The following is a 121896-nucleotide window of genomic DNA, read 5'->3' on the forward strand; positions in this document are numbered from 1 at the left end:
GAGGAATGAAGGCCCCAATAGGAAGAAGTTCCACAGGAGGGGCCTGCAACACTCGACTCCGTGACTTGATAATCAAGGAGCTTTTGGTGGAGAGATTGCTTCAAGCTCAAACTAGACAAAGCTACTACCAAAGCTCTAGAGAGCAGAGACTTCAGCATAGTGCTTTCCACTCTCTAAACGAGAGGAAGTCAAACAACGCTCAAGGACAACCACAGGGGAGGCTTTCAACGAAAGCCTACAACACCTGGCTATTTGTCTGTGCCTAACACCACTAGGGAACTGAAGCTCAGCATATTGCTTATACTCTAATATTAAGAGGAGTTTCAGCTCAACCTAGATACATTGAGGAGGCCGTAAGGCCTGCCACTTGCGTTAATAGCCTAATGCAGAAGGCGGGCCCCGGCCAGGGACGACTCTCACAAAGAGAGGAGGCATACTAGGATCACTAGCTGCCAGTCTTAAGCTGGAGAGGCTCTCCTAGGAGTAGCCTACTCCGGGATACTGCATGCTAGGAGGCGGAAAGCTACAGCTGAACCACCTCTGTCAAAAAAGATGTATTCCTGAGTACAAGCCTAGGCTGGATATCGGGGCGGCCCAAAAGTAGGGCCAGCACATATGCACTCATGACCTTCCTGAGCTCAATGGAGCGGAGACTTCAGCCTAACAGCTCTAAAGAAAGGAGGCCGGCTCACACAACACTCAGGGGAACTGACCACCTGGAGCTCAATGGAGCGGTGGCTTCAGCAAAACGACTCTCCAAGTGAGAGGAAACCAGCACACTCACCACAGGGAATGTCAAGGTGGCCTTAACAGGCCATCGCTTGAGGACATCAACTACCTGGAGCTCAGTGGAGCAGAGGCTTCAATAAAACACTCTCAAATGAGAGGAAGCTGACATACTCAACATAGGGTGATTGTCAATTTGGCCTTGCAGTAGGCCAACGTCAAAAACATCAACTACCTAGAGCTCAAATAGAGCGGCAGCCTCGAATAGAGACTCTCAAACAAGAGGAAGCCACTCATCACAGGGCCACTCATCACAGGGTGATGTCAAGGTGGCCCAGAGAGGGCCGACACCTACAGTCATGATCTATCTGGAGCTCGGGGGAGCGGAGGCTTCAGCATATCGCCTTCTACTCTCTAAACGAGAGGAAACCACTTCACTCGACCTAGGGAAGGGATCAAGGGGGCCTAACAAAGGCCAAACACCTCAAACCGTGATATTACCTGGAGCTCAGTAAAGCGGCGGCTTTAACAAGCGACTCTCTTTAACGAGAGGAAGCCAGCATACTCAACTCAGAAGGACTATCAGGACGGCCCCGGAGGGCCGAACACCTGACATATCAACTATCTGAAGCTCAGATGAGGGGCGGCCTAGAAAACCAATGTTGGAGCACAGCATAATCTGCCACCGCGTATGTCCTGCCATATACAGACAGGACCAGCTTCATAACGCATAAACACGGGTGCAGATAAGAAACACGCAACTATGGTAGCCAAAGGGAAACACTCATAGTGCAAGCAAACAGCCTTATAAAAGGCGAACGCGTGTGCTCCTAGTCCAAACAAACAATGCACAAGTAATGTGTGTGATAGATGTAAAGCTTGCACACAAACCTACAAATCGCTCGTCCAAATGTAAATAGAGCACTGCTTACTGATATTGAGGACGCAAGAGACAACACATCCTAAATCAGCAAAACACTCTCATAACAAAAACCTGTCCTGCTTCCTTCGAGAAGAGACAGACAAACGATAGTGGAGCTTCCTCTGCGGGAAATGCTCACAACGCGTGCCGACAGAACTCTCAAGCACTGGGCATGCATGCTCTAACAAATACGCATGAGTCAAGTGTGTTACCAGGTAACTATACATGGATGTGCACACTGACTGAAACGTCTGAATAAACACCCGTTCTTACCTTTGAATAGCGCTTCAAACAAAACAGTCCCTGAAAGACGAAAGAGTGGATGACTTGTTCTCTAGGCGCTCCTTATGTGCGTTCAGATCGCACTAGTAGTGACATCATAGGCTGTCGCCGGCGAATATGATTGCCATGATTTGATAGCGTTTCAGACACCGGTTCCTGCAGAGGCGTTCCTTATATGCGTTAAGACGCAGTGCGAGTTCCCTTTCGAAAGGGAACTATATTTATGCATTGAACACTATTATGAATTGCAATTCATGTGTTCAGAAGAAATGAACGCAGTAATGTTCTTATACAAATGTTAAGAAAAAAGTGCAGCTAAATTCTAAAGGGAAAATATTCAGTGATTAGAAAAGAGAGTTAAGTCCTTACAATACCTCACCTGCTACATAAATTTTATCTTTCTCTCTCAATAAAAAAGGCCACTATTCATTTTAAGTCATCTGAATTCTCAAGTTTGTCCGATATTACATCTCATATTTGAGCAAAACTAGTTAAACTAAAGTCTATTAAACATAAAACCATTTAGAACATAATTTATATAATCTTTTGAAACAATATTAAGCCTGTGCTTTGTTCCAAACCTTTTGCATCTCAAAACATTATTCTGTTATGTCAACAAATCATTGAAACATATGATCCATAAAAGGTGTAACCTAACACGTGAGAATTAGTTTTATATTTCAAACATCAGGGTGGAGTCCTTACAGAATTATAGAGTTGTCGTTGTTCGAAAGCGTGTGTCGTTTAACTGTGTACGCCAAGAGTGAAAGCTCAGTTCCAGTTCTCCAGCATAGCATTTAGCCTTCAGAGGGTTCAGAGTTTAGAAGATGATGGAGAAGAGAGAGAAAGAGGGTCAGGTGAGCCAAGAGGGATGCTGATGGAAGATTAGAAAGATGAGACAGTTAAACCTTCATCCTCCCCCTGTCAAGACAACTTCTGCATCATTTGTTTGGCTTTAATGTTTAGTGTAAAGTACGAGTCCAATGTCAAGTGTGTGGGATTTACAAGCTATCAATTATGTGATCATGTTTTCTCCAAGACTTTGAATACATGCAGTCTGAAATCTTTTGTTATGTCAGATTATCTGATTGAAAGATTTCTCTGTCATGAGGTCTAGGAGACACTCCTGGAGATCAGATAAGTGACAGGAGATCAATCTCAAGTGCTCATGTCCCAAATGTTTATGACCATTCAGGAAAAACAGACTCTTCAACAAGTTGCTTAAGTGGCAAGGGTTGTTAAAAGGTTAACCGCAATAAAACAAACATCAGAACCAGTGCAAGTCCTCCCCATTGGGGTGAAAAGTTTATTCTTTTAAGCTAAGACAGTTAATTGCTCATGACATTGCAGATAAAAATAAATCAAGACCCTGGGGGATCCTGAATCTCAAAGTCATTTTTATTCAAGCCACAGATACATTTACAGACTAAAATAATCAATAAAAGTCAGACTCTCAGACAAAAAGACAGCAATATGGCAGTTTGCAAACATCATTTGTCATAAAGTACCTGCAACGTTGAGTAGATAAATATCTAGTATCATTATAACTTCATTCTGAGGTCATATACTTAAGCCACAATTAAAAATACACTAGATATATCAACAAAATATCAAACCAAGTGAAACGTTTTGCTCTACAAAATAAACTGCACATGCCCATACTAAAAGCATGAATTCTGAAGCAGTTATGCTAATTTTTGAAAATGTATGTTTCTGATAAGTAACTAGATAAGATGGTTTGAGTGTGTGCAGTTTACGTCTAGAACAAATGTCAAAGTATCGTCAAGTTATGTTTACCACAGGCTTTATTTTACACATAAATTTAACCCCTCCCCCCTTATAAAACCCCATAGGTTAATCTTGAAGGAACCAGCGGAGAATTAGGCTGTGTCCGAAAACTTGTTACCGTGTCCGATGACTTGTTACCTCGCTTCCTTATCAGGCAATAACTTTTTAGGCAGCACTGGCGCATGAAGGTACCTCACAAAACTGCGTAACAGTTTCATAATCCACAGCCAAATAGAGTGAGCTTTGGTGATAACTAAGCAAATTATAATAGTAATTTACTATTAAACTACAATAGTATTTAATTACTACAATAGTAATTTCTCAATAGAAATGACATGAGTGCTCATCTATGATGCCTTCAAAAATCAATCAGATGAAGGTATCCCAGGACACAGGAAGTAAAGCTAACATTGGATTTGGATATGCCTTATGCCTTCCTACCTTGGAATGCATCCTCAGAAGGTAGTATTTTTAAGCTTTCGGATGCAGCGTTAAGGCCAATTTATACTTCTGCGTTGAGTGTATGCCATAGTTTACGTCGTAGGCAACGCACGTAGCCGACACTGTCGTGAACATTTCTACTTCTGCGTTCTGTCTGTGTTGCTCTGCAATTACACCATCGAAACGCTAGTTGGCAGTGGGGTTTCTATGTTCCACTGAGTTGAGTTTCTTTGCTGCTGTTTTGAGTTTAGGCTACTACAAACAATGGTGACTGAAACTGAGCGGATCATGTTGGAGTTGGAGCTGATCTATGTTGAAAAACTTTTAGTTAGTTACTTTTAGTTAGTTTAGTTAGTTACTTTTAGTGGAATTACTAAAACTAAAATGCAGAAATGACAGAAGGTGTCAGAGGAGATGATACGTACGACCCGTGAACTAGTAGAGGCAGAAGGAGGGTGAATTTTCTGTGCTTGTCTGGCCACTGAGAGACATGGACGAGGAAATGCATTTCAGATACACTGGAAATGCATAGGAAGAAATGCGATGCTACCAAGCCGACCAATCACAGATCTTGTGGTCTGTGGCATGTAGTTACATTTCTGGGGAGGTGCACGTCAGGGTACGGCGTAGGATACAGCGTAGGGTACACAACTGTGCGTAGGCTACGCCATACCTACTGCGTACACTTGACGCAGAAGTATAAATTGGGATTTAGTCTTCCGGCTTCTGATGTCATCCCTGCACCCCTTTACTTTAATCAGAATAGCAGATACCAAACACGTGAGATGCCAGAAGATTGCTAATAACTTAGGGGATTCACTCCTGCATTTAAATGCAGTTGTCACTCCTGAAATTTTACAGTGTATGCATGGCCATTGTCTTCAGATTTGTGCCATGTGTAGGAAACTTCATTGTGTTTGAATCACAAGCTTCTACCTAAGTAGGTTTCTTTGTTGGCATGGTGATCTAACGGCTAGTTCATAGTCTGACCTGTTGTCGGTTGCAACGACAAACTCATTGTCTTGTTCAGCATCACTCTATGCTCAACACTAAAGAGAGCAACTGTTGTTTTCACTTTTGTATTTCTTGTGTCAAACATTCACCTCTGTTCTGGTCTCAGTACAGTTCACCTCAATAGAACTTAAGATGTTTGATAAACTCAGTAAGATTTTTTAAAATGTTTTTGAAAGAAGTCACTTTATAAAATATATTTTAATACATTTTAAAATGTAGTTGTGATGGCAAAGCTGTATTTTCAGCAGCCATTACTCCAGTCTTCAGTGTCATATGATCCTTCAGAAATCATTATCAATGTTGAAAACAGATGTGTTGCTTAATATTCTGTGATACATTTTTTTTAGGGTTCCTTGATGAATAAAACGTTCAAAAGAACAGCTTTTATTTGTAATAGAAAACTCTTGTAACATTATGAATGTCTTTACCTTCACTTCTGATCAGTTTAATGCATGCTTGCTGAAATATATTAATTTCTTTCACAAAAATTGTACTGACATTTATAGTATTGTACAAGGTTGTATTGTGATGTATTTGGGGTTAACTTTACATGAAAATCCAGACAGAACTACTACGTCAACCTAGAACATCTCAAAATACAGCCAGTTGTGTTTGATAATTTGACTTTCTTCGATAGGTAAATCACTAAGCCAACTCAGGTTTACAAAAATATCTTAAGACCACTAAATAATTAGAGATTTGTGGGCAGATTTGAAGTCTTTTTGAGATTAGAGTAGCATGATTGTTATGAAGCCCTACAGAGAACCAGAACTACAGAGATATGGAAATAAAAACATAAAACCTTCTGGTTAATTAAGTGGTCAGTCATACAAATGCATACTGTACGTCATGCATTTAAACTATCCTCAGAATTGCATTAAATTCAGCTGAATGCGCTTTCTGTCATGCAAAATAAAACATAGTCTCGTCAAATAAAAAAAAAGTCTGGTCATCATTACAGCTGTTTTGCTTTTACGATAATAAACTGGCATGAAAAAATCATTTGAATAATGACGTGATGTCACAAGATGCGACATTAAAAAGGAAAGAATTGCCAATTACACTTTGGTGCAGGTGTCAGAACCATGTTTTCTTGCAGCAGATGAATTCCTGCTGCTGTTTTTACTCCTTTACACATTTTATAAGCACTTCGTGTGTTCATAGCTGGTAAAAGTACCATCATATGCACGCACATTAAACAGCACACAGCATTGTTTTGGATGTTTAGTAAGTTTTGTCACAAAATATACTTCATAAATGCCTTTTTTTTTTGTATGTATCTTTAGGTTCAATGTTAAAAAAGACAGTGTAAATGCTAAGCGAATTAGGACTAAATGTACACAAGTGTGAACACACCATCTGATGCCACAATCAAAACTTTTGCCAAATGCATTGGTTATTTCTTTCTCAAAAGCACACGTCAACTTGGTACCTTCATAACACAACAAATTAGGTGCTGAAGGCCTCAGATCTCACATTTGGAGATATATTAATAAATATCCTGGCTCTTACAAGCTTTATAATGGCATTGAATGGGGGGCCTGATTCTGAAGCAAAAAAAGTGCATCCATCCTTTGGAAAAGTACTCCACACTCCTCTGGGGGGTTAATAAAGGCCTTCTAAAGCGAAGCAATGGGTTTTTGTAAAAAAAATAAAAATAAAAAAATCTATATTTAAACCTTTATTAAGAGAAATTTTAAAGAGAATTGAAGGATTTCGATATAAGAGAAGAGGAGCTTGAGTTTGTTGCCAAGCCCTATTTGTTTAATCATTCGTCATACATTGTGTCAGCGGTTACTCTTGTGGCGCAAGTCGATTTGCGCAGTATGCGTATGGTTGTCTGCCAGAAGCTAGTTATTTTAGATTATAACGTTTTAAATATGGATATTTTTCCTACAAAACCCCATCAGTTTGCTCCAGAAGGCCTTTATTAACCCTCCGGAGCCGTGTGGAGTACTTTTACAATGGATGGATGTACTTTTTTGGGCTTCAAAATCGAGCCCCCCATTTACTGCCATATAAAGCTTGGAAGAGCCAGGATATTTTTATCTCCGATCCAATTCGTCTGAAAGAAGAAAGTCATATACACCTTGGATGGCTTGAGGGTGAGTAAATAATGGGGTAATTTTCATTTTTAGGTGAACTATCCCTTTACGTAACATACCAGTTCAACTGAGGCTTTCAGCTCCTAATAAACTGCAGTGTGTTTGCAGCTGAAGTGATATCAACTAAATGTGTGATATCGCTCATATTTCATACTGACCTGCCAGTCAGTTTTCCTCTGGTGTTTTTAAACAGTGAGAACATTATGCCCCTTCTTTTTTTTCATATTATATCTTTGGCCGACCTACATCCACATATTTTTTACTAAATGCCCAGGTGAATGACCCTAGAAGAGGAACACGGTAACCTAATCGCACACACACTGCACACACCCTCAGCAGTGTATTAAAGACAAAGACATCACTCCAGTCGTGCTCTGCTGCCTTTTAAGTCCTCCAGGAACTTTTCAATTCCTCACGCTCTGCTGCTCCTGTAGAACACTTCGTCTAGCAAAAATTTCAACCTGCAACTTTCCTCTTTTTACTACATCATATGATCTGCCCAGCAGCCAATCAGAGGCCTAGGAGGGGATTAGGTTATGGTTAGGCGGCCGGCCCATTGTGTTAGAGGGGAACTAAGTGGGCGAGCGGAGGTGTAGTCGGGCGCTGGGTGTCACCTGAGATCAGGTGTGTTCTCTGTGAAGTTTATGTTGTAGGTGCCAAACTGGGGGAAGGTATTAGGCATTCCACCGTAATCTGTCTTTTCATTGATCATATAATAGTTTCATTAGAATAAAGAGAAGAAATGAAACACAAGCACATAATCAGAGGCAGTGCACAGGGGTGGGTTGCGTTTCGGTAATGCTCACATTCCACACTTAAACACCCTGTCTACACACATCTATACCTGCCGGAAGCCAAGAGCAATTGCGTTATGCAAGAAAGGTTAAGTGAGTTGTTAAAAGTATTTGATCCAAATTACAGTAGAAACAGAAATATTGTGAAATATTATTACAATTTAAAATAAATAATAAAAAATAAAATAGTGTATATCTTGTTTCAGATTAGTAATTTGACTCTTTAAGGCTAAAAGTGTTTAATTGACATGCTTCGACCTCATTGTCTGTATAATGTGTTTAACCTTTTGTAAATGCATTGTACAAGTCAATATATTACTCAGCACCAGCAAAACAAGTTTGTCTGCTGAAATGCATTGGTTACTCAGATAGAAAGTCTCAGATAGAAAGTCTCAGATTCCAATTTACGAATCATTTTATTTCAGGTGTTATGCCAAAAGACAGTTATGCAAAAGTGGCACAAGGTTTCTAACATACCCTTAGAAATGACATATAATGGCATTTTTACAGCTATAAACTTATAAACTATAAATTTTGAGAGACAATATGAAAATGCAGAGCATGAGAAGTGCTTGAGAATGTTACTTTCAAATGCAATGTGCTACATATTGCATTACTACGGAAGCCTTAAGAGGCCTCTTAAGGCTTCCATGCGTTACTCCTATTAAAAGTAACAAGTTATTTAAGTTACATTTTGTTTCTTTTTTATGGCATGTGACCTAATATACGTGATGCATTAGATTCGGTACTTTTGCAATAATGTTTGTTTGAGAGATTTACACTACAAAATCCAGTAAATGCACTGAATAAATAGAAAAACTAACACTAACAACAAGTAACTCTGTTACTGTGGTTTAAATTAAAAAAGTAACATTACTTTTCTTGTTACTACATTACTTTTGCAACTTTTGACTGCACGGAAGCTACATTGGAGCTTTTATAAATGGGATTTCTGCTCGTCTTCTGGACTGGTTAAAACAATTAAACTGGCACCAACTTCGGCACAAATCTAAAAGGCACTTAAAAATGGAAGGAGGTGCAAGTGACTGGAAATACTACAGATGAAATCAGGCCTGGCAGTGGGAAAAGAGGGTGGACCATTAAACGGATGTTAGCGAGGCAAAGGGACGCTGCAGCACAGACACCCTCGGCGGTACTTTCATCTGTACGGCGTCAGGTTCGGCCTGTGAGGGGGTCTGTATATATCCTGCCGAAACCAATATGGCTTTGCTCACGCCACACAAAAGGACCCCTGCTTAGGGCTGTCCTACATGTGCCTGTAGTGAAGGAAGGGGCGTTCGAGATCGGGCCGGAACATGGGCAGCCGCGGCGGGCGGGGATGCAGGAGAGAGCCCTGGGCTTAATTGGCAGCGTGTGCACGGCTGGAGACCATTGTTCAGGTAAAAGAGGCTTAGCATCGCAGCACGCTAACAGTGCACAGAGTCTGCTTTGACACGTGTATGGAGCTTAATCTCGTTGGAAGGGGGGCAATTTTCTCGATGGAGGGGGCTGGTAATAATGAGATAGGGTGAAGCGGGGAGGGGATGGAGGACCCCCGTGAAGAAGTCAATGGCTCTGTTGACTTTGTTTTGACTTTACATCAACATGTGATTCTCAGTTAATTGGCCCGTCAGTGTTCCAGAGGTCCGATGACTCTTAGCTCAGAGGAAAAAAAGGCACTGCTCTAACTTACTGTACAGCGAGTTTTATATCACAACAGTACAAGCAAGTTGATTTCCATCTCATTGGAAAGAAAAATTAATTGTTTCTTCTAAATAATTGTTTCTTCTAGACAGCAATGCGATTAAATGGAGAGCAAATGGATTTCTGATAAACTGCTTCCTGTTTCTTAGTTATTCTTCTGAAAACGTAAAAGTAATCACAGATATATCTTATCTAGAGTTCAAAAAACATCTCAATTATGTCATAAACAAAAGAAAGAACAAGTTAGAAAATAGACTAAAACATTACATAATTACTATTCTCAAAATAGTCTATTAAAAGAGCAAAATAAAACAAAAGACCAACTTTAAAACATGATAGATAAATAATAAGTTTCAAAAAACAATGACTAAAATATACACTCCTGTTCCAAATATTGATGCCAGTAAGATATTTTTTTAACAAATGAATACTTAAGTATAAACATCACATTTTCCACAAAAATATTAAGCAGCACAACTGTTTTCAACATTGATAATAATAAGAAATGTTTCTTGAGCAGCAAATCAGTGCAACGATCTCAGTCTGTTTAGTTTCATTGTGTTTTGGTTTCGTTTTCATTGTGTTCCCTTTCCCTATCCAGTTCTTTTTGCTACTCTAATCCCTTAGTTACTGATTACCTTCACCTGTTGTTCATTTAGTTACCTTTGTTATCTCTATATATTTAAGCCGTCAGTTTCTTATATGCTATATTCTCAGATCTTTGTGTAAACGACAAAAATAGATCACTCACTTGAGGACCACACAAGGGACTTTTTATATTTGGCGTGCCGCACCCACTATCTGGACTGCTTGCTTTGCGTATTTTTCCACACCAGCCTCAGTGAGCAGTCCAAGGCATACCTGCCTGTGAATGGCCCTCGGGGGGATTTCGCCACGTTTGTGGAGTGGGTGTTGGTGAACAACGGATCAGCGTTTACTATCTGGCCCACTCCAGATCCAGAGCCCAGCCAGCCGCCTCCTACAACGTGCACAGGGCCTACGCCAGAGCTCACCCCAGATGAAAAGCCTAAGCATGCTGCGATGCCAACAGAGTGGATGCCTGAGACTATCATCGCCCCGGAGCCCGCGCTCAATTAAAAGTCTGACCAGGTGCATAGTGCGGCATCTGTAAATTTTTTATGAGGATTTGAAAGAGGATTTTCCCCTTAGTCTCCTAGCTCTGCTGATTCCACCCAGCTCCAAGTCTCCTTGCTTTTCTACCAAAGCAAGCCAGTCCTCTGGCCCCACCTTTGCTGGTTCCCTTCAGTTTCGTGGCTCCTCCACTGTTTACTCCACTCTGCTGTGCGGATCCACCTCAGGTCTTCCTGTCTTCAGTTATGCCTTGGCACTTCGATCACCTGACTCCACCTCTAGCTGGCGAGCCCGTCACTCCACCTCGGCTTGTCGATCAGTCAGCCCCACATTGGCTCCTTCCTCTCTTGAATCCACCTGGGGCTGTCGTCCTTATGGCTCCACTGGGCTCCTTCATCCCTCCGACTCCACCATGGTCAGTCGTCACTCGGTCTGCACCACAGACTTCTGGGCCTTCAGCTGCACTTTGTCCCTCCACTCCTTCGGCTCTGTCGGACTCCACCTTCCCTCTGACTCTGGGAAGGACTTGGTCCTCAGTCACGCCGGCTCTGTTTCAGTCCTCTGGCACCCTTGCTACACTTCGTCGTTGTGTCTCCGCCTCTGCCTTCAGATTGATCACCCGGTCTCATCAGCTCTTTGGCTCCACCTGGGTCCTCACCTACATCAGCTCCATCTCAGTCTGTCACCTGGGTCCACCTGCCAAGTCTCCACCATGGCTTCTCCCTCCCTCAACTCTGCCGTGGGCCTTCACCCTGGCTGTGCTCTGAGTCCCCACCTGGCTCTTCCTGCTTTCGTCTCCTCCCTGACTCCTTGCACCGTTATCACCACCCTGGTTTCGCCCGCCATCATCTACTCCTGTATCCTACCTGCCGGCCCCTCGTCCTCCTCCAAAGCCCCCTCCCTCCTCAGTTGGACACTTATTGGCACAAGGATGTGCCTTCCGGAAGGGGTAGCTACTGTAACAATCTCTGTTGTTTAGTCTGTTTGGTTTGATTGTGTTTTGGTTTCATTTTCATTGTGTTCCCTGTCCCGATTAGGGGTGCGTTTCCCACAAGCATCGTTAGCCAACTAACAATCGCAAGTTCCATCGTCACTAATATAGTTCAACAATTTGGTGTTTTCCGAAACCATAGTTCAAACGAACATTCGCAAACTGCATCGCAAACTTGTGTGGTTGGAATGACGGCTCTCAAGCTGTGGTTAGAAGCATAGTTTCTTGTTTTTATGACATGTGGACTTAATAAATCATTATCTTGAGCAAAATAAGCAAGCTGACATTAAGTACAATGTATATGTTTTAGTTCGAATATATATACAAATGTAATTTACATATTTTAGTTTGTTTTGAGATTTTAAGCACCGTTTTTGAAGAAACCATTTTTGTGCATACGAGCTCTAGTACGTAACAATAAGCCTATGATTAAATCTGGAAATAAAGCAAAATAACTGAGAAAAATGAGAATTAGTGCTCAGATGCCATGTCCGTAATTTATAGCAAACATTTTTTTGCATTAATTCGATCTCAAAAGGATTAATTTAAAGAAGTTATTACTCCATCACCTGCAAGACATCATTCACCAACGTGGCTGAACGACAGGTTTGCGGCAATATGGTTTCGGGAAACAGTTGTGACTAGCTAGTTGATTTGTTCAACGATGAATCGTACTATGGTAGTAAAGCAGCGAGTTACGTTGTTGTACGGGAAACGCACCCCAGACTGAGTTTGTTTGCTACTTAGTTCCCTTAGTTACTGACTACATTCATCTGTTGTTCATTTAGTTATTTTGTTATCTCAGTATATTTAAGCCCTCAGTTTCTTCTGTTGATTGTTCCTTGTCATATTAGTATTACGTGGTTGTGTTTTATTTTTACTCCTGATTTTCTAAAGTGTGTTCCTTTTGGATTTATTAAAGTCTCTTTTGTATTAAAATAGAAAACATTCATCTAACAGTTATTGTAATAATATTTCACAATATTACTGTTTTTATTGTACTTTTAACCAGTATTTGTTTGGGTAATCATAAGAGACTTCTTTCAAAAAATGATTATGACTACAAACTTTTGAAAGTTAGAGTATACATTTTGAAAATACATGAATAATGTGCTCAGATTAGCCATCTTACCAAAGTCTCCAACCAAATCTCATTATGAATTCAAATATTTCTTATGGATTTCATCCAAGACCAATTTTAGGAAAAACATCTGAGACAAAGTCTCCTGCATGAAAGACCAAAACCTGATCAAAAAACTTTTCCTTTGGGATGATATTTTGATACCTAGCATATATGTAGATAGTTTTATACCATGTTATTTACTTCAAAGACTATGGTACATGTAGCAAAAACATTGTAATACTGTGGTATGTTTTGTAAATATTTATCTCTGGTTATCATCTTGCACACCCTTGCACACTTTTAACTGCTTTTATGAGCTTTTTATCATTTATCTTAGAGAGTTTTAAGACTTTGCCTTCATATATATGGGTCCCAACACTCACAAACAAATGCACACACACACACAAACATTTAGCCTTTAACTAGTTTAGCGACCACTTAACATATCTAACAGGTTGTAAGCCCCCATGAGTCCAGTTTGTTGGCCAACAAATCCTGAGCAGCAGTGGCTGGTTATTAGAGCACTCGGTAGGGAGCTGCACAAGAAAAAAGGGCCGGGACTCAGAGACAGCTGGGCCGGGGGCAGAGGGGTTAGACGCCCAGGTATCTCCACCTGTACCATCATCACTGGCCCTGAGAGAAGGCAATTAATTCTCCAACTGCTGAAAGAGGGAGGGAGAGAGTGGTGTCTATGGTGGTGGGGGTCAGATGGTGTGTGTGTGAATGAAAAGAGGATAAATTATTATATTTGGGTGTTTAGTGAAGTGCATATCAATTCATACCAGTTCTATATAAACTTAAGGGACATGGGATGTGTCTGAATGAGCCACAACAGGTTTTGTGTGTCGTGGTGACAACTTTTGATTTCTTAAGCCCCCTGACCCTCCTCTTCACTCCCACTGTCTGTGCTGTGTCAGCAGGGGTCATACACACCCACACACACTCTTTGTTCCTATACATTCTCCTCTTATACATTAACATTCATTTAGCAAGCACTTTTATCCAAAACGATAAGAAATGGGAAATACAACAACAAACATTCATGGAATCAATACAAACCTCCATTATTGCTAGCGAGTACTTGACATAACATACCTTTGGGAAGCTGACGTCCATGAAAAACCATATTAGTTGACAGATTACGTTGTATATTTGTACTTTCAAAATAATTTTTTTTCATCAAAGGACCATTTAAAACTAACAAGTGAATGTAAATAAAATTATGTAAAATTTAAAGGATTAGTTCAGCCAAAAATGAACACAGATTAAGATATTTTGATGAATCCATTGAAACCAATGAAATTACTTTCAAGGTCCAGAAAAGTAGTAAAAACATTGTTAAAATAGTCAACGTGACTACAGTGGTTCAACCTTAATGTTATGAAGCGATGAGAATACTTTTTGCGCAAAAACAAAACAAAAATAACGACTTTATTCAACAAATTCATCTCTCCTTTGTCATTTTGCAATCCTATGTACGTTGCAGAGAAGTAGTTTTTTTTTTTCTTTTAAGAATAATAAGAATAATTCAGATGCTAGTTTGTGAGTCATATATAGTGATAATTTGTCATAGTTAAATGCTTCATGTGCTTTTACACAAGCATTCATGTTTTTCAAAGTTTTATAAGCCTGATTCACACACTAACAAAAGTGAAAGCATTTTCTTTTTCATTCACTGGTTCAGCATAGTTGATATTTAGCTCATCAGACATAATTCATGCTTAGGAATCAGTGTTCACTTATCTACAAAAAGAGAGCTGTAAAACCAGACCTGTCACCCAGGCCTGCAAAAGAAGTCAGCTCTGCCAGCAGACAGATTGATAAACAGTCAAAGCAGCTGACAGCAAAGGACAGAGGCTGTTTAATAGAGGTAGGAGGAGAGTGACAAACTGCCATTCATGTCATAATGAGGCACCTGACAACAGCTCCGCTCTTAATTACCCAAGCTGCCACCTCTGAGTTTAGTTAGCACATAGAGGGGTGCATGAACACACACACCCATTTCACACTCTTCAAGAGCGGGCTTTCTTCAATAGACTCCCGCATATTCTACCAGACACACTTAAATTAATATGTTCTATGGTTTGTATTCTTTATATATGTATTGAAGAGTGCCTTTTCCAAGTCATGGGTTCATTAAATACATCACACAAAGTGTGTACATGGACCTCGTTACTTTATAGGATGCTTCATAACCTCAAAGTGCACATCCTGAAGCAGCATTCATGTGAAAGATTATTAAAATAATAATCCATCATTCTGATAAAGCTTCACTGTATTTACACTACTGTTTTAAAGTTTGGGGTTGGTAAGTTTTTTATGTTTTTGAAAGTTTCTTATGCTCACCAATGCTGAATTTATTTGAAAATACAATAAAACAGTAATATTGTTAAATATTATTATAATTTTAAATAACTGTTTTCTATTGTAATATATTTCAAAATGTAATGTATTCCTGTGATGGCAAAGCTGAATTTTCAGCATCAGTCTTCAGTCTCACATGATCCTTTAGAAATCATTCAAATATGATGATATGGTGCTCAAGAAACATTTCGTATTATTATCAATGTTGAAAACAGTTGTGCTGGTTAATATTTTTGTGGAAACCATGATACATTTTTTAATGAATAGAAAAATCCAAAGAACTGTATTCACTTGAAACAGAAATCTTTTGTGACATTATAAATGTGTTTGCTGTCACTTTTGATCAATTTAATGCTGCATTCTTGCTGAATAAAAGTATTAATATCTAAAAAAAAAACTTCTGAGCAAAAATGTATTGATCATGTTTGCAGGTTATGAAAGACTTTGTTTCATAAAAAAAAGAAAAAAAGATAAGCTCTGACATCAATATATCAATATTTGTGATCAGAGCACACTTTTTTACAATTACATTCTCTGTTACACATAAGATTGGTGCACAATTCTGGAAAACTGTTTGCCGTTTCTCCAATGCTTCATTTGAGTTCACCCCAACTGTTACTGGGATTCTGTATCGCTGGTATCAGGTGAGAGAGGACTAGGAGAGAAAGACAGAGAGTGTGAGTGAGCCTGGACAGAGGTTTCAGGTGAAATGACCTGTTTAATTGGCAGTTATAGTGTACTGGATTAAACACTATCACCATATCCGTTCTCTCCTACCTCCGCCTCTCAGCTCCTTTCTACAGACAAGCAAAGCTGCTCTCGAAACCTACACAAAGTCATTCTAAAACCCTGCAATTAGTGCCCACAGGCCCCATACATCCAAATAGGGACATACATACCATAGACTTCATAAAGACACCATAGAATAAACCAAACCAAACCAAAAACTCTACTCCTAAAAGAAAACATTTTGCATTTACAGTATTAATTACATTTTTATGAATTATTTTTCCAATTCCTGGATGTCCCAAAAGGAAGTTTTGTCATATTTCTGCAAATTAAGACCATTTTGTATCCAAATTATAGCTAAGTAAAAATTCACAGAAACACACAGCTTCTTTCTAACTGTAAAAGTCCTTATCAGTAGTTAATCTTAAATGTGTTTAAAAAAAAATGAAATTACCCCAATAAACATGTTGCAACCCAATTACACTAATTTATATAATGGCAAATGAAGACCTCAGAGTTTACAGGAAAGCATTCACAGCTGGAGAAATCTGGACAAAAGGACAGAAGAGAATTGTTAATATTGGTTGATGCCCTTTGTAAGTTTAGTGGGTATAGCAAGATAAGGTTTCACCCTGAAGTCAATCAGTGCTGTCTAATTGAAATCAGTCAAAATATAACAAATAAGAATGCTTTTCACCATCAAAGAAGCAATTGGTTAAAAAGACAACTGAAAATGACTTGTTACTATTCTGTTAAATGAGCTTTTCCATCTTATTAAACAAAATGTTTAATTTTGACAACATTTTAAGAGAAATATTTGCCATTAAAATGAACACTTGAACCAATCACTTAGTAAATAAATTTTAAGTTCAAAATATTCTTATGAATTGCCAACATGTCAAAATGTTCAGCTCATCATCACATTACTAATGCCTTTAAAAAGCGAGTAGATGACATTCTGACATATTACACTCAGAAAAAAAGGTACAAAAGCTGTCACTGGGTCGATACCCTTTAAAAAGGTTCTAATATGTAGCATTTAGGTACCCATTTATACACTTTTGGTACGAATATGTACCTTTGAGGTACTAATATGCACTCTTTAGGTACAAAGGTGTACCTTTTGAAAGGGTACCGCCCCAGTGACAGCTTTTCTACCTTTTTTTCTGAGAATGTATGATACAATATGTTATATATATATATATATATATATATATATATATACCCTCATAACAGGTAAAAATGCACTTGAAAATCAATACCAGGATGCAAATATCACCCCTTAAGTTCATTTCTGACATCTGACATGTATAATGTTAATATTTGGGCTATTTATTTTCATGATTAGGCTTATCACCGAGTATCATTAGCAAATCTATTTCTAGACAGATGCATTCAGTGATGTCTTCCAAATGAAGTGCAAACTACAAAAAGCCATGGGTGAGTATTAAAATTACAATCTTTCAGTTCTTTTGAGGAAAAACACAGACTGACAGAAATGCACAAAAGTATGTTAATGTGTCACTTTGTGGTATGCACCTTTCATTTAACTCTGAGAGGGGGTCATGAGCATGTCCTTTAGCTCGTTTGGTTAAATTAATTCATCATGGTTCTAAACTATCAGTTGAGGAATTATACATTAACCCACCGGACAGCGCACAGCACCCAGATGCGCAGAGGAACCATCTACCTCTCCATAAAGCAATAAAACCTTGTGCGTGTTGCATTAAATACTACAATCACGCCTCTTAAGGTGAACAAATCACGCGCATTGCCTTCTGCTCGAGCACTCGCTCATTGCGCATCTGCGATCCAACAGTTGAAAGTGTCACGTCACTAATCTGACAGCTTCACGCCGAATCAGGTTGCTGCTGCGCTCTGGAGAGCCGCGCTTGAGCGAGCGTCAACGCAGTTTGAATGAAGTTTAGCGCACTTGCTTCTCTAGGTCTTTGGAGAGCTCGCACCTACCCGTGTCACCCTGCCCTAAGAGTTGGTAAGTGTTTCTCTAAATATTCTGATTATTGGGTAACTAAACATTTCTATCACCTGTTATTTTAAAACATTTTATTACTTGAGAATCCTCATGGTGAGCTGGCTTTACGCGCCTGTCAGTTGGTGTTTTATCAGGTCTCCATGTGCATCTTGATGTTTAGATGTGTCTGATAAATTGACAGTTATTTGACATGCGTAATTAGCACACAAAAGCAATGCCAGCGCGAATAATTAAGCAATAGAAGAGTAGCCTAGTTTGTTGCAGTGAGCGCAACACGTGGGTACTGTGAGGGCATAATGATTGTCAATTTCAATAAATTATTGAATGATGGCGCAGAAGATGGAGAGTCTTGCTCTGTGTTAGTTGTGGTTTTTGCCGCTGTTTTTTAAGTACAATGAACTTGTCACTGCAGGTTGTAAATTTGGCACCACTTAGCTGGTTGAAATGTATGGCGTAAAAACACGTAACCTATATATAGCCTATATACACTGTTTATAGCTTAGGACACATTTTATATGAGATTTTATACAAGTGGATGTTAAATACTTGATTCTAACTGCTCGACTGACTTTCTAATGTGCCTATTTATTATACCCTTACAAAAAAAAAAATAAAAAAAAAAATCATGGATTATTTGGCGCAATGAGTTTAATATAACTAATATATTACTTAATTTATAAATTGTTATTATTCTTATTATTATTATCGTCAATAATTATTTATTATTATGAAGTTTTCAGTCAATGGAAGAAAAATTGCTTGCAAGACGTGATATTATTTATCTCTCATAATGTTTGTTTGAATTATTTTTTGGTGTTGGTGTCTTTTTTTAAAGTGGTCGCGACATGATTAAATATGCAAATAAATAATTGTCGTCTCTGTTATGATGGATTTTGTAGAGCACCATGCTGTCCTGCCAAGATCTGAGCTTTGCAGGAGGGCAGCGCTATGAGTACTCCGCCTCGACGTCAGCTGATGGTAGTGTTGACGTTTCCACAGCGACGCTCGTCTCCCTCTGGGACGCCGGTCCCCTGGACAACGCTGCCCGCCAGCACGAGCCGCCGCGGCGGGGTAAGTCCTGCAATATGCCGGGATCAGCGGCGCGAGAGGCTTCCCGCCTTGGCAAACTGGAATTTTTCCATCTCGGACCTTTTTTTTTTTCTCGTGTTTTGTTAGAGTAGCAATGGACTGTGGAGTATCTGGCCACCCCCAAAGTGTTAGTTCTTTTGAGCTCTTTCTTTTGTTTTTAAAGTAGCCTATTTATTTCATTGATGTTTTTTTTTTCTTTTCACTTTTCAGGTTGCAATTATCCCTAAACCATTACTAATCAGGATAATGACCTTTATTTCAAATGTACCTTTTGTTTTAGATTCACTGCCTGTGTCTGAGCATGGATTGGGACATCAACCCACCTGGCCTGATCAACTGTCACCTCAACTTCAACGAAACAAGCAGGTATTTAAAAAGATCATGTTCTAATTACTCAACCAAAGCTGTTGACATACTGTTAATGATAGTAAAAACTATCCCACCCCCCACCCAATAAAGCTCCAAGACACCCTAATGCAAAGAGAAGAAGAGCTGGCAAGACTTCAAGAAGAGAACAACAAACTCAAAGAGTTTTTAAACTCATCATATGTGAAGTCTTTGGAGGAAAAAACTAAGGTAAGAAATCTCACAACACTGAATTGTCACAGTTCAGGGTTGCCAGGTCTGCACAACAAAACCCGCCAATTGCCCAAGCATGGCCAAAACTAGCACAATTGTGTTCCAGGAGATAAAAATCTTGTTCTGGGGTTAAAAATCGCTTTAACTCACAGACTAAAAAAACAGCCCACGGCCAACAGTGTTAAAGTAACCCAATTTTGTAGGAAAACTGCAGACCTGGCAACACTGTCACAGATGGATCTGTAAACTAAGGTGATGTGTGTGATTTGTTTCCCATATTGAAATACTTTCTCCTAATCCAAATGAAACAAAGAAGAGTCATCTATAAAACTAATATATATCTGTTAATTATAAATATATCTCTATATATTATATGTTTTCTTTCTATCTCAATTATAAAGTGTCCTTAAGCTATGGAAAGGCACTATCTAAATTAAAAATAAAGCTCAAGCATTTAAAGCGACAAATGAAATAACAATGCATATTTATAATATGTTTGGTGTGGACTCTAATATAGTTATCATTATAGTTATCTTTATAGTTTTGGTTCTTGGTGTGAATGGCCCTTTACTGTCACTCATGTCAGATCTTTCCTCAAAATACATGTACGATCAACTTCTCTCATTCATTTTACCGCGTTCTCCCTTCTTCAAACTGCAGAAACTTATTTCTAACCACAAGGTTCCAGATGGGTCAAGACACAGGAAAAGAACACATGGTGATTTCCGGAACCTGAGCCAGTTGCTTCACAGCGGCGAGGGGAAGCGGACCTGCCGCAATCTCTCTTTGGAGTTTTGCTCTGCAGAAGAGCTGGCAGCCACCCCACCTCTAGACTCATGGATACTAGAGACTCTCGGTCTGCAAGACGAGAACACCGTTGACCCAGCACGCAGTTTCAACACCCCTTCTTTCAGCTGTCCACTTCCTACAGAAGATCATTACAGTACGGCAAATGTTGACATTGGCTTCAGCCCTAATGCAGAGACGCGCTGCGATTACAGCAGCATCGTAGACTCATCCAGCAACTGCAGTCTTGACACCTCCAGTGGCTACAGCACCTCCCAGAGCTTGGGTTCAGATTATTCAACTGTTGACCCCTCAGCTCTGTACACCATCACATCTACAGGGTCGCTAGTCAGCTCTCCACCAGCGATGACCACCGCTCAACACTTCACGCCACCACGAGCTGCCTCCACTCCATATCGGCCCCAGGATATAAGCCCTAGTCCATACTTCAACACACCAGGCTGTGGTTCCTCCAGTCCACCAGGGGGTGACGGTCAACTTTTCTCCACACCTCGTCTGTCACGTAGCAGGACAGATTTAGCATTTAGCATGTCATTAAGTCCACAAAACAGTGTGAAGACACACAGTTTCCCTCAAGGACAAGCTTTCACACGCAGAGATGCTCAAGGGGGATGGAACTTCACCTGGGTGCCTAAACAATGTTCCTAGAGACATTTTTGAGGATTGTGGGAGAGCAACAGACTTTTTAGCCATTTTTGAGGACTGATAACCCAATATGCCCCATAAGTGCAACAACTCTTCACTTTTTTAGAATTTACGGGTTTTATATATACATATATATTATCATTATATAGCTTTGTGATATTATTATGTCATTTATGAATTTGTATATAATGTTTTTATTCTTTGTGATTGAAAGACTTTGTTTTTGATGTTAGATGCAGGATCATGACAGAATTCATTAAAATCACATTTTTTTCTACAAGAAATTAAAAAATTCATTAAAATCACATTTTTTTCTACAAGAAAACATTAAGATTCGACCCTTAAATTAAGATTGTCACCACACAGCTTGACGTTACAAAGCTAAGTAATACACAAACACAGCATATGTCACTAACTCTAAGACACCTGGATCAAATACAGTTCGCATATGTCTTCCATTGAAAATACAAGCTCACCATAACAGAACAATTGTCTCTTTAATTGTGAACTGACGCATTGTAAGTATCAATGTTGTGAGTCCCAAATTTTCTCGTGCTACACTGTTAGCCCTAACCTGTCATTCCCACAGCTGTCCCGCTTCCCTTCCCTCCTTCCCCTATCACTTTCCCTCCCTCTGTTTCTCTCCGGTACGTCTTCTCCATTCTCCCGCCACTGTGAGACAAAAGAGAGGGCCGGCTGGTCTCGAGGGAGACTTCCTCCCCGACCCGCCCTGCAGGTCTGAGACCCCCATGGGGGTCCAACATGGGATACTTACACCCCTCCATCCCTCCCCTCTGCCCAGCCTCTCACTCTCTGCTTTGCCCTCAGGGAGCTGGGGACGGCAGGGAAAGTTTGGGCCTTGAGTTAGCCATGGAGAAGCCAGGGTGAGTGGTCTATCTCTAATGACACGGTTAAGCCCCCTGCAGATGGCCTCCAGATTGAGGGGTTGACAGGAAAGAGCACCTTGAGAGGTACAAGAGCCTGGAAAATAACGGTTACAGGTGAAAGAACACGGAAAAGGAGATGATACATGGTTGGGGGTGATGGAAAGGGAATTTGGCAGGATGTGTTAAACAATCAACAGGTTGTGGTTAAAAGAATAACAATGACATAATTCAGAGATTGTCAGTCTGCAATTCAATATTATATATTCAACTTTAGGTCTTATATATTTAGTCTCAGATTAAATGATAGCCTCCCATTCGACCCGAATGCTCAATTCTTTGAAGTTCAATGGAAAATAAAGCACTGCAGGGACGATGTATTTTTGTAGGCCAAAACCTGCAAACAAGTAAACATTTTAGTACTTCTGTTTCCATCCTCATGAAGTCAATGGGTTTTTGAATGGATTTTTGGCTAATGCCTGAAATAAGGCCTGTAGTGAACACAAGCTCAAGATATTTTCACGTTACTTGTCTTGGAAAAGGAGGTTGCTAACAAGTGGCAAATTCGGACTACAGAAGTTAGGGACATTAAACGTTATCAGTTGAAAAGGTGAAGTCATCTACTTACTAGTCTGTTTTTACAGCTTCGTGCTTTTGCAAACTCAAACTCTTAGCTTGTTTAGCTCTTTACGTCTGCCTACTGTGTGTTTATTTGTGAAGATTATCATGATGAACAAAAAGTGTAAAAATCATAAACTTTTATTGGTCACAGAGCTTATTTTCTGCAATAATCCAAAAGCCAATGGAAAAATTCTGTTGGGTTTTTGTCGAGGGAACCAGGGTGATGCTAACTTCCAAGTTAGGCTACAAAAATAAGTCGTCACTGCAGTACTCAATACAATGGATATAAAAAACACTACAAGCCAACTGGTACTGATTGTCTAGGGTCTAGGTAACTTCACAGTTTATTTGCAAAGACGGGGTGGATAAAAGCGTGTTTGCAGTTTGAAAAAATAATTCAAGCATTAGAGTTTGGAAACTAAAAGATGGCCTGTTTTTGAATGTCATACAATTTGTAGTTGTTTGGCATCATTTCATTACAACACGATCAGCTCAACCAGGCCAAATAAAGCGTATATCATTATGAGCAATTTTAAAATGGATTTTTAACAAATTCCTGAAGACAGCCTCTGGTTAACTATGTAGACAGAAAAGTGTAACATTAACAGCAGGTCTCCATAAAATTTACACTTAAATACAGAGGAACAGGCATTAAAATAAAACACACCAAGACTTACCCAAACCCTATACCTATATGAAAACTTTTGCACTTTGCTGAATAAAATAAAACATTATTTTATAATAACTTTATTTGTTATATTTAGCTAACTTCTGGGGGCAATTCAAATACCCCCAAAAGATAGCGAGGTCAGCCACACACACGCTGACTATCGATGGTTATTCATTATCTGCAGGCTCCCGGCTGTTCCTTGCACCATTTCTGTTATAACAAGAGCACCATTTACACTTCAACAGCCATAATACAAAAAGTACTCAATAATTCTACTAAAGATTATGCTGTCAAACTAATATGAGTTTCCCTGACAGAATAGAACTAAACTGTTCTACAACTCCTAGAATCACTCAGCTATTGTGAGACAAACTAATTCAGAAGCAACAGCTATGCTTAAATGTTTGAGCATAAGCAAATAATAAATCATAACTGTACCTATACAATGTTAAAGTAGATGTAGGTGTTAGACATTAGAAGAATACTCAACAGAGATAAAGTTAACGTTTAAACAGGCCGTGTGTGCCTCTCTAATTAAGGAAGCCCTGTTATCTTGATCTCTAATAGGTCTGCAGTAATACATGATGTATAAGGTAGAGAGAGTATGCCGGAATGCCGCTCTGCCTGGTGTGATAGTTAATGTGTGTCTATGACTGTGCAGCTTGAGTAACTGTACACTGTAAACTGTAGCTTCAGCTGTAAAATCTCTTCAAATATTTCTGTGATTTTTTTCTTATTAAGGTCTCATTGGATATGTTTCAGAATTTCCTCAGTAGATACAGGCTTGGCTCACACACACAACAGAAGTGCTCAGATTTTTGTGTTCCTGCATGAGGGTTTACGGAGCTTGGCTATGTTTAGGCTATGTTTTTACTACATACTAAATACTGTGCAGTATACACTGCATATTGACTACTTTAGTTTAAGAATAGTAAGTGAAACAGTAGATATCAAGTTAAGTGCAGTGCATTGTGGGACACATTATTCCATGAAGCGTGCTCTGATTACTGCACATTTTGGCAAATATGTAAGCTATACTACACTTTTAAACAGTTAAATATTAGTTCATTGAGATTTATGAAAAATAAAGTTATTGAGATCATTGGGAATTGTAGGACTAGAGTGCAACATTGCCCGCCCCCTTTTTCAGTGGCACGGTTTTTTTTTTTCATCAGTATTTTTTCCATTAATTTTTCCTATAGGGATTTAAAAAAAAATTTTTTTTTTAAAGAGTTATAAGCCATGAACCAAGCCAATCAGCTATGAACACTACAAATGTTGATTTGAAGCTTTTTTTTTTTTTTTTTTTTTGAAAATCGGACAAAAAGACAGAAGGTACAAGACTGTGAATTTGAGGAAAAGAACTACAGTCCCATGAAGCATTGCAAACAGTGTAATCAAATTAAAAATGGTGGGGAAATATAAAACTACTCATTTACAAAATGTGGATTATATACACCAATCAGGCATAACATTATGACCACTGACTTACTTACTTACGCCTATTACCCCTACTGGGGCGTAGGCCGCTGACAAGGGTTCTCCAGGCATCCCGGACCTGGGCCAGTCTCTCCAGCTGTCCCCAAGAGCGGGCTGTTCTCTTGACATCGGCTTCTAGGTCTCGGTGCCAACTGCTTCAAAGTTGGCCACTGACAGGTGAAGTGAATAACACTGATTATTTCTTCATCACGGCACCTGTTAGTGGGTGGGATATATTAGGCAGCAAGTGAACATTTTGTCCTCAAAGTTGATGTTAGAAGCGGGAAAAATGGGCAAGCGTAAGGATTTGGGCGAGTTTGACAAGGGCCAATGGTGATGGCTAGATGACTGGGTCAGAGCATCTCCAAAACTGCAGCTCTTGTGGGGTGTTCCCGGTCTGCAGTGGTCAGTATCTATCAAAAGTGTTCCAAGGAAGGAACAGTGGTGAACCGGTGACAGGGCTGCAGTCCAGTCAGGGTGCTCATGCTGACCCCTGTCCACCGCCGAAAGCACCAACAGTGGGCACATGAGCATCAGAACTGGACCACGGAGCAATGGAAGAAGGTGGCCTGGTCTGATGAGTCACATTTTCTTTTACATCACATGGATAGCTGGGTGTGCGTGCATCGCTTACCTGGGGAACACATGGCACCAGGATGCACTATGGGAAGAAAGCAAGCCGGCGGAGGCAGTGTGATGCTTTGGGCAATGTTCTGCTGGGAAACCTTGGGTCCTGCCATCCATGTGGATGTTACTTTGACACGTACCACCTACCTAAACATTGTTGCAGACCATGTACACTCATGGAAATGGTATTCCCTGGTGGCTGTGGCCTCTTTCAGCAGGATAATGCGTCCTGCCACAAAGCAAAAATGGTTCAGGAATGGTTTGAGGAGTACAACAACGAGTTTGAGGTGTTGACTTAGTCTCCAAATTCTCTAGACCTCAATCTCAATGTGCTGAACAAACAAGTCCGATTCATGAAGGCCCCAGCTTGCAACTTAGAGGACTTAAAGGATCTGCTGCTAACATCTTGGTGCCAGATACCACAGCACACCTTCAGGGGTCTAGTGGAGTCCATGCCTCAACAGGTCAGGGCTGTTGTGGCAGCAAAAGGGGGACCAACACATGGAACCATAACTTGGAAGGTGGTCATAATGTTATGCCTGATCAGTGTATATAAGTATATAAAAACTATATATATATAAATATGCATGTATACAAACATTTAAGTATTTTGAGAGCGTAGAGAGATCGACTCGATTACATCATTCGCAGTGCTTCATGGGAGTGGGCGGAGCTAAAGAGCTAAAAGTGCTGCAGGTATGACGTCACTTTGTAGGCCAACTGGCACTTAGCATCACACTGGTACCCTCAACAAAAACCTAATAGGATTTTTACATGTTTTAGATTATTGCAATAAACATGCTCTGTTGTCAACAAAAGTTTATGATACCTACATGATTCGTCTATCAAGATAATTTTCACAGATGAACACAACTTTTATGAATTTTGAAGCCTAAATGCCATCGCCAGGAGTAAAAAGCTAAAGGTAGGCTATAGACGAACTACACCACAGTCTCACAACTTCAATGTCACCATCACTAAGCTTCCAAACTCTTTCAGTTTTTATCTAAAAAACATTTTCCCAGGAAGTTTGAGTTAGAATAGTTTGTAAGAGCGCAATTATAAGCATAACAAGGCTGTAAAGTTGGACTGAGCTTACCTGTTCGGCTTGATGATGTTTAATGTCCCCGACAGCCTCTGTAGTCACAGCTTAAAAAAATCATGAGTGGGTAAAACTTATGTATTTTATGTCATAGAATAAAACATAAAAGTGAGCTTGTGTTAACCACAGACCTTATGCTGCGTTCACGCCACCTCGTATTTACCGGAATCTTTAGATAACAACACGTGACATTATATTCTGAGCACGTTCTTGGACAGGGAATTATGCATTTCTATGGCACCACTATCAACGCCTAAATGAATCTACAGCGGTCACAGCGGCAACGTGGTACACATGGGAGCTTTCAGAAAACTCCCATCCTAAAAGCCGTAATTACAAGCTCTACGAGGACGTGAACACTTTTTACAAGCTAGAATCTCGTAATTACAGGAATTACGAGGTGGCGTGAACGCAAATTTATTTCAGCCATTTAACCAAAATCCCATTCAAAAAACCCATTGACTTCGGGACGAAGGAACTGGAAATGCTAAAATGCTAACCCGTTTTCACGTTTTTGGCCTACAAAGTGATATCATACCTGCACCACTCTATTTTGGCCAAGTGGGGTTGACTGCAAAGATAAATGACATCCAACTCCACTTCTGTGGATCTAAAGGGTAGGAGGATAGAGTTATGGGTAGGGTTAGGGAGTGGTTAGACCTTCTAGCTCCACCCATTACATGCAAATTACATCCAGAGGGGGGAGCTGGACTTCAAGCTCCACCCATGGCTCTGCAGTGAGTAGCCTCTTATTTTGGCACATGTTGCTATCATTGGTGTAATTTTCTGTACAGTGTCATGGGTAATATAGATTTTCACCAAGAATTCCACTGTTAAACATGAATATTTTAAAAGTATTGTGAAATAATGCAAACTGATGGCATCAGCAGAAACAAATATCATGGATTAACAACCTCGTAGCTCACAGTAGGGATGTCTTTAAATGTTTGTAAGTTATCAGTCAAAATCAGTTTCCCTATGGAGAAAATGAATGAAGTTTTTACTTCCAGAACCCAGCTTCTGCACTTTTTCAATTGTTTGATACATGGAAATGTTTATGTACATGTTACCTGTACATATTTAACATTTCAAATTTTCATGCATCATTTAACATTTGATTGAACTTAAGTTCTATCTAACTTAAGTTTCTATCTTGTTTTGCCTCAATTGTTGTATATTGATAAAAAAAATGCTATTAAAATACATACTATATACTTATATACATCAGCAATACAGTAAAATATGACATTCTGAGCATAAACATTTGAGTGTCCGGCTCAGAGCTCTACCTACTGGACACAGTTGCACACATACACAGCAAAACTACTAGCAAAACAATCTGAAACGAGGCGATCCTGATCAAGTAACTACTACAGAATAAAACAGCACTTAGATTAGGAGAGGCCGAGACGAGGAAGTGAGAAAGAAAGACACAGCGTTGGTGGAAGATGGAGGTGTTTAGCTGACAACACAAAACAGACAATAGTTGTAGCTGTAATATAATGAAACGAACAGGGGAAAGCGTGACAGAGAACAGTTAAACTATTGTGTGTGTTGGGGGGTGTATTAGTGTTCCGCTCGGAGGATCGTGTTGCTGCTGTCGCGTGGCGAGTGAGTCTGGAATGTGACGTGACCACATTACTTGAACCATCACGCTGCTGGAGAGCTTACTTAAATTAACACATATTCACAAATACAAATATTGCAATTGCATGAATAAATAAAATATTACAATTTAAAAAAATTAAAAAAAAGAACAAAAATGTGGCATTGTGCAACTGAGGCCTTCATCATTGTAGTCAATGATTGGCTGTTGCAGAAAGACATTTGCAGCCTTGAGCATCAGTCCTTAACCATTCAGCTGTCAATCAAATCGTTCATCCTTAACTGCCACAGAGAGTCTATTGCACAATAGTGGCAGCTTATAATATCAACTATCAACCTTAAGCAAACACCACACAGACCACACACACTTACTACATATAGACAAAAACACAAATATGAAAAGATAAACTCACACTTGCACAAGCCCAAATGCACCTTTGACCCTGTGAAAGTCCCTTAACATCAATTTTAAGACATGCTAGTTTACTTAATCTATCTACAAACAATGTCCAACAGTGAATTTACATTTACAAGTACAGAAGTAGGCTTTTCTCTCTGAGCTGTTATGAACAAATGTCATTTCCACCACATCTCAAATCACCTTTCGTTTTGTAGTTGAAATGACATTTTAAACATTTTTTGGAATAATGACTGATCCCTTTGTTTTGCTAATGCTAATTTCACTGTTAGCATTTCATGTGTCCAAAATACACAGAATTATATATTTTCACACATTTATACCTTCAAGTCTCATGCATACTGAGCTTCTTTATTGGTGTAAACTTGTTGGTCAAATTGGAAATTAGACTTTGCCAGTAATGATTTTATAGAAAATATATGTTAATATATTTTACACAATAAATATTGAAATGGTTTGTCTTTATATCACTGTTTGTTTGGATTATCTTAGTTTAAAAAAAAAGATCGAAAGTTTGGGTGTGGCAATTCTATACGTGAATAAATTTTTTTTTTTTTTAAATGTAAAAAAAAAAGTATCAGAAATAAAAGATTGCATGGTAAAAAGTTTCCAAAACTTTTTTAATGTGATCTTTAGATAACAAAAAATTATCTGTGACATACAGTGACTGTCGTTGAAGAAACACAGATACATCTCACTGACATTCAGTGGTTTTATAAATCCTGGATGTTATCTTCTTCAGTGTACCGCTAATAGTTTAGATGAGTCACCGCCGTTCATTCAGCCGTCAAATTTTACTGTACCTAAAGGACACGCTCATAAATCTGTACTGAGAGTCCCATGGGATAAATGTTACAGAGATCATGATGGGACAAAGCTGTTGGTATTTGCGTAGGCACACACACACACACACACACACACACACACACACACACACACAGTACCTCAATAAACATTTATAGGTTCTGATTGACAGAGAGGAAGGGGAGGAGAGGAAACGGATGCAAACCAAGAGCCTCAGGAAAAAAGGCATTTTGAATAATCATTTTACTGAGCGACGATAAGACATGCATTGATCTAAGTATTTGTGTGTGTGTATGTTTTGTGACCCTTCCCAGACTAACCTGACCAATGCACATACAAATATATATCTTATTGCACTTTTTGTTTTGCCAAAAAAATTCAGTATTTAAAATCACATAAACAGAAAGTTGTAGGGTTTTGAAAAATGTAATAAAAGAAATGTTATGACATAAATAGAATAAGAAGTATTTAATATTCTGCACTATTTCAAGGTAATAATCAAATTAACTCATCTTTACACAGCTGAGTTAAGGCTAATCTGTGCCTGCTCAAAAAGACGTAATGCAGCATAAAAGCCAGACTAATTTATGCCTACTCTGACTGACCTAAGCTCATTGTATAACAATATGCAGTTAAAATTGCTGTGTAAATGCATTCATGCCACCTCTGAGCAGCATTAAACAGTCTATGTAAAGACCCTTAATTGCCACTTCAGAAGTGCTTCTGTGCCACCTTTGCAGTGTAAATTTGCCATAGTGGCATTGAGACATGTGAATTCCTTTGTATACAGTTGTGGTCAGAATTATTGGCATCCTTGATAAATATGATCAAAGATGACTGTAAAAATAAATCTGCATTATTTATCCTTTTAATCTTTAATTCATAAAATTAGCAAAAATCTAACCTTTCATTGAAGGAAAAGAATTGAAAGTGGGGGGAAAATCACATTATGAAATAAATGTTTTTCTCCAAAACACGTTGGCCACAATTATTGGCACCCCTAGAATTTTTTATGAGTAAAATATCTCTGAAGTATATTTCCATTCATTTTTACATTTTTTTTTTAGCACACCAGGGTGATCATGAACATGAAATTGTCCAGAAAGTAAGTTTTTGTAAGAAGTTCTACTCAACTAAAGATGTTACAAATCTGCCTGGAAGAGGACGTGTGTCTAAATCATCCTAATGTGCGATGAGGAGGAAAGTTTGAGTGGCCAAAGACTCTCCAAGGATCACAGCTGGAGAATTGCAGCGATTAGTTGAGTCTTTAGTCTCAGAAAGCCTAAAAAAAATGATCATAAAAAAAATAAAAATGATAAAAAAAAAAATGAGTTGTTCGGGAGGGTTTCAAGAAAAATCCTCTGCTCTCATCCAGAAACAATCTCCAGCATATTCAGTTGTCAGACAAGACTGGAACTTCAAACTGGACTGACTTCTATGGTCAGATGAAACTAAAAAAGAGCTTTTTGGCAGCAAACCCACCAGATGGGTTTGGTGCACACATGATAAAAAGTATCCCATTCCCACGGTTAAATATACTGCTGGATCTTTAATGTTGTGGGCCTATTTTTCTGCGGGAGGTCCTGGACATCTTGTTCAGATACATGGCGTCATGGATTCTATCAAATACCAACAGATAAAAAATCAAAACCTGACCGCTTCTGCTAGAAATTCAATAATGGGACCGTGGTTGGATCTTCCATCAGGACAATGATCCAAAACAAACATCAAAACCAACACAAAAATGTGTCACTGAGCACAAAATGAAGCTTCTGCCATGGTCGTCCCAGTCCCCTGACCTGAACCCTAAAGAAAATGAGTGAGATGAACTGAAGAGAAGAAGCACCAACATGTAGCTGGGAATCTGAAGGGTCTGGAGAGATTCTGCATGGAGGAATGGTCTCTGATCTCTTGTCAGGTGTTCTCCAAACTCATCAGGCATTATAGGTGAAGACTCAGAGCTGTTATTTTGGCAAAAGGAGTTTGCAAAAAGTATTAAATAAAAGGGTGCCAATAATTGTGGCCAACGTGTTTTGGAGAAAAACATTTATTTCATAATGTGATTTCCCCCCACTTTCAATTTTTTTCCTTCAATGAAAGGTTAGATTTTTGCTAATTTTATGAATTAAAGATCAAAAGGATAAACAATGCAGATTTATTTTTATAGTCATCTTTGATCATATTTACCAAGGGTGCCAATAATTCTGACCACCACTGTATATGTATATATATATAGATATATTTCATTCTTTAATTTTTCCTGAAAGATGATATTAAGATAAATACAGAGATAAATTGGTGTTTTCTGAACTGGAGAAGCATAGTCTCAAGCACACTGTATCATCCTTTCTGCTTATTATCACTTGCATTTTACACAAACATCTGTGATTACACTGTAATGAGCAGATACAAGAGACCCTAATGTAAATATGACCTTTACATTCCTTAACTCACACCTGCTTAGTGCTGGCTACATTCACCTGTCATATACAACATGTACTGTATGCATCCATACTATCTGCTCATCCTCATTTACAAAGCCTATCATCCTGGTCCTTTTCAACCAATAAACCTTACCTCACTGAGTGTGTGTCATCCTCAGTAATGTCTAATGTTACACCTAGCTTCAAATGACTCCATAATTTACTGAGATCTTAATTACAAATATCAGCGTCACATACAAATGATTACTAATTGTATAGAACTGTTGTCTTTACAGTTTACAGTCAAGTTAGAGTGGGGTTCCTCTCATGTAAGATAGAAGTGAAGCTTTACAACTCTTAAAGTTTGATAAACATCTCCCTCTAGTGGAATTATATGTAATTGCTTCAAATTCAATGAGTGTCAATGAAATAATACAGACTGTAAAAATGATTGAGTGCTAGAAAGAAGTTTGTTTTCTACAGTATGTGCACCTGCACTGTCTTTATGTGTTAGAAAAGAGAAATACACAGCATATGACATCAGGTTAGTTCACATTTTAATGCTGACTATGTACCACATCACATTACGCTATCAACTGTTCAGCAACAGTGCTCACATAATGCACTCACATTGCTTTAACAGCCGCTGTAATTTATAGCACTATAATCATCATATTTGTAAACCAATATAACATAGAAATTATTATTAATATTAATAAATTAATATGAGACAACAAGTACGCTTCCCTAAAATGCTCCTAAAAGATTTGTGCACGTACCGCCAGTTAGCATTAGCAGTTACGCTTTTTTGGCTAAAGGTTGCAGGCTTGCCTTCCAGTGGCTTTGTTATCACTGCACCGTTTCTTCCACAACGGGACTAAAGACATTTAGGCAGCAGGTAAGTTTTTATCATTATTATTATTTAAAACTTAGGGGAGAGTGGGGTAAGATGAGCCATGTTTTACTTATGTGGTACTCAAGATAAGGGAAAATGAGGCAGAAGTACATTAAAAGTATTTAAAGTAATTTCAGGATGTTTCCTATCATTTTAAATGATCAGAATACATCTATGACAAAGGGTTCTAAAAATATGGCTTCTTATAAAAAAAAAGTGTTCCTCTGGTTCAATTTACCCCAGGTTAGGGGTAAGTTGAGCCGAGTCAGTAGGTGGGTGTAAACTGACCATCTAACTGAATCTGAATCAAACCCATGTGAAATTTTAAAGATAATGTACCTATTTTAAAAACTAATTTAATAATCAAATTTCCTTTTACAAATATTCTTTGTAAAAATATTTCACAAATATTTCTTTTTTTAAAGCTAAATTAAACAACATAAAACCAACCAAATGAAGTATCTTTAATTGTTTGCCTTTCTGAAACAATATGTTGAACATCAAAGTTGTAACCTTCCCATAAACAGACTAAACAGAGAGTTTGTTGAGTAAAATTAAATAAAAACTAAATAAGAATGAATAAATGTCACTGAAACTAATGAACATTTTAGTCAAAAGGTTCTTGACATGGTAGTTTTTCTGCAATGTCGACCATGTTAGGCCATTAGAGACTACAGGTGGAAAGATATATATGATTAAACATTCTCTGGTTTGTATCAGAGAAGGATTTGGTGTACTTGTACACTATTCCTATCAAATAAACTCGAAAATAAAGATAAACTAAACCAGGTTGCGTAATATTACATTGAAATGACACCAGTGTATACTTCAGTTTTAACTTAAATTCTTAAATTTGGCTCACTTTGCCCCATAGCTGCCATTTTAGGAAAAGCTAGCTAGCTTACCAATTCAGAATAATATTTAGCTAAATGACTTGCATGGTTTTATACGTTGCTAAATCACCAGTATGCATCATAAATAGTTTTAGACCTGGACAAATTTGCTTTGATGAAACAGCCATTACATCTGTTATGTTCAAATTTTACTTTGACAAGCCAAAAACAGTTTTTAAAGTAAATAAGTGACTTCTACTCCTCCCATATGCTTATCCTTTTCACAGTCTGGCAGAAATGATGGGTGGTTCTAAAATATATGGTCACATGACAATAAAATGGTACAGTTGCCAAGATACAGGGGGTGGGTCAACTTACCCACTGGCTCATCTTACCCCACTCTCCCCCTACGTTTGTAACGGGTATAATTTTGGGTAGTGTTGAATCACTCGTGATTCCATAAAACAATACTTTCACTACCATTGCCAACTTCTGCCAGGATTCTCCTCTTTTGCGCTAATGCATTGTTGACAAACAGCTTTGAATACATGATTTTAAACGTAAACCCCATTACACCCATATCTGTTTAGCTCATACAGACAAATTAACAGCTTGCATTTCCAGTAAAGATAGCAATACATCAGAAACGTAAAAAAAAGGTAAACAATAAAATTAATAAACAGTAAAGTGCAGTAATATCTAGGTAGCTAGTCCTTTCTTGATTCATCCTTCCCAGTGTGAGGACTCACATACAACTCGCACCTTGTCCATGTTTCACATCCATTTCTCATGATTTGTCTGCAACCTTGTAGCATGAAGAAGTGGAAATCTGACAGTGTTTAGCTTGACAACAGTCACTGGAGTCAACTTATCAGTCATACAAAATTAAGCTCAGTGCAAAGACGCATAATCAATCTCTTTACATGTTCAGACATGCAAGGATCATTTCAATACAGAAGAATAACACAATCTTATTTATTTAAAAACGGGGTATCTACGAATAATGATGTGATTAATATTGCAGCGTTTGCAGTTGTAGTTTTTGCAGTGTAAAGTTTGGGTCATCCTTCAGAGCAGACAACAGCTGCCTTCCTGAATCTCCGAGGTTGTTCCTGTACAGATCCAGCTCTCTCAGGTGTGATGGGTTTGATCTTAGAGCTGATGCCAGAACAGCACAACTTTCATCTGTGAGACCACAATATTCCAAACTGCAAAGACAAAATAAATAAATAAATAAATAAATAAATAAATAAAACCCCTGAAGCTTCAGAATTGACTGTAGCTAAAGGGTTAGTTCACCCAAAAATGAAAATTCTGTCATTTATTACTCACCCTCATGTCGTTCCAAACCCGTAAGACCTTTCATCTTCGGAACACAAATTAAGATAATTTTTGATGAAATCCGATGGCTCAGTGAGGCCTCTATTGCCAGCAAGTTAATTTACATTTCAGTGCCCAGAAAGCTACTAAAAACATATTTAAAACAGTTCATGTGAAAACAGTGGTTCTACCTTAATATTATAACAGCGCTCCAGACTGCGCCTAAAACGGTCACATTTGCGACTAAAAATATTCATTTGCGAGTGATATTTTTGCTGAGGTCGCCATTGGCGACGACCATACAAATTCACACATTATGATTGTAAAATTTGCATGTTATTTGCGTGTTCCGTGACCAGTAGCCTATCACATCATTTGCTGTGTTGACGTAATTAAATGAGATGCTGCATGTGAATGTTTCACTGAGTTACAGCGCCGAAATACGAACAAGTAGGGAAAATTTTCACACACCAAACAGACGCCAAAGAACTAGAGCTGATGAAAGCCGACTGTGTTGTTGCCTTGCGTCGCCTGCGTCAGTGCAAAACAGCTGCATTTGAACAGCTGCTCCTGCCTAAAGTAGACAACTGCCTATTTCTTCATATAAATATAAATTCGTCTATATTCGTCATTCAAAAGGGGAAACCGGCTCTACAGACTGAAGATACACATACAATGCAGTGCGTGCTTACCGTTTTGAATATCAATCATGCTGATCACTTTCATTATTCCACTCCTCTCATGCTCATCAGATAAATTTAAGTCTTCAGTGCTTTAAACAGCATAACAAGAGTATAAACGATCATTTTAAGGCGTATTTTGTGGATGGAAAACAAATCGCGATACTCCCTAATGTGATGATTAACATTCATTTCATTAAATAAATGTGAGCGCTGCATGCTTTAAAGTCAAAAGATGGCGCTGTTGCGCGTTCTTCAGAGTAGCTCGCATTCAATGATTAGCGCACATTTGTCAACCGATTGCTTTTGAACTAATGCTGATCAATTATCACAAAGTTTACTTTATGTTATTTATATTATATTGGGTTGTAAACGGTTGTAGCAACGTAATTTTTTAATCCTCATCTGAACTTGAATGAGCAGCAAAAGTAACGCACATACATTCCAAAATAAGAGTCCTGCTGTATTTCAAAGTAATAAAAGTCAAGCAGTATGTATATCAATTGCCCCTGTTTGTTATTTGGTTACACAAACCAAATTTAATATATTTATATATTTATTTCATTTGATTCAAAGTAAACTGTTGTAGCTTCAGGAAGGAAGCACTAAGAACATTATTTGACACATTACTCAATATAAAGATTTTACTAGCATCAGGATTATAGTTAACTAAAACCATTAAAAACATTTGTTATTGCTTGAAATAAATGTTAATACTAAAATAAAAATCTATACATACTAAACAGACATGTTTAAAAACAACTAAAACTAAAAACAAAAACAAATGAAAACTTAACAAAAAATGAAAGCAGAAAATATAAAAATCTAATCGGATTCAAAATATTAACAAAAACTATAATAGTATTAAGTGAAAATAGTGACATTCATTTCCCAGAAAAGTCACAAGATGAAAAAGCTGAAAATGTAAAGGGGACATATATAAACACAACAGGATGAATAAAAGTAAGTGATTTTAAAATTTTAAGTTCATTGTTGTGTGGCTCTTAAAAAAATAATTTGGCACCTGTATTTTCCCCCTATAGGAGCCAATGGCTCCTTAATGAATTTTTTTGTCTGGAGCCCTGTATAAAGCGATGAGAATACTTTTTGTGCACCAAAAAACTAAAAACTAAAAAACTAAACGACTTTTCAACAATATCTTGTGATGGACAATTTCAAAACACTGCTTTGAATCTTTTGTTTCGAATCAATGGTTCGGAGTGCCAAAGTCACGTGATTTCAGCAGTCTGGCAGTTTGACTCGCGATCCGAACCACTGATTCGAAACAAAATGGCGCACAAAAAGTATTCTCATCGCTTTATAATATTAAGGTTGAACCACTGTAGTTACATGAACTGTTTTAAATATGTTTTTAGTAGCTTTCTGGGCACTGAAAGTGTAAATTAACTTGCTGGCATTAGAGGCCTCACTGAGCCATCAGATTTCATCAAAAATATCTTAATTTGTGTTGCGAAGACGAACGAAGCACTTACGGGTGTGGAATGACATGAGGAGGAGTAATTAATGACATAATTTTCATTTTTGGGTGAACTAACCCTTTAATGAGACACCCTATCAGAGAAGGTGCAGACTAAAAATGTCTTACCGCAGTATCTCCAGATTACAGTCAGGCTTTTCCAGAGCAGTACAGAGCATTTTCACCCATAAGGTTCTCAGTTTATTTTGAGAAAGATCCAGCTCTCTCAGGTGTGAGGGGTTTGATTTCAGTGTTGAAGCCAGAGCATCACAACCTTCCTCTGCAATTTTGCAATCTCTCAGTCTGTAAAAATAAAAAACAAAATCCTAATGATGTTGTGGAAAACTATATAAATGTACAGTGGGGTCCAATGTCTAGGATGACATTGAAAATCTTAATTGTTTTTTAATTTAAACCTGGAAGTGTTTTAAGATTTTAAAAGAATTTAACAAATAAGAACATTTGTGAAATTGTACAAAAGGTCACATTTCTCTTGAATTGTCCAATTGAGTTGTAATATAAAAAAAATGCAACTGAATATATTGAATATATAGAAGCAATACTACAGAAAAAAGGACATGAATGTAAAAGATAACGGTATCTATTCTGAAAACTCAGAAAATATTCTGACTTTTTGTTAATGTGATGACTGGTAGTGAAATCAGCATTTTCGTCTTGCTTACCGCAGAACTTTCAATTTACAGTTTGGATTCTCCAATGCAGCAAAGAGTGGCTGCACACCCGAGTCACCCAGTTTATTCCAACCTAGTTCCAGCTCTCTCAGGCTTAAAGGATGTGATTTCAAAACTTCAGCCAGAGCAGCGCAGCCCTCACTAGTGATGTCACAATTGTTTAATCTGCTGAAAGAATGACACATTCATTTCTGTCCCTAGCTTTCTTACACAAAACTTATTTGACAAAAGTGGTGAGTGCTGATCTTGCCTGAGTATCTCAAGATTGCAGTCTGAATTTTCCAGTTCACCAGAGAGCCTCTTTAGGCCAATGTTTCTGAGTTTATTCCCAGACAAATCCAGTTCCTTCAGATGTGAAGGGTTTGATCTTAGGGCTGAAGCCAGAGCTACACAACCTTCATGAGTGATACTACAGTCTCTCAACCTAAAGAAAAAACAAAACAAAACAATGTCATATATAATATTTACTGTGTCATTTATTACTTCTGTGACATACAGTAACCTTACCTCAGTATCTCCAGCTTACAGTGAGGATTCTCTAGTCCATCAGCGAGGTTTTTAATTCCCAAATCTCCCAGTTTATTCCCAGACAGATTCAGTCCTCTTAGGTGTGAGTGGTTTGATTTCAGAAACAAAGCCAGAGAAGCACAACCTTCATCTGTGACACCACAAAGTCTCATCCTACAGAGAAAATGGCAGCAGATATAGGTTAAAGGACACACAATTCTTAAATTACAAATAAATTAAAATAAAAAAAATCTAAATATAGTATGCCATTCCTTAGCTAAAGGTACAGTAATGTCAAAATGTATGTTTTAGTGAGGATAATTAGAGAAGTAATCTCACCACAGTAGTTCTAGTTTACAAAGAGGATTCTGCAATTCAGCAGAAAGAATCTTCAATCCAGAGTTACTGATTTTATTTTTGGACAGATCCAGCTCTTTTAAATGTGAGGGGTTTGATCTCAGAGCCAAAGCCAGAAAAGTGCAACCTTTATCAGAAATACCACAAGACTCCAGTCTACATAAAAAAAGAAGTTTCCTCATTTAATACTTTAAGACTTCTAGTTTCGCAAAACATTCTTTAAGATTATACAGGGGTCTTAAAACAAGCTAAATTGACATGAGATGCAAACTTGCATATTAAGACTTTTTCATAAACTGTATCCTAACTGTATTTTGTCTCATTTCTAAATTTGTTTTAAAGATAAACTACATGTACTACTAAAATATTTCATTTCATTTACTATAAACAGATGAATAAACCAAATATAGGAAAATAAAGAAAGAACAGAAGAAAATAAAAACAAAAACATGAATTTACCTCAGTCTCTCCAATTGACACTGAGGATTTCCCAGTCCAGCACAGAGTTGCTTCAGTTCTGACTCATTTACATTACTTTTAGCCAGGTTCAACTCTTTCAGACATGAAGTCTTTGAGGTGAGAGCAGAAACTAAGGCGCTATAACCTTTCCTTGTCAGGTTATGCTTACAAAGCCTGCAAAGAAAAAAAAAAAAAAGTATATTTTTTTTATTAATTTATATTTTATATATATATATATATATATATATATATATATATATATATTATACACACACTACCAGTCAAAAGTTTGGAATCTGTAAGATTTTTAATGTTTTAAAAGAAGTTTCGTCTGCTCTCCCAGGCTGCATTTATTTAATTAAAAATACAGTAAAAACATAAAATATTATTTAAATAATATTTTATGTTTAATTTAAAATTTAAAATAACTGTTTTCTGTTTGAATATACTTTATAAAGTAATTTATTCCTGTGATGCAAAGCTAAATTTTCAGCATCATTACTCCAGTCTTCAGTGTCACATGATCCTTCAGAAATCATTCAAATATGCTGATTTGCTGCTCAAGAAACATTTATGATTATTATCAATGTTGAAAACAGTTGTGTACTTTTTTTTTTTTCAGGATTCCTTGATGAATAGAAAGTTCAAAAGAACAGCATTTATCTGAAATATAAAGCTTTTGTAACATTATACACTACCGTTCAAAAGTTTGGGGTCAGTAAGAATTTTTATTTTTTTTAAAAGAAATTAAAGAAATTAATACTTTTATTCAGCAAGGATGCATTAAATCGATCAAAAGTGGCAGTAAAGACATTTATAATGTTACAAAAGATTATATTTCAAATAAATGCTGTTCGTTTGAACTTTATATTTATCAAAGAATCCTGAAAAAAAAATATATTGAACACAAATATTTTGTACAATTGTACACAATAAATGTTTCTTGAGCAGCAAATCAGCATATTAGAATGATTTCTGAAGGATCATGTGACACTGAAGACTGGAGTAATGATGCTGAAAATTCAGCTTTGATCACAGGAATAAATTACTTTATAAAATATATTCAAACAGAAAACAGTTATTTTAAATTGTAATAATATTTCACAATATTACTGTTTTTACTGTATTTTTAATTAAATAAATGCAGCCTTGGTGAGCAGACGAAACTTCTTTTAAAAACATTAAAAATCTTACCGATTCCAAACTTTTGACTGGTAGTGTATATATAATATATATATATATATATTTCACTTAATTACCACTAGCATGACATACATTGCAGTTCTGGATGCTTCAAGCACCGGCTGTAGCCTATGAAGACATTCATCTGCCAAGACGAGTGTCCCGATGTATTCATTTAAATCAAACACATCTAGTTTTTGCCCCGAGGTCAGTAATACAAAGACCACTGCTGACCACTGCGAGGCTGTCAGTGTGGTATTTATTCTTGACCCAGATTTTAGATAATGCTGTATTTCCTCCACTAGGTCATGATCATTCAGTTCGTTCAGGCAGTGGAACAGATTGATTAATTTCTCGGTAGGAGGATTGTCTTTGATCTTCGCCTTTATGAACTTAACTATTTGCTCTTTGTCGTCAGAGCTGCCTTCCGTCTGTGTCAGTAGGCCTTGTAAGAGAGTCTGATTGGACTCCAGTGACATGCCCAAAAGGAAACGAAGGAAAAGGTCCAGATGTCCACTGGTACTCTGCAGAGCTTTCTTAACAGCACTCTGGTGGAGGTCAAATATTGAACTTTGTGCAGCACAAGGCAGAAATTTGAGTAGAATACCTGGTTGGTCTAATTCATTTGTGTTTTGATTCACAAAGGAAAGGTGCACATATAAAGCTGCTAGATGTTCCTGAACGCTCAGATGAAGAAAGCAGTAGACTTTTTTCTCCAGAAACAGCCCTGATTCTTCCCTGAAGATCTGAGTGCACAATCCTGAGTACACAGCTGCTTCTTGCACATCAATGCCAAATTCTCTAAGATCGTCCTCGTAGAAGATCAGATTCTGTTTCTCCAGCTGCTGAAAAGCTAGTTTACCCAGTTTGAGAATCATGTCCTCGGGTTTCACTTTCTTCTCATAGTCCTTCTCATGTTTGATGTTAGTCTGAAGGATCAGGAAGTCAGTGTACATTTGAGTGAGAGTCTTGGGAATCTCTCCACTCTCTGCTCCACTCAACATCTTTTCTAGGACAGTGGCTGAGATCCAGCAGAACACTGGGATGTGGCACATGATGTAGAGGCTCCCCGATGACTTCAGGTGTGAGATGATTTGTTCAGCCAGACTCTGATCTCTGATTCTCTTCCTGAAGTATTCCTCCTTCTGTGGGTCACTGAAGCCTCGTACCTCTGTCACTCGATCAACACACTCAGAGGGGATGAGATCAGCTGCTGCTGGTCTGGAGGTGATCCAGATGAGAGCAGAGGGAAGTAGATTCCCCACAATGAGGTTTGTCAGCAGCACGTCCACTGAAGCTGATTTAGTCACATCACACAACCTCACGTTGTTCTGAAAATCCAGAGACAGACGACACTCATCCAAACCATCAAAGATGAAAATGATTTTACCTTCATTTGGAGAGATTTCCAGTTGTTTTATGCCCATGAAAAAATGTAGAAGATCTTTAAGACTGTATGTTTGGTCCTTCAGCAAATTGAGCTCTCTGAAAGGAAGTGGAAATATGAGATAGATGTCTTGATTTGCTTTCCCTTCAGCCCAGTCCAGAATGAACTTCTGCACAGAGACTGTTTTTCCAATGCCAGCAACTCCTTTAGTCAGCACAGTTCTGATGGGTTGATCTTGTCCAGGTAAGGGTTTGAATATGTCATTCAGGTTGATTTGAGTATCTTCTGTCATTCTTCTCCTAAACACAGTTTCAATCCATCTGATCTCATGTTCATTACTGATCACTCCACTTCCACCTTCCGTGATGTAGAGCTCAGTGTAAATCTCATTGAGAGGTATGAGGGCACTGTTTTTTGACATCCCTTCACGCAAACACTGGAAAATGCTCCTCAGATTTAATTTGAGGAGTGAGGCATTACTGGAAATCCAAAATAATACCTGTTATTCTTTAAACACATTTTAGACTATTACTCACAGAGCAGTCCATTTATTTTTTTAATATGTATTAACAACGTGATCTCATGAGAATACGTGTGTATTTTTACGTAAATTGTGGTTCTACCACACGTACACTTACTTACGTTTTCATACACACAAAAACGTACAACATTGACGTATTTAGAGGACTAAAACGTAAAAATACTTACGTATTAACAGCAATAAAAATGTAAATCATGTAACGTAAAGTGTGAATGTATATGAATTCCCATGTATTAATATTAAAATAGTGGCTTTAATGATTTAATGTTGTTTTTAGTTGAATTTATTGAAAGCAGTTTACTCATCTACTTAATATGAAATAACATTTCTGTTCGTGGCTTGTGCTGCTCGTTTCGGAGGATTGCATAATGTTAAACAAGACTAGGCTACAATTTAAAACCTTATGAATAAATTTTCTGTAATTGTTTAACCATTTTGTAATATTTAGTTTGTTTGCTGTGCGACACAGAAGGCGTTTTCTCCTATGCAGTGACTGACAATACAACCATAAGATACACCAAAGCACAACATAAATTCCCAAATCACATCAATTTTATTTGTTCGCTGTACTCCCAATCTTTAGAATCCATATGTTTGTAAGGAACAAATCCAAATTCAGCCCTTTATCCATCGATCTTCATCTTCATTCTCAGCAACAGCGACCATCACAGTCAAAGCTCGCGCTCGTTATGATTCAAATTTGAAAGTAGCGCCACCCTCGAGAAGTGTTACGACATGGTTTACGGCACTGATATCAAACGCTCATTGGTTCTCACCTTCGTCACAGATTACGACATGCCGTGTTTCAGTGGATTGACATTTGAAATGAGTGTCGCGCCTTCACGGAGAGAAGCCGGATTCATCATATTTTCATGGATTAATAAATTAAATTCTGCTCTGTACCCTATAAAAAACTATTACCGCCAGAGAGGACTGTGACTGGAACTCATCATCATTTGAACTACTTTTGGTACCACTTTTGACATTTTCGCAAAAAAAAAAAAAAAAAAAAATTATTGTGATTACGCTTGTTTGTCCGTCATTCTTTTATTTATATTAGGTAACGTAGTTTAAAGAAATGGTTATGGGTAGGTTTAGGGGTAGGTGTAGGATTAGTGACTCAAAATATCGTTTTAATGTTATATTTTTACTAAAATTGTCATTTTCCTACACATTTCTGTAGTTTATGTTTTATTCTTTTAACATTCTGTATAAAATGGGTAGGTTTAGGTTCGGGATGGGGTTTAGGGATCTTACATTTATCTACAAAACGATAAAATGGAAATTATACATATATCTTTAAGACATGATAAGATTCGTAAATATTTTACGTTTTTTTCGCTGTAAAAACGTAAGTATTTTTACGTTTTAGTGCCATAATTACGTCAATATTGTACGTTTTAGCACCTTTCTAAACGTACAAAAATGTACGTTTTGTGTCTTTGAAAGTTACGTATTAATACCTACGTATTAACAATGAGACCAGGCTGGTATTATTTATTAAGTAGATTTCAAATACTACATACAATAAATAGCAAGCTATAGCTGAAAACATATATGCTCTCATGGTAGAACAAAAGACTGAAAAGTATAAAGGAGGGTATAATCTTGCTGATCTTTTACCTGGATTCTTTTAAATCCAATGGATTATTCATTGACATATCACTCCTCATTGATTCATGGCTAGGACATGGAGAAGATCTCCCCATCTGCACTGAGCTTCTGAGAAAAAGAGACATTACAATTTAATAGCCCCAACTGTGAAACAGTCACAAGTGTGAGATATAAATTCAAAATTATAAGGTAAAATTTAATTTTTTAAACATTATCTCTTTTTAAAATCTTGTTGTTTTACATGACGTTACATAAAACTAAAAACTGAAAAGTGATAGAGAAGGAAGCTTCATTTTTATTAATATAACTCTTTTACTTGGATTCTTTTAAATCCAATGGATTATTCATTGACAGATCACTCCTCATGGACTCATGGCTGGGACATGGAGAAGATCTCCCCATCTGCACTGAGCTTCAGAGAAACAGAGACATTACAACAATAATTCAGTGGCGCTTCCTCTCATTCAGATTCAAGTACAGACACAATAAAGTAGGTGCAATTGTTAGAGAAAGATTTTATAACATAAAACTAAAAACCCAAATCTTTTAAACTAGCTAAAATAGGTTTTGGTCATGATCATTTACCTGGACTCAAGAAAAGTCTTTTTAACCTCCAGTTGAACCATTGAATGATTACTCTTAATGACCAAATATTAAAGGGTTCACCCAAAAAAAGAAAAGAATGTTGTCAATTACTCACCCTCATGTCATTCCAAACCTGTAAGACTTTCATCTTCAGAAAATCTTTTTGATGAAATCTGAGAGATTTTTGTCCCTCCATTGACAGCTATGCAATTGACACTTTGACGCTTCATAAATTTCATAAAGAAATTGTAAAACTAATCCAAAAAAATTGAGCGGTTTATTCCAAATGTTCTGGAGAGACACAATCACTTTATACACTGAACAGATTTATTTAGGCTTCAGAAAATTTGGACTAAACCACTCAATTCATATGGATTAGTTTTTATGACTTCTTTATTAACTTTTTGAGGCGTGAGTAGTGGTAGTCACGTAGCTGTCTATGGAGGGACAGAAATGTCTCAGATTTCATCAAAAAGATCTTAATTTGTGTTTCAAAGATGAACATAAGTCTTACGGATTTGGAACGACATGAGGGTGAGTAATTAATGACAGAATTTTAATTTCTGCGTGAACTAACCCTTTAAAAAGGAACTACATTCAATAACCAGCGAGCTACAGCTGAGAGTATGTCTGCGCATAACATTATCATTTTTGCATGGAACTAAAGACTGAAAAGTTATATAAAGGAGGGTTTAATCTGGCTGATCTTTTACCTGGATTCTTTTAAATCCAATGGATTATTCATTGACAGATCACTCCTCATGGACTCATGGCTGGGAGTTGGAGATGCTGATCTCCCCATCTGTACTGAGCTTCAGAGAAAAAGAGACATTACAACATTCACTTAAGTGGAGCTTCCTATCATTCAGATCCAAGTACAGCACAATTAAGTAGGTGCAATTGTGAGATAAAGAGTCAATATTAATAAAATAAATGTGCAATTGTGAGATATAAAATAATTTAAAACATAAAAAGTTCTTTAATTTTATTACATATAACTAAATCATGATTTTTTTACCTGGGCTCAAGAAGAGTCTTTTTAACCTGAAGTTGATCCATTGAATGATTACTCCTATGATCGGGTCTTGTTAAATCTGATCTCCCCTGCTAGATTGTGCTTCAGTGAAATAGAAATGGTGGTAACATTATATTAAGTTTCCAGACACAAAGTAAGAAACAAATTTCACAGCCTCTATGATAGTTTAATAGTATATTTAGTTGCCAACCTGTGTACAGTAAACCAAGATTTTATTTTTAGTCAGCAAATAAAGCATCAGTTACTTTTTTTGTTTGTTTGTTTTTTTAAATAAAATAAAAACACTTACTAGTTGGCCTCAGTAACAACATTTTCAGAACTCATTCCAGCTATAATGACTCTGCAAATAAGCCAAACAATAGTCATAATAACAAGTGAACAACATAAAAATATGGCTATAAAGTTACCTAATTCATTTGAGACACTATGAAACACCAAATATAAATGCAATACAAAATACTGGACAGTAGTCACGTAGTGTAAACATTCCTATTGTTTTTTTGTTTGTTTTGTTTTAACCAATCTATTCTCTCAAAACAATAGTTGTTTTTGTCACAGTACAAGGCAAACTTGTCACCAAACTACTTGTGTACGTCATGGTATTTACCTAGTTCTTTCAGTCAGGTTAACTGATCATGAGACTGCTTTCACATTCCAAATTCACAAAAATAAAATAAAAAACAACCATAAATCATTGTCTCATTTCATATAATCAAAATTTAATGCATACCTACTTGATAGTCTTAACTAATTTAGTTTGGTTGAACCAACTCTTTTTGCTTTTGTAGGTTTTTGAGGAAATTACAGATGCAAATTATATTCAAAATTTGACAGTTAAAAAGCTGATAAATGAACAATGTTTATTACCAAGCTAATAATAAAAAATAACTGCTACAAGAAGAATTCTAGTCTAAATAATTTAACAATATTATAACATTCACAAGTTTGTTTATACTCACTTTGGCATCTTTGTTAATGAGAGCATTATCTTTAGGAACAGAACTTCATTCTTTACCTTGATTTAGTGTAAAACAGATATATTCTCTAGCCCAGATGGCAACAACCCCGCAAATCAGTCACCGAAGATGTTTTCAGGCAATTTCTAACTTTCATTTCTGTTCACTTGTCTGACAGCTCTCAGAGCACCACACCCACCCTCATCCCCGAGATCAGAGTATGCAGGTAAACAACTGGCAGAAATACAAGACAGACCAGTTTCAGGTAGAAACATTGAAAACCTGTAGTGGTTTGACTGGCCACGGATCGCTTTGATCAGAAGATGGAAAATATCTGTGGCTCCGCTCCACTCATTCCAGGACAGCTTTTGTTTGCTTTGCAACAGTTACTGAAACTACTAAAACACACAAAACAAACTACAAAACACATTAATGAATGCATAAAACTAAAAAATAACCACAACTAAAAAATAACCTCTTCCTGAGCATGATGTTTTCTTTCACACTTTCTTTTTTTAACTTTCTGATTGCTATAGATACTTTTCATTCAAATATTAGCTCAGTGGGCATACACTATTATACCTGCCATATAAAAGGCAGTACAAACCATAGCAACATTAAAACAAACCATTGGTCCTTGAGAGAAGAATACAAAGTTAATGTTAAAAATGATGGTAAATCTTCTCTTTAATTCACATAATTTGAATTGCCAGAAAAACAGCTTATTTTTTTTCCTTCAACATGTCTTGTTTATACACAAATATTTTAATGATAATAAAAAGACAACCTTTTTATCTAAAAAAAAAAAATAAATAATAATAATAATAATAATAATTGACAACAATTGGAAGTAACTGCACATTGCAGCTTTATACCAATCTGCAACATTTACAATATAAAATAAGCACAAAACCTATTTTTAATGCATAAATAACTAAATGGTAAAGATCATTTAACCCCCAGGGAAATTTCATAGAGAACATTCATGTTTACATATTTATAATGAGCATATCGCCATCTGCTGGAGAGAATCTGAAACATTCAAAAAATAGTTCCATCACCACCACAATATGGTCAGACTATATCAAAAGAATCATCAAAATCAAGTTAATTTCAGCTCAAAACTAATGGATCTTCATGTACTTTGGAAAGTAAGTTGAAGAATTAAAACGCTGTGTATCAGTCACTGGTACAGCTTTACTGCAGCAACAAATCCACTTTATCAGTCACTTCTTAGCTGGACTCTTCAAATGAAGCTTTAAAAAAAAAAAAAAAAAAGTAATTCTTTCAGATAAAAGTATATGTCTTCTGTTAGTTGAATACATTATTCTCCTAGCATTTAAAGCAACAATTTTCCCTTAGTTAATGAAAATTGAGTTTAAAAAAAAAAATCTCAAACTTACTGTAATTTCTCCAGTTTATAGTGTGGATTGAACTTTATTGCAGTGAGCAGGTCAGTGCCTGTCTCTGTGAGTTTATTATTAGACAGATCCAGCTCTTTAATGTGTGAGGGATTTGATGTCAGAGCTGAAGCCAGAGCAGCACAACCTTCATCTGATATATCACACTCCCTCAGCCTTCAGACCGAACAATTACACAGTATTTACTCTCATTTCAGAACACACTACAACACTTTACTTTTCCTTAGTAGGATTACCAATCCTAAATAATGATCTTACCATAATATCTTCAGGTTACAAAGAGGATTCCTGAGTCCATCAGAGAGAAATTGTATGCCTGCATCTCCGAATTCATTCTCAGACAGATCAAGCTCTCTCAAGTGTGAGGGGTTTGATCTCAGAGCTGAAGTTAGAGCTGCACAACCTTCATTTGACAAGTTACACAATCTCAGTCTGCAGAAATAACAATGGGACATTCTTTAAAAGGTACATAACACACACAGTTTCGGCCAATCTCATGTTAATCTTGAGTACCTATAGAGTAGTATATCATCCTTCACATCTCCGAAAAGTCTTTAGTTTTATCAGATTTATAAAAGAAAGATACGCTGTACCGAGTCTTTCCGAAAACAGCCGTGCTCCTGTAGGCATGCCATGGGCGACGCTAAAGAGTGACAGGCACCTGCAGCTTTTGCGTAGCGAAGCTATCAATGGTCAGCTAAACAAATTTATTTAAACACATACAATACACCATCGCATTATTCCTGGATAACTTTTGATTGGTGTTGTTTACATTATATGCACTTACGCGCCGACTGCCAACAAAACAGACATTTGAAGCAGTTTAACTAACCACCTGCGGTTTCCTACTCATGACCGGGATCTTTTACTGCTGTGACCGCTCCATCTTTCAGTTTCAAACAATCTGTAAATCCAGCGTCGAACTGGGCCTTGTTTATAAAACCATCATAAGCGCCGATCCTGAAGGCTCGAGCAGCCACGTAAAAACACGAGATATTCTCCATTCATTTTAACCAATAAAAAAGTGATTGCAACTTTCAGACATGACTTTACCCTTATTTTGATAGTTAATTTAAGGCAGTTTCTATGGATATTTAAATGACAAATGTCAAGAGCGCATCAATGTAATGCGTGATGCACAAATCTCTCAGCTCCACTGGGTTCTTTGGGAAGCAAGGTTATCTTTCCCTCACAACCAAAAACACACTTCTTTGGTGACATTGTTAATTCCGTGGTCTAAAAACAAAGTGACAAATCTTTCTTGAGCAAGTCCTGTGCAGGGCTGCCGACAACTTCCGTAACCCGAACAAAGCACATTGATGGGCGTGCTCTTGCTCTCTCGCTCTGGTTGATGTGTGTGCGCACTCTTCTGGGAGAAATGCCCATACAAGGAATTCCACCCTTTATTACGTAATACAGGGCCATACTCGGAAAAAAACTCTCTGAAACATGTAGGAAATCTGAAGGAGTATATTTGCAGAGAAATACTCTGTTATACGTCCAACTCGTGTTTTGAAACTTTGGCCAAACTTTTAGCAAGAGAATGCAACTCTTTAACAGTGTAAATATGTCAGAATGCATGAAATAGCATAAAATAAGATCACTTTTGTGCATTCATTTTTTTATGTACTCATCAATTTATGAAAAAATACTCTGAACCTGCAGCTTTTCAATAAAATATCAATGCTTTAATGGCACCAGGAAATACAATTTAATGCTTTTATTAATGAGTTCTAGTCAAATGCACACATCTGTACAGACACATGTAAGCACAAAGGATCTAAATATGAGATTATACATTATTATTAAAATATACATTTTAAATATGATTTTAAAATGTCCAAACTTGTTTTAGAAAAAGTATAGCAAGTCATTCTGCAGGGCATTACTTCATGTAAACATATACAACCCATATACACGTAGACTGTCAATCACACAGATCCATGTGGTTTAGAAGCTCTATAAACATGTCTTCACATATTCTTAGCACAAAATGCAGACTTACTTTATTATTGTGTTCATAATGTGAAAGAGCTGTTCACTTGCTGTACTAATCTGTATGCTTCAACCACAGGCAGTAGATTATGGAGAACTTGATCCTGTGTGATGTTTATTTAGAACCTAAAGGCCTAAAGGCTTCAGGCTTCAGGAAAAATGATGTCAGGTGTCTGGTCTCGCACAATTAGGCATCATACTAAACAGACTCGGACTTGGACAAAAAGGCATCAGACCAAATGGACTTAGAAGGAAGCGAATTGCTCCGCCTCAAAGTGACGTCACATGCACGCAGTTTTCTAACTGTTAAAAGTTACACTAAGTTGTATAAAACATTATACATTATATATATATATACATTAAAACATTATTTTGTAAATTTGTATTATTCGCTAGTTTTATTTTCATGTATAAAAAGTTAGCTAAACAACACATTGCAACTAGCTTGCATTGCAAACCATTGTGAACACTTACGAAAATTAAAGGGATAGTTCACCCAAAAATGAAAATTACTCCATGATTTACTCACCCTCAAGCCATCTTAGGTGTATATGACATTCTTCTCACAGACGAATACATTCGAAGTTATATTAAATAATGTCCAGGGTAATTCATGCTTGTTACGACCTGCGTTCTTGTATTTGGTATGTGTTGTTTTTTTTCTTTTCCCTCTTGTTCTGTCAGTGTTCTAATAGGTTGTCCAATGATGGTGTACACTCTCTCTATTGGCGGTTCAGAAGAGGCGTGGTCTTTATAAGGATGCTGCCGGCGTTCAACAGGGAGCTCATTCTTGGTTCGGCCGCATTTGGGTTGAGAGCTCCTGGATCCCTCCTCCGGCCGATTATCAAACTTGTTACTTCCAAGTGAAAGTGTACCGATTGTACAACCTGTTTATCATGTTCAACTGTTCCTAAAGTTATATTTCAAGAACATGGAGCGTAGGGGTGTCCTGCCTATTTATTTTGGTAACTTGGTTTGTACTTTGTTTTTCGTTAGGGAAGGTAAATGTATTTTATTTTTATATTTACTTAGGTTATTTAATCCCTCCCTCTTTTCCTTTCTAGATTTGTTTTGTTTGTTATTTTGGCCTTTGGACATCCTGAAGAGATGCTCCCTTTCACTTGTTATATTTATTTTTAATAAATTCAAGTAATAAATTTTGCCTTAAGTAGTTTTGTGCATTTGTTTGATTATTTGTTTGATTTTAAACTGGGATTCCTCTACCACGACGCTTTATATATATGCTTTATAATGGGAGTGGATGGTGCCCCAAAATTTAAGTCCAAATATTTGCACCCATCCATTATAAAAGAAGTCCACACGGCTCCAGGGGGTTAATAAAGGCCTTCTGAAGCAAAGCAATGCGTTTGTATAAGAAAAATATCCATATTTCAAACTTTATAACCTGTAATCTATAGCTTCCGCTAACCATCATACGCGCGTTCACGAGAGAGTGGCGTCCCAGCTTATGACGTAGGACGCAGGCGCAGTGTGAGCTCCGGTGACAAACACGGAAGTGCAGAGGAGAAAGCAAAACAAAATACAAGTCACGAATTAAAAGTACAAAACTAGGATTTGTAAAGAAAAATGTCGGAGGATTTCGATATAAACCAAGAGGAGACTGAGTTTTTTGCCCAGCCATATTTGTTTGAACCGGACCACAGACCAGGAACTCTGGGAGATGGAGGAGGCTGCCGGAGCAGCAGCACAAACAACAGAACTGAGGAGACGAAGAGCTCATGATCCCTTATGGTAGGTGTCTACTGGCACGGAGCGGGCAGAGCAGAGCGAGTGTTTTCAATTTATTGTTATGGAAGTCGAACTTCACGCTCGCGAGGTGCATTGTGGGATTGTGAAGCTCAACTTCCATAGGAATGAATTGAAATCGCTCGCTCTGCTCCGCGCCAGTGGACACCTACCGTTACTTACACTGCACGCGTCTGCGGCGTCTGTCAAAAATAGATGTGCCGCCTATCTTTAGCAAAGCGGTGCGGCAAGCCGCTTCTGAAACGTGCTGCGGCTGGTGTAAACACAAACACTGACTAGAGTGGCCGCGGATCAGCACCGGTAGCCGTGTCGCAGCCGTAACGCGCCGCCGTGGTGGTGCTCATGCGGGATATGCGAAGCTATACCAACAGAGGTTGAGAATGTTTGCTGCCACGAATGGGCGATTGGAATGACACCTTTAGAATCAGAATGCGCTTTATTCGCCAGGTGTGCACAAACACACAAGGAATTTGTTGTGGTTTTCTACAGGAGCTCTTGGTACACACATACATATGACATGAGAACAGAAAGAACATTTAAATAAGTAAACTAAGAGAATAATAATAAATAAGTAAAATAAAATAGTTTATAAAGAAGTTTTTGATGCTGCCGGTGAGAGGACTGAGCGCTGCTGTGTAACACAATATGAAGGCTTTCTGCCTTTGTTGAGCCAAAGTGTATTCAAAGTAGTATTCTCCTTACCTCGTATAAACTGGAGGCGTCGACCAAGGCCTGAAGGAGCTGGTGGTACAATGTCTGTGGAGTATTTTTTTTGTGTGTAATAAATATTTTGTTATAGGTGTGGGCTACCTGTATTCACTCTATACATTTGTTTTACAGTCAGGTTGGTGGAATACCGAGTTGTGCTATTTTTAAATGTTAAATTGCATGTAGAGATTAAAAAAAATAATAATTAAAAAAAACTTCACAACTGTCACAGACACGCCAGGCTCCACCATCCACCAATCACAGCGCACTCCATCTCCTGAGTTCTGATCACCGGCACCTGCACCTCATCACCACCTCATCACCACCAGTATAAAGAACACTCACACTCACAGCCACATTGTCCGGTCTCGTTTGCATCTAAACCTACCTGAATGCTTACCTCAAGGACTCCTACCAAACTACTTACCTGTCTCCAGCGTCTCCTGTTCTCCTCATGTGATCTCCAGTCCGTGTGTGAGTGTTCTCATTGTTCTACGTCCATCTTCTCCAACGCCATTCAAGATCTTCACGTCTGCAACCACAAAAGGACAGTATCACTTATCTTCACTCCAGTTAATCACCTTTACGTTGCCTCATACTCACCTGCACTGCTGTTTATCTCTGCTGGTATCAATAAACATCCCTGTCTGTGATCTCCTGTCTCCGACCCTTCTGTGTTGTAACAACAACAGTTACATGAGCGATTACTTAAAAACTTTATATAGCAATCATATTACAGTATTTGTTGACAATATACCTCGTTTGGCTGAAACAACAGCGCGGGCATAGGCACAGCTGACGATTTGTACTTCCACTCTTCTCTGCCTTGTAATCCTCGGAGCGGAAATGTTGACTGCACAGCACGCATTTATATAATTTTTCCACGGGTGTATTTACATCCCAGCGAATAGTGAGCAGCCATAGCTTCAATCTCTCTGGATCCTTTACAGGGAATTTGTGAAATGGCGCATCTCCCTTTGATATTGGCGCACATAATCGCAAGACTTTAGCTTTGTTGAAGCAATCTGGATATTCTCAAGAAATCAGCATTTTAACTAATAAAATGTAGAGTATAGCTCAAACAATTTGTGTGGATTTCCTTTGCTGTACACAACTTGGTTCTCGCGAGACTAGCATATTCTCACCGAAGCTCACGCTGCGACTGCGTCTTACATTATAAGATAGGATGCCACTCTCTTGTGAACATGCGTATGATGGTTAGCTAGAGATTACAGGTTATAAAGTTTTAAATATGGATATTTTTCTTACACAAATGCATTGCTTTGCTTCAGAAGACCTTTATTAACCCACTGGAGCCGTGTGAACTTCTTTTATAATGGATGGCTGCATTTTTTCTGTCTTTAGAATTTGGGCCACCATCCACACCCATTATAAAGCATGGATTAGCCTGGACATTATTTATTATAACTCCGATTGTATTCATCTGAAAGAAGAATGTCATATACACCAAGGATGGCTTTAGGGTGAGTAAATCATGGGATAATTTTCATTTTTGGGTGAACTATCCCTTTAACCATGGTTTTATTACAGTAAAAGTGTGGTAACTATGATTTTTTTGTCAGATTGATACTATTTGTATAACAATAGTTAAACTATAGTGTAGCAATACCATGGTTAACTACAATAACCATGTTTTTTATTTTATTTGTAGTAAAATCATGGTTAATATTCATAAGGGAAGTAAAAAAAAATCTTTAGAGCCATTAGACTGCATTGTTATAAGCACAGCTGCTTTGTGTACGGAGGTTATTGAGGAAACGGCTTTATTTCTGCTGTACCAGCGCCACCTACTGTCAGAGAGTCAATTACATTTTAATTCAGATAATTGCTGTTTTTCTGCATGTTCTTTTCTGTACAGAACCTGACCAGTGTAATATTTAATTAAAGCTGTAAGAATAAAACATCAGCTAGCCTATAGCTTACCTTAGTTTTTAATGCTGGAATATCAATAACATAAAGAACATTGCTATAGCGGCCTAAAAACCAACCAAAGCCGCAGGAGCTAAGTGCGGAATAACTTGTGACTCGTCAATCATTCGTTACCATTGCCTCTTGAGGTTTATTTTGATTTCAAAAAAAAAAAAAAAAATCTTACATTGAAAGATTTCTTGAAGCATTTGAAGATCATTTTGAATCAAGGAAGTTTGATGAATTTACATTCAACAAAAAAATGTTTGCTCCTACACTCACCCCCCTTCCTCCCTATCACTGTAAAGCTGCTTTGACACAATCTGCATTGTAAAAAGCGCTATATAAATAAAGGTGACTTGACTTGACGACTTGACTCCCTTCCTTCCTTACAACAGGTGCTTTAATTCTCACATAATTAGTGACACTCCCAAATTTACCCATGGTCACATGACATCACACATGAATGTTTACATGGCTCCTATATTCCAGCCCCTAATTATTATAATCTTAATAATAATTACATTCAATAAATACACATAGGTGACATAGACATTTGACTCATTCTCAAAAATACAATTCCTTTTTTTTCTCTTTTTTTTTTTTTCATATATCAATCAATGTGTGTGTGTGTGTTCGATGGAGTCCATGTAAAGTCCTTAATGCTTTAGTGTCAATGAGTGATTTTAACTCAGTCATATCAATGTGTAAAGTCAATGTCTATATTGACCAGTCCAAAAAACAAACAAACAAAAAAAACTTTTCCAAGGGAAATGTCAAATATCTGCTTCCAGCAGAAGGCAGCAGAAGTGACTGGTCTTTTCAAAAAACTGGTCTTAGTCTTGAGACGCACCTGACGAACAAAACCTTTTTGTCTGGAAAGGTTTGGATCACTTTCCCCATCATCCATGAATTACGGGGTGCTGAATCATCCACCAAAAGCACAATATCTTCTGGAATGAAGTTGCGGGGGTGCCATGGACCACTTCTGTCGCTCTTGCAATTGAGGTAGATTCTCCTTTGTCCATCATTTCCAGAACAGGCAAAGAAACATGTTTTGCTGTTATCTTTTTGTGTCAAAATGTTGGATTTTGGGGTAAAATCATACCCTATATATTGTATTGTAATATATTGTGTTAACAACTCATCAATTAAATATTTACCATCTTAAATTCTGCATAATTGGGTGTTTTTAAATAAACACAAAAACTATACAAGTTTTAGGGCTGGACAATATGACGAAATATATAACATGGATATAAGTGATTACTCTGATTTAGACCTACCTATATCGTGTACCTCAGGGATGACGTGTTTTTGTAGGCAAAACCCAGGAAGCGAGTTAGCATTTTAGGACTTCCGGTTCCATCATCCTTAAGTCTATGGGTTTTTTGAATGGGTTTTTGCTAAATCGCCTGAAATAAGGTCTGTGGTTAACAAAGCCTCTAAATATTTTCACGTTTTGATCTATGACATAAAATACACCAGTTATAACCCACGGTTTTTTAACCTTTATTGTGTCTTAAAAATGGCGGTTGCTAACAAATTGCTAAAAGGGACTACTTCCTTTGGCAGGGACTTTAGACATCATCATGACAAACAGGACATTTGGACAGCATTTCTCATGAAAAAGTGGATAAGTATTCATACACAGCGCAGATCATAATAAGCGAGCATGTTTTTAGATAAAGTTTGAGGAAGCTTGGTGGTGGTGACGTTGATCCGCGACCATGGTGTGCTGTAGTCCGTTTATAGCTTACTGTTAGCTTTTTATATCTGATGACTTTATTTAGGCTTCAAAATGTATAAATGTTGTTATTAACTTGTAAAGATTATCTTGATTGACAAAACGTGTAAGTGTCATAACCCTTTGTTAAACACAGAGCTTATTTTTTGCGATTTTCCAAAAGTCTATGGGAAAAATGCATAGGCTTTTGATCAAGGGAACCCGTGCGCTACGAAATTCCGGGTTGACCTACAAAAACACGTTATCCCCGAGGTACTCTATGGTAGTTATATTAAGCGTTCGCAGTCAGATTTGCTTTATGTATTTCCCCGGCTTTGAAATCAGGCACATATAAATGTCAGGAAATACGATTCCTGGCTGCATGCCAATATCCATGGATTAGGTTTCTTTGACGTCATAAGGAACACTTTCGAGCCCAACCTTTAGTGTAACCGTTAGTTTGTTTTTCTCGCGTTTTCGCAGTTTCCTCTATTAAATCCAGTCATCCAACAGGTTCTTTTGCCACTCAGTCCAGCTGAGGGAGCGCGTTCCGGCGGGAAAGTGATGTCTGCATACCTTATATTGTCCAGTTGGCATTTTCACCCCAAAACGGCTGCCGCGCTACCGAAGCGCCACCTCGTGGCTGTTACCCAAAAAGCATCAGAGTTTCGTCTCTTGGGTTCTATACTCTTTGACTGAAGTCGGAGGATGTCCTAAAATGAACACCGTACTAGTGGATCTCGCTCCATCTCGATTGTTTGTCTACCCAGCACACGTACTGTGGCGTCAGTACAGTTCAGGTTAGGTTACAATGTATAGGGGTGGTGAAGCAACATTAAGAAACATGTCCATTCTTGTGAAAAGTAATCCCAAATCGACATCACGAGACTCTTACTATCCCAAGTCTGAAGAAATGCACCTGCACACTCGATTTCAGGTTACCCAAGTTACGTAATCAGACCGGTTCGCCATCCCTATTCTTAACCTTTAATCTCAATAAAAGACACCTTTCTGAAAAGTGCAGACCTTCTTTGTGACACACTACAAAGTTAAAGTTTCAATATAATATGCCGAATATGAGGTTTGATAAGTTGAGAAGAACATAAAGAATCTGAAAGTAAAATAATAGGTCTGACTTTGAAAATAGACCACAAACATAAAAAAGTAGTTTTAAAAAACCATCAAGGTAAATAGCACATTTTAATGTTTTAGCCTGCTCCAAATATATTTTGTGTATAATGTATTTTAATTAAGAAGAATTGGAAATTGTGCATTTTACCAGCTTACCCCTGTGCAGATACTGGTGGCTTCACTGGTGACTATACACGTGGCTCTAAAAATTTTTCATTTGCTGAATTCTTGTAATTTAATGTTGGAATGTGGTTAGACATAATGTGGTTAGACAGAGAGCAAAAGAATACACACAGTGCAACAGAATAAATAGGCATTAACCTTACAATTGTGTTCAGATATCTAATCCATATAGAACTACTCGTACAGATTCTAAAACAAATTGGGACAGTAACAAACTAAATATATTTAGTCTTACTAACAGAGCAGTATGAGGCATCTTACAATCTGGATAACAGTTTATATATATATATATATATATATATATATATGAGATAAACGAAAAGTTTATAAAATGGTGAAAGTGCAGAAACAATTATTCTTAAATGTAAAGTTTTTAGAGATACACAAAGTGCTTAAACTGCATACATACACTCCCAAGAAAATAATAAATGAATAAATAAGCAAGTAAATAGCACTGTAACATTATAATTTAAATTTAATTGTGCAGTTACTATATTGTACACACAGTTGTGCAGCTATACAGGGCATATAAAATGAGAAAAAAAAATCCAATAAAGTTCAGACAATGTTAGAATTGTTGAGTATCTTTATCTGATTCAGGTTCTCCATCAGACTCATGAGACTCCAATCCAGAGGTCATTTCTGAACCAGTGAAACGGCTCTCTTCAGGCGCTTCTTGGGATCTCAGGGACACATATGCTGAACTTGTGACCAAGGAAGGACTTTTTCCTTCAGCAACTGCAAAGGAAGAAATTATGATATCACACAAACCTTTCAATATTGCACTGTTTACAGATAAAAAGGACAACTTACAATCAGATGGAAATTCCATACTATGTGCTCTCGTAATTGATGCAGAGACTTCTCTTTCAACCCTCTCTAAAGTCTCTTTATCTAGTTCATAAAGACATCCCCTGTTTCCTGCCACCATCTCCTCGATCTTCTCCAGTAGTTCTGTGACCTGAGATCCATCACCCCAGTTCTTATTGTTGAGAACAAGATATCTGTTCCCACATTTATCAATGAGCCCCTGGAAAGCGTCACCTTCACTTGCTATGAATAACTCAATGGGAGTGTCTTCTGGTTCATCTCCAACAGTGAACACAACCAGCATGTGATTCCAGACATTTTCACCGAGAGGCTCCATGATTTTCTCTAGTGCACACTTCTCTTCTTCCGCAAATGAAGAGTCAACACTCTGGACTAAAATGAAAGCATGTATTCCTGAGGACTCTTCTGTTACACTTCTTAAGATGTTGAGTTTAGCATCTTTAAGCCTGTTTCCAAAAAGGTAGTCTTTCTCAAAACCTGGGGTATAAACCACAGTGAGCTTCCTTCCGGCCACTTCCCCAATTTCTTTTAAATTCTCTTCTATTCTTCTGTCAAATGCTTGCCTTCCCAAAATTGTGTTCCCTGTTGAACTCTTGCCAGAATAGTGTGGTCCAAGCAACACCAACCTCATTTCATAAAGTTCAGTATCTCCTTAAAAGAACAAAATAGAACATAAACATTAGTTCAGTCAGAAACACTTTTGAGAATAGTAAATTTATTGACAATATTAATTTGGCGAAAGGCTTCGGCATCAAGGGGCTCAGCTGCCATACTAGATGGTTAAAATACATCCTTAGGCATAAATCCCCCAGCCTGACAGTAACCAAATATTTCTTAGCTATACACAATGCAGAAGAGATACAACAGTTACAAAAGTTTGACAAATAGTTGTATGTTCTAAGAAGATCCAACGCTGTATAACGGGGGTACTAGGAGGTGAAGGGGTGGTGGTGGGTGCAAATGTCTGTGCGACAGACTGAAGAGCGTACGTTTGACTGGGCTTAAATACAGTTGATTAGAGTAGCTGGAGTAATTGATCAGCTGAGCGTCAGCTAATGTAGTTAGCAATCAGTAGTCTGCCTGAACTACCCTTGAATTCCATTCAGTCACTCAAGCTCCATTTGATGACCATTCAATGCAATTATGTAAGAAAACAATAATCAATATTTTTACTGTTTACTCACCTGACAGTGAATGTCTCAATTCATTTATTTTTTGTACTTCATCTAGTTCTTTTGCTCTTTCCTCTACTTTCACCCTCCTTTCTTTCACCTCTTGTAAATTCTGATGATCTATCATAAAACAGCTTCCTTTGTTTCCTGCGACCATCTTATCAATCTTTTCAAAAAGCTCAGTCACTTGATTGCCATCATCTGTGTTCTTGTTGTTGAAGACATGATATCTGTTTCCACATTTGTCTATTATCGACTGAAGAGCTTCTCCTTCACTCTCAATGAACAGCTCAATGCTTGTGTCTCTCAACCAGTCACCAAAGGTAAAGAGAACAATCATGTGATTCCAGACATTTACACCAAGATAGGCAACATGTTGCTCTACTGCCTTTCTGTACACTTCAGTGAAAGAAACATCCGCTCGTATGACCAGCAGAAAGACGTGAGGTCCTGGAGGACAGTGAGACGGACTCAACACAACCTCATCTTTATAGAGTCTGGGGGTGTATTTTAAACAGTAATGTCTTTTTCGGCCTGGAGTATCAACCACAGTGATGTGTCTTCCTGAAACATCTCCTTCTCGAATCACAGATGTAAGTGATCTTTTGCAATCAAATGCCGATTTGCCCAAGATGATGTTTCCTGCCGATCTCTTCCCAGCACCATGGTAACCCAGCAGCACCATCCTCAGCTGTGAAAGGGGAAGTTCATCTCCTGTTGGTCACACGTGAACATGAATGTTTTATTATAGTATATATCAATAATCCATCTTTCTGTATGTGCAGTAGATTTGTGTATCTTTATATCCAGTAATATAAAGCCACTGATTTAGTTTGAACATGCATTCTGGAATAAACCGAGAAAGACTTCAATTAGCTCTTATATTCAAAAGGGACTTCCATTCTTATAGGCACTGTTATGAGTGTTACAATGTCTCTTATTCATTTTAATATAGTGGTCCTGCCCCTTAAGCCCGGGATACACTGCACGATTTTTGGCTGTCCCAGATGAAAGATGCCACCGTGAAACAATTGGGCGATTTCTGCGATAATGGCTCTTTATCAGTGGTTCTATGTCGTACAGTGAGAGAAGATAGCCTACGATAATTTTCTGACAGTGTCAGAAATTCAGCATGATCACTGTGTGTTTGCTGCGACATGGCCCTAAAACTTAAAACTGCTTACCTCAAACTCTTTTCCTTTCTTATTTTGCCGCTATCTTTTTTTTCAGCACACATAAAAACTACAACTGCCAAAGTGTGATTCAACATGGTGTTTTGTTTACCACTAGCGCATACTGATGACGTTTTACTGTTCTATAGAAACTTGCATCGTAGCCTACGATTCAATAGGTGTCATCATCGTACAGTCTACATGCATGTCGTACCCAAGTTTCATAAATCCATGTCGCACATGTGTGATTTGTAATGTTCTTATAGAATTGCTAAAATCGTGCAGTGTATCCCAGGCTTTATACTTTCTCTGGTTAAACAATAACAATAAAGTAAGAAAAAAACTCTCACCCCTTGTTCTTGTCTTGTCTTTTAGATGCTGATTTTTTTATCCTTCTTTCATCTGCTCTCTTTTCCTGTTCTCTCCTCTTCTCCTCCACATCTTGCAAAATCTTTCTCTCTATTTTATAATGGCCGCCTCTGTTTTCTTCCACCATATCCTGTATTTTCTTAAGCAGTTCTGTGACCTGAGATCCATCACCCCAGTTTTTAGTATTGAGCTCATGATATCTATTCCCACATTTCTCAATGAGCCACTGAAGGGTTTCATTTTCATTCTCAATAAACTGTTGTGTTGTTATACCTCCAGGTTGATCTGTACAGGTGAACAACACTATTGTGTGCCTCCATACTTCATCCCCAAAACATCTAACATTATCACACAGAATGTCTTTTTCATTTTGTTTAAATGGTGTGTCCACATTTAAGACCAGGAGTAGGACATGAGGTCCTGGAGGACATTTAGTCACACTCAGGACAATTTCCTGTTTATAAAGTTCAGGATTTTCTTCAAAGGGTAAATTTCCCCACCAGCCTGGAGTATCAACCACAGCGATCTTCGTGCCAGCTATTTCACTGTGTATCTTCATACAGTGCAAAGTCCTTTTTAAGTCAAACTCCTTTTTGCCCAGGATAGTGTTTCCTGCCGAACTTTTCTCAGCATTTTTTGGACCCAAAAGGACAATTCTCAGCTCTGTTAGAGAGAATCAGGAACAGAGGTATGAAGTAGTACTTACTAAGAAACAGTCTACAGGCAAACACCAAGCTGAACACTCTCTCACATTCATCTATTTTTTTTTTTTTTTTTTAAGTTAACAGAGCATTTCTAGAAAAATTATTAGGCCTGTTTAGGAACCAAAATGACTGGCTGCTTCTGAAAGTAGCGGGTGTGTTATAGTAGTCTGGAGACATCACTTAAAGGGATAGTTCAACCAAAAATGAAAATTCTGTCATCATTTACTCACCCTTGTTCTAGTCAATGGGACCCATCAACTCTTTGGTTACCCATATTTTTCAAAATATCTTCTTTTGTGTTCAGCAGAACAAAGAAATTCATACAGGTTTGGAACAACTTGAGGGTTGGAAAATAGAGTACCTCAGAGATGACGTGTTTTTGTAGGCCAACCGGGAAGTTAGCGGCGCACGGGTTCCCTCGACTTTTGGAAAACCGCAAAAAATAAGTGTTTAACAAAGGGTTATGACACTTACATGTTTTGTCTATCAAGATAATCGTTACAAGTTAATACAACATTTACACATTTTGAAGCCTAAATAAAGTCATCAGATATAAAAAGCTAACAGTAAGCTATAAACGGACTACAGCACACCATGGTCGCGGATCAACGTCACCACCACCAAGCTTCCTCAAACTTTATTTAGAAAACAACTTTATTTAAAAACATGCTCGCTGATTATGATCTGCGCTGTGTATGAATACTTATCCACTTTTTCATGAGAAATGCTGTCCAAATGTCCTGTTTGTCATGATGATGTCTAAAGTCCCCGCCAAAGGAAGTAGTCCCTATTAGTAACCATTTTCTAAAATGCTAACTCGCTTCTGGGTTTTGCATACAAAAACACATCATCTCTGAGGTACTCTATGATGACAGAATTTTCATTTTTGGGTGAACTATCCCTTTAAGCACTATGGGATTAATTTCCTGTCTAAAGTATTGTGGTCACATATCAAAACATAATAAGCATAAATAAAAACTTTAAAAACACAGGTAAAAATATATTGAATAAAACTGAAAAACGAACGCAAAATTATCAGAATAGCAAACAACGTGGTCACAGATAAAAAAATAAGCATGAATCAAAAAATTAAAAACGCATTTCAAAAAATAACAAGCATGAATCAAAACTTTAAACACATTTAAACTTATATTGCACAAAACTGAAACGTGAATGGAAAATGATCCAAATCCCACACAAAATGTCAACATTTTCCTTGGTTATATTACTTAGTTTTTTGTATTCTCTGACATTTTCTGCTTATATTTTTATTTTTTGTATGCTTATGCTGTTTTTCCATTTGCTCGTTTCCACATTCTGTGCTTGCTTTTCCAAACGTTGCAGTTTCATGTAAATCAGAGCAGGCTTAAGCGACATCATTGGTCCACTAGTTCTAGATTGACAGCTCCTCCTCTAGCCAATCAATCGAAGTGGGTAGTTGACATCAGTCCTATGCGACTCATGGCTGCTCATGCTACAGATAACTGTCAGATGGCAAATCCTGAACTGGGGTAACATCCTTCCATTGCAGGACACTGTTATAAAAAATTAAGTTTAGAAAAAAAGTACAACTGGACCTGTTCAATAGCTTAGGATGTGGACCTGTCACAGTTATATAAGCCTACCTGGTGTTCCGTTACCGTTAAATGAGCTATCCTCGCATCCCACCAGTATGTAGCAGCAAGTTACTGTCTTTACGAGTGAGTCATTAAATCATTCATTTAAACTATTTGTTCAAATGGCTGATTCATTCAAGAAATAAGTGAATCATTTCACTCAACCAATTCGTTCAAATCGGGGATTAATTTAGTAAGGAACACTCTTCTGCTGTGGCTTTGTTTGCTATTTCTTTGAAATAAAGCAAAGAGAAAATATTCACAGTATTGTTTAAAACCCACTCAAAATCAATTTATATTGATTTTATACACAGTTCAATATACATTTAGAATCATGCTGATATTTGGGGAAAACAATCTTGATCGTTTGCTTAACTGTATTATTTTATAATCTCACAGTAACACAAAATGTGATAAATCTTATAAAACCAACACCGTTGTTATCAATGAAATACTGTACATGAAAGACAAAGCTACAAATCTGTTCACAGATTTATAAACAAAATAAATGACAAAATATAAAGACAATTTACAATTACGAGCAGTATACAATGTACTAAACATAATTATGTCTGGCATATCTTACTCTTAGTTGAACTGTAGTGCACGAGCAAATATAGCAGTGAGCTTGGCTTCATATTGTTTTATATTCTCTTGTGCAAAAACCAGGAATTGCAAAGACAACAAAGCTTATTGTTATAATGTATGAATACTTTAAAAATACAAAAAAATCTCCTAACAGTATTTCCATAACAGGACTATTGGCAGGTATAGGCGAGCCAGGCACATATAACAGTGATGTCACAAGGCCGGTGCATATGGTGCCAGCTGCCTTTCACAGTCATATGGTGCGATAAGTTGAGTGACGGAAGCCTTTAACAGTGACCGGTCGAGTGGTTGGCGTATGTAACAATGACTGGTCGTGAGGCAGGTGAATATAACGGCGACAGATAGGAAGCACATATAACTCTGACTGGTCACTAGGATGGTATATTTAACGACAACGGATTGGTAGGTAGGCGTATATATAGTGGGACAGGTCCAGTGGCACCTTTAGTGGTGATGGGTTGAGTGGTAGCCTCATATAACGGTGTCCTGCCACAAAAGGATTTTACCCCAGTTTGGGATTTGCCAGCCGACGGTTTTCCATAGCATCTGTAGCAATGAGTTGCATTGGAGTGACGTCAACTCCCATCTTCGATTGACTGTCTAGAGGAAGAGCTGTCAATCTAGATCTAGTGGGCAATGGTAACGCTTAAAGGTGCAGTATGTGATTTCTCAAAATCGTTGTTGAGCACTGTTGATATTTGAATTCAACCCAAACAAATGACAAATAAACAGCAAGGAAGAACAAAAAATGAACATACAGTACAAGAGTATATACAAGCAAGAGTTTGTTGTTAGTCGGCAGCAGCACACCAGCTCCAGACATGACACATGAAACCAGTGTTACTCACATATAAAGCAGAAACTTCGCAACCTCTGCGTCCATTTTCAGGCCTTCCCACTTAGGTCTCTACAGTGTGGGAAAGCTTTTCTAATATTAACATGTGTGCTAAAGCTCTTGCTTGATCATAGCCCTCTTGCTCAGCTCACTCTCTCCTCTAACCTTGCATCATGAGTGGACACGCCCCCTGCTGATTGGCTACAAGTTTGTTGTGGCGCTCGGTCCAATCCACTTTCAACAGCATTTTTCAAAATTTGCTTAATCACCTTTAAGCCCATGCTGATTTACATGATGAAACTCTAACTGCAACGTTTGGAAAAGCAAGAAAAAAATAAAAAAATAAAATAAAATAAAAAACAGTGAACTATAACCAAGGAAAATGTCATTTTTTTGTGTGATTCGAATAATTTTGCATTTATGTTTCAGTTTTGTGCAATATAAGTTTAAATGTGTTTAGAGTTTTGATTCATACTTGTTATTTTTTTTTAATGCATTTTTAATTTTTTGATTCATACTTTTTATTTTTTGGTCCATGACAATGTTGTTTGCTATTCTGAAAATTTTGCATTCGTTTTTCAGTTTTGTGCAATATATTTTTAAAGTTTTGATTCGCGCTTATTATTTTTTGATCTGTGACCGCAATACTTTTGATGGGAAATTAATCCCATACACTAGCGTTTTAAAGCAAATTACTTCTGAGTTGGGCATTCATTATTATGATATGCCATGCATTCAAGTTGGAAAAATAATACATAATTTTTCACTTTTATTTATTTATTTAAGATTATATTTTATTTATTTATTTTATTATTATTTTTTTTTTCAATTTAATTTCTATCACGTATGTATGGTAACTTATAAAACATTTACCTCGCATAAAACAAACAGTGAAAATGAGTGATAACTTTGGTTTCCACTACGGGATTGAGCTTTTGCTAGAAGCCAAAAATGGGTACGAAACAGAAATTAAATTCATTCAGGCAGGCTACGAATCAGAAATCATTGAACAGAAATGCGCCACATCACTGACATTTGTATCTATCTTGATCTATTGAAGAGGCTATTTTTCTGACATTTTCGAGACCCGTCATTACTTATCAACAATCATTAATTGTGCAATAGCATTTAAAATACAAGGCAGATTTGAATAGACCAGCGATTGTTTTTCCCAGAGCTGAAATCGAAAGTGTAACAGGTCGCGTGACATTAACATATCATTAAAATATATCAGTAATTAATATTGTCTTTCTCACCTGAGCAGCCGTGTGAACTGCTTAGATTCATAACGACACAGAACTGGCACTTCTGTTCCAAAACTTCACTTTACGCCTCCTTGACAGCAAAATCAGAACCTTGATATTGAAGCATAACTTTAGTTATACAACAGAATAAGTGATTTTGAAGATGGTGATAAAGTTTTTTTAAATAGCGTTAGTAGGTTATAAATTGTTTACAAAGCAGTACCCGGAAGCTAATTGGATTAGTAAATTGTGCAGTATTTGCAGTTGCGCTTATTGAGAAAACGCAATCGCATTTATCAACACAATTTTCTACAACAACAACAAACTATTTTATACTAATAATATTATTATGTAGTATGTAAAGTGAAAAAACACCGAGTAAAAATCAACCTTACCAGGTGTCTCAAAAGTGACGCCTATAAAACGCTTCCTGATGCAACCACAAAAATTATTTGACTTTGTACCACCCGTCAGACAGTGACACCCATCGTTCCCTTACTGAACTGCTAGTTTTAGTGAACCTAAGTCAAACACTATGTGTTGATTCAAATAGAATAGATTCCCAGAAACAAATGAATCATTATCCCCAATACCTAGGCTAATTAAATTGATATTCAAAAAATGAGAGGATTTAACATTTTAAGATCCAAAATCACATTTCACTGAAATTTTGTGTAGGCTACATATAAACAACATATAAAACATAAGCAACATATAGGCCAAAACATTTTTAAAATGCCAAAAATAAAATATTCTCAACATATAAAGTTGTGCTTAAACTGCATACTTAAAAACCAAAGCATGATGTCAAAAATAACTTTTCAAGCAAGTAGTGAATGACTTAGAAGGTGAGAAGGATGCTACAATAATAATAATAAAAAATACACCATCAACAAATGATGCATGTAGCCTACTGATATAACACAATCTTCAATACTGAATAATAATTAAAATTGTGTGCATCCTATGTTCTCAGACATTTGGTCACAGTTCGCTGGTAGATGAGTTGAAACACATTCAGAGACTTATTCAGTGAATCCTCAGACAATTGTGATTGCATGGTTACATGAATATAAATTTTGTATTTTAAATGGTTGAGATTTGATTGTTATGTTACCAGCTAGACATAATACAACTACTACTGCAAAGAGCATGACACACTTTTGTACCCTAATTATTGAACACAAGTTACATTTCCGTTACTTCTCTGTTCTGCATGTACAGTTCTACACAGGTAATGAAAGAGATATAAGATTATTAAATCCCGGAAACTGATATTAGAATCAGAATGGAATTTGTTCACCATCCAGTGTCAATCTGTAACTAGAAAAGCAATCATACAATAAAGTTTAGACAGTGTTAGACTGCACATGTATCTTTATCTGAATCACGTTCTCCATCAAACTCAGGAATAGAGCCAAGAGACTCCACTCCAGAGCTCCTTTTTGAACTTGACATGAAATGCCTCTCTTTATGTGTTTCTTGGGACAAATAGGCTGAACTGATCCCAGAGGAAGGACTGCATCCTTCAGCAACTGGAAGGGAAAAAAAAAAAAAAACATCAGACAAACATTTAAATATTGAATGATATGCAAAAAATAAAGAACAGCTTACGATTTACTGGATTATCCATGCTCTGTGCTCTTTTAATGGGTACAGCAGCTATTCTTTCAACTCTCTCTAAAGTCTCTTTATCTAGTTCATAAAAACATCCCCTGTTTCCTGCCACCATCTCCTCGATCTTCTCCAACAGTTCTGTGACCTGAGATCCATCACCCCAGTTCTTATTGTTGAGAACAAGATATCTTTTCCCGCATTTCTCAATGAGCCCCTGGAGAGCGTCACCTTCACTTGCTATGAATAACTCTATGGGAGTGTCTCCTAGTTCATCTCCAACAGCAAACACAACCAGCGTGTGATTCCAGACATTTTCACAGAGAGGCTCCATGATTTTCTCTAGTCCACTCTTCTCTTCCTCAGCAAAGGAAGACTCAACACTCCAGACTAAAATGAAAGCATGTATTCCTGAGGACTCTTCTGTTACACTTCTTAAGATGTTAAGTTTAGCGTCCTCAAGTCTTTTTCCAATAAGGTAGTCTTTCTCAAAACCTGGTGTGTAAACCACAGTGAGATTCCTTCCGGACACTTCCCCATTTTCTTTTAAATTCTCTTCTATTCTTCTGTCAAATGCTTGCCTTCCCAAAATTGTGTTCCCAGTTGAACTCTTGCCAGAATAGTGTGGTCCAAGTAACACCAATCTCATTTCGAAAAGTTCAGCACCTCCTTTAAAAAGACAGAGCACAGACCATAAATATTTTCTATTACTTCACCAAAAAACTGTTTCCACTGTTTACTCACCTGATGTTGAATGTCTCAATTCATTTCTTTTTTGCACTTCATCTTGCATCTGTTTTGCTCTTTCCTCTACTTTTATCCTTCTGTTGTTCACCTCTTGTAAATTCTGATGATCTATCACAAAACAGCTTTCTTTGTTTCCTGTGACCATCTTATCAATCTTTTCAAACAGCTCAGTCACTTGATTGCCATCATCTGTGTTCTTGTTGTTGAAGACATGATATCTGTTCCCACATTTGTCTATTATCCACTGAAGAGCTTCTCCTTCACTCTCAATGAACAGCTCAATGCTTGTGTCTCTCAACCAGTCACCAAAGGTAAAGAGAACAATCATGTGATCCCAGACATTTGCACCAAGATAGGCAACATGTTGCTCTACTGCCTTTCTGTACACTTCAGTGAAAGAAACATCCGCTCGTATGACCAGCAGAAAGACGTGAGGTCCTGGAGGACAGTGAGACGGACTCAACACAACCTCATCTTTATAGAGTCTGGGGGTGTATTTTGAGTGGTAATTTCTTCTTCGGCCTGGAGTATCAACCACAGAGATGTGTCTTCCAGCAACATCTCCTCCTCGTACTTCAGATGTAAGTGATCTTTTTAGATCAAATGCAGGTTTGCCCAGGATGGTGTTTCCTGCTGAACTCTTCCCAGATCCATTATAACCCAGCAGCACCATCCTCAGCTCTGAGAGTGGATGTTCATCTCCTGCTGGCAGACATAAATATTTCATTATGGTAGGTCAGCATTCTGTTACTCTTTGTTCTGTTTTTATGACCTCCAGTAAAGGAGTCTCTGTCGAGAAGGAACATCATTGTGTCATAATAGGCTATAAAAAAAAATAAAGAGGTTAAAGTCCCTTGAAGTCAAGTCAGTCCACTACCATAGATGGCCATCTTGGTAATGTTTTCAGGCAGCCTAATGAAATATTATTGTTCAAGCAGATAGCAGCTTTACTTAAATAATAAACTGAACAATAATATTTCAAATGAGGAAATAACTATGAGAACAATGATAAAATATATAGTTTGAAGTCTGAGTGTTCTAGAGTGAGCTCTATCAGAAAGAGGTCCTTCAACTTAAAAGTGTGACTTTCATTCTTAGAGAGCCATTTTGAGTGTTACAGTTACACTTGTTTATTCATTATAAGGGGCCAAGCTCCCCCCCCCCCCAAATTGTCTCTGGTTAAACGCAATAGCAGTATACATAGTTATAAAAATCTTACCACTTGTTCTTGTCTTGTCTTTTAGATGCTGATTTTTTATCCTTCTTTCCTCTGCTCTCTTTTCCTGTTCTCTTATCTTCTCATCCACTTGGTGCAAAATCTCTCTGTTTATTTCATAATAACCGCCTCTGTTTTCTTCCACCATCTCCTGTATTTTCTTAAGCAGTTCTGTGACCTGAGATCCATCACCCCCGTTTTTAGTATTGAGAACATGATATCTGTTCCCACATTTCTCAATGAGCCACTGGAGGGATTCATTCTCAAACACTTGTGTTGTTATACCTACGGAATGATCTGTAGAGGTGAACAACACTATTGTGTGTCTCCATACTTCATCCCCGAAACATCTAATATTATCACACAGAATGTCTTTTTCATTTTGTTTAAATGGTATGTCCACATTTAAGACCAGAAGCAGGACATGAGGTCCTGGAGGACATTTAGTCACACTCAGGACAATTTCCTGTTTGTACAGTTCAGGATTTTCTACAAAGGGTAAATTTCCCCACCAGCCTGGAGTATCAACCACAGTGATCTTCGTGCCAGCTATTTCACTGTGTATCTTCATACAGTGCAAAGTCTTCTTCAAATCAAACTCCTTTTTGCCCAGGATAGTGTTTCCTGCCGAACTTTTCTCAGCATTTTTTGGACCAAAAAGGACAATCCTCAGCTCTGTTAGAAAGAATCAGGGCAGAGGTATGTGAGCATGTACTATAAAAAAAGTAAAAAAAAAAAAACCATCAAGCTGTTTATGTTAATATTGCATTACTAAGGTTGCACAATTAATGAAAAATGCCATTGCAATAATGGCTGTAGTGATTAACTAATCACGAAAAGTGTTGATTATAACATTCTATTTCGATCTACTCCCATTGCTTCAATGGTTTCTATTTACAAAGTGTTTTTTCAGCAGTGTTGAACATTGTAGCCAATCACAAACATTTGTTTAGCATATGAATGCAATGGCTAACCACAAACTTTTAAGTTACAGGCGCCAAACAAATCCACACAATACCACAAATAAATGCTATAGTTTTTTTTTCACTGAGTTCTTCACTCTGGTGAATGCTCTCAGTATAAGGTTTGCAATTCATTGTGCAATGTAGTCAGGTTCATTGTTTATAACAGGAGACTTCAAAAGTAGTGTGCAGAGCTCAGAGAGCTGAACTGAAATGACAGACAATCTTAGTGATAGACAATGTGATAAAGGGAGCATTCTCTGTAGCTTTCTGTATATAATTTATTCAGTTTGAATAATGGTTTTGTTTTTCTTGTTAAGTTGGCTGTTTGGTCGCTGTCTTGACATGCTGAGACAGCAATACAGCAATAAACTAAACAGTTCTCATCTTGTTTTGGACATGTACCCTATAGCTACATAAAAAAGATTTTAAACATAAATTAATCTAAATTACTAATCATTAATCCATCATCAAGGGCAATAATCAGTTATAAGCGGACAAAGTTTGATGAACCTAAATGACTAAAACAGATCAAACTGCAATAATCAATATTTATCACACTCACCTGAGGAGCTATGTGAACTGCTTGGATTCATGACGACACTCAAATCCCTCTTCTCAGGTTCCAAAATTGTTTATTAACCGGTAAATATTATCTCCTGTCCTTTAAAATAATGCATCAACTGCAGTTATATGCAGCTAATACTACAAGCATTGTCAGAGACACGGTAGCGTTGCACAGTACAACTTGTACAACAGCAGAACTTTGCACCCTTATTACAACTGTTTTATTGAGCCATATATTTTACACAACAGACAAAGAACAGTCAGCTGGGTTGATTCCACAAAAATATATCCATAACAAAGGTATCAATATGCAAAATACAACATGTAATGAACAACTGGTTATAATAATAATTTAAAAAAAATAAACGATTTATTCACTTTTATTGACATTTTTTTACTTCCGATTATTTGTCGCTATTTGCCTATAGGTTATTAACGAGAAGAATAACAAAATGCTGTAAATGGTAAAATATTTAGTGCAGTGTTTATGAATTTTAAATAATATGATAATAACAGTTTGCAATATAAAGCTGCATGACGGAAAGTTTTTGTAGAGCTAAAATAAATGGAAGCGGATAATGTTGTGTATTTTGTTAACTCTGTTTATTTAACTACATTTCCCATAATGCACGTTGTTACATGTGTTTCCGGAAATGTCCCGGTGTTGTGTAATATTCGGTTCCTGTGAAAACCTGTTCCAGTGGGTGGAGTATACGTGAATATTCATGATATTTTCCCTGTTGTGGGCGTGGCCTTGAGACAACACGCAGACGAATGGAACTGAAAATATTAGTGCTCAAATCGAACTCGTTTAATGGATTATTTCGAAACGGTAATGAAGATTCAATGTTAAGCATTAACTGCAACAGTTGACATTTTCGAAACAATGAATATATTGTGTAATATGATAAATCGTCTGTGCTGTTTTTCCTGATTGATTACAGACATTCGGATTTAGGTAAGAACACAGCAGAGCAAACAATGAGCGAATAATCTAATCTGGGATAGTACAGTTTATTACTTGAGCCCTATTAAAATGTTTATTACCTAGCCTGTTGTGAGTCATCCTCAATTTCTTGTTTATTTCGCAAATAGCCAGTGTTTCTGTTAACTACATAAACTACATACCTGAGGAGAATGTTTTATTAATCTTGCAGTCATCATAAACATTGCAATTTGTACTTTATTATATAATACAGTGCATAAACCTTTAAAGCATTGTTTTGATGGCCCAGTCTTTCTTATATAGGCAAGCAGTTACCTCAAGAATATTATTCTATTGTTTTTCAGAAGCTTCATTTTGCTTTTGTGATGCACATCATCATCATGTAAAGTTACTGACTGGCTGTGAGTGCTGAAGTCACTGGTAGCTCTGGCAGTGTGTGATCTGGACATACACGGACATACTGTTCTCATTGAGTGCCAAGACCCTGTTTTAATCATCTCAGACAGCAGACATTCACTTAATTTTGCTTTGTTAGAGTTGATAAAAAGCATACAACTGTAAAAACAATCCAAATAAAACACTAAAAAAAAAATGACATATTTAATTTGTTTACATGCACGTCACATTAACCAACATCAGAGAACAGTGAACATGAAAGTGTTGTTGAATTATTGAAATATTAACTTTATTAATCTCAGGGGGACTTCAAGTAAATATTTTAGTTCAGCAGAGTTTGGCTGACAAAAACGTTTGGGAATCCCTGCCCTACAATGTTGAAGATCAGAAATGGTATAATTGTATGTATTGTAAAAATGAGAAGAAATACATTTTAATAATATTTTCAAATCTTAAACACGATTAACACAACATTATGGATTGTTAAATTTTGGATGATTTCACTTACCATCAGGCACGTGCACACATAGACATAAAAGGGGCTTGAGCCCCTGCCCTTTTTCTTCCTCGAGAGAAAGTTCCCTTTTTTTCTGGGGTGCTTTTTTTTTGGGGGGGGGGGGGGGGGTAAATAAATGAACATATATTCCTGTTTGCGCACAGCTTCCATGTCAAACAAATATATTTAGGCTACTGAAAAAAAAAAAGAAAAAAAAAATACTATATCAGGTCGGCTTTGTCGAGTTCAGATGCCCTCCCTCCTCGACACGCCATTCATTCCCGCACCCATGCGCGCCACGCCCCACCTCGTGTTTGCTGCTGGCTGAAAACTTGTGACAACTATGCCCGGGAAAATGCTGCCTGACGATGAGAAGCGAAAAAGAAAAAAGCCCTAGATGGATCCATCCCGTGCATTTCTTTCAGGTAGCCTATGTATGTTCTCAAACATGTGAATTATTTTAATGTGCTATGCATTGCGTTTTGAACCATGGTAAAGATATCTGTAGGGCTGTTAATACCAGAAGAGGAGAATTCCACGGACGAGCATCCATGAACCGCATTATTCCAATTAAAACTATTTAAAAATCATAATACCGCATTACATAATGCTATTCTTAAATCTACGCTTACACAGGATAATACATCAATAAAAGTTTAAACCCTCGCTCTGTCTTTACATGTTTGATATCCACATATTATTGTTGAAGAAATTACAGTGGCTGTAGCATTTCTATAAAAAAAGTGTCCGAATATTATTATTTAACTAATAATATATTTTTAATTATGGTGGTTGGCTTTGATCGTGCTGTGCTGTGTAACAACAAAAATCAGCAGGCGTTTGGCGCCCTCTGCAGGCATGTGTTATAATACAGTATATAATGTATTTATAACATTTCAGGGGGGAAAAAAAAACTGTTTAAATATGCAGATTAGCTTGTTTTGGTTAATTCAGAAGAATTCTACAGATGCAAACAGACGGAGGGTAGTAGGCTTAAAACAAACTCCATCTAAATGTGTAGGGTAAGGGTTAAGTTTTCTTTCTATTAGAGTAAAAGACATGGAAGCAAAAATGGACCACAATCTTAAAATTGTCCACTACATGAAAGAAGTATTCCAATAACACCAAAATAATTAAAACGATTTATTGATTTGTGCAAAATAAACAAATTATTAGTGAAACTATGTCCCTCTCCTTGGTGCAGTCATTTATTCTTAATATATAGCTACTTGAAAATAGTTGCTGTTGCCTTCTCTTGTGATAAACCTAGTGAATACTAAAGAAGACCATGGTCTCTGTGTGAACTGATTATTTTGTAGAAACCTGTGGAGTATAAAACAATTGCGCGAGTGTAAGGGAATTACAAATAAATTGGTAAGGAAGTCAAAATTGTCTTAATATATTTAAGGGTTTATTATTTTTTTAAATAAATAATTATGAGAAGTGCCCTTTTTTCCACTTGAGCCCCTGCCCCCCAAAATGTCTGTGCACGTCCCTGCTTACCATTATAAAACACATGACATGAAAGTAGGTTGTTTTTCAGTGCAACGTATGGTCAAAGAACAGACACGATGTGTGCTTTATATAAATATATATGTGTGTGTGTATGTAAGAAATATTTAGTAATATAATATTTATTAGTAGTAGTTATTTCTCTAAATGGTATTTCACTCTTAACTAAATACAACCTGTTTTTGTTAATGAAAACAGGATGTACTCTTTTGAGGGTCCATGTTAAAGGGATAGTTCATTAAAAATATAAATTCTGATGCCCCTCATCTTATTTCAAAGTTGTATGACTCATTTTTTCGTGGGACATATTTTGAGAAACATATCAGTTTATTTTTCATACAATGGAAGGCAATGGGCACCAAAATTAGTTCTGCTGGTTCCCAATGTTCTTCAGAATCTCTTCTTCACAGAAGAAAAGAAAACATACTGGTTTCGAAGGGGTGAGTAAAGGATGACAAAATTCATTTTTGGATGGACTATACCTTTAGTCTATTATAATCGATTAGTACTTGGAGAATAGGGATTCCCAAATAGGTGTGGAAAGATTTTGATGTTGCTTTGTTAAAGCTTTAAAAAATAAAAATTTTTAACAAATACAAGTAAATGTGCAATTGTGTTACTTTAATTACAATTTTACATAATATCCAGTATAATATGAGAAAACAGGAAAAATGTGTATTCTGGTGTTGATAAAGGAAGTTTGAGCCTTATTGACATGCCTGTGGAGGCTGGGAAACACTAGCTATAAATAAATTAAGAATTACACAAATACACCAGGCTAGTTTATATACATTTTATTAGGGCACAGATGTTTATTTCAGGCATTGTTGTTAACACTCTGCTGTCACCGAATGGCAAAAAGGTATACAGGCTGCTAACCAAAATATTCAAATTAAATCGAAAACCTCACAAATGAAATAAAAAATAAATAAATAAAAGATAAAGACATTAAATAGTAATAATCTGTACTAGACGAGCATGGGTTATTCGCTGATTGTTTGATGTGTCTGTAATCAATCAGGCAAAACAGCACAGACGATTTATCATATTACACAATATAGCCTATTCATAGTTTTGAAAATGTCAACTGTTGCAGTTAATGCTTAACATTGAAACTTAATTACCGTTTCGAAATAATCCATTAAACGAGTTCGATTTGAGCACTAATATTTTCAGTTCCATTCGTCTGCGCGTTGTCTCAAGGCCACGCCCACAACAGAGGAAATATCATGAATATTCACGTATACTCCACCCACTGGAACAGTTTTTCACAGGAACCGAATATTACACAACACCGGCGTCAGTACGGTTCAAGTTAGGTTACAATGTATAGGGGTGGTGAAACAATATCAAACAACTCCATTCTTGTGAAAAGTAATCCCAAATTGATGAGGGAGACAAAAGTACTCTACTTAAGTAAAGTTGGCCGCATCACAGATTCGAATTTCCCGGATCAATAACTCGTGAGCTAAATGCTGTTGGTACACAAATAACACCTCTTTTGAATCGTAGGAACGTAGACAAGCAGCTACAGCCAAATTTTCCTCAAAAGCAGCTTTCCTCCGTGGTGGACAAAATTTTAATGATTTTTTATAATGAAAAATATTCAATAACTTAAGATTATTGAAGTTATTTGATTATATTTCACTATAAAAAAAAAAAATCATAAAAATTATACAAAAAGACATTTTCCCAAAATAAGTGTTGTAGTATAACTGTCAGGACAGCAGTGATGTGTGAACCGAATTTGGTGACAGTGCAGTGTGTAACATTTAAGTTATTGCCTGTTTTTGTAGTAACGCTTTTCGGGTTTTGCACTTTGCAGACGGTCCCTTCGAATCTGTCTCTCAGCCGTCTTCGCATAGAGATCAATGTATTTTGTCCACTGCGGAGGAAAGCTGGTTTTGAGGAAAATTAGGTTGTAGCTGCTTCTCTACGTGAAAAGAGGTGTTATTTGTGTACCAACAGCATTTAGCTCACGAGTTAATGATCCGGGAAATTCGAATCTGTGAATATGCGGCCAACTACTTAAGTTGAAAACTTTCACTATCCCAAGTCTGAAGAAATGCACCTCAATTTCAGGTAGCCTAAGGTACGTAATCAGACTTTACCGTTCGCCAGCCCTATCCCTAACCTTTAATCTCAATAAAAGACGCCTTTCTGAAAAGTGCACGCCTTCTTTGTGACACAACACAAAGTTAAAGTTTAAATATCTGCCTAATATGAGGTTTGATAAGAACATAAAGAATCTGAAAGTAAAACAATAGGTCTGACTTTGAAAATAGGCTAAATAATAACAGCATTCACAATTACTGAGACCACAAACATAAAAAAAGTAGCTTTAACAAACCATTAAGGTAAATAGCACATTTTAATGTTTTAGCCCACTCCAAATGGTGCATTTCACCAGCTTACTGGTGGCTTCACTGGTGACTAGGTATGTGGCTCTAAAAATGATTCATTTGCTGAACAAAATTTGAAATTTACCAAAATAAAACATTTATTGAATACTGACAAACATAGTAGGCCAAAAGTTTTTTTTTTTTTTTTTTTTTTTTTTTACATAGAATACACACAGTGCAACAGAATAAATAGGCATTAACCTTATGTTCAGATATCTAATCCAACAGGTTTTTTTTCCAGCTATATACTCGTACAGGTTCTAAAACAAAGTGGGACAGTAACAAACTAAATATATTTCGTCGTAATAATAAGAGCAGTTTTCCATGAGCACTAGTGTAGTTAAGAGAAAAATGCTGACAGTTAACCCTGCAAAAATAGCTTTGCAATCTCGACTGAAAATTTGAATACATATGATAAACGAAAAGTGTGTAAAAAGGTGAAAGTGTAGAAACAATTGAATATTCTTAAATGTAAAGTTTGAGTTACAATTAAAGTGCTTAACTGCATACATACAAGCCAAGTAATAAATAGGCAAGTAAATACACAACTGGCGAATGGCAAATACCGCAATTAAGTAAGGAGATGCTGAGAAAACCACACGATACACACTTACAGGGGTGGCAAACACACAACTGGTATACAAATAACACAGTAAACAGAAAAACAGTACAACAGTAGCTGGCATGATAAACAAAAATCACTACAACATTATAATTATTATAATAACTCAATCGTGCAGTTACTCTATTGTACACACAGTCGTGCAGCTATACAGGGCCTATGAAATGAGAAAATAGTATCTCAGGTTATCATATTAAAAATTAGAAACAAAGAAACATTTAATAAAATATCAAAACATTAAAATCAGTAACTGTATTTAACAAATCAAACAATCAAGTTTATTGCACTGTGACATAGCTTTTGTGTATGAAATAGTATATGAAATTTGTTTCCAACGGAACATTTTCCTGCAATACAGCTATTACTAAAAAGATAAAATGCAATCTTTATGCAAACTTTCATACCCAAGTTATTGAATACATGAGTAAACAACACTACCTCTCTGTTCTATGTATGTACAGATCTAAACAGCTATTGAAAGACATATAAAATTATTAAATTAATGGAAATCATACCAGAGCATAAATTCTTCACAAATGTTGACTGAAGAAGAAGAAAAAAAAAATCTGATAAAGTTTAGACAATGTTAGACTGGTTGAGTGTCTGAATCAGGTTCTCCATCAGACTCCAATCCAGACTAGAGGTAATTTCTGAACACAGTGACAGTGAATCGGCTTCTTGGGATCACATATGCTAAACTTGTGACCAAGGAAGGATTCTTTCCTTCAGCAACTACAAAGGAAGAAATTATATCAGACAAATAACCTTTCAACATTGCACCGTGTACAGATAAAAAATATAACAACTTACTATTTAATGGATTTTCCATACTATGTGCTCTCGTAATTGGTGCAGAGACTTCTCTTTCAAAACTCTTTAAAGTCTCTTCATCTATTTCATAAAACATCCTCCATTTCCCGCCACAATCTTCTGCCATCTTCTCCAGCAGTTCTGTAACTTGAGATCCATCACCCCAGCGTTATTGTTGAGAACATGATACATGTTCCCACATTTGTCTATTATCCACTGAAGAGCTTCTCCTTCACTCTCAATGAACAGTTCAATGGTTGTGTCTCTCAACCAGTCATGTTCAACAATCATGTGATCACTGATTTTGGGACCATGACAGGGAGCATGTTCCTCCACAGCCCTACTGTACACTTCAGTGAAAGAAACGTCCACTCGTATGACATTTATTATTTTCTTGGGCTTGTATGTATGCAGTTTAAGCACTTTAATTGTAACTGTTCTATATGTACAGATCTAAACAGCTATTGAAAGACATATAAAATTATTAAATTAATGGAAATCATACCAGAGCATAAATTCTTCACAAATGTTGACTGAAGAAGAAGAAAAAAAAAATCTGATAAAGTTTAGACAATGTTAGACTGGTTGAGTATCTGAATCAGGTTCTCCATCAGACTCCAATCCAGACTAGAGGTAATTTCTGAACGCAGTGACAGTGAATCGGCTTCTTGGGATCACATATGCTAAACTTGTGACCAAGGAAGGATTCTTTCCTTCAGCAACTACAAAGGAAGGAATTATGATATCAGACAAATAACCTTTCAACATTGCACCATGTACAGATAAAAAATATAACAACTTACTATTTAATGGATTTTCCATACTATGTGCTCTCGTAATTGGTGCAGAGACTTCTCTTTTAAAACTCTCTAAAGTCTCTTCATCTGTTTCATAAAAACATCCTCCATTTCCCGCCACAATCTTCTGCCATCTTCTCCAGCAGTTCTGTAACTTGAGATCCATCACCCCAGCGTTATTGTTGAGAACATGATACATGTTCCCACATTTGTCTATTATCCACTGAAGAGCTTCTCCTTCACTCTCAATGAACAGTTCAATGGTTGTGTCTCTCAACCAGTCATGTTCAACAATCATGTGATCACTGATTTTGGGACCATGACAGGGAGCATGTTCCTCCACAGCCCTACTGTACACTTCAGTGAAAGAAACGTCCACTCGTATGACATTTATTATTTTCTTGGGCTTGTATGTATGCAGTTTAAGCACTTTAATTGTAACTGTTCTATATGTACAGATCTAAACAGGTAATGAAAGATATATAAACTTATTAAATGAAGGAAAATGTTATATAATTAGAATGAGAAAAGAAAAGAATCATGCAATAAAGTTCAGACAGTTTAGAGAGACTGCACATGTATCTTAATCTGAGTCAGGTTCTCCATCAAACTCAGGAATAGAACCAAGAGAATCCACTCCAGAGCTCCTTTTTGATCTTGACATGAAATGCCTCTCTTCTGGTGTTTCTTGTGATCTCAGGGACCCATATGCTGAACTGATCCCTGAGGAAGAACCGCATCCTTCAGCAACTGGAAGGAAAGAAATAAATACATCGGACAAACGTTTAAATATTGCACAATATGCAAAAAATAAAGAACAACTTACGATTTAGTGGAATATCCATGCTCTGTGCTCTTTTAATGGGTACAGCAGCTATTCTTTCAACTCTCTCTAAAGTCTCTTTATCTAGTTCATAAAGACATCCTCTGTTTCCTGCCACCATCTCCTCGATCTTCTCCAACAGTTCTGTGACCTGAGATCCATCACCCCAGTTCTTATTGTTGAGAACAAGATATCTTTTCCCACATTTCTCAATGAGCCCCTGGAGAGCGTCACCTTCACTTGCTATGAATAACTCTATGGGAGTGTCTCCTAGTTCATCTCCAACAGCAAACACAACCAGCGTGTGATTCCAGACATTTTCACCGAGAGGCTCCATGATTTTCTCTAGTCTGCTCTTCTCTTCCTCAGCAAAGGAAGACTCAACACTCCAGACTAAAATGAAAGCATGTATTCCTGAGGACTCTTCTGTTACACTTCTCAATATGTTGAGTTTAGCCTCCTCAAGTCTTTTTGCCAATAAGGTAATCTTTCTCAAAACCTGGTGTGTAAACCACAGTGAGATTCCTTCTGGATACTTCCCCATTTTCTTTTAAATTCTCTTCTATTCTTCTGTCAAATGCTTTTCTTCCCAAAATTGTGTTCCCAGTTGAACTCTTGTCAGAATAGTGTGGTCCAAGTAACACCAACCTCATTTCGAAAAGTTCAGCACCTCCTTTAAAAAGACAGAGCACAGACCATAAATATTTTCCATTACTTCATCATTAATACTATGTTTCCACTGTTTACTCACCTGATGTTGAATGTCTCAATTCATTTCTTTTTTGCATTTCATCTTGCATCTGTTTTGCTCTTTCCACTACTTTCATCCTCCTGTTTTTCACCTCTTGTAAATTCTGATCATTTATCTCAAAGCAGAATCCTTTGTTTCCTGTGACCATCACTTCTATCTTTTCCAAAAGCTCAGTCACTTGATTATCATCATCTTTGTTCATGTTGTTAAAGACATGATATCTGTTTCCACATTTGTCTATTATCCACTGAAGAGCTTCTCCTTCACTCTCAATGAACAGCTCAATGCTTGTGTCTCTCAACCAGTCACCAAAGGTAAAGAGAACAATGATATGATCCCAGACATTTGCACCAAGATAGGCAACATGTTCCTCCACTGCCCTTCTGTACACTTCAGTGAAAGAAACATCCGCTCGTATGACCAGGAGAAAGATGTGAGGTCCTGGAGGACAGTGAGACGGACTCAACACAACCTCATCTTTATAGAGTCTGGGGGTGTATTTTGAGTGGTAATTTCTTCTTCGGCCTGGAGTATCAACCACAGTGATGTGTCTTCCTGAAACATCTCCTTCTCGAATCACAGATGTAAGTGATCTTTTTAAATCAAATGCAGGTTTGCCCAGGATGGTGTTTCCTGCTGAACTCTTCCCAGATCCATTATAACCCAGCAGCACCATCCTCAGCTCTGAGAGTGGATGTTCATCTCCTGCTGGCAGACATAAATATTTCGGTAACATTTTACAATAAGGTTGTATTAGTTAACATTAGTTAATGCATTAGTTAACATTAACTAACCATGAACAACACCTCTGTTCAGCATTAGTTAATCTTTGTTAACGTTAACTCACGCATATATTAATGCATCTATTCACGTTAACAGCGCAAGTAGTTAACATTAGTTAATGCATTCGTTAATCTTTGTTAACGTTAACTCGCACATATATTAATGAATCTATTCATGTTAACAGCGTAAGTAGTTAACATTAGTTTATGCATTGATAACATGAACTAATCATGAACAATGCCTCTAAATAGCTTTAATGTTTTAAGGTCAACTTACTGTACATTAATTTATGTAGCAGTTGACACATTTCTAACTCACCACTCACACTAAAGGTAAAAATGCCATTGTGTACCTTATCAGCATTATTTATTAACAAGGCATTGATTTGGGCTGTAAACATAATTCTGGAAACCATCTAAACATTAACAGATATGTTGTTCATGTTTATATGCACTTTACTATCATTATTTAAATTCAACAAAGCATTCATTAATGGAATTTGTGAACCTTATTGTAAAGTGTACACTATTTCAACATTAACTGATGTGTTACTAACATTTGTAGACCCTTTATTAACATGACTTACCATTAACAAAGCATTCATTAATGTAATTTGTGAACCTTATTGATTTTACTGAACCTTAAATGAGTGAAAGCTATTCTTCAAATACATTTTCAGAACCTTTATTACCAGCCTGGTCTCATTGTCAATACGTAGGTATTAATACGTAAGTTTCAAAGACACAAAACATACAACATTGAAGTATTTATAGCACTAAAACGTAAAAATACTTACTATATTTTTACGAATATATTTACGAATCTTTCATGTCATAATGATAAAGATATATGTATAATTTTCCTTTTATCGTTTTGTAGATAAATGTAAGATCCCTAAACCCCATCCCAAACCTATACCCATTTTATACAGAATGTTAAAATAATAGAACATAATGGAAATAAATGTTCAGGAAAATGACAATTTTAGTAAAAATATAACATTAAAACGATATTTTGAGCCCCTAAGCCACACCTACCCCTAAACCTACCCATAACCATTTCTTAAAACTCTGTACTGTTATAAATAAAAGAATGACAGACAAACAAGCGTAATCACAATAATTTATTTTTTGTGAAAATGTCAAAAGTGGTACCAAAAGTAGTTCAAATGATGATGAGTTTTAGTCGCCCCCCCCCCCCAAACAGTCTCTGGTTAAACGCAATAGCAGTAGCAGTATACATAGTTATAAAAAATCTCACCACTTGTTCTTGTCTTGTCTTTTAGATGCTGATTTTTTATCCTTCTTTCCTCTGCTCTCTTTTCTTGTTCTCTTCTCTTCTCCTCCACATCTTGCAAAATCTCTCTGTTTATTTCATAATAACCGCCTCTGTTTTCATCCACCATCTCCTGTAATTTCTTAAGCAGTTCTGTGACCTGAGATCCATCACCCCAGTTTTTAGTATTGAGAACATGATATCTGTTCCCACATTTCTCAATGAGCCACTGGAGGGATTCATTTTCAAACACTTGTGTTGTTATACCTCCGGGATGATCTGTGGAGGTGAACAACACTATTGTGTGCCTCCATACTTCATCCCCGAAACATCTAATATTATCACACAGAATGTCTTTTTCATTTTGTTTAAATGGTATGTCCACATTTAAGACCAGAAGCAGGACATGAGGTCCTGGAGGACATTTAGTCACACTCAGGACAATTTCCTGTTTATACAGTTCAGGATTTTCTTCAAAGGGTAAATTTCCCCACCAGCCTGGAGTATCAACCACAGTGATCTTCGTGCTAGCTATTTCACTGTGTATCTTCATACAGTGCAAAGTCTTCTTCAAGTCAAACTCCTTTTTGCCCAGGATAGTGTTTCCTGCTGAACTTTTCTCAGCATTTTTTGGACCAAAAAGGACAATCCTCAGCTCTGTTAAGAAAGAATCAGGGCAGAGGTATGTGAGCATATACTACTGTTTATGTTAATATTGTATTACTAGTAGGGTTGCATAATTAATAAAAAAATGCCATTACAATAATGGCTGCAGCGATTAACTAATCACGAAAAGTGTTGATTATAACATTCTATTTCAATCTATGCCCATTGTTTCAATGGTTTCTATTTACAAAGTGTTTTTTGCAGCAGTGTTGAACATTGTAGCCAATCACAAACATGTCTGTTGAGCATATGAATGCAATGGATAACCACAGACTTTTAAGTCACAGGCACCAAACAAATCCCCACAATACCAAAAAATTGTTTTCTTCACTGAGTTCTTCACTCTTGTGAATGCTCTCAGTATAAGGTTTGCAGGCATAAATGTAAATATGAGATTCATTGTGCAGTGTACGTAGTCAGCTTCATTGTTTATAACAGGTGACTTCAAAATGCAGAGCTCAGAGAGCTGAACTGAAATGACAGACAACCTTAGTGATAGACAATGTGATAAAGGGAGCATTCTCTGTAGCTTTCTGTATATAATTTATTCAGTTTGAACAATTTTGTTTTTCTTGTTAAGTTGACTGTTTGGTCACTGTCTTGATTTGCTGAGACATAAAAGCAATAAACTAAACCGTTCTCTGCTTATTTTGGACGTGTACCATATGGCTACATTTAAAAAAAAAAGTATTTAAACATAAATTAATCTAAATTATTAATCATTAATCAATCATCAAGAGCAATAATCGATTATAAGCAGACAGCCATAATTTCTAGAGTAAAATTTGATTAACCAAAATGACTAAAACAGTTAGATCAAACTGTGCAGTAATCAATATTTATCACACTCACCTGAGGAGCTACGTGAACTGCTTGGATTCATGACGACACTCAAATCCCTCTTCTCAGGTTCCAAAATTCTTTATTAACCGGTAAATATTAGCTCCAGTCCTTTAAAATAATACATCAACTGCAGTTATATGCAGCTAATACTGCAAGTATTGTCAGAGACACGGTTGCGTTGCACAGTACAACTTGTACAACAGCAGAACTTTGCACCCTTATTACAACTGTTTTATTGAGCCATATATTTTATACAACGGACAAAGATCAGTCAGGTGTGTTGAAAAAAAAAAATATATATATACAGTGGGTACGGAAAGTATTCAGACCCCCTTAAATTTTTGCTCAGTATTTAGTAGAAGCACCCTTTTGATCTAATACAGCCATGAGTCTTTTTGGGAAAGATGCAACAAGTTTTTCACACCTGGATTTGGGGATCCTCTGCCATTCCTCCTTGCAGATCCTCTCTAGTTCTGTCAGGTTGGATGGTAAACGTTGGTGGACAGCCATTTTTAGGTCTCTCCAGAGATGCTCAATTGGGTTTAAGTCAGGGCTCTGGCTGGGCCATTCAAGAACAGTCACGGAGTTGTTGTGAAGCCACTCCTTCGTTATTTTAGCTGTGTGCTTAGGGTCATTGTCTTGTTGGAAGGTAAACCTTCGGCCCAGTCTGAGGTCCTGAGCACTCTGGAGAAGTTTTTCGTCCAGGATATCCCTGTACTTGGCCGCATTCATCTTTCCCTCGATTGCAACCAGTCATCCTGTCCCTGCAGCTGAAAAACACCCCCACAGCATGATGCTGCCACCACCATGCTTCACTGTTGGGACTGTATTGGACAGGTGATGAGCAGTGCCTGGTTTTCTCCACACATACCGCTTAGAATTAAGGCCAAAAAGTTCTATCTTGGTCTCATCAGACCAGAGAATCTTATTTCTCACCATCTTTAGCAAACTCCATGCAGGCTTTCATGTGTCTTGCACTGAGAAGAGGCTTCCGTCGGGCCACTCTGCCATAAAGCCCCGACTGGTGGAGGGCTGCAGTGATGGTTGACTTTCTACAACTTTCTCCCATCTCCCGACTGCATCTCTGGAGCTCAGCCACAGTGATCTTTGGGTTCTTCTTTACCTCTCTCACCAAGGCTCTTCTCCCCCGATAGCTCAGTTTGACTGGACGGCCAGCTCTAGGAAGGGTTCTGGTCGTCCCAAACGTCTTCCATTTAAGGTTTATGGAGGCCACTGTGCTCTTAGGAACCTTAAGTGCAGCAGAAATTTTTTGTAATTTTGGCCAGATCTGTGCCTTGCCACAATTATGTCTCTGAGCTCTTCAGGCAGTTCCTTTGACCTCATGATTCTCATTTGCTCTGACATGCACTGTGAGCTGTAAGGTCTTATATAGACAGGTGTGTGGCTTTCCTAATCAAGTCCAATCAGTATAATCAAACACAGCTGGACTCAAATGAAGGTGTAGAACCATCTCAAGGATGATCAGAAGAAATGGACAGCACCTGAGTTAAATATATGAGTGTCACAGCAAAGGGTCTGAATACTTAGGACCATGTGATATTTCAGTTTTTCTTTTTTAATAAATCTGCAAAAATGTCAACAATTCTGTGTTTTTCTGTCAATATGGGGTGCTGTGTGTACATTAATGAGGAAAAAAAAAATATGATTTATTCACCTTATTTTTCAAAACTTTATTTTCTTTGAATGTGGGGGGGAAAAAAGACAAATGTTCTCAATATTTAAATTTGTGCTTTAAACTCATCAGTTAAAACCCAAGCTTTAAGATGTTGAAAAGACATGTACACAGAATATTTTAGCAAGGTCCACTCATTTTGAGATTAATAGCCACTAAAGGCGTAGAACTGCTCAGATGACTCTCAAATCAGTTAATTAGTGCTTGTCATGTACCAGCACCTTCTGCTGGTACATGATTTACATGAGTAATCCTCAAAGGTTTTTTTGTTATTATAATTACATTGGTCTTTACAACCTTACATTCCCGTTAATTTTTGTAACAAAGAGTCGCAATTCTGCCATGAACAATACAAGCTTTGTCAAATCCAGCAATATTTTTTTAGAAACACATTTTTTTTCATATATATATATATATATATATATATATATATATATATATATATATAAATATATATATAAATGTACTGTCCACTAGAAAATGTAATTTGCATGTTGCTACAAATTTCATGATTTATTTATTTATTGAATATATTATGACACATATATTGACACATATATGATATATTGACACATATTGCTGCTTTTAATTAAAGATACTTGATCCTCCATAGTAAACAGTGAGCATCAGACAATAATGAGGACTACCTCATATTTGATACTCAAAACCAAGATCTTACTTCAGTTTCTCCAGTTTGCAGTATGGATTCTCCAGTCCCACAGAGAGCACCATCATTTCTAAGTAATTTAGGCCAGTGGCTCCCAACCATGTTCCTGGAGGCCCCCCAAAACTGCACATTTTCCATGTCTCCTTTGTCTGACACACCCATTTCTGGTTTTGGAGTCTATGTTAATGAGCTGATGACTTGATTCAGGTGTGCTTGATCAGGGAGACATGCAAAATGTGCAGTGCTGGGGGGCCTCCAGGAATATGGTTGGGAACCACTGATTTAGGATATTCAATGATGGGTCCAGCTCTCTCAGATGTGAGGCGTTTGATGTCAGAGCTGAAGCCAGAGCAGCACAGCCCTCACACCAAAGTCATTCTGCAGAGAGTAAAATTACACAATCTTCACTCTGTCAGGGACTTCTTTTACAAATAAAAGCAACAACCCTACACAGCCCATCAGTATGTTCCCATAGATGTTACTAAATTCTTTTAAAAAATCTGACCCAACAATCACTGTACAGCACGCAATTCACCATAATCTATTATTTCAATGTAGTGGTTGACCGTTATATATCTGTATTGGCCAGTAAGTTATATTTGGTTTAATTTATGCTGATGAGAAGGTTCACATAGTTGTTTTCACAATAATAGGATTATAACAGAATCAAGTCATAATCTAAAGTATCTATCTGTTAATTTGCAGATTTATTTTTATTAAGTTCAAATATTGTTTCTATCATTCTAGAGTGCACGAGACAAAGATTTCCAAACTTTCTATCACATTACATACATTTTACAACTATTGCTTACTATGGAGGATTTTGAGTGTTAAAAAATATAACAAAATAAATAAATAAATAAAAGAGTTCATCATTGTCTCGATTTATTTAAATTCCAAGCCTTCACAAACAGGTTGTTGCTATAATGCTATAAAGTATTTTCACAATTCACATAAATTTGATTCCATATTTTAAAAACTGCTGATTACATTATCTAAATAACTAATTTATAATAATTTGTCTGTTGTGCAGTTGTTGTCACAAGTATTCTGTCTCTGATGTAGAACAAGATGAGGAAAGAGTGTGCACATTTCTATGCACTTTATGCAAACCAAGTCTTAGACAAAGGACTGCTACTATAGGTCTTGTTTTCTTATTTTCTTTTAAATCATTCATTGTAATTGTTTTTAAATGAATTGTGATTTCTCACAGGCGTGTAGAAATAATACTTGTTTTACTGTTGGCCCAGTACACTTGTAGTGTCCTATCTATCTCAGTTACTTGAAATTAAAACAGTAATATATCCTGCAATCATTCTGTGGTTATAACATCATTTACAGTATATATTTATATTTTCTTTGTCCTCTTTATTATTTATCAGATGAAAAACATTGATAAAAAAAATCTTTTCTCTTGTTTTATTAATTTAAGAACAGCTAGTGCAATCCTATGGTCTTCCTTGGTCACACTTGTGTTGAAGAGATGCTTTACATTTGGCAGACATGAATTTTAAACCTGTGTTCAAATCAGACAACCAAGGTCTATGGTTGTCTGATTTGTCAAGCACATAAACTTACTTAGTTGTAGTCTATTATCAACCTGTAAACCACGAAAGCACATAGGAAATTCCTGATGCAACCCACAGTGAATTTGACTTTCGGGCAAGATACTGAAGTCATGATTTTACTCTCAAATATACTTTTTTAGTCATTATGTCAAAAATGTCAAAGAATTTTTTTTACGAAATGTAAATAAACTGTACAATCATAAAACCTTTAAGAAATAATAAACAGTCATTTAATAATGAGCAGCTACCAACCTTTTGTTCACCATAAACTAAATTCACCAATCTTGTGAAATATATCTAAAACGGTCTGAATGAACAGGCAGATGTGTGAAATTATTTATTTTCCAGAAATGTATTAATATTTTATATCACTTTTTATATTAATATAATGGATAAATGTAAATAATGAATTGAGTGCTGGTTAAAACTGTAACAAGTCACATCTCAAAATGTATCTGTCTGAATTTAAGGAGGATTACTATGAGTCCTGTTCATGATCTGAGTTCTCTTTGAATTTGTGCAAACTGAAAGAAACAGAGAAAACACACAATTACATTTCTTGATTAGATGAAAATATCTTTAGTTCTTTGTGCAACTGCCTATAAAAATGTGATAAATGGACCAGGTTGTTAAATATTTATGTAGTTGTTTGAGCAAACTGAAATAAACAGTAACTTACATGAACACATGGTTTGAAGGGCAGCTTCTCTGTGAGGACTGAAAACAGAGTGGCTAAACTTTCATTTGTGATATCACAATCATACAGCCTGCAGAGAAAACAATGACACACTGTTCAATCTACTCATTCAGCTCTTATCAAAATAAAAGTACATGTAGATGCTTGTTTGGGATCTATTTCTGCTTATAATACAGTGAATAACTTTTAAAATAAAAATTTTATTTGAGACTGCATTGACTTGTCAATGATTATTTTAGCTTATACTTGAGTCACTTCAAGTGGGTATGCAACGTACAAATAGGCCACCACTTAAATTCCAATGTCAAAAGTCAATGTTATTGATATTTTTATGTGAACTGGTTAAAGGTGCAATATGTAAGATTTTCTGTCCGCTAGAGGTCGCTAGAAGCCTATTCAAAACAAAGGCGTAGCTTGATGACGCCAAGTTTGAGCGTGGAATCTTGGGACATGTGGTCTTCACCTCAACAGCCGGTGGAAAAGAATTGGGATAGGACTCGGGAAGAAATCATGTTCATGGATGCGATTAATAACGTTACTGTAGTATGAAGCAGAGCAGGACCGAGTGTTGTGGGAGCTGAACGAGGCAGCTGGAGCGCAATACATGCCGCAAGCAGTAGGACTTTTATTATGCCACAGTCACTGGCGCCGCTTCCGCTTTTCCGGTCATGAGTATGAGGTAACGCAGCTCTGTTTATCATATTAGATACATTTGAGTGTGTTGAAAATGTTATAAAGTTACTCTGTGCGTTCGCTCGGTGGCTGCTGTGAGACACACTGCAGTAAACTAGATCGATTTTAGAATATCATATTAATAAATGCTGGATGGCTTGTGTTGATAAATGGCATGGAATTCATTTTAAAACGTATTGTATGATGGAGAAAATTCTGTATTACTGTTACTAAAAATAAAGCTGCATCTGATTATGCTATGTTAGCTACTTCACAATATAGTGTTTTTCTCTGAGGCATGGTACTCGCAAAAAATTAAGAAAATTAGATTTAAACAATAAGACTAAACGTGTTGAGCTATATAACAATAATTCGTTTTCTGTCTATAAATATATCAAAATAATTGTTCCCTTGTCTATTAAAACATGTAAATATTAAAGCATCATTGGTGTTTCCATGGTTTCTAGAAAATAAAATCCTCACACGTCCCGGAGCCTTGGTTAAAATTGCAATTTTCTCATGATTTACAACTAGTTTCAAACATTTGGGATATTGTAAGTACTCAAGTGAACAAAATATATAACACTGGCTTAGTGGTTTTTGGATATTTTACTGCAAAATTCTTACATATTGCACCTTTACCTTTAAGGGAAAATATTTAAAAACATTAATATGCTTCTTAAAACATGTCTGCATATTAAAGGGGACTAGGCTTTTTTTTTTTTTTTCATTTTACTTTTCTTCTAGTGTATAATATAGTTGTTTATGCTTGTAAACAAAAAAAAAGGGACAAAGTCCACATCAAAGGGAGTGAATCTCTCCAACAGAAAACACCTGCCTTAAATGCCTCATTTTTAGTCCTAACACTATTTCTGTGAAGAAGCTACTTCACTATGTAACATGTTTGCATAATACCCACCGGCTGGCTACTTTGTCTTGTTCGTTATATCAGGAAGAGTTTTTATCACTTTATCACATTATTAAGTGGACTTCCAAAGGCAGATGAATTAAAGAATCAGTGGTTAAAAATTATTTTTTAACACTATTCCTCATCAATATACAACCACAACCTTTTGTTTTGTTCTCCTTTTTTCTAATGGCTGCTTTCTGAACTTTGAAGTTTGATGCAGGTCAGCATGTTATATGGCCAATCAGCTTGTTCTTATTGGACTCTGGCTTGAAATGATACGACAAAGCTGCCATTATAGTTAGAGTAGTTACAATAGTATTTACAGCTCCTCAGGCAGCCCTGGAGCTGATACTTGCTGGTTATAGAAAGGGGTGTTATATTTCTGACACCACTCTAAGCGGATAAATAATCACAACAGACTAGGGCCAGCTGACCAATCAGAGCAGATTGGGCTTTTTGCAAAGCGAGTTTTAAAGAAACCAAAACTCAAACTAAAGTGTTTTTTTTTTTGTTTGTTTGTTTTTTTTAACACTAAATCATGTAAAGGTTTTTTTTTTTTAGTAGACCTTCTGAGCAAAATTGACAACCTGTAAATAAGCATAATAGGGGCCCTTAACAAATTTAACTGTAATGTTGATTAACCAAATCATGAATGTTGATTAACCAAAATGGTGTAAAAAATATTCATACCCCAGTGTCTCCAGTTCACAGACAGGATTCTTCAGAGCAACAGAGAGATGCTCCACTCCTGCATTTCCTACTTTTTCATCACACATATACAAGATTTTCAAATGTGAGAGGTTTAATGTCAAAGCTGAAGCCAGAGCAGAGCAACCCTCATCTGTGATATCACAATCAATAAGCCTGCAGAGAGAGAGAGAGAAAACACACACACACACACACACACACACACACACACACACACACACACACACACTCTTAAATCTAAAAGAAAATTAGATTTTTTTAAATTTAATTTATTATTAATTTATTATTTTACATTAATACAAAATATAATTCATTGTACATTTTGTCTGAACCAAAAGAGTTCACACAGTTGGACTTGGTTATGAGTGACACACAGGAAATTGATCTTACCAAAGTGATTCCAGTTTAGAATGAGGATTCTTAACGTTAGAGAGGTGTTTAATTCCTGAGTCTCCAAAAGTATTTTTTGACAAATTCAGCTCTCTCAAACATGAGTTGTCTGAACTCAGAGCTAAAGCAAGATCAGCACAATCTTGATCTGTGAGACCACAATCAATTAGCCTGCAATTGAATGTACAGAAAACAATGACACACTCTTGCTTTCTGGTGAATGATTTTTTTTTTTAAACAGAAAAATATATTTAAGCAAACAATAAGAACAGTTTGATGTGTGATAGTGAGACTAGATCATACAACACCTCAGTATTTCCACTTTACAGTGAGGATTGTCTAGAGCGGCAGAAAACAGCTTCCTTCCTGATTTTCCTATTTTATTATGAGACAGATCCAGATCTTTCAGGTGTGAGGTGTTTGATGTCAGAGCTGAAGCCAGAGCAGCACAACCTTCATCTGTGAGACCACAGCCATGTAGCCTACAACAATGATGAACTTCTTAATGCCATAGACAATAATTATTAATTTACACATTGTGTAAAAAATATTAATTTCTGTGCACTTGTGTAATATTGACTATGTGAATCTTACAGTAATATAAATTACATGTTTAACACCTGATAAAATCTCTAGCGCATTTGTTTTCAGATGACACTTTTATGATATTTTTTTAATGATATATTAATGATATATGATCTAATTCAATGAACTTCCAACATTTGAAGTGTCTTACATATTCAAATGTTTAGGCGATCTGAATCTGAAGTTGTAGAATTTTGTATAAAGAAAAATAGTTCTCACAGTTGTGGAAGTAAATAATCTAGGCTACCCTAATAGGCACCATGTCATGTGTGACAAAAAAACAAAAACAAACAACAACAACAACAACAACAACAAAAAACTTTACCATAGAATTTCCAGTTTGGAGTGAGGATTTTTTAATATGGCAGAGAACAACTTCATTCCGGAGTTTCCGAGTTTATTTCCCGTCAGATCCAGTGTTTTCAGGTGTGGGCTTGAATTTAGAGCTGAAGCTAGAACCTCACAAATTTCATCTGTGAAAAGGCCACAGAATCTCAGCCTGCAGAGAGATTTCACATTATATTTGAAATAACACAGACTGTACAAGTTGTTTTAAAAACTTGAAACCATTTTTAAAATTCTGAAAGATCTGAGAATTATAGTTTAAAGGGTTCGTTCACCCCATAATTTACTCACCCTCAAGCCATCCTAGGTGTATATGACTATCATCTTTCAGCCAAACACAATCAGTGTTATATTAAGAATATCCTGGCTCGTCAAAACTTTATAATGGTAGTGATTGGAGGATGAGTTTTTGAATAAAGGCCTTCTAAAGCGAATCAATGTGTTTGTGTAAGACAAATATCCTTATTTATATCCAAATTATCCTTAATATCCTTATTCATGGCGTAGCATAGAACGTCATGGCATTGTGTACTATGTTGCGCAAGTTAACGCTTTTTGGACGCACGTCGAATGCGAATGGCTGTCGTGTAAATAAGGATTAGCTGTTAGCTGTTGGATCTCAGGAGTTTATCTAAGGATATGCCACCATGGCAGGTTATATCCAGCGTGGTGTGTTTTGAAACCAGTGAAAATTGCAGGTTAAATAACAGCTACTATTCAGCTAACATGAAGTAATAAATAAGGATATTTGTCCTACGCAAGCACATCAATTCGCTTCAGAAAGCCTTTATTACTCCTCGGAGTCCTGAGGAGTACGTTTTATGATCGATGGATGCACTTTTTTAATTTCAAAAACTCATCCTCCAATCACTCCCATTATAAAGCTTAGATGAGCCAGGATATTTTTTAATATAACTCTGATTGTATTTGGCTGAAAGAAGAAAGTCATATACACCTAGGATCGCTTGAGTTTGAGCAAATTATAATGGGGTAATTTTCATTTTTGGGTGAACTATCCCTTTTAGCAAATTTATCGGCAGTGACTTACAGGATCAGGCCATGAGAGATTTACTTTTACCTCAGATTCTCCAGTTTGCAGTGAGGATTCTTCAGTCCATCAGAAAAAAACATCACTTGGGTTTGTCCTAATTGATTCTCAGACAGATCCAGATCTTTCAGTTGTGAGAGGTTTGATTTCATAACTGAAGCCAGAGCAGCACAACCTTTATCTGTGACCCCACAATCATTCAACCTGTCTCGATAACACATTTTAATGTTAGGGTTAGAGTATTTGCCAAGTGTTAAGGAAATATGATGACAAAATCTTGTACTGATGACTTTTAAAACTCTAAAGGAAATCAGATATTCAGTAAAAACAGAAAAAAAAAAAAAAAAAATTTTGTGTCACTGCCTTTCATTGTGTATGAAGTGTGTCAAATGACAGTGGTAATTCATAATCACTTTTGATTTTAAAAGAACAGCCAAATAGATCATACTTCAGATTTTCTAGTTTACAAGGATGACTCTGTAATATATCACAAAGCAGCCTCAATCCTAAGTCTCCTAGTTTATTCCCAGACAGATCCAGCTCGTTCAGTTGTGAGGAGTTTGATTTGAGAACTGAAGTCAGATGAGCACAACCTTGATCTGTGATTTCACAATTCCTCAGCCTGCAGTGAAAACAAGATTATAACTACAACACTGCTGTGCTGCTTTTGTGTGCAATGTTAATGCAACCAATATATTTAATGAGTACAATTAATAATAATAATAATAATGAATTATTATTATATTATTGTAATTGCTATAAATAATAGTAATTGCAATAACAACAACAACAATACATATTATTGTTATTATTGTTATTATTATTATTATTATTAAAGAAATACAGGCGCCACAATGCAGCACAACATTACCTCAGTATCTCTAGTTTACAATGAGGATTCTGCAGTCCTTTAGAGATAAACTTGACTCCTGCATCTTTCAACGGATTTTCACTCAGGTTCAGCTCCTTCACACACGAGGCTTCTGAGCTCAGAGCTCTGGATAGAAGATCACAGCTTTCCTCTGTCAGTCTGCACCCACTGAGTCTAAAATGTAAAAACTAAAACTGTGAACTTACCCCTTCTATACCTCAATGAAAGAAAAAAAAAATAAAGTCATGTATGCTTCGCTAATGTAACCTACAGTATGTCATTATTACTTACTGAATAGATGTGGATGCTTCAATCACAGGTAGTAGTTTGAGAAGAACTTGTGGTATGTGAGCAGAATCGATTACTGAAGCATAATTCTTAAAATTAAAAACACTCAAATTCTCTGAAGTCAGCAGAACAAAGAGCGCAGTTGACCACTGTGAGGAAGACAGCGCTGTTGTAAGAGATTTAGTGATTAGATAACACTGCATTTCTTCTATTAGTGAGCGATCACCCAGATCATTGAGGCAGAGGAACAAATTGATAAATTTTTCTGGAGTTGGATGTTCCTCTATCCTTTTCTTGATGTATTTGACTGTTTCTTCTAAATTGTGGTTCCTGCTTTCTGTCTGTGTCAGAAGAACATTTAAGAGAGTCTGATTGGACTCAAGAGAGAAGCCCAGAAGGAAGCGAAGGAAAAGGTCTAAATGTCCAGTTTTACTGTTTACAGCTTCATCCACAGCTTTCTGATGGAGGTCAGATATTGGAACATGTTCGATTTCTGATCCATGAGTTGGTTTGGTAGTATCAAACACATTGATGTTGTTTTTTGTGAAGGAGTGATGGACATACAGAGCAGCTAGATGTTCTTGGATGGTCAAATGAACAAAACAGTAGACTTTCCTCTGATGCAAGTCTTCTCTACAAGTGCACAATCCAGAGTACACTAATGCTTCTGTCACATCAATGCCACACTCTCTCAGGTCTTCTTCATAGAAGAACAGATTGCCTCCCATAAGTTGCTGAAAAGCCAGCCTACCCAGTGTGAGGACCATGTCTTTATCATTCACTTTCTTCTCATAGTCCTTCTCATGTTTGATGTTGGTCTGAAGGATCAGGAAGTGTGTGTACATTTGAGTGAGAGTCTTGGGAATCTCTCCACTCTCTGCTTCACTCAACATCTTCTCTAGGACAGTGGCTGAGATCCAGCAGAACACTGGGATGTGGCACATGATGTAGAGGCTCCTCGATGACTTCAGGTGTGAGATGATTTTATTGGCCAGACTCTGATCTCTGATTCTCTTCCTGAAGTATTCCTCCTTCTGTGGGTCACTGAAACCTTGTACCTCTGTCACTCGATCAACACACTCAGAGGGGATGAGATCAGCTGCTGCTGGTCTGGAGGTGATCCAGATGAGAGCAGAGGGAAGCAGATTTCCCACAATGAGGTTCGTCAGCAGCACGTCCACTGAAGCTGATTCAGTCACATCAAACAACCTCACGTTGTTCTGAAAATCCAGAGACAGACGACACTCATCCAAACCATCAAAGATGAAAATGATTTTATCTTCATTTGGAGAGATTTCCAGATTTTTTGTGTCAATGAAAAACTGTAGAAGACCTTTAAGACTGAATGTTTTGTCCTTCAGCAAATTGAGCTCTCTGAAAGGAAGTGGAAATATGAGGTGGACGTCTTGATTTGCTTTCCCTTCAGCCCAGTCCAGAATGAACTTTTGCACAGACACTGTTTTTCCAATGCCAGCAACTCCTTTAGTCAGCACAGTTCTGATGGGTCCTTCTTGTCCAGGTAATGGTTTGAAGATGTTATTGCAAATGATTAGTGCAGCTTCTGTTTCTTCTTTCCTGGAAGACTTTTCAGTCTCTTCATTTTCACCTTCTGTGATGTAGAGCTCAGTGTAGATCTCATTGAAGAGTGTTGGGCTTCCCTGCTTTGCTATTCCCTCATGCAGATGTTGAAACTTCTTCTGTAGCTTTGACCTGAGTTCAGTGCTGTGCAATTAAATAAGTCACAAATAACACAGGTGAATAAGCACATTGAGGAGAAAACAAATGTTTTTTTTTTTAACAACTGCTATAAATATACCTTTGATGAGAAGTGCTGGCAAATTGAAATTCAACATCCTTTGTGTCACTCTTCATGGACACATAGCTGGTCTCTTGTGACTTTGGTCTTTGCAGCCAATAACAGAGAACAAATTATACTTTAAAACGTTTCAATATTTAGTTGAATGAAACTACATGTTTGTTAATTTTCAGTAAGTGCTGTGTACACAAGTAGAGAAACCTTTTCACTGCGTGCTTACAAGAAAAGACATACTCTATCAAAAGTCATATGGACTGGCCAAGGCTGCAGTGTTAAAAAGCAAAAATAATTATGATTCCACATCCAGTCGGATGTGGAGACATACCGTTTTTCGCACAGAATAAAAAATTCAACAAATCCTTAGCTCAAATGCATGGGATCCAAAACATTCCCCATATTCTCAATTAGAAGCATTATGTTCTCTCCAGATGTAATGGTAGTGATTTGTCCTATATGAATAACTATTCATTTCATTATTCATGGCACTTTTACTAGAGAAGCAAGCAGAAACAGGCGACTAAACAAGATTTTTGGAATAAAATATCCAAAAACCACTAGAACAGTATTATATATTTTGTTGACTTGTGTACTTATATTATCTCAAATGTTCCCAAGTATGTTTAAATCCAGAGAAACAAGCAATTTTTAACAAGTGTAACGGACCGTGTCTTGCCAATGACGTCATATCCCGTCATTACCCTCGATTTCTGGTTTTATTTTGTAGAAACCATGGAAACACCAAAGATCCTTCAGTATGTTATGCATTTTATTAGACAGGTGAGCAACTGTTTAGACAGAATGTATAGACAGAAAACTAATCTCTGTTATATAACGCAACACTGTTAGTCTTATTGTTTGAATTTCAGATTCTTGATTTACTGCGAGTACCATGTTTTTATCGTGCCTCAGAGAAAACATTATTTTGTCAGTTGGCTAACATAGTATAATCAGATGCAGTTTTATTTGTATTAACAGTAATAAAGCATCACACAATATAATTTAAAATGAAATGCATGCCATTTAGAAACACACGCCATCCAGGATTTATTAATATGATATTCTAATACTGATGTAGTTTACTGCAGTGTGCAACAAGTGTGTCATAGCAGCCGCTGAACGAACACGCAGAGTAACATTATAATAGACATTTCAACACACTCAGATGTATCTAGTATAACAAAACAGTGCTGCTTTACCACACACCGGAAGATGTGGAAGCGGCGACTGTGGCATAATAAAAGCTCCGCTGCTTTTGAGTGTGTCACGCTTGTCTCTCACTAGCAATCGCTCCAGCTGCCTCATTTTGCTTCTACAGCTTTCAGCCCCACCCTGCTTCATACTACAGTGATGTGAATAAATCTTTAATACATTAGCTCATCCGTGAACATGATTTCTGTCCAAGTCCTGTCGGATTGCTTCGGCTGTGGGGATAAAGACAACAACTTCCATGATTCCACACTCAATCACAGCGTCATCAAACTACGCTTTTGTTTTGAATAAGCGACCTCTAGGGGCAAAAATTACATACTGTACCTTTAAAAGGGGTGCAGGATCTTCGTATGTGCTCAGGGTTGCCAAGTCCACAGGCTGATTTTGTCCCCTATGGGTTAAAGGTTTGAAGTACCCCTATATTTGACTTAATGCTTGTATTAAAATATTGATATTTGGGATATTGTCATTGGGCAACCCTGGATGTGTTGAAATTGTTCAGCTTCTGCAACAAAACACTATTGCCCGGTGTCACGATCACTGTCTGTTCCTGTCAGTTCCTGGACCCCATTTCCCATAATCCTCCTTGCCTATCACATGCACACTCCACTCCAATCACCAATTGCCACACACACCTGCAGATCATTACCTGGACTATAAAAGACTCACACACACACCACCTCATTGCGAAGTCTTGTTAACCCTTGTTGCAATTCTGAGCGTTTATTTCCTGTCTGCCTGTTTGTTTCCGATCCTGTCTGTTACCCGTTATCGACCCGTTGCTGCCTACCTTTGATCCTTGCCTGGTATACTGTTCTGTGAGTGTTTTCTGCCTGCCCTGACTATTGCCTGTATCCTGACTACGATTCTGCCTGTCCCTGCTGTTCCTGTTTGCCCCTGCTTTGACCCTGCCTGTACGACCACGTTCTTTTATAATAAAGCTAGCAAATGGATCCCCGCCTGAGTCTCGCTTCGTTACAGAAGACTTCGCCAACACATGGATCCAGCGGCTTTCCTGGAGAACACTGGCCCGGTATGAACATTGCACAATTATTATTATGGCTCAAGCAGGGCACCCGGTCGTTGGAGGAATACATCAGAGAATATTTGGATGTTGCATATGGTTCAGATCTGCCAGACTGTGTACTGATAGACTTTTTCTGTGAGGGTGTTAATCAGCCACTTAAGACACAATTGATTCGTGAGGGACCTCGTTCCTCTCTTAGTCATTTTTTGGAGTTTGCTTTAATGACTGTGGGCTCTCCATTTACTGTGGGTGTCGCGGAGAAATACGATACCTCGCCGAATCATGTAATGGCCGCCACGCCAGAGAACACGCATAAAATGGCGGCCACCAGTACTACAACACCAAGTCAAGTCTCCGCTGATCTTCGTGAGCCAAGTCAAGTCCAAGTTAAACTTCCTGAGTCACGTCCCATCTCCGCTGATCTTCTAGAATCACATCACGTCTCTGGATCTGTTTGGGAGCAGAGTGGGATGCGTTCCAGTGTGGCTGATCCACCACTGACTTCAGTACGAGCGGCTGGCATTCCTAAGCCTCCGCTGGCCGCTACGCCCTCAAGTTCGTCTGTTGCAACGCCCTCAAGTTCGTCTGTTGCAACGCCCTCAAGTTCGTCTGTTGCAACGCACTCAAGCCCGCCGGTGACAACGCACTCAAGCCCGCCGGTTGCTACGCACTCAAGCTCGCCGGTGACAACGCACTCAAGCTCGCCGGTTGCTACGCACTCAAGCTCGCCGGTTGCTACGCACTCAAGGCCGCCGGTTGCTACGCACTCAAGGCCGCCGGTTGCTACGCACTCAAGGCCGCCGGTTGCTACGCACTCAAGGCCGCCGGTTGCTACGCACTCAAACTCTTTGGATGCTATGGACAAGATGGCCGCTTTGCCAGTGCCCATGGGCAAGATGGCCGCCCCTCCAGTGTCTGTGAACATAGGGGTCGTTCCAGCCAGTGAGTCCGCTCCAGAGCCCGCTCCAGCCCGTGAGTCAGTCCCAGAGCAGCCCGCTGCCGCCCCAGAGCAGTCCGCTCTTCCTGATACGGCCACGGAGGCCGTCACCGAGCACCTTGCACTGCCGGCGCCGCCCAAGCGTCTTGCCCTGCCGGCGCCACCCGAGCGTCTTGCCCTGCCGGCGCCACCCGAGCGTCTTGCCCTGCCGGCGTTACCCGAGCGCCTTGCCCTGCCGGCGCCACCCGAGCTCCTTATCCAAGAAACCACCACGGACTCCGTTGAATTCCCCAAGAACTTTTTGGGGCGGGGCCATGTACCTGAGGGTGGGGAGCTTGAGGGTGGGGAGCTTGAGGGTGGGGAGCTTGAGGGTGGGGACCCTGCACGGCCGCGATCATCAGCGGCCTCCGAACTGCTTGAGCTTGTGGGTGGGGACCTTACACGACCACGGCCTTCAACCGCCTTTGACCTGCTATGGCCATTAATGGACTCTGACCCGCCGTGGTCATCTTCGGACTCTGACCTGCCGTGGCTGCCCGAGCCACCTGACCTGCCGTGGCTGCCCGAGCCACCTGACCTGCCGTGGCCGCCCGAGCCACCTGACCTGCCGTGGCCGCCCGAGCCACCTGACCTGCCGTGGCCGCCTGAGCCACCTGACCTGCCGTGGTTGCCCGAGCTACCTGACCCGCCGTGGCCTCCCGACACTCCTGACCCGCCATGGCTGCCCGTGGCACCTGACCCGCCATGGCTGCCCGTGGAACCTGACCCACCATGGCTGCCCGTGGCACATGACCCACCGTGGCTGCCTGAGTTCCTGGATCTGCATTGGAGACCCTGTTTCTGTCTACGTCTCCAATGCACCCACCCCCCCTCCCTATCGGTGCCATTTACGCCGCGAGGACGCGCCATCCGGAAGGGGGGCGTTATGTCACGATCACGGTCTGTTCCTGTCAGTTCCTGGACCCCATTTCCCATAATCCTCCTTGCCTATCACATGCACACTCCACTCCAATCACCAATTGCCACACACACCTGCAGATCATTACCTGGACTATAAAAGACTCACACACACACCACCTCATTGCGAAGTCTTGTTAACCCTTGTTGCAATTCTGAGCGTTTATTTCCTGTCTGCCTGTTTGTTTCCGATCCTGTCTGTTACCCGTTATCGACCCGTTGCTGCCTACCTTTGATCCTTGCCTGGTATACTGTTCTGTGAGTGTTTTCTGCCTGCCCTGACTATTGCCTGTATCCTGACTACGATTCTGCCTGTCCCTGCTGTTCCTGTTTGCCCCTGCTTTGACCCTGCCTGTACGACCACGTTCTTTTATAATAAAGCTAGCAAATGGATCCCCGCCTGAGTCTCGCTTCGTTACAGAAGACTTCGCCAACACATGGATCCAGCGGCTTTCCTGGAGAACACTGGCCCGGTATGAACATTGCACAATTATTATTATGGCTCAAGCAGGGCACCCGGTCGTTGGAGGAATACATCAGAGAATATTTGGATGTTGCATATGGTTCAGATCTGCCAGACTGTGTACTGATAGACTTTTTCTGTGAGGGTGTTAATCAGCCACTTAAGACACAATTGATTCGTGAGGGACCTCGTTCCTCTCTTAGTCATTTTTTGGAGTTTGCTTTAATGACTGTGGGCTCTCCATTTACTGTGGGTGTCGCGGAGAAATACGATACCTCGCCGAATCATGTAATGGCCGCCACGCCAGAGAACACGCATAAAATGGCGGCCACCAGTACTACAACACCAAGTCAAGTCTCCGCTGATCTTCGTGAGCCAAGTCAAGTCCAAGTTAAACTTCCTGAGTCACGTCCCATCTCCGCTGATCTTCTAGAATCACATCACGTCTCTGGATCTGTTTGGGAGCAGAGTGGGATGCGTTCCAGTGTGGCTGATCCACCACTGACTTCAGTACGAGCGGCTGGCATTCCTAAGCCTCCGCTGGCCGCTACGCCCTCAAGTTCGTCTGTTGCAACGCCCTCAAGTTCGTCTGTTGCAACGCCCTCAAGTTCGTCTGTTGCAACGCACTCAAGCCCGCCGGTGACAACGCACTCAAGCCCGCCGGTTGCTACGCACTCAAGCTCGCCGGTGACAACGCACTCAAGCTCGCCGGTTGCTACGCACTCAAGCTCGCCGGTTGCTACGCACTCAAGCTCGCCGGTTGCTACGCACTCAAGGCCGCCGGTTGCTACGCACTCAAGGCCGCCGGTTGCTACGCACTCAAGGCCGCCGGTTGCTACGCACTCAAGGCCGCCGGTTGCTACGCACTCAAACTCTTTGGATGCTATGGACAAGATGGCCGCTTTGCCAGTGCCCATGGGCAAGATGGCCGCCCCTCCAGTGTCTGTGAACATAGGGGTCGTTCCAGCCAGTGAGTCCGCTCCAGAGCCCGCTCCAGCCCGTGAGTCAGTCCCAGAGCAGCCCGCTGCCGCCCCAGAGCAGTCCGCTCTTCCTGATACGGCCACGGAGGCCGTCACCGAGCACCTTGCACTGCCGGCGCCGCCCAAGCGTCTTGCCCTGCCGGCGCCACCCGAGCGTCTTGCCCTGCCGGCGCCACCCGAGCGTCTTGCCCTGCCGGCGTTACCCGAGCGCCTTGCCCTGCCGGCGCCACCCGAGCTCCTTATCCAAGAAACCACCACGGACTCCGTTGAATTCCCCAAGAACTTTTTGGGGCGGGGCCATGTACCTGAGGGTGGGGAGCTTGAGGGTGGGGAGCTTGAGGGTGGGGAGCTTGAGGGTGGGGACCCTGCACGGCCGCGATCATCAGCGGCCTCCGAACTGCTTGAGCTTGTGGGTGGGGACCTTACACGACCACGGCCTTCAACCGCCTTTGACCTGCTATGGCCATTAATGGACTCTGACCCGCCGTGGTCATCTTCGGACTCTGACCTGCCGTGGCTGCCCGAGCCATCTGACCTGCCGTGGCTGCCCGAGCCACCTGACCTGCCGTGGCTGCCCGAGCCACCTGACCTGCCGTGGCCGCCCGAGCCACCTGACCTGCCGTGGCCGCCTGAGCCACCTGACCTGCCGTGGTTGCCCGAGCTACCTGACCCGCCGTGGCCTCCCGACACTCCTGACCCGCCATGGCTGCCCGTGGCACCTGACCCGCCATGGCTGCCCGTGGAACCTGACCCACCATGGCTGCCCGTGGCACATGACCCACCGTGGCTGCCTGAGTTCCTGGATCTGCATTGGAGACCCTGTTTCTGTCTACGTCTCCAATGCACCCACCCCCCCTCCCTATCGGTGCCATTTACGCCGCGAGGACGCGCCATCCGGAAGGGGGGCGTTATGTCACGATCACGGTCTGTTCCTGTCAGTTCCTGGACCCCATTTCCCATAATCCTCCTTGCCTATCACATGCACACTCCACTCCAATCACCAATTGCCACACACACCTGCAGATCATTACCTGGACTATAAAAGACTCACACACACACCACCTCATTGCGAAGTCTTGTTAACCCTTGTTGCAATTCTGAGCGTTTATTTCCTGTCTGCCTGTTTGTTTCCGATCCTGTCTGTTACCCGTTATCGACCCGTTGCTGCCTACCTTTGATCCTTGCCTGGTATACTGTTCTGTGAGTGTTTTCTGCCTGCCCTGACTATTGCCTGTATCCTGACTACGATTCTGCCTGTCCCTGCTGTTCCTGTTTGCCCCTGCTTTGACCCTGCCTGTACAACCACGTTCTTTTATAATAAAGCTAGCAAATGGATCCCCGCCTGAGTCTCGCTTCGTTACACCCGGTGTCACAGATGAGACTTAAAGTGCCCCTATTATGGATTTTTTTAAAATTACCTTTCATGTAGTATGTAACATAGCTCTAAGTGAATAAAAACATCCTGAAAAGTTTTAAATCTGAAAGTGCACCACCACCGTATATAAAGTTATTGTCTCTCAAAAGTAAGAGTCGACTCTGAGTCAATTAAACGAGGCGTTTGTAAAACGAATCCCAAGCCGTTTCATTGTGACATCACAACGAAACATTAGCATATTGCCCGCCCACTTATTGCGCTTGCAGACGCCAGGGAAAATTCGTTTTTTTCAACAATACCACAGCAGAACAATCTTTTGTTGTGTTCCCGTCATTTTACTGACAACTGCTTCTCAAACCTTGTGGAGTTCAACCAGTCTTTGGTTCAACACATGATTCACAAAACGCTTGGTATTAAAATATGGATCAATGTCCAGTTTATTTGGACCAGTTTATTTGCTCCTCTGAATCTCAACCTGTAAGTATGATTAATAATTGATGTTTATATTTTCTAGCGATCGTTCAAAATTTGTAGTTTTCTATGTTATGTTGTGTAACGTACACACTGGTCTGTCTCCTGATAACCTGCTAACTCATGTTTCTGTAGTTCTGCTATTCAGATGTGGGTCCCTTATTATCTAAAAATGTGTCGATTAATGCAGCTTGTCTGTCTTATTACTTGGAGTAATGATCAATGGTGGAGCACGATTTTTGTTTACAAAGTATAATGCATTATCAGCTATTGACATTTGTGCTCGGCTAACATGAGAGTTTACAACAGTTGTGGGCTTGGTTCGCTTACATTACTGTAAAACAAACTGTTTTTTCCTCTGCGTTTTTATTATTACAGTAGAGTGGAGCTCTATCTGTATTGTAATATTATGTTAAGATGCTAGTTCACGCTAACCAGTTGAAGTATTCTCTCTGTAAACAGTAAACACACATTGTAATGTCAAACAATGATATTGCTATTTTTTACTTTGTTAATAGTTATGACGAAAAAGTCTGTACACATCTGGCCTACATGTTTATCTTATGTTAGAGGTTTTCAGCTTTGCTTGGCATTCCCACAGGTGCACCTACATAAAGTATAACAGTGACGCTGCTATCACGTCTTATAAATAACAAAAACTAAGGTGACACTTACCATATAGAACTGTCCTACTCCAGTCGTAATTGCGAATCAGTTTCTAGTTGATCGACTACTTCAGACGTTTCATCGTTGGATTCAGGCTCGAATTGATACAGTAAAATCGATGCTATCCTTTTCTGTCCATACATTGTATACAATGTCTTGCGAACTGATAACTGTCATTCAGTTATGACAATGGGCGTGCAGTAGACCAATCACAAAGGATTGGGCCATCTGACCAATCAGACTTGTGTAGGCTCACGGAAAGGAGGGTTTTAGAGAAACTGATTCTTTGAACTGCTTCTAACGAAGTTAGAACGAGGTGAAATTAAATGTATATTATTAGAAAACGAAAGTGTTTTTTGACCTTGCATGCATGTAAACCTGTTGTAGGAGACTCACAAAACAATATTAGGAAACTTAAAAAAGGCATAATAAAGGCACTTTACGCCTAGTCTCAGACTAAAATGGGTGTTTGAGCTGTCTTAACTGAAAGCAACTTGCAACTTTTTTTCTAAGGCACGTTTAAAAAGCTAGGCCTACTTAATGTCCTAATTAACTATGGCTTACTCCTGGCTTAATCTAAGTCTTGTCTGTGAAATGTAATGTAATAACCATAAGCTTATGAATAAAGATGACATTTACTCTGTTTAACAAAGGCAGCAAATAATATGATCATTCGACTCCCACCAAAAGTAAAGGCAGATTGATTTTGTCCCATATGGATAGTTATTCATTATTCATGGAACTCTTTTACTAGAAAAGGATTCAAAGTTCATTACAATTTCCACCAAAGACTGTAAGGAAATTTAATGCCTCTAGGTGTATTAGGAAGTCAGAAAGAAAGGTTGAAAAATGGTCATGAATAATTAAATTAAATCTTAACAATGAAATTTGATACATAATAGGAATTTAAAAAAAAAACAACAACAACAACAACAACAACAAAAAACATTTAAAAATATATAAACAAGCACACCCATTTATTGATTAGTGTGCTGCTACCAACCTTAGCTGAGAAGTGCTGTCACTTTTAAATACATCATATGGCAGATCCATTGATGCATTACTTCTCATGGACACACAGCTGGGCTCCGGTGAGTTTAATCTCTTCTCCCTGTAACAAGGAAGAAATATAAAGATAATCATATCCCAAAAAAAGACCACAGCTTAAAAATTCCATGTTCCCCTAAAAAAAAAAAAAAAAAAAAAAAAAAGACAGTAATGTAAGTATATTATATTATTTTCAGTATAATTCTCAGGCTAAATGAAACAATGCTGAAGATACCATTCTAATATCATCCTAATATAAATAAACATGTTGACAATTGCTGTCACCTATAAATAAAGTAAACTGATTAGTGTACTATTTCCTGTATATATACCTCTGTTGAGTATTGCTGTCACCTTTAAACACATCACATGGCAGGTCCTTTGATGCATCACTCTTCATTGACACACAGCTGGGCTCAGATGAGTATAAAAAATAAAATAAATGGCATTGTTGGCATTATAACAATGGCATTTACAGTCAATGATGTGCCACTCCTTATCTTTTTAAGAAATGCTAATTTATTTATACGTTAATAGTTAATAAAACTGTAGGCTGGGCTTCAGTCTGTTGGACTAGTTTCTTTGTTCACCTGAGTGCAGGAGAGGCTCCACCTTCTTCATGCAGTGGAGGATCCATTAGCTGTTTTCTCAACAAAACATTCCTGGGTTCTGGTAAATCTTGAATTGCTTGCACAACTTTAGTAAATTCAGGAAAGACACAAATACCAAAAGCATTCTGTAAGAGTTCTCCTAGTTCCTTCCTGTTGAACATGTTTGATCAACACTTTGAACAAATGCTATACATTACCTGCTCTTACACATGTGAAACTATTAAACTTTACATAGTATATTATTCTTTTTAAAGGAAAATCTCATAACAACCGTTATCATATACAGGCTATATTGGTTACAAAATCTCATGTTAGTAACTGAGGTGTTAGATGTTTCTTTGTCTGGTCAAGGATTGATTTATTAATTAGTAATATTTATTTAAATATAGGGAACAAAATACTACTGCTACGACTACTTGTCAATATATTGTAATAATATGATTTATACTTACAGTTTCCACAGAGCTTCATGCAGCGTTTGCCAGTGCAAATAAAAATGAAAGTATATGTCCTCTACTAAGGGACTTTCTACCCACATACCTCAGATCTTGCTTTTCTGGAAATGTAGCTTTGTTGATGTAAAGCGTTAAAGTAAAATAAATCTACAGTATATCCATGAGATGGTGTTGTACACATACAAAAATACACATACAAATTTTTTGAGAACTTGAAACTGAGAATTTGGTTTCTTTTCAGGTATATATATATATATATATATATATATATATATATATATTAAAAACAAGGGCAAATACTTTCTAGTCTGTCACATCTTCATTATGGAGTTCATATAAATTATGTAAAAGAGAGAGGCTTGTAGAGAGATAGTTATGATGACCTTGCTGCCCTGTACATGACCCTAATATGTTGAATGCAAATATTCAGTTTTCTCCTTTTTTTCCCTTAAACACTAAATAAAATTGCTAAATAAATTGATCCAAGATTCATACCTGAAAACAGAAAATGTTTCCATCCTGTGAACGTATTTAAAAAAGGCTCACACTTAAGTTATGGTGCTACAGTCACACAGCTTGAAAAAACTTTTATTTCTTATATTAAATTTGATTCTCACCCTGATTGTGCTGACAGCATGATGCACATTTAGGCCTTCACCTCAATCATAAAATATGACTGCTCATGACTGCATCTCCACCTCAGGTATGAATTCTCAATAATTAAATGGTTGACGAATATTCCTTAATTGTATAACTACTACAACATAATTTAGTTAACATGCTGTTTATTATGTTAAATATAAAACAAAACTATTTATTAAGCAGAAAATATTGATACAAAAATACAAAACCATTGTTTGTCAAGCAAAAAAAATAAAAATAATAATAATTAATGAATTATATAAAATGACAAACTTGACATTTATTAAAAACCCCCCACTAACTTTAAGATAAAACGTCTCAGGTTACGTATGTAACCATGGTTCCCTGAGAACAGGGAATGAGACACTGCGTTTGACACGCTTTGGGGAACGTCATCATGTGAACCGGTGTCTGAAAGCGATTATCAAATCTCACCAATCCTATTGGCCGGCAACAGCCTATGACGTCATAGTAGACGCGACCTGGAAGTATAAAAGGAGCGCCTAGAGAAACAGTCAGTACCTTATCATCTGAAGAGACTGCTCAGCAGGCAACCCCGATGTATGGCAGGTAACGCAGTGTCTCGTTCCCTGTTCTCAGAGAACCATGGTTACATACGTAACCTGAGACGTTCCCTTCAGAAAGGGAACTCAACACTGCTTTTGAAACGCTTTGGGGAACGATAGACCCACGCCGCCATGCTTGAGGGGAGTGCATGCCAAAAAATGGCTAGACAAACGTCAGAACTAGCAGTTTCAACTGAAATGCCAGAACCACTCCCCCTACGGGTCATACATAGGCTGTCAGTGACAGCATTCCCTATGGCCAACAGCCCAAGCTATAAGCCTCAAAGAGGCCTTCCACAGAAGGCCTACCTCTAAGGGAATGTAGCCAACAAAGTCAACCCTGAATGCCACCAGGGAGGCTGACCTGGTCTAATTAAAGTAACTTAGTCTTGGCCAACGACCTGTCTGATCACAGAGTCTCAATTCGCATTCTTCAGAGAAGATATCCAGTAAGAGGGACTGCAAGCAACTCAGACCAGAATGTAGAGACGGGCATCATGGAGAATCTTAGAATCAGGACTAATCTTAGTGCTTTTTACCCTTACCAATGAGGGGAGTAAAACTCTGCTCAATCCTAGGATCTACTCAGCGCTTGATTATTTGCACTGAGGACGCTGCGCACTCTAAAGGGACCCTTTAGGCACCCTAAAACAAGGAGAGTACAACCAGCCTAGGGGCTGATCTTCAACAGAGAGGCCTCAGAGAGGCCTTCAACCACTGGCCAGACTTAGGGAGCTAAGTACTATGCAGAACAACCCTCTAAACGAGGGGAGTACTAGGCTCAACCTAACAGATAGACCATACTGTAGGCACAAAATCATGGAGGCCCCAAAAAGGGCCTGCAACATGAAGTAATTCTACACCACGTAGAATATATCACAGCAACCTTGCAAAAGGCCATACATGTGAAACTACATGCTTAAACTGCTTAAAAGAAACCCAGATGTGGGGGGATTCACTTACAGGGCGGCCTGTGAAGGCCACACACCTAAAGCAGCTCAAATGTTGACAAAGCAAGAGCCCACCAACATAGGAACTCGTTCTGACTGAAAACGAGTTAATAGCAGCTAAGACTGTAGAGTGCCCACATAACAGTCTACCTTAACACGATCCAACAAGCAGTGTACTCAGTAATAACACCTTTGACTCTAAGCAAGAGGAGTACAAACTTACACCATCATGCCCTGAAGGAGGCCCAGCAGGGCCTGCGACTCCAGAAAACAAGGGCGTCAGCTCGTGGCAGTGTCTAAACTCTAAGGGAGCCAAACCAAGAACCAAACTAACCAGTGAGGTTAACTAGTTTAACTCAACCTGAGCTAAATTTATCCACACATTCCAACAGGCAATGTACTCAGTAAAACACTTTTTACTCTTAAAGCAAGAGGAGTACAATTTAGGCCATCATGCCCTGAAGGAGGCCTGACCAGGACCTACGACTCCAGAAGACACAGGCATAAGCCAGTGGCAGTGTCTAAGCTCTGAGAATCAAACTAACCAGCGAGGTTAACTAAACCTGAGCTTAATATAACCACACATTCCAACAGGCAATGTACTCAGTAAAAACATTTTTTATTTTTAAGCAAGAGGAGTACAAACTTAAGCCAACATGCCCTGAGGGAGGTCCAAGCAGGACCTACGACTTCAGAAGGCACGGGCGTCAGCCAGTGGCAGTGTCTAAGCTCTAAGGGAGCCAGATCTGAGAACCAAACTATCAAGTGAGGTTACCTAGCTCAACTCAGCCTGAGCTTAATTAATCTACACATTCCAACAGGCAATGTGCTTAGTAAAAACACCTTTCACCCTTACAGCAAGGGGAGTACAAAGAATATTATGCTGCCATGCTCTGAAGGAGGCCAAAACTGGCTTACTACTTCAAATGATCACGGGCATAAACCTGTGGCAGTGCTAGTTCTAAGTGAGCAAAACTCTGACTAAACATCTACTAACAATACTTGTGATACAACAAGCTATTGTGTTCTGAAGGAGGCCAAAACAAAGCCTTCTACTCCAAACAACACAATCAACATCTTCTGGCAGTGTTCAAACTCTAAAGGGAGCTACATAAGAACCAAACTGAATAGTGAGGTTCACTAAACAAACTCAACCTGAGCTATGCATTTCAACAGGCCATATACTCAGTAAAAACACTTTTTACCCTTATTAGCAAGGGGAGTACAAACTTAGTCACCATGCTCTGAAGGAGGCCAGAAAAAAAGCCTACTACTACAGAAAACAGGTGCTAACCTGTGGCAGCAATCGAGTTATTGGGCTCACATTGTGTAGGGCAAAATAGAACTAGAGCATTAACAACCCTGTGAAACAGGGGAATGCTTAACTTTTCATTCATACTACCCTGAAATTGTAAATTTCAAGGGTGGGTACTTTTCACCAAAGACAGAGACATCTGTACTGAACCCTTGGGAACAGGAGCTTAAAGAAAGCTAACACTGTTTCACTCAAGCTTGAATCTTGATTCAAGGGGTTCAGGGGAAAAGACTAAACAAAGTATGGAATGAGAAGCTCTAGAAAAGTGGGGCCACAGCAACAATAACATTTTCTTATTCAAATAGTGATAAGGAGCCTGCCACCTGTGAGAACGGCACCAGGGAGACCTAGTAATAGTCTGCTACCTTAGTTGCTATTTGTCTTCCACCTACACCAAAGGGGTAATGGGCCTTGGCCTGACAACTCTGATAAGAGGAGGCCAGAACTAGGAAAACTACACTCTCCTGACAGGGGTAGTAATAAAAGGGTGAAATGCTTCAGTATATCACCTAAACCCTAGTTCTAGCCTAGGCCAGCTATAGCTGTGGGACTATAGGGCCACACATAAGCATAGATCTGCCTGGGGCTTAAAACTCAGCCTCTAAAACTCTTAATAGAGAGTAGGTAACTCTGAAAATAAACTCCATAAAACAAGAGTTCAGAGGAGCGATGCTCAACCCAAGCCAAACAATGTCAGGTGGCCCCGAAGGCCGACGCTTAACATAGATCTGAAGTAAAGAGTGCCAATTTCTAATACAAACTCTAGCTATGACCAGAGGAGAATAGCTACTCTACCATATGGTGGCTGTAAAGGTGGCCATATAGCCAACACAAAGATAACCAACCTAATGGGAACTTCAGGGCCCTAATTCCCCTTCTATTTCTTTTTTTTACACACCCAGGAAAAAAACTATACAGGAAAACTATGGTCAATATATTTTAATATATAAATATAGACCAAACTCACTCCCTGCGGCTCGAAGAATGGAGACTTACCATCATAGAAGGATGGAATCTACGGTTCTTTCAAGCCTGAAAGTGCCCCTTCATTATTGAGCCAGAAGGCGAGCCATCAGAAAAATTTCATCATGGGCCCAGCCCTCGGCCTGATTGTAAGATGTTTTGCCTGGGTAGTAATCAATCACTGACGCTGCTGGCATCTGTAATTAATTACCACCCTCAAATCTTTCTTCCTTCTAGAGTCCCGCCTTTTCTGGGACCTGCTCTGAGGAGGAGGTGCCCGAGAGGCGACACTGGACTTCTGGCCCTGTCTCCGATCCTCGGATCGTGACAGGCCAGGACCTCCTGTCTGTCTGGGCCCAGAATCGGATCTGAGCGGTATGCAGGTTTTAAACGCTGCCGAGCGCACCTTCGCCTCTCTGAACTTTCCCACCACCGCCTCAACGGAGGTGCCAAAAAGTTCAGAGGGCAAAACTGGCGTTTGTTAGACATAATTTTTTTCTTACCAGATTTGAAGAATTGCAGTCAAACAAAGCAGTCCCTGAAGATGAAAAGATACTGACTGTTTCTCTAGGCGCTCCTTTTATACTTCCGGGTCGCGTCTACTATGACGTCATAGGCTGTCGCTGGCCAATAAGATTGGTGAGATTTAATAATTGCTTTCAGACACCGGTTCACGTGATGACGTTCCCCAAAGCAAGTCAAACGCAGTGTTGAGTTCCCTTTCGAAAGGGAACCATTCTTAGTTATAGTCAGACAATTATATAGTGTCTGAATGTATGTGTGAATTGTGTTCACTCAGCAAAATATGATTATCATTTTACTTTTAGATGATAGAATTTAAAAAAATTGTTCTAATAAATCAGTTTTCAGCTGTAACTATAACATACAGAAAAAAAAAAAAAAAAAAAAGCACAAATTTTTTATAACTAAAACATTGCCCATGTGACATGATAAACACAATGATGGATGGATGGGAATAGTAACATTTAACAAACCTCAAAACTACCCATGTTTTGGTATACTAAACATGCATTCACAATACCATACTGGGCATTTAATATATTAATCTTCACAAATACTCTTCAGTATATCTTCTTTTTATGACATATGGATTTGTAAATTGTGCTAAATATATATTTAATTATACAATATAAGGAAGAATGAATGCTGAAGAGTTCAATGCTGAATCACAAGGGTCAATGTTGATCTCACGCAGCTGGTGTCAAAGATGTGTTAACTACAGTTTAGATGTTCAGCAGGATCATTGTTGCTTCTTATTTCTGAAATTTTATGTTTTGCATTTGGGTGTACTGAAAGGCAAGCAAATACAAGCTATAAATAAATCTTTACAGTATATAATTAATACTGAATGTACTTAAAATTCAGTCTATTAAGAGAAAGCTCATGGGTTGTATGGACTACTTATAAAAAGTACTTTTAATGCTTTTTGGAGTATTAAAGTGTTGCCATGCTCTTTAACCCTTTCAAGCATGAGTTTAAAATATTCTAGCTGACCCCCCAGAGTGAGTTTTTTTTAAGGAAACCATTATGTTTGCCCTTATTGTTTCCATGGCGACCTGTCATGCTTGTCACGTAACACACCAAAGCCACAATAACACTGTATGACAGATGTACCGCTATTATTTAGTTTTTCCTTTTTTATTTAAAATATTCACAAACTTGCTTACCATGTCATCAACTATCTGATATTCCGATTCTCAAATATGTGTGAGTGTGTTTTGTCACTTAAAAACTTTTATAAATGATCTTTATCTTAATCTATAACGCGAGATGGGCGCCGCCATCTTAGTTTGCGCCGCAGTTTGCAAAGTCCTGTCAGTCAGATTTACAGCATGTGAATTCATCAGTTTCTCCTGAAATACATGTAAGTGGCTGGTGAACTGGAAGAATAATAGAGTAAACTTTATAGTTACTTAAGCTCACTATGTGTGTCTGATATGAATAAACGTTGGCAATTAAAATTGAATGGCTTGTTATTGCTGCTTCCACTGATGTCTGACATCAGTATGTATTTTATAAACTCTAAATGTATTGTTTTACTGGTGCTTATGCGTATTTAAATATCTGAAACCTTAAAAATAACATTATGTGGCTGAAAACACTGCATAGTTGTGATATATGACAAGCGCTGAGCACGTCCGTCTCACAGCCAAAGTGCGAAAGCACAGTTTGAATCTGGCAGTTATGTGACGTCGCTGAACGTTCTAAATCCCATATGTGGGACCGTACGCCCAGGGGCACAGAAATAAAAATCCCATATGTGGGACCGTACCACTCAAAAGGTTAATTGTATTTACAAGTGTGGCTTGTACACATTCTTTAAAATAGCTCATTTTGTGATGTATGCAAAGAGGTTTAGAATAGCATGAATAAATGATGACAAAATAATAATTTGGGGTGAACTACCACTTTAAAACTCACTTAACTTTTTTCAGCTTATTCTGCGGTTGATCCTGAAGATCCAAGAGCCGCTCCATTGTTGATTTCATTATTAAAGAGATGTAGTTTACTCAAGTGAGAGGGGTTTGATGTCAGCCCAGAAATCAGAGCAGCACAACCTTCATCAGTGATGCCACAATCATTCAACCTGCAGAGAGAACAATGAAACATCCTCAATCTCTACCCTACAATATATTTAACCCTTTAGAACCTAAAGCTAAAATAGCCCGTTTTCACATATTATGTTTTTTTTATTATAAAATTTTCACACAAATTTTCCTTCAAGTGCAAGGTGTCATTTTGTTCAGAAAACAAATGGCTTTCAATAAATTACAGTTATTGACCATTAATATGTATGGTGAGTTTGTAAATAGAATTTAAATAGACAAAAAACAAAACAAAACAAAAAACACTTCCTAACACTTCAAACTTGAAAATTCAACTATATTACATATATACAAGTCTTTTTGTTACACTGGGTTGCACAGTTTTCATTCAGGAAATTTTTTTTTCATACACACATACATATACTACATATGCACACACACATATGCATGTATACATTTACCACATGGACACATTATACAGATACACACAACAAATGCGAAAGAGTCTCACTTAGCCTCCTCAAGTCTTATCAAAAGTCATCCCAATCGACTGTGTGCTCCTTCGCCATGTTTTTGTTTGTTTCTTCTATTATTTATGCAATCCAAAACTCCCTAAACTACCACGTTCCATATATAACCCATATATTGTTGTCTACTGTCTGTAGCTATTTGAATTATTACGATAGTGTGAACGGTTCAAGAGTTACGGTAACATGAATACAGCTTGGTTGGGTGTGTCGCTGACAGGTTAAACCCTAAAGGGTTAAACATAATAGGCTGATTAATGTGTGGCCATTTTAAGCATTTTAATCATAAGCATCATAATAATGATACCAACATTTACCTCAAAATCTCTAGTTTGCAAAAAGGGCTTCCCAGTCCCCCAGAGAGCAACTTCACTCCTGCATCCTGTAGTTAATTTCCATTCAGATTCAGTTCTTTTAGATATTTTATAGATATTCATGAAGATTTAGAAGTGAGAGATTTGGCCAGAGGAGCACAGTTCCTTGCTGTCAGTTCACAATGACAAAACCTATGAAACATAAAATTGTTAGAAGACTATTTCAAAACATTACATCATAACTGATAAAAAATAAAAAGTAAGACAATATGAAACATAATTTAAATGTGCTGTCATTATGACATATTGAGCTGAATTAGTCACTTAAATCACAGATGCAGGAGAAGTCACAGCATTTACGGACAGTTGTTTTCCAGTCATATGCCTTCAATTCATCCAAGTTCTCTGAAGTGAGAAAAACAAACACCACAGATGGCCACTGTAAAGGGGTGAATTTGGCTGTGGTAAGAGCTCTACAGTTGAGATAATGCTGAATTTGTTCCTCTAGTGCACTGCCACCCAGATCAGATAATTGAGGCAGTGGAACAGATTGATGAATTTCTCTGGAGTTGGATGTTCCTCTGTCTTCTTGATGTAATTGACTGTTTGACTGAGAAACCCAGAGGGAAGTGTCCATTTTTGCTGTTTAAGGTCTCCTTGACTGCTGAGGTCAGATATTGGAATCTGTGTATGTGTGTATGCTTCATGAGTTGGTTCAGTAGTTTTGTCAAACACATTGATGTTCTGGATTAAGGTGTTGTGATGCACATACAGAGCTGCTAGATGTTCCTGAATGCTAAGATGAACAAAGCAGTAGACTTTCCCCTGACACAAACTCCTCTCTGAAGTTCTGAGAGTACACTGAACAATCCAGAGTACACTGATGCTTCTGTCACATCAATGCCACACTCTCTCAGATCTTCTTAAGCTCTTGAAAAGCCAGTTTCTACAGTTTAAAAATCATGTGTTCATCTGTCTATCTCCTCATGGTCCTTCTCAAGTTTGATATTGGTCTGAATGATCAGGAAGTGTGTGTACATCTGAGCGAGGGTCTTGGGAATATCTCCACTCTCTGCTCCACTCAACATCTTCTTTAGGACAGTGGCTGAGATCCAGCAGAACACTAGGATGTGGCACATGGTGTAGAGACTCCTCGATGACTTCAGGTGTGAGATGATTTCATTGAGACAGATGACACTCATCCAATGTTTTGTGCCCATAAAAAAATTAGACCTTTAGCAAATTGAGCTCTCTGAAAGGAAGTGGAAATGTGAGGTAGATGTCCTGATTTGCTTTCTCTTGAGCCCAGTCCAGAATTAACTTCTGCACAGAGACTGTTTTTCCAATGCCAGCGACCCCTTTAGTCAGCACAGTTCTGATGGGTTTGTTTTGTCCAAGGTTTGAAAATGTTATTGCAGTTGATTTGTTGTGTTCTCCATTGTGGCTTTCCTGGAGGCTTTTTCAATCAATCTGTGGTGAGTTTTCCATACAACGTAAATCACTGCTGAACTACCATAGTACAATGCATCGCTGAAGAAAGCTAATCTCGACTGTTTCCCGAAACCATATTGTTGCAAATTTGTCATTCAATCACATTGGTTAATGATGTCACGCAGGTAACTTCTTTTAATGAATCAGCTTGAGATTGATTTTTTTGCTATAAATTACAGACTTGGCATCTGAGGACTAATTCTCATTTTTCTCAGATATTTTGCTTTATCTTCAGATTCAATCATAGGCTCGTTCTTACATACTAGATCACGAACGCACATGCACACTCTTCAAAAACTGCGCTTTAAATCTCTTGACAAACTAAAAGATATAAATGACATTTGTATATATTCAATATAAATAAAAGATATAGATTGCACTGAATGTCAGCTTGTTTATTTTGCTCAAGATAAGAATTTATTAAGTTCACATGTCATAAAAACAAGAAACTATGCTTCTAACCACAGGTCGAGTATTGTCGTTCCAACCACACAACTTTGTGATGCTGTTTGCGAATGTTGGTTGGAACTATTGTTTCGAGAAACACAGACTCGTTGATCTATGCTAATAACATTGGAACTTGCAACCATAGTTGGCTAATGATGCTTTTGGGTAACGCACCCCTGATCTCATGTTCATTACTGATCTCTTCACCTCCACCTTCTGTCATGTAGAGCTCAGTCTAAATCTCACTGAGGAGTGTTGAGTTTCCTTGCTTTTCTATTCCTTCATATAAACATTGAAACTTTATCCTCTGATTAAAGTTTGTTGTGGACTTCAGCATTTTGACAGTCAGTGCTGCAACAAAAGTTAAAAAATAAATAAAATTGGCGAGCATAAACATATTTATACACATTCAGATATGACTTGATATGACATTCTAAGAAACTATGTGACACTGTCACATAAAATACATGTTTTACCGCTCTATTTATTACAATGATTTTATGTATAATAGAGTTTTAATTGGTTTACATGTTTTTAGTCCATTTTTCCTCTTTTTGGTTTTAATGTGTGTATGTCTTTAAATGAGTCTGGGTCTGCCTATCATGTGACTGATCACATGACAGGAATCAGGAAGTAAGCCAGCATAAAGGAGGCAGCATGGCAAACAATCAGTCTCTCACTAACAGACACTAGGTACCTGGATTGTGGAGTTACTCACCTGTGGACTTACCTTTCCAGAAAGTACTGCAAACTTGGACATTTGTATATACACCGGTGGACATTTCTCACTTGCACATTGGGACTTATCAGCACACTAGGATACTTGGACTGTTTTAGGGTATGGTGTTTTAGACTGTATGCTTTTAACAGACTAAGTTTTCCTGGTTTTATTGTGTTGTTTTAAGTTCCTTGTGATTATTGTAAATACACTTTATTTATTCATTTATGTTGTCTGTCTCATCTTTTTAAACAGTATAATCTGACCCCAATTTTAATCCATGTAAAATCGACCGATAGGGCCAATCATTACAAGTAAATTCCATAAAATGATTTGAATTTTACAGTGAGTTTATACAGTGAGTTTGAATTTTACAGTAATCAAGTTTATTGCACTGTGACATAGCTTTTGTAGTGTATGAAATAATATGAAGTTTATTTTCAATGGAACATTTTCCTGCAATACAACTATTACCAAAAAGATAAAATGCAATCTTTATGCAGACTTTCATACCCAAGTTATTGAATACATGAGTAAACAACACTACCTCTCTGTTCTATGTATGTACAGATCTAAACAGCTATTGAAAGACATATAAAGTTATTAAATTAATGGAAATCATACCAGAGCATAAATTCTTCACAAATGACAGAAGAAGAAAGAAAAAAAAAAAAAAAAATCTGATAAAGTTTAGACAATGTTAGACTGGTTGAGTATCTCAATCAGGTTCTCCATCAGACTCCAATCCAGACTAGAGGTAATTTCTGAACACAGTGACAGTGAATCGGCTTCTTGGGATCACATATGCTAAATTTGTGACCAAGGAAGGATTCTTTCTTTCTTCTTATTAAATGAAGGAAACTGTTATTATAATCAGAATGCGAAAAGAAAAGAATCATGCAATAAAGTTCAGACAGTTTAGAGAGACTGCACATGTATCTTAATCTGAGTCAGGTTCTCCATCAAACTCAGGAATAGAACCAAGAGAATCCACTTCAGAGCTCCTTTTTGATCTTGACATGAAATGCCTCTCTTCTGGTGCTTCTTGTGATCTCAGGGACCCATATGCTGAACTGATCCCTGAGGAAGAACTGCATCCTTCAGCAACTGGAAGGAAAGAAATAAATACATCAGACAAATGTTTAAATATTGCACAATATGCAAAACATAAAGAACAACTTACGATTTAGTGGATTATCCATGCTATGTGCTCTTTTAATGGGTACAGCAGCTATTCTTTCAACTCTCTCTAAAGTCTCTTCATCTAGTTCATAAAGACATCCTCTGTTTCTTGCCACCATCTCCTCGATCTTCTCCAGCAGTTCTGTGACCTGAGATCCATCACCCCAGTTCTTATTGTTGAGAACATGATATCTTTTCCCACATTTCTCAATGAGCCCCTGGAGAGCGTCACCTTCACTTGCTATGAATAACTCTATGGGAGTGTCTCCTAGTTCATCTCCAACAGCAAACACAACCAGCGTGTGATTCCAGACATTTTCACAGAGAGGCTCCATGATTTTCTCTAGTCTGCTCTTCTCTTCCTCAGCAAAGGAAGACTCAACACTCCAGACTAAAATGAAAGCATGTGTTCCAGAGGACCGTTCTGTTACACTTCTCAAGATGTTGAGTTTAGCCTCCTCAAGTCTTTTTCCAATTAGGTAATCTTTCTCAAAACCTGGAGTATAAACCACGGTGAGATTCCTTCCTGCTACTTCCTCATTTTCTTTTAAATTCTCTTCTGATTCTCTTGTAACAAATGCTTTTCTACCCAAAATTGTGTTCCCTGTTGAACTATTGCCAGAACAATGTGGCCCAAGCAACACCAACCTCATTTCAGAAAGTTCAGCACCTCCTTAAAAAAAAAAAAAATAAAGCATAAATATTACTTGGTTACCTTTTAATGTGCAACCTAGGCTTACTGAAAATACTTGCCTCTACCTGCATTTGAGCAAAACTAACATATACCTGTACATAGAATTCACAGCAGTTTCCAGCTAAAATGAACACTAGAGGTAGTAAAACGGCAACAAATTTTATTCATTTTCAAACAAATTACAATTATGGTGACATAATCAATTAATAAAGAGTTGTTTTTGCAAGGTTCTATGCACGATACAATAGCGCATGTAAACAAAAAAAAATTGATGTTTGCGTCACATAACCAGCTCCATAAATATATAGACATGGAAAAATTTGTTGGTACCCTTTGTTGGTACACAATGCTTCATTTCTCTTAAAAATGCTGAAATTAAAAGCAAATTGACTTATGTTTACCTGCATACCAGTATGTCACAATAAAGCAAATAATGTGTGAAAAGAGAAATAATATTGCTTATTCTACAAAGATAATCTAAAATGGCCTGGGTTGCATTTCTCAAAAGCTTTGTCAGCCTAAGATCAGAGAGCCATTGAAATCAAAGGTCTTCATATGATAAACTTGGCTCACAATGCTTTTGAGAAATGCAGTTCTGGACAGATTTGTTGGTACCACTATAAAAGATGATAAATACCTGGATCATAGTGGTATTTCAAATTAACTGCTTTCTTTAATTAATATCACACGAATTCAATCTTGTAATCAGTCTTTCAGCCTATTTAAATGGAGAAAAGTATTAGATGACATAGTGTAGACACTGCTAAGTGTATTACTGCCCTCCACAAGTCAAAGTTTGAACTAAATTGACATAGACAATATGCTAGTGCAAGTATATAACAATTAGTTCAAACTTTGACCTGTGGAGGGCAGTAATACACTTAGCAGCGTCTACACTGCCGGAATTCTAATAGAGAAGAAGAAGAAGAGAGCTAGTTCAAGACGAGCGTCTATGGTTAAAATGTATATAAGTTTTTTTTTTTGTTTTTTTTTTTTTAGAAAATGACCGATCGTTTCCCTAGATAAGACCTTTATTCATCGTCTAGTATCATTTAAAGTAATGATGGGAAAACGAGGCTTTCTGAAGCGTTTGAGGCTTTCATCAAATTGTGCTGAAAACCGGTTCATTAATCGAAGCTTTTAACACAGTGTCATTAGCGACATCTGGTGGTCAGAATTGTTTTCTCCACCATATTTAACAAATAACCGCAGAGCAGATCTACAGTTTGAAAAAGCACGTGACCAAACAAAGCTTCTGAAGTTCTATCTAATCTGATCTAAATTAATTTATGACAATGCGACCACAACTCATGTCATGTGTAACCTGCAACAGATTCACATATTGATCAATAATATAAAATATACAATAATGTGATCATAATTGACGTGAGTAGTTGAAAAAATATTTTGGGTGAGCTGTTTAACCCTTCTGTTCAGATTCTCTGAGACTCCAGCAATAAAACATGATTAAATGCATTTTCCTTTTATGCATCAGGTGAAGTTCCAATTTTTTCAAACCAGCTGTCCCAAATTTTCTGATACTGCATGATGTTCGAAGCTTCAAATGTCATCAATCACGTGGCATTGTCATTTCGATACAAGCATCGGTACAGTGTGTGATACAATAGTGCTTTGAAAACTGCGTTGGAGCATCGGAGCCCCTGTATCAACCGTCCCATCATTAGTTTAAAGCCCTTTGAAACTGCACTGAAACTGTAATTTTGACCTTCAACCGTTTGGGGCCAATTGAAGTCCACTATAAGGAGAATAATCCTGGAATATTTTCATCAAAAACCTTTTCAACTGAAGAAAGAAGGACATAGACATCTTGAATGATGTGGGGGGTGAGTAAATTATCAGGAAATTTGTATTTGAAAGTGGACTAATCCTTTAAACCATGTTTCCACTGTTTACTCACCTGATGTTGAATGTCTCAATTCATTTCTTTTTTGCATTTCATCTTGCATCTGTTTTGCTCTTTTCACTACTTTCATCCTCCTGTTTTTCACCTCTTGTAAATTCTGATCGTTTATCTCAAAGCAGCTTCCTTTGTTTCCTGTGACCATCACTTCTATCTTTTCCAAAAGCTCAGTCACTTGATTATCATCATCTTTGTTCATGTTGTTAAAGACATGATATCTGTTTCCACATTTGTCTATTATCCACTGAAGAGCTTCTCCTTCACTCTCAATGAACAGCTCAATGCTTGTGTCTCTCAACCAGTCACCAAAGGTAAAGAGAACAATGATATGATCCCAGACATCTGCACCAAGATAGGCAACATGTTCCTCCACTGCCCTTCTGTACACTTCAGTGAAAGAAACATCCACTCGTATGACCAGCAGAAAGACGTGAGGTCCTGGAGGACAGTGAGACGGACTCAACACAACCTCATCTTTATAGAGTCTGGGGGTGTATTTTGAGTGGTAATTTCTTCTTCGGCCTGGAGTATCAACCACAGTGATGTGTCTTCCTGAAACATCTCCTTCTCGAATCACAGATGTAAGTGATCTTTTTAAATCAAATGCAGTTTTGCCCAGGATGGTGTTTCCTGCTGAACTCTTCCCAGATCCATTATAACCCAGCAGCACCATCCTCAGCTCTGAGAGTGGATGTTCATCTCCTGCTGGTCACATGCAGACAAATGTTTAGAATTCTAAGTCAGCATTCTGTTACTGTTTGTGCCCAGTTTTAACAACAATAAAATACATTTTACAATTTTTTTAAAAAATTTTTTGGCACAAATTCATTCTAAAAACTACTTTTAAATCAAAAGCATTCTAGAGTAAAGGGTGGGACTCACATTGTCAAAGCCAAATGTTATACAATTTCTCTCATTATTTTAATATAAGGGGTCTCCCCCCTTACAGAATAACAACAAAGAAAGCTCACCAGTTGTTCTTGTCTTTTCTTTCAGTTGCTGATTTTTCATTCTTCTCTCCACTGCTTTCTTTTCCTGTTCTCTTCTCTTCTCCTTCATACACTGTAAAGTCTCTCTGTTTATTTCATAATAACCGCCTCTGTTTCCTTCCAGCACCTCCTGTATTTTCTTAAGCAGTTCTGTGACCTGTGATCCATCACC

General features: G+C 38.0%; 6 protein-coding genes and 3 long non-coding RNA genes across 10 annotated transcripts; 2 read left to right on the plus strand and 7 right to left on the minus strand.

The window, feature by feature from the left end:
• The first annotated feature begins 18914 nt into the window (after positions 1-18914).
• gmnc (geminin coiled-coil domain containing) lies at positions 18915-21423 on the plus strand. Its single transcript, XM_051863050.1, has 4 exons — positions 18915-19139; positions 19438-19523; positions 19617-19733; positions 20397-21423. Exons 1-4 carry the CDS (start codon positions 18974-18976, stop codon positions 21189-21191), a joined length of 1164 nt encoding a protein of 387 aa, XP_051719010.1. The 5' UTR covers positions 18915-18973; the 3' UTR covers positions 21192-21423.
• Positions 21424-32924: 11501 nt separating this feature from the next.
• si:dkey-23k10.2 (NACHT, LRR and PYD domains-containing protein 3) lies at positions 32925-48642 on the minus strand. Of its 2 annotated transcripts, none has more exons than XM_051862613.1 (16): positions 48022-48642; positions 47746-47919; positions 46402-47598; positions 45676-45726; positions 45369-45467; positions 45064-45162; positions 44082-44177; positions 43775-43873; positions 40317-42089; positions 39042-39215; positions 38565-38738; positions 38226-38399; positions 37969-38142; positions 37710-37883; positions 37156-37329; positions 32925-34757 (listed from the first exon to the last, which is right to left on the minus strand). In XM_051862613.1, exons 5-16 carry the CDS (start codon positions 45407-45409, stop codon positions 34562-34564), a joined length of 3348 nt encoding a protein of 1115 aa, XP_051718573.1. In that variant the 5' UTR covers positions 45410-45467; positions 45676-45726; positions 46402-47598; positions 47746-47919; positions 48022-48642; the 3' UTR covers positions 32925-34561. The 2 variants fall into 2 exon arrangements, with proteins under 2 accessions (XP_051718573.1, XP_051718572.1); XM_051862612.1 differs by having other exon boundaries at positions 46346-47598.
• Positions 48643-59688: 11046 nt separating this feature from the next.
• Positions 59689-66209, minus strand: LOC127495674 (GTPase IMAP family member 9-like). The gene is made up of 4 exons (XM_051862625.1): positions 66150-66209; positions 65767-65865; positions 60728-61409; positions 59689-59919 (listed from the first exon to the last, which is right to left on the minus strand). The coding sequence occupies exons 2-4, from the start codon at positions 65795-65797 to the stop codon at positions 59913-59915; spliced, it is 720 nt and encodes a 239-aa protein (XP_051718585.1). The 5' UTR covers positions 65798-65865; positions 66150-66209; the 3' UTR covers positions 59689-59912.
• A 185-nt stretch (positions 66210-66394) lies between these two features.
• Positions 66395-71111, minus strand: LOC127495670 (GTPase IMAP family member 8-like). Its single transcript, XM_051862622.1, has 5 exons — positions 70859-71111; positions 69335-70006; positions 68113-68820; positions 67369-68037; positions 66395-67289 (listed from the first exon to the last, which is right to left on the minus strand). Exons 1-5 carry the CDS (start codon positions 70887-70889, stop codon positions 67114-67116), a joined length of 2256 nt encoding a protein of 751 aa, XP_051718582.1. The 5' UTR covers positions 70890-71111; the 3' UTR covers positions 66395-67113.
• Positions 71112-71552: 441 nt separating this feature from the next.
• On the plus strand, positions 71553-72822 carry LOC127495679 (uncharacterized). The gene is made up of 2 exons (XR_007925166.1): positions 71553-71818; positions 72151-72822. It is a non-coding gene; the product is annotated as an uncharacterized LOC127495679 (long non-coding RNA).
• A 3740-nt stretch (positions 72823-76562) lies between these two features.
• On the minus strand, positions 76563-117673 carry LOC127495676 (uncharacterized). Its single transcript, XR_007925163.1, has 2 exons — positions 117486-117673; positions 76563-77672 (listed from the first exon to the last, which is right to left on the minus strand). It is a non-coding gene; the product is annotated as an uncharacterized LOC127495676 (long non-coding RNA).
• On the minus strand, positions 78788-84197 carry si:dkey-23k10.5 (GTPase IMAP family member 8). Its single transcript, XM_051862623.1, is given in 6 exon segments — positions 78788-79591; positions 79668-80136; positions 80138-80337; positions 80416-81123; positions 82459-83130; positions 83992-84197. Coding segments are annotated over 6 exon segments (2247 nt in total). The 5' UTR covers positions 84023-84197; the 3' UTR covers positions 78788-79424.
• LOC127495665 (NACHT, LRR and PYD domains-containing protein 12-like) lies at positions 88234-106062 on the minus strand. The gene is made up of 14 exons (XM_051862611.1): positions 105963-106062; positions 105705-105782; positions 105329-105436; positions 96241-96327; positions 94428-96146; positions 94137-94310; positions 93714-93887; positions 93296-93469; positions 92198-92371; positions 91596-91769; positions 91288-91458; positions 90880-91053; positions 88590-88677; positions 88234-88434 (listed from the first exon to the last, which is right to left on the minus strand). Exons 1-14 carry the CDS (start codon positions 106007-106009, stop codon positions 88402-88404), a joined length of 3375 nt encoding a protein of 1124 aa, XP_051718571.1. The 5' UTR covers positions 106010-106062; the 3' UTR covers positions 88234-88401.
• On the minus strand, positions 99780-103251 carry LOC127495677 (uncharacterized). The gene is made up of 3 exons (XR_007925164.1): positions 102533-103251; positions 100067-100174; positions 99780-100012 (listed from the first exon to the last, which is right to left on the minus strand). It is a non-coding gene; the product is annotated as an uncharacterized LOC127495677 (long non-coding RNA).
• Positions 117674-121896: the final 4223 nt, after the last annotated feature.

The sequence above is a fragment of the Ctenopharyngodon idella genome, chromosome 15 (assembly GCF_019924925.1).
Source record: "Ctenopharyngodon idella isolate HZGC_01 chromosome 15, HZGC01, whole genome shotgun sequence".
In the NCBI taxonomy this organism is placed as follows: Eukaryota; Metazoa; Chordata; class Actinopteri; order Cypriniformes; family Xenocyprididae; genus Ctenopharyngodon; species Ctenopharyngodon idella.

Coding starts and splice junctions, on each gene's coding strand:
- gmnc (XM_051863050.1), top strand. CDS start 18,974: ATGCTGTCCTGCCAAGATCTGAGCTTTGCAGGAGGGCAGCGCTATGAG. Junction 19,140..19,437: donor GCACGAGCCGCCGCGGCGGG/GTAAGTCCTGCA, acceptor CTTTTGTTTTAG/ATTCACTGCCTGTGTCTGAG. Junction 19,524..19,616: donor AACTTCAACGAAACAAGCAG/GTATTTAAAAAG, acceptor CACCCAATAAAG/CTCCAAGACACCCTAATGCA.
- LOC127495670 (XM_051862622.1), bottom strand. CDS start 70,889: ATGAATCCAAGCAGTTCACATAGCTCCTCAG. Junction 70,007..70,858: donor CAGTTCACATAGCTCCTCAG/GTGAGTGTGATA, acceptor TCTTTCTAACAG/AGCTGAGGATTGTCCTTTTT. Junction 67,290..67,368: donor CATGGATAATCCAGTAAATC/GTAAGCTGTTCT, acceptor TTTCCCTTCCAG/TTGCTGAAGGATGCAGTCCT.
- LOC127495665 (XM_051862611.1), bottom strand. CDS start 106,009: ATGGATCCTCCACTGCATGAAGAAGGTGGAGCCTCTCCTGCACTCAG. Junction 91,459..91,595: donor TGTAAAGTGGAAATACTGAG/GTGTTGTATGAT, acceptor ATTCAATTGCAG/GCTAATTGATTGTGGTCTCA. Junction 91,054..91,287: donor TCTAAACTGGAATCACTTTG/GTAAGATCAATT, acceptor CTCTCTCTGCAG/GCTTATTGATTGTGATATCA.
- LOC127495674 (XM_051862625.1), bottom strand. CDS start 65,797: ATGAATCTAAGCAGTTCACACGGCTGCTCAG. Junction 61,410..65,766: donor CAGTTCACACGGCTGCTCAG/GTGAGAAAGACA, acceptor TCTCTCTAACAG/AGCTGAGAATTGTCCTTTTG.
- si:dkey-23k10.2 (XM_051862613.1), bottom strand. CDS start 45,409: ATGGATCAACTTCAGGTTAAAAAGACTCTTCTTGAGCCCAG. Junction 39,216..40,316: donor GAAGCATCCAGAACTGCAAT/GTATGTCATGCT, acceptor TTTTCTTTGCAG/GCTTTGTAAGCATAACCTGA. Junction 38,143..38,225: donor TGTAAGCTGGAGATACTGAG/GTAAGGTTACTG, acceptor TTTTTTCTTTAG/GTTGAGAGACTGTAGTATCA.